Source organism: Neolamprologus multifasciatus, chromosome 20, assembly GCF_963576455.1.
Source record: "Neolamprologus multifasciatus chromosome 20, fNeoMul1.2, whole genome shotgun sequence".
In the NCBI taxonomy this organism is placed as follows: domain Eukaryota; kingdom Metazoa; phylum Chordata; class Actinopteri; order Cichliformes; family Cichlidae; genus Neolamprologus; species Neolamprologus multifasciatus.
Genome location: NC_140458.1, coordinates 19,896,007 through 20,040,185, shown reverse-complemented (window position 1 = coordinate 20,040,185; position 144,179 = coordinate 19,896,007). Strand labels below are relative to the sequence as shown.

At 39.6% G+C, this 144,179-nt stretch overlaps 3 protein-coding genes and 1 long non-coding RNA gene across 6 annotated transcripts; 3 read left to right on the top strand and 1 right to left on the bottom strand.

The window, feature by feature from the left end:
* The first annotated feature begins 6,686 nt into the window (after window positions 1-6,686).
* On the top strand, window positions 6,687-18,824 carry gata5 (GATA binding protein 5). Of its 2 annotated transcripts, XM_085145560.1 has the most exons (7): window positions 6,687-7,029; window positions 7,511-8,171; window positions 10,846-11,015; window positions 13,293-13,421; window positions 13,637-13,721; window positions 13,988-14,115; window positions 17,292-18,824. In XM_085145560.1, the coding sequence occupies exons 2-7, from the start codon at window positions 7,652-7,654 to the stop codon at window positions 17,409-17,411; spliced, it is 1,152 nt and encodes a 383-aa protein (XP_085001686.1). In that variant the 5' UTR covers window positions 6,687-7,029; window positions 7,511-7,651; the 3' UTR covers window positions 17,412-18,824. The 2 variants fall into 2 exon arrangements, with proteins under 2 accessions (XP_085001686.1, XP_085001687.1); XM_085145561.1 differs by lacking the exon at window positions 6,687-7,029 and having other exon boundaries at window positions 7,036-8,171.
* Window positions 18,825-64,189: 45,365 nt separating this feature from the next.
* On the bottom strand, window positions 64,190-67,947 carry LOC146494853 (uncharacterized). Of its 2 annotated transcripts, XR_014871483.1 has the most exons (4): window positions 66,405-67,947; window positions 66,077-66,237; window positions 65,866-65,954; window positions 64,193-65,416 (listed from the first exon to the last, which is right to left on the bottom strand). It is a non-coding gene; the product is annotated as an uncharacterized LOC146494853 (long non-coding RNA). The 2 variants fall into 2 exon arrangements; XR_014871482.1 differs by having other exon boundaries at window positions 64,190-65,954.
* A 20,057-nt stretch (window positions 67,948-88,004) lies between these two features.
* On the top strand, window positions 88,005-110,246 carry rbbp8nl (RBBP8 N-terminal like). Its single transcript, XM_085145551.1, is given in 15 exon segments — window positions 88,005-88,171; window positions 92,958-93,033; window positions 93,142-93,184; window positions 99,509-99,604; window positions 100,136-100,248; window positions 100,443-100,518; window positions 100,700-100,884; window positions 100,965-101,008; window positions 103,089-103,165; window positions 104,164-104,830; window positions 104,929-105,025; window positions 105,141-105,178; window positions 105,180-105,209; window positions 105,379-105,526; window positions 107,971-110,246. Coding segments are annotated over 14 exon segments (1,731 nt in total). The 5' UTR covers window positions 88,005-88,171; window positions 92,958-92,972; the 3' UTR covers window positions 108,027-110,246.
* Window positions 110,247-116,443: 6,197 nt separating this feature from the next.
* Window positions 116,444-137,613, top strand: hck (HCK proto-oncogene, Src family tyrosine kinase). Its single transcript, XM_085146155.1, has 13 exons — window positions 116,444-116,770; window positions 126,150-126,289; window positions 128,776-128,809; window positions 129,356-129,449; window positions 129,608-129,703; window positions 129,975-130,078; window positions 130,561-130,710; window positions 131,085-131,237; window positions 131,338-131,520; window positions 131,824-131,900; window positions 133,912-134,065; window positions 134,359-134,490; window positions 135,375-137,613. The coding sequence occupies exons 2-13, from the start codon at window positions 126,158-126,160 to the stop codon at window positions 135,575-135,577; spliced, it is 1,512 nt and encodes a 503-aa protein (XP_085002281.1). The 5' UTR covers window positions 116,444-116,770; window positions 126,150-126,157; the 3' UTR covers window positions 135,578-137,613.
* The last annotated feature ends 6,566 nt before the right edge of the window (window positions 137,614-144,179 follow it).

Genomic DNA, 144,179 nt, shown 5'->3' with positions numbered 1-144,179 from the left:
TTTGTCCTCTCTACCTCTGCTCTCTTTTCGGTCCCCTCACCCCCAGCCAGTCACAACAGTTGTTTGTCCCACCCAGAACCTCATGGAGGTTTCATCTTCCCACTGGTCCCAAGTGCTTGCATATACGGATTTGATTGCTGACTACTAGAAATGCCTTGCAGCAACTGTTATTGTGAAATGGCACTACATGAATCAAATTTAATTAGTGCTGTCAGCATTAATCTCGTTAAAATAATGTTAAGCGCGGATTGCCCTGTGCATGGGGCTGCACAGCGTCAACGCATTAGCGCGGTTAGCTCGTTAACGTGTTAGTGCTGTATGGCATTAATGTCATTTTAGCAAGATTAACGCTGACAGCACTAAATTAAATTTAGTGCTGTCTATTTAATTCTTGCTGATAGTTTGATCACATCATGTTTTGGCATTCTCCTTCACACAAGGGAAAGTTACCTGGATGTCCTTTGTTGCACACTATTGCATGAGTATTCCACTCATCAAAGGTGTGCTGTCACCCATAATTTCTGACCTTATTTTCTAAAGTTTGCCCCTTACCTTGAAGATGAGACTTTAATCAGTGATATGGAAACAGCAGCTAGTTAAGTGGTAGTTGTGACAGAAGCTCCTAACTACGGAGCCCCGCAGGGGACATGGGAGAAAAAAAAAATTAAGACGGACTTTTGCGAGATCTCGCAAAAGTTTTGCGAGATCTCGCACCTAACTTAGGTACGGAGCAAAGAAGTTAGGCTCCGTACCTAACTTCTTTGCCCCATCAATGAACTCTTTTTCAAAGCCACTCAGATCTCTTTTCATCTTGCCATCTTCATATAAAATCAACAGAGCCTGCCTGGAATTTTTACACATAATACAGATGGGGTTCTCTACCTATTTATTCAGGTTTACGTGGCTCATAGATGTCAAAGAGGGAGGATGAGACACGTGAAGAGGCCGATTATTAATTTATACATAAGAAGAGAACAAATAAATATAAGGTATGTAGAGTCAAAGGTACCAATAATGAAATATATGTATATGAAATATATGTATATGGAGTCAGTAGAAAGCAAAGCCAATGAAAACCATGAGGTCTGGATCCTTGGACTCACAGACAGAATAATTACACCATCTTACTAATGCTTTGAGTATAGACCTGTGCCCACAGACTCTCTCTGCTGCTATCTTTGGAAAACCCAGGGAGCTTTGGGTTTATCTATCTATCTATCTATCTATCTATCTATCTATCTATCTATCTATCTATCTATCTATCTATCTATCTATCTATCTATCTATCTATCTAGCTATCTATCTATCTATCTATACTGGGCACTGGTCTTCCTCCTACAGCCTTACCACATTCTTGTTACTCATTAGTGATTCTAAACTGGCCGTAAGTGTGAATGAGTGTGGTTGACTAGAGTGTACATTTATTCTCCAGATCCACAACACAAGCACACAGAGCAGAATGATTATAACTATACATCACAATCTGCTGTAGCCTATCTTCAGACCAGAGCTAAATATCTCAATTCCAGCTACAGAAGACAAACAAGATGTGAACCTTGGGACTATTCATCTGCCATCAAGAGGAGAAATGCATCTCTGACCTCCCTCCAGCTGAGCTGGAGTCAGCTGTGGCAATAGCACCTATCTGAGCCTCAATCCTGTCTGAGCACCGGCTCCTCTGTCAGCCTTCTTTCACACCATTACCAGCAATATCAGAGCTGTTTCAGCATGCCTCTGTCAATTGCTCATTATAGTTTTGGGGTAGGTCTGAGTCGGTAATGCTTAGTCTATGATGAATGAAGAATTTATCTGAAGTGATCATGCCATCAATTTGCACCACTGACAAGAAATTACTGTCTAAAAAAGACAGACAGCTCACACAAACACACTGTAGCCTGCTTGCTACATAGACAATAAATACCACTGGTAACATTCTTCACTTATCTTACAGCCATGTGTATGCAAAATGAAGACAGAGGCTAAAACTCCATTCCAGTCCATGGAATGCAGCCGAAAAGGACAGCGGCGTCACATTATAGGGTGATCAAAGTTAAAAGGCATTTCTATGTACACACAAAGCCTATCACCCTATCAGCCAGCCTGTAGAAACATGACCAAAAACTGACATAAACAGCAGATATGCAGCCTGTGGTGGGAATGTGGCATATTTGTGAATTCTGTTTTTTGTGGACATAACCACAGACTGACTGGGGGGAGCAGAAAGAAGCTGTGATGGAGCAGGCCCCTCACCAATCACCTCATTCATAAGGCCACTATCTCACTCCCATACTGAGAGACGAGAATTACTCCATGTGTTAAACCGTCTCATTGCCTTCTTTTCATCAAGGGAGAGTGAGTGGTCTTACAGCAGGCAGTGACATATACTTTTACTGTTGGGGAAATCTGATAAATTAATTCTATAGTTTTGTTCAAGATGATGGAAGTCCAATATTTATTTTATTTATAATTCTATTTTGAATTATTTATGTGGAAAAATAGATCAATTTAAAAAAACTACACATTTTAAAATTCGACCTGTCAACAAACAAAACAAAAATGTAAAAGTCATAAATTTATAAGATTAAATTTGGTATTTAATTCAGTTTCATTTTATAGCTCTAGTTCATCCAGTTCCCAACACCTTGTAGCTTTTATTGTGAGTTTAAAACTGTTCAAAATTAGAAATGATGATAAGAAAGCTTTTAGCTTTCTGTGGTCACACCCCAGTGTACCTATTTGAATAATTAATAATTTATTCATTAATGATTTTATCATTGCTATTACTAGTTGTAGTGGTAATAATAATAATCATAATCATTTCCACACAATAAAATAAAATAAAATAAAATAAAATAAAATAAAATAAAATAAAATAAAATAAAATAAAATAAAATCTTTTCTATTAGTGAAAAATTTCCAGGAAAATCAATCATGTTTTTAAAGCTCCCACAGAGGCTGGGAGATTCTTTTATTAATTACAAAAATTTCAAGTTCTAATTTTCCAGTCATTTCGCATGATCTATTTAGCTCTGATTTACTTAATGATAAATGTGATCACTCCATATGGTGGAGGTCCTAGCAGTCTGATCCCCAGCTACTAAGGCTAGCTGCAGGGACACTGAATGCCACCTCCCTGGTGGGGAAGGAGCCTTAGTAAGTGAGTAAGTGAGAGATACCAGGTAGAATGAATGAAAGCTGACAAACATGCCCCTCTATTGAGGTATAGCCTTCTAATTTAATCAACGGGTTGTCCACACAGGAAGCGATTCACTTGTCATGCATCACTCTCTGGCAGTTGGTAGCTAGTGGATATTCAAGGCTCCAGTTGATGGGGTAACACTATAATGGATTTACCACCCTGTCATTTGTCAATCAACCATATCTTTTACTGCCATTGATAGTCATTCCAATCACTGGCCTCAAAATTAAAGAAAGCTGAATGTCGGAGCCCAAAAACATTTAGAGCAATGCACTGAAATTAATGTTTTAATTTTATCATTTTGTTTCCAGTCTTGTTTTTTTAATGCGTTTGCCACATTTACTTTCCTAGCTTTTTGCGACATTGCAGAATTTCAACTGAAATAATATTTTAAAACAAATTAACTGGAGATTAATGGTTAAACCTTTGCTTATTCAAAAAAAAATCACAGTGACAATTAGTTGTTATCAGTACCATGAAATGGCCATATATTTTATTTTATTTTATTTTATATTTGACATTATGTAATAAATGCCAGCTAGCTTGTTAATCTATTAACATTACCATTAAAGCGTTTAGTATGACAGTGTTAAACTGGCATTAATACTTATCTAGAGAAATTCTCAGCTTCTGCAACTATTTAAACCTCTCATATATTTTCTAACATAACTTCTGAAGTACGATCATGTTAAACTTATAGTTGTGTTAACATAAATGCTGCTGTTATTATCAGAGATGGGCAGTAATGCGTTACTTGTAACGCGTTACTGTAATCCGATTACTTTTTTCAAGTAACGAGTAAAGTAAGGGATTACTATTGCAAAAACGGTAATTAGATTACCGTTACTTTCCCGTAATGAATTATTGACCCGTCCACCCACCCCAAACTCCTCCCAGCTTAACTTTATGGAGCTTTATATCTGATTCCAACTTTGCTGCCATTTCAACACAAATATGTCATTTTTGGAGGAAATTTGCTGAAATGTCATGACCATAGATTCTCGATCAGAATAAGCAGCCTAAAATGTTAAACTGATTATCTTTAAGCCACTTTTCACTTTTCACCTTGTGATGCAGTCACCATCATGCTGGAAAATGAAGAGAATTTCACATAATTGTCCCTAGATGACTGGAAGATGTTAGTCTTTGAGGAAACATCTGTATGATCAAGAAGCAGCCAGATAAGCTGAAGCCCACAGAATGTGGGTTTTGAACACCGATAAGGAAAAGGAGAGGGACCAGATGCTGATAACCTGCATGCTAGAGAGGTGCTGTTATGAGGAAGAAGACTCATCATTATATTGCTGACTCTTTACATGAATGCAATTTATTTGCCAAGACGTTTTTGAAAGTTGTGAAATAATTACTAAATTGGATAAAGATAATAACAGATAAATTTTATCACTAATGAAATAATATCTTAGATGAGGTAAATGAAAATTACATATACAACAAATTTACCTAAAAGTGGTTGTAGTGGAGAATACATTTGGAGGAGGAGCTGTTCTAAGAAGAAGCAGGAGAGAGGAGGCCCCTGTCTTGATCAGACATATTTTGCTGGATTGAGGTATTACCTGCAATTACCTGAATGCTGTTTGACTGAAAGTGTGAGTTCCTTAGCTTTTAGCGCATTTATTTGATAATCTCACGGTACTTAATAAATTTCACTTCACTTCACTTGGGTTGTTTATGTTATTTTACAATCATTAAAGTGAATGTATGCTGTGATATAAGAAGTCGTTTAGCGAAAAAAAACAGCATCAACTCTATCCTACCACAGCTGAAGAGGACTCTCCCACAGTATTGATCACAGTGTCTATATCACCCTCTTCTTAAACAGCAAACATGAACCGAATAATGATGTAATGGTGATGGGTTATATTTGATAAGACGTGACCAGCTTATAAATGTGATCTGAGGCCGAGCTTAGACTACTTGTGCAGAACTCACTCTATTTAAAGAGAGCGCTGTTTGGCTGCTGCTCAAGGAGCCCATTCTTTTCTTTTTCTTCTGTTTTCTTCTTAAAGGAAATTAGCTTTTGAAACTACCAATAAAGTGAAAACATTATCTTAGTCCTGCATTATTCATTCAATATAAAACACTGAATTAATGATATTTCTTTGTCCTGCGCTTCTAAAATGGTCCCATTATCCTTTATTTCGTTAAATATTTTAAATGAGAAAATATGCTCATAGCAGGCGACAGACATTGAGTTTGAGGATGTTTCAAAAATTGACACCAAATGCTCTGTCATTAGAAGACGAAAGGAAGGAGACCGACAGACTCCACTGCTGCTCTGCGCAGATGGACGGATGTAGAAGACCAGAGGAAGGATTAATTAATGGACACCAGACAGAAGTCTGTTACGGTGTCAGCCCTTAATGTTTTTAGACGGCCGAAAAGATGCTGATCAAATTAAAGCATTTCCATACAGAAGACGGAGAAAAGACGCCCTTTGAAAATATTTACTTTTGATTTTGATGTAATCTAAATCTAATTCATTTTACAAGCTTTGGTTTCTAAATCGAAAACATAGTTGTTCATTACAAACTGTCAAATACAATATATTTTTGTCTTTATTTGCTGTATGTTACATTTTCATTACGAGTTTAACTTAATTAGCCCCGTGTTATTCCCAACCTGTTGTTGATTTTGCATGGTTTTGTTTTAATTTGATATATATTATTTACCAGTTTACCCCGCCTACAATAAAAATGAAACGTTCATGCATGTTTTATTATTATTATTATTATTATTATTATTATTATTGCAGTGAAATGTAAATTATACAAATAATAACGGAATTAACTTCCTTATATTTCTCTGTATATATTTTGTATTTTTAACCTGCTATTTTTTTTCTTTAGTCAAAGGTTAATTGACGCTTAAATCACCAATAATTCCCATTGGTTTCTGTGAGCTACCAGCTAAGCCTAAAGTGATTGTTTTATATACAGTAGGTTATTGTTCTAGTTCTATTTCTTTCTCTTCCTCCAATGGACAGGTAGACGTAATAGTTTTAATCTAAAAAAAAGTATCTTTCAGTTTCATTCTGCACTTTTATACCTTGAGGAGCTGATTTAATTGTTGAATGAAAATGGAAACCTTGGGAGCAGTAAGACGGGTATTTTTTTTTTATTTGTTTCAAATGTGGAAAACCTTAAAACATGATTTTCCAGGTGAATTTTTTTAAAAAAAAGAAAAAAAAAGTCGTGCATTAAATTCCCCCGTAGAATGAAGCGTAAAGACAATGATCGTGAATACTGCTGTGCATAAAGTGCCAATGGAGCCTCCATATCCTTCGTCCTATCAAACAGAACAGGGTCCTATTAGTTTACACTTTAGAAGTCCTCAATTCTCAGGTTTGAGCTCTCCTGCCCTGTCCTACCCAGGGGTCCTCCCTCCTTAGCGCCTTCCTTCCCTCCCCTCCGCCGTTCCCACCCAGGTCTACATCAGAGCGTCGATCCGTGTCACGTGTTTTACTCCCGTACAAATTTTCCAGTAGGAGAGCGAATAGGCGCACACTCATAACAGCAATTATCAGCGACAGTACCTATCTCCAGATATACGCAGAGGAAGAAGAGCGCTCCAGTGATCCCGGACTCCCCCTCCCCCTGGAAAAAAATCATTTTACTTTTGCTTACATTTATCTTCCACCACTTGTGAGCAACTTTAACGAACTAAAACCGAGATATTTGGAGAGGCTCGGCTGAGCTCCATCGTCTGTCTGCGTGGGTACGGAGGGAGAAAGTTTGCCTACTGCGCTTGTATGCTGAAAATTTTGACTGGTAAAAGACCAGACTGCTTTATCACCCGACCGTCCTTATCTGGTGAGATAATGCACTGAGAGCCCTTGGAAAGAAACTGCGTTCCTCTTGTACACGGCGCAGAACCATTATCAACGTTTTATGTGTTTTTGGTTTACTATTGATAGAAAGTATATGCATCGCAGATATGGAAGGGGAGCTCGCTATCTTTTGTGGTGTTTGATTGGGTTTCCGTTTCTGATTTAATGAGCCAACTGCGGAGGCGCAGGATGTGTGGGGTTGCTGATAGTCGCCTCCGAGTGCGCAGATATCCTTGATCATTAATGTCATTCTAATCCATTTCATGTCTCAAGGTGGTATAGGTGAAATATGTCTGACGCGGACTGTCGAACTTTCCTTTTGGCATGGCTCATTGATTGGGGAAAAATAGGTTTTATTTTTGCGCAATAAAGCTTACAGGCTGGGTGGGTGGATCAGTTGCCCACGAAACTTTTCCAGTGTTTTTTCAGCTATCTTCTTTCTCTGTACATTTGTAACAATGCAGGATTCACATCAAGGCACAAAAGTTCCTCAGGAGAGTGTGGATGAGATTTGTGGACATCTCCGCAGTACTGCGACTGGCTGAGGAAGCCCTCCCCGTGTTTTTCCAGTTTTCCGCCAGGAAGTAGATTTTAAAGAGAGAAAAATGTATCAAAGCCTGGCCTTTTCTTCCAATCAGTCCCATTACACGCATGACACCGGAAATTACATCCATCCCTCGGCCAGCTCTCCCGTCTACGTTCCTTCCACCAGGGTTCCTGCCATGCTGCCAACCCTGCCCTACCTGCAAACCTGCGACTCGCCCCATCAGTCTCACGGCCTCAGTGGTCATCACGGCTGGCCACAGGCCGGCACAGACTGCTCTTCCTTCACGCCCAGCAGCCCCCATCCCTCACATGGATTCTCCTACTCGCACAGCCCGCCCGTGAGCACCAACACCGGGCGAGATGCAACCTACCAGAACCCGCTGGTTCTCGGAAACGGAGCTCGCGCTGACCAGTACGGAGGCGCTCTGGTGCGCTCGGTCGGAGGTTCCTACTCCAACCCGTACGCCTACATGAGCCCCGAGATGGCGACATCCTCCTGGACGCCGGGACATTTCGAAAGCGGGGTGATCAGCCTGCAGGGCCGACAAGGTGGTCTGTCGGGGAGAAGATCCAGTCTGGGTAAGCACATAAATCAAGTTTCTAAAACTATTGCGAAATCCCAGTTCCCTCTGATTTACTGGAATTTTTTTAATTATTTTTTTAACGAAGTATGAAAGACTGACAGTAAATATTTTTTATTCATAAAATAATTTGTCATAATTTGATCATTTTTAATCTGTTTTAATGGGGGTTTGCTGTTTTCTGTTTTTTTATTGCCACAAGATCATATTACGGCTTGAAAACACTCGTAAGCTAAATTGTTGCATTTTCCTTCCAAATATTAAGAACATAATAACAATCACGTCAGTCTATGCCTGCTTTATATCTTCTAATTATTGGCTGCTTAATGTCCAAATGTCAGCATCAATAAGACAAATTGAATATTCTGAACATTTTGTTCGTGGAAACGGTGTTGTTGTTGCTCCACAATCATTGTTATTGTTTTTAACATGGCAGAGGTTCTTTTTAAACCTCATTTATCGGTTGTAAAGGCCAGGCAGTTATTTATTACAGCGGCTGACAGAGAGGCCTGTAAACATAATGCTTGTGTCATGCGGTCGGTGATTGAATCAAAGTCCCCTAACAATCCCACATTAGATTTAAACAATACACATTCATCAAGAAGAGAGTGACGTTAAAAGAGGATCGATTAAAATGTTAATTTAAATCCCTGCTTTAATCACGACATTCAATACACACGGGGAGAGAGAAGCCCAGTGAAAAGGGCCACTGCCGTGACAATAAGAGCGGTTATCACCTTGATCAGACAGTCGAAACGTCTCTAAGTGTAGCCGTCAGCATTTATTTGGAGGCCACGTGTTGGATCGGGGAGACAGGAGTGTTTGAAGTTCATGATTTAGAAGAGTTTGATGGTTTGACACCACTTAAAAATGTATGTATGTATGTTCATACAAGAATCTCTTGCAGTATTCTTAGTGGTAAAGTATTAATATCCTCATAAACTAATGGGGGATCTCTGGCCCACATTTGTTAGTAGGTCTTTTTTGTAGGTCCCAGGATTGACATGGATGTTTTACATATCAGGCATTTAAATTTGTGCACAAAGGAAAACAAAACTAGTCGGTCTTTATGGCCTTAAACACTTGGGCAGAGTTTATTGTCAGAACAGTCTTGATAGTTAAAATGTGTTAACAATAAAGTTTCCATCGACCCTATAAAGAAAAAAAAAACATTGATTGGTGCAGTTTTGCTTCTTTCCTGTTTTCTTTTAATTTGATTGACGGGGACGAAACAAGCTTTGATGTTTTGTGATACTGCAGTTAAATATTTCAAAAACGATTAAATAATCACTGGGTAGAGCTAAAGTTTAATGACATAGCAATAAAGCGCACAGCCGATTATTTATTATAAGTGCATTAACCGAATCAACATTTGGGGACTTGAACGCATAAATTATTTTAATTTGAACAAAAAATAAACATTTTCAGGCAAGGGGATGAGTCTAACCATGAGGCTATTCAACTTATGGGACGTTAACTTGTTTTACAGAGTTCATTTATCTCATCATGGCTAGTTTTATCATTTTACTACTTATAGATGACTATAAACGCTGCTAACTCACTTTCTAAGCGCATGTATTTTTTATGTAACATATGTGTTTAGTTTAAGGGTTGTCATGTTCTAAAGCAATCTAGTGTTTTGTGTTTTGATCTCAAATCCAAATTCTCATGTCATTATTTCCAACCCTAAGCATTGGAGATGATGATTATCTTTAGGCTGACTGTGAAGATTCATTTGGACCATTTACGGAAACATAAACCCATTAATTCTTCTCAGTCATCTTAAATATGAATAACTAGCAGAAAATCTTTCGGTTAATATTATTCATGTAAAGTGTTTGGTAATTAAAACGCAATGACCCAGATAGCCCAAATCCGTTGCGCATGCGCTCCTTTTCAGTTTTACTCGCCCTTTATTTTGTGATGAATTCTTTTCTTCCGAAATGATGAGAAATACAATCACAAGTTCAAAGGGTGAGTCCGGGACAGCTTTGTCCCGACGGACGTGGTCTACTTCAGGTCTGGCTCGCTCTGTCTGTCTCTCTTTCTCTGGTTTATCGGTGGAGGGATTAGGTATTTGAGCAATTAATGCCAGGAGTCCGCAGTGTGTCAGAGAGTGATGAATGTGGAGGCTGAGGTGATGGCGGAGGGTGTGTGTGTGTGTGTGGGGGGGGGGGGGGGGTCGCTGAAAAAGCTACCCCCCAAACAGATTCCTCTATTTGATTCATTCGCATGCGTTTGAGCGCCCTTCATCATACGGACTGGGATGGGGGGTTGCGTGGTGGCGGGTTACATTCCTCCCTGGCTATTCATCAGGCACTGGACCGTAACCACGACAGCGCCACGCACGCCCGCGTACGCTGTAAAAGTTCAGAAGAAGGTGTTGTAATAAGGCATGTAGTCTTTTGAATATATTCATCTAAGGGTACCAGAGAGACCAAAACGTCGTGAAACCACGGAGATAAGAAGTGTTAGAGATTGTCAGAGATTGGTCACGTTGGACAAACTGGAAGTGAACACGGGTACCATGTAAACGTTTAGGCCTAAATAATCTCCTAAACTCAAATGAAATAAACTGGCCAACAGCCATGAAATAATCATGTTATGTGCAGAGTTATGGTATATGTGTACATGCATTCAGTCTAATGTGCGTTTTCCCTGTCTGTGTTCAGACCTGATAGACGACATGCCCACGGAGGGCAGGGAGTGCGTCAACTGTGGCTCCGTGTCGACCCCGCTGTGGCGCAGAGACGGGACCGGGCACTACTTGTGTAACGCCTGCGGCCTCTATCACAAGATGAACGGCATCAACAGGCCCCTCATCAAGCCGCAGAAACGACTGGTAAGACTCGCCGATAGATCGAAAAAACATAGAACTTAAAAAAAAAAAAGTATAACTATGTAGCCTATATTACACTTGGGCGATACCGAGTCAGCCTACCTCATGATTTGCATTTTTCAAACCACTCTGCCATTCAACAGACTCCAAATTGTTTATTTATCGATTTCTTTTAGCTGATCGTCTGGTGTAATTTAAACTATAAAATCATTTCCGGTATTTCAACCAGATATAGCATTGGAAATCATCAGTAAATGTAATCCTCATTAATATTCAATAATTTAAAAAAATACATATACTATTACTATGCGGGGGCCTTTCCGATTTTTTTCCCAATGGATGGTACATACACGGATTGTGTGTTGCACTTTAATGTTGCAAGAGGAGAGCAGAGTCAGCAAAACAATCAAAGCGATCAAAAAAGAAAACGGTCTTGAAAATAAAAGATTATTATTCATTCTAACAAGAAATAAAAAAAATTATTTTTTTTCAACTACCTTAATTTACCAGCAGATAATCAAAAAGCATAAAGATGCAAATTCATATTTCATCTCTGACACACTTATATTTTTACCACAAAGTTAAACAACTATACATTTTTTTTCTAGTACTGTAAGCTGTTGTGTTCCATTTTTTTCTCCAGAGGCTCATTTCTAGACATCTTTTTGAAATTATTTTGTCCTTAAAATCTTCGAACAGGCATAACATCTCCTCCATCAAACTGGGGTAACTCCATGCAACAATTATCATTTAAGTGCCTGGAACCATATTTGACTGTAATATAATGAGAATAAACACGCTGTTGTGAAACTTTCTCTCATGGCTTACTAATCAAATGGAAATTACATTGCACATTATTGCTTTTATAGCTTTTGACAAGCTGGTTACAAACTGAACCTGCAGTTATGTTAAGACTGTTTTTCTTCAGTCTACAGTTTAAAACCAAACATGTTCTATTTATACTGATATAAATACAGCAAATCATCACTCTGGGGGAAGCTGGGATAAAGAAAAAGAAAATTTTTATCATAAAAATATAATATAAAAATTTTCAGTTTGTTTTTGTAATCTGATATTATTATTTAAAAAAAAAAACAGTTATTCCAGTGACATTTCATTTATAAAAATGAAAGTATCTTAATGCACAATTATGAAAAGAAATCCAAAATAAGCAAAGACTTGATAACAATGAGGAGAAAACAGGGGACGACTGAAGCAGCTAAGCAGGGATTCAGATAACACCCATGCTTTCCTTAAATGGCCAAGTTATATTGTTATTAGTGTATAAAGTTAAATGTTGAAATGAATTACTGGTAATCAGCAAGATAAACAAAAATGCATCACTGTCAAAGTATTAAATCTTCAATAAGACACTTATTAAACACTTTATTTTTATCATGTGACTTAGGTCTTTATGCCCAGATTCTTTGGTAGATCTATTATATCTTGTTTCTCGTTTTAACCTCCTAAGACCCGAACTCTTCCACGGCATGCATTTTTAATTTCTCTTTGATATTTGGTCACATTGGGGCCTGATGAAAGTAAAAACAAAGAATTACCAGATTTTTTTTAACCCTATTTTTGTTTTTAAGAAAAATGAGAGCCACATATGAGGATATTTGTTTAAAATTTTGATAGAACAGTAGCAGTATAATGTTCTCGTAAGTGGATATCAGGCCCATGTAGACCAAAACTGAGTATTTTGGTCTAAATAACCCAAAATGTGATGTCCACATATGTGGATGCCAGGTCCTAGGAGGTTAAAGGAGATATTGATTAGTAATAATTCAGAAAATGTGAACGGCATTGTTAGTGCATGGAGGCTTCAAGGGCTCTGTATTTCCCAGGAACTTCCAGCTCCAGAGCAACTGCGACTGTCAGCTACTCAACAAACTATTTCCACAACAGGGCTTTTTTTTACTGCTTTTTATTTGTCCTGTGCTGACCTTGCCCTTGATTTGAGCTGTTTTTAGACAAGTTTCTGCTTAGCAACGGGATTTTCTGCTGCTGCTTTTGTTTCACCCCAAACCAAACAGATATTCACACTTGAAAGAATTATTTATGTTGCCTTTACATGTTGCCCAGCTAATGAGTTATTATTTTCTCTTTTGCATGGGCCTGGGGGCATTCATCATTGTTATACCAAACATACCAGCATCCTGCAATTCATTGGAAAAGTTGAGGGAACAGCTTAACGCCAATTTCTCAAACCTTACTTCAAGATGTGATCTGTGATTTCAGACAGTTTATAATTTACCATTCAAATATGTCCTCCTGCAGCAGACCACATCACGCCGGGCTGGCTTGTGCTGCACTAACTGCCATACCAGCACCACCACACTGTGGAGACGCAACGCTGAGGGAGAACCTGTCTGCAATGCCTGTGGCCTCTACATGAAGCTACATGGGGTAGGCCATGCTAAAAGGCTCTTTCAGCAAGCTTCTTGCTCCAGCAGGGAGCAGCTCATTATTTGCACAGCGTAAAACCTCTCCAAGGGCACTGTGGTCACTGTTATCAGAGTGTGGGAGGAGAGGTTGTGTGGGTTGTCATGACACTGTAGCCTCTGTTGTATTAGGGCCTGGGAGGTAGACTCAACTTATTTGTGTTGCTGTATTCCTTCCAGGTGCCCAGACCTCTTGCAATGAAGAAAGAGAGCATTCAGACAAGGAAGCGGAAACCCAAGATGCCCAAGAATAAAACATCCACAGGTAGGTCAAACAGACACTAAAATATGAAGGATGTTGTGTAGAAGAAAAAGCTGGTTAATGAAAGCAGTGTCAGTCATGTGAGTAGCTACTAACAAGAAATGAAATAAACAAGAAAAACAAAAAGATTATGCCAGAATTGTTTGAGAATCTGCTTTCTCTAACCCTTTCTGGGTTAAAAGTTTTTCAGAATCTGCAAACCATTCTGAAAAGCACCTCAGTGTATTAACATAATAATAGCTCATATTATCATCCTGCTGATTCTCCAGGATCTATCACCTCTGACACCAGCTCCCCAACCTCCCTGTCAGTCTCAGAGCACGCTTCCACTATTAAGAGTGAACCCAACATGGCCCCATCACCCTATGCTGGACAGACTGTCACATCTGCCACTCAGGTAAAAGGTTTTCCATGCAAATTCTATGTTTGACTGTGTAGAGACTAAATTGAGCAGCAATTATTTAAACAACTGCTCAACAGATTTTAGTTTTGGCTATTCTTTTGTGTTTTTTTAATGCATCTATTTTTTCTTTTTAAACTGTCCTTGCATATGGCTAGTAAGCGGCACATGAAATTTGCTGAAGCATCTGTGAAAAATATCTGTCTAGATGTCTCTCCCATATCCCTCTGCCAATGGCTTGTCAATATTTGGAATTTCTCAAGCTGTTAAGGGTCCTTCAGAAATGTCTGACCTTTATGAAAATGCTCTTTTCAGCTTGATTCAAACATGCTAAAACCATTTCAATAAGAGCAATGGTACAAAAGTGATTGTAGGAAGTACCATCTTTAAGACGTTAAGCTCTGTCATACTCACAAAAAGAGATGTGAAAGAAGAGGTGACTAAAAATTCCAGGTCGTGAACCTATAAATGTTTTAAGTCTGAAGGATTTTGCTTGCTCTTCTACTCCCAAACCTTCACAGGTTTCTTTTTGCAGTTTAATCCACTGGATCCGAATTAACTTGTCAATGAAGGGGATATAGAGCCTAATGTGCTATAATCACATGCATTCATTGACATGACTCCATTCATTCAGTTACTTTAAGGAAATGTTATGCCTAGATTGCTTAAAGCAGAGGTTCCCAAAGTGTGGGGCCCGCCATTGCAGGAGGGGCGCGTATGAAAAGAAAAAAAAAGAACGCTTGGACACTGCTAGCATAATGGACAGGTTTTTCACGGGCTTCCACACAAACGCAAAGCAGAAGATGAAGCATCGCCTAAAATGTTTCCAAACCAACTTCCTTCAAAGCCAAAAACTAGAAAATATGGTGAAGCATATCTTCCCGTTGGCTTCACCTGCACAAGTGCCAAGGTAGGTCTCTGCGACAGAATTACTTCCGCCTGCGCGGGGAGCGCGCGCTGGGCTGTCCAAATCACGGACAAACAGTATCCCACATTCTTGATTTTTAGTTCACAAACACTTGTTGTAATGACTAACTACTCCTGACATTTTGGAGATGTTAGCTCTTTATACAGTAAAGTTACAACGGGATACAAATAATATCAGGCTGATCCTGCCACAGTTTGTTCCCCCTGTCCAAATCACAGACAAACAGTATCCCACAGCTGTTTATGTTTTTAAACCCATTTTGGACAGAGAGGCATTTTTTGAAAAATGTATTGATAGCAATGTTGAGTATTATTACACAGGAAAAAAAACTACACGTAAAATAATCACACCATGACGCCTCTGTCTTTCTAAATGGAGGGACAGTAACTGCGTGTGTATATGTAAGCCTGTAAAAACTGCAGATAGATTAACAGTATTTTGTCTCTATCTGCCATTGTAGAAATTTATCTCATGTAAACAATAACGTGGCGCACAGCGTGACGTGAAAAAAGGCACATACCTTTGACGTTATGTGACGAACTCTGTATTCCTCGTCCACACGTAAACGCAAATAGGGAGTTTAAAAAAAAATCGCATTTTTCGGTGATTCGAAAACCCATAGAAAAAACTGCATTTTCAAAAATACCCGTGTAGGTGTGGACATAGTGTAAAAGAGTTAGTAGGCTAATTTATTTCATTGCTACCTGTAATTTATTGCAGTTTACTTTTATTCATGTATTTGTTTACTAAATGTTTGAGGTGTGAAATAACCCACAATGGAGTTTGAAAACCAAATATGGGTGTGTGTGGCTGGAGGATGTGTTTGTGCTGGGGGGGCAGGAGGGTGGGATTAGGTGTTGTGGGGTCGCGAAGATTTTTTTTGTAAAATAAAGGGGGGCTTAACAAAAAAAGTTTGGGAACCACTTAAAGAAACATTAAATTAATACATTAGATTTCAATCAATAAATTTAAAAGGGTGGAAAGAGCATGTCTGCAATTGACTAACATCGTTACTTCCGGGGATACTAGCACTACCCAGTCCAATCAGTCAGCTAGCCAGTTACATCCATAGAATTTATTAGTATTTTTCTCTAATAAAATAATATTATGTTGATTATGGTGGTTTGTTTAGTAGTAATTTAAACATGTAAGGTTTATTATATATTCCACATTCATTTTATATGAAGTATAATAAATGAATCCTTTTTGTTTTGATGAATATCGCTTACAGCTCATAAAAAGAGTGACATGCCGAAGAACTGATGGTGTTTAAAGTGCAGTGTGAAGTTTTCAGTCTTTCTTGATTTCTTGGTTGATGTTGGTGGTTGTTAGTTGAAATTGGACACAGCCACACGATTTTAGACACTTGCTTTAGAACATGTCCCATCTGCAGACACTGTAGAAGCTTTATAGAGATTCCAATTTCCTTTTCCACAGGTAATCAACACCTGCCCACAGTGCCAAAACTATTTCCCAATGGTTTGTTTGCTTGTGCTCGATTGGCCAACCAACTCCCCTGACCTTAACCACAAATCACTGGTATTGTCATGAGGAAGATGAATACCAAAAGTAAAATTCAAAAGTAAAGATGGCTGCTCCCAAGGCAGTCTGGGCTTAATTAATATCCAAGCAATTCCACAAGTTGATTGCCTCTTTTCCACAATGCTCTGATAGGAAGCATAGGAAAGGAGCCTCAACCAACCACTGGTACATAAATGAACATATGTTACAGAGGTTGAATATTTCTGTAATTTTTGGTGTAAATACTTTTTTGATTGATCTTCTGAAATATTCTGGTAATTTGAGATACTGTGTTTCTGATTTTTGAATAGCTTTAATCATCAAAATTCAAAACAAAAGGCTGAAATATATAAATATATGAAACTTTGCCTTTTTTTAATGAAGTTCTAAATACAGAAACTTTGACAATGTTGACATTTTTTGACATGCAGTAGCATATAAAGATAGGTGAAATTTCTGGGTATGAAAAGTGAACACAATGCCTTCAACGTTCAATCATTCCAATGGTCAGCAGAGAACGACTTCTCTTAATGCAAATACACATCTGGTTGTATAGAAATCTATGGGAAAACTGACTGCCCTTATTAGACCTCACCAAACACTTTGTTGATAGGTTTGTGAGTGAAATGGCTAGTTTCCGGTAATTTTGAGCAAAATATGATGCTCATTTTGTAAAAAACAAAAAAAAGTTTAGTAATTTTTTGAATGTCTTTTATTCCTGTAGACTGCTTCTCAGTTGGACAGCACAGCCTCAGGACACGTGGACATTAAATATGAGGATTTTCCATTTACTCCGACCTCCTTGGTTCCACAGAATTCCTGGTGTGCGCTGTCTCAAGCATGAACAAGCTCTGCCATAAGGGCAATACTGACCCGACTTGATTGATCAGTAAGGTTATCCCACCATCCTGAAACTTCTCCTTAACAACTCTGAAGCTGTGGAGGGCCAACATAGTGGGTCATAACCAGACAGTTATGACCCACTATTATCAAAAGGGACTGCACAATTTCATTCTAAGGATATCTAATGTATTTTCTATATTATATACTGTAACACACTGGCTATGTAATGGAAGCATAAACGGCTCTCCTGGACTGCATTTTTGAAGGACGCATGTGAGCTTTCCAAAGACTCTGGACTGGCCCTGGCTTTTCTAAACTCATATCTAGCAACTTCATTTCCTCAGAGGGACAACAACTACTACCTATTGCTAAAAGATATTGCTGTTTTTGGCAATAATCTACACAGCAAACCAATGCAAGGATGATTGAGTTTGATTTTATGAGCTTTAACTCCTTTAGCCCCCTTTTTTATGACTTCCATCCAACTTCGTATGGGTCATTCGTTGCTTCAGTCTGAAATCGTCAGAGGGGAAAGCAAAGTTTGTTGTTAATGGTTATGCACAAAACAACTTGGTTAGTTTTGGACAAGATCATATTTTTTATTGCTTAAAAAAGGCTCCAGACTTTGTTTCTCGGGTGCCAAGTTCCACCTCTTCAATAGGTAAGAAACACGTGCACATTGAATATGCAGTTATTCATATAGCTATTAATGCTACTAAAGTTTAAAACCTAAGGGTCATAGCAACTTGCAAAGACTCCTCATAACAGTTTCATTCATGTTCCTTACTGTCACTAATGTGATAAAATGTCATGGTTTTCTATGAGGTTTTCAAGAACATGTTTTCATGTTGTTGTCACTGCAAGAAAGAAATCCAGAAAATGCCTTTATGGCTGTTGAACATGTCTCATTCCCTTGTAGATAATTAACTTTTATAGGCACATTATTTGTGTTGAGATAAGGACTGTTAAAAGTCATTGTAGATACTAAAACCAGCCAGTTATGACCCACTGTTCTCCATGTAGAATGGCTTTTGTGCTCTATGTGTCTAAGTGGTGATGCTTAGATTATGGTAGATTTATTTTTACAAGAAACAGAAGAGATAAAATGCATCCTGCAAGAGTTATTTGAAAACCAGGAGCAGTCATTTTAATTCTGACATGATGACATATCAGAATTTTTACCATTTTACTGCTCTAAAATTTGATCTTAATGAAAGTGCAATTATTTTTTTTCTTCAAAAATCAAAGACAAAACAAAGTGTGAAATTGTTGTAAACATTATTATCTAAATTTATTATCTGTGTTTTGTTAATATGTAAGGAACTGTTATTTTGTTAGGAGTTGTTTTGGGTCTTTTTTCTTCAGTGCTCTTTGAATCTGTTAAATTTAATAAAACTGATTCAAATTTTAAAAATCTGATGAATGGAATGATTTTTGAATGAATCTTTATTGTACAAGCGAACTGCCTGCTCAGCATCGCTCCAGTTATAGGTGAATATTCTGAAAATGTTTTCAACACTTTTAACTATCAATCATATTGGCGAAACTGTTCACCAACTAAAACATTTAATTAAAATAATTGAACCTACTCTATTTTTATTTTTAGTCGCAGTTCAGCCTGTTAGCCATTACTTTTATTTCTTACCATTATTATTTCCAGCTATTTCAACAGTCAATCTCAATACTTGTAGATATTTTTACTTTTTTATAAACATTTTTGGGTCAGTATTTCAGGCTGTGGTCCATATTAATAAAGTAATGTTTGTAAAGTAAGTGTTAGTTGAAGCATAAATTGGGAAGTTTAAGCTGCTTTAATCTGATTTGACTTTATTTTTTTCCCTTTTATTGTTACAAGGACCATCAAAAGAAAAGTTATTTTGAAACATTTTGCCAATTAACCATCCACTGAACTGCCAAGAGGCATTTTATGGCCAGGGATTTTATACCACATTGCAAGATTTACTTTTAGCAAAGAGCACTCCACACTTTAGGTATACATGTCAATTTTTTTACTGCCTTGCAATACTTGTTGTAGGCAGTTGTGTGTATTTGTGCAGGTATTAGTCTACAGTGGGCCTATGCAGACACAAACATGCTCCTGTGCAGTCCTCTAAAAACCCAACATCGTGAAACTGTGTGTAAGCTGATTGGCTGAAAGTAGACTGGAACAGAGATGGAAACCAACCAACAATGGAAGAAAGAACAAAAAAGAAAAACAAACAAACACAAAAATACAGCATGAAAAGCACAGACAGTGGCTTCAGTGGACACTTCATTGTTTTTAACACTGTTTTCCCTCAGCTCTTCTCCAGGCCTGCCTGAAGGGCCAAGGGCAACCTGAGGAATAGCATCCCAAAGACTAATTGTACCACATACTTTAGACACTGCCTCCATCTGGCAAGAGACGTTCTCTGCAGGTAAAAGAGCCTGTCCATAGCTCCCTACTGTCTGCCAACGCAGTGCCAACAGAGAACCATATTCAACACATAAGCTGGATCACCAGTGCAGTGCTCATTATAAAAGGTGTCAGAAAACTGAGAGTTGGTTTACAGCTATATTGCTTTGATTATTTCTTATGATCTTTATAAATGCACACACAAATGTGGATTGCTCTAGTTTTAATAATCCATAACTTTATTTATTTCTGCCAGCTCATGTGAACTTCATTCATACGGACTTGCAACAGAAAGTCAGGTTAATGTTTATTTTAAATTTTTCCCATACTAGGATCACAACAGTCTTTCTTCCAAAGGGCAAAGGTGATAATTGTTAACCATATCATATGTTTTATGATTACTTTTTATTTATTTTTTTATTTAACTTTTTCAATTCTATTTTTTTGACATTTCATGCCCCATGCTAACTTCTAAATACATGGAATTTAAAATTATCAGGTAACTTTCTCTTGATTCAGATCCCTGGTCCACTGTCATTGTGCATTTCTAATAATACTGCTTGCCTTGGTAATTAGGCTTTACTGTATACTTTCATGTATATGCTTGCATTAATACTTAATTTTGTGTATATAAGCAGGGTGTGTTCCCCTGTTAGTTGATTAAGCCAGCACTGTCGACCAAAGGTTGCATTCCAACTCCGCTTTATGATAGCTGGGTCAGAATTAGCTGCACAGTCTCGGAAATTACAGACATGTCAGCAACAAGGCTGCTGCTTTACTGCTGTCGTGGCGACATCCAGGCACCACCAGCAATGCCCAGCTTTATGACTGTTGGCCAAGATTTTGCTGTCTTATCTGTTGCCGGGAGAGGCCTGTTACAGTGTGATGCGAAGATGCAGACACATGAATTCTAAGCGTGGGAGGAAGAAGAATAAATTGGGTGCTTAAAATGAATTCCAGGAGATTTTGAGAACAGGAGGGCATTCTACCCACAGAAAGTGGCAATTTTGCTTGTTTTGAAGTGTTGTTACTTTATTCTCTTATATGTAAAATGTAATTTATTATTGTGTAATTTCACCAGGAATGTTGAATAACATTTTAACTTCATGTTGTCCAAATACATTCTGAAACTGTAAACTAATTGATTTCTAGAGTTAGTTTAGCACAGTCGAGCTTCTGTACTAAAAGAAGATCTTAATAGGTTTAAGAATTTTTATAGATTTTTTAAAAAAAATCTAGGTGCTCTTTTAACATCAGATGATAGCAAATAAATATGAGTTGTGCAAGATGACTAATTTGTTAAACTGAGTCTTTTTGCATCTCAGTCAAAGTTGGTGTATAATTTAATGCATTAGAGTATAAAGTCACAATGGTCTGTTGTTTGATGAAAGTACCAGCACAGGAATATTACCTCAAGCCTCACATTTAAAGCTTCAGATATCGTGTGAACGACAGAGAGTTACTTGCCATTATTATGCCGAGTTACTCTTGAAGTTGGAATTCATTATAATTTTCAACTGGAACCTGGGAAAGTCAAGACTGTCATGACATGGCAGTAAAACTGTAAACTCGTACCCTGTACTACCACTGCTGTCTATTTACAACTCTCTAAATAATATGGTGCTTTTGAAGCACAACAGGCATTGTGTCTGTGAAGGTTCTCAGTCATCCAGGTCATCGTGGTCAAAGGAGCTTGCAAAGAAAAGCGTCTGGACTTCTTTAAGTTACTTGAAGACGTTTCACCTCTCATCCGAGAAGCTTCTTCAGTTCTAAGGTCAAATGGTGGAGAGTCCCAGATATAAACCTAGTGGGAGTGTCCCCCCACAGAGGGACAAAAGGACCCCCTGATGATCCTCTAATCGCCTGAGCCAAGGTGTGGAACTGGGTGTGGGTCCCAATCAGCCAGAGTTTCGGGTGAGTTCATTGTGAAACCTGGCCCCACCTTATCATGCGAATTCCTGAGGTCAGATGGCCCAGGATGTGAGTGGGCGTTAAGGCGTCTGGGAAGGGATCTCAAAACTGGATTATAGATGGCAGAGAGTTGGTGTCGTAAACCACCGCCTCTGTTCAAAGATGGTCGCTCACAGTGGACATAGATGGCTTCTTTCACTCCTCTTTCAAACCATCTGTCCTCTCTGTCCAAAATGTGAACATTGGCATCCTCGAAAGAGTGTCCTTTATCCTTAAGATGCAGATGGACAGCTGAGTCTTGTCCTGTGGAGGTGGCTCTTCTGTGTTGTGCCATGCGCTATGCATGCACTATAATCCAGTCATTTTGTAAATTCAAGTATATGTACTCAGCCATAAGATAAGCAAGCCTTCTGTTCTGTTCAAGATGGTAAAATAATTTTTGGAGCACTATAGGGTCATCTTAAATTAATATTAGGATAATATCAGAAATTATACACTAAAGACGTAACCTTTTTTAAAAGTTGTCTAGTACAACACAGTACACTTGGTATTCCATCTTTAGGATGGATATTTGAGGGTTTATATTGAAAGACCTCATTTTTCCCGAACTGCAGTGTGAGTGAAATAGATATAATCTCAAAGTCAATACTTGGACTCCCCTCATACCCACATAATCCCAAAAACAAACACACACACAGTGCTACCAGCACCACCTCCTTTCTTCCACTGACACCTAAGTACTAAAGAGACAGCTTCACCACTTACAAACAATCCTTAGAGCCCCGTTTACACTCAATTGTCTGTGAATCGAGGGGCTTAATTACAGCAGTATCAGAGTAAAACCACAGGAGTGTGACTGGAGGATGATGGGTAAAGATGTTTGAGGAACCCCTCATCTGTGACATTGACCTGCCACTGCAATGCCTCTTGGTTTTAGTAAGTTTTTGTTTTATTCCCTGTAAAGAGGAGTTGTAAATTATAAATGCCTGTAGAAGGAAATGTGTTTTTCAGAATATCTCACACAATGAACAACAATGTTCCAGGGAAATATCAGGTGTTTCCATCCGAATACATCAAAATATTTTTTTAAAAAGCTTCTAAAAATACTTACATCTCTCAAATACTTTTCAGACTGCCATGAAGAATCTTCGTGGTTGTGGTACATCTTGTGGTACTACCTGAAGTTTATTTTTGCACAGTCATCAGGTCATGTGGGAATCTTGTATTTCTGAACAAATGCTTCTAAAACTAATTGTACAAGAATTACATTCAAACCATGAAATTCTCCCTGCTGCTGCCTAAATGGATGAATTTTCCCCAAAAATGCAACGGCAAGTTTGATCCAGAAAATTTTGAATTTTGTGTTGTTTTTTTGCAATCCAGTTTTTAGTCTTAAATAAAAATGCAGAGGCATCTTTTATGATATCAAGAGAATTCTAGTAAAGCTAGAAGCTTGCTTCTAATTCTTCCTATCTTCCACACACTATTCATTTTTGTAAAGCCTCTAATAGTGTTTCCTTCTGCTTTTTATTTTTTCCTCAGATGTAGTCTAATTTACTGCTTTTAGGTTAAATAATCTAATGTGTTCATTTCACCTGACAGCCAGTGCTGACAAAGAAACCTTGGGTTTGATTTGAAACTGCAAGCATCAAGGCTGGGGTCATAGTGATGTCAAGGCAATGATGACTGCTCAGTTTCTGTGCTCCCCGTAACCTGACTCATCATTCAAAACAGCGGTTTCCTTTTTAACTCTTTGGATGCTTTTAAGAGTTCTACGTTTCCTCTTCCTTCATCACCTTGGCACCGTTCTGTCTTCCTGGTCGGCTCTGTGACAGGTAAGAGTGTGTCTGTGTGTCTGTGTGTGTGTGTGTGTGTGTGTGTGTGTGTGTGTGTGTGTTGCAGCTCAGTTCCTGGACAGACATGGGGGAAATGGCCACAGACCGTTCAGTTGCTGTCTTTAACTAATGAGATATTCCCTTCTGCACTACTTTAAGGTCCATTTGTTACTTGTGTGTGTGTGTGTGTGTGTGTGTGTGTGTGTGTGTGTGTGTGTGTGTGTGTGTGTGTGTGTGTGTGTACGAGACAGTGAATCTGAGAATAGCACACACATTTATTGAACTAATTTCCGGCCTTTAAATCAAAATTTCTGCCAGCTGTCTTGTCAGTGGTTTGCCCAGAGGTCCTATTTTTTCTTCACTGTGACAGGACCAAAAAGCTGTACGTGTATGTGTATTTGTGTTTCACTTGGATATCTCATGTAATCTACAACTTTCCCCTTGCCAAAACCTGACGTTCTCCTTGTGGGATGTGTTTTTTCACATAACTGTAATTACTGGCTGTGGAGCCCTTTCCACTGTTTCCTCAGTACAAAAGAGAGACAGCGTAATACCAAGAGGCCTGTCACTCAAACACAATGGTCTCAGATCTACAACAAGCAAACCACAAACTCAGTTTCACAAAGTTTTAATACAGTGTTGCTTAATACTTGTCACAAATACTTTTTCAATTCAATTCAATTCAATTTTATTTATATAGCGCCAAATCACAACAAATGTCGCCTCAAGGCGCTTCATAGATACAGAAAAAAACCCAACAATCATATGACCCCCTATGAGCAAGCACTTTGGCGACAGTGGGAAGGAAAAACTCCCTTTTAACAGGAAGAAACCTCCGGCAGAACCAGGCTCAGGGAGGGGCGGGGCCATCTGCTGCGACCGGTTGGGGTGAGAGAAGGAAGACAGGATAAAAGACATGCTGTGGAAGAGAGACAGAGGTTAATAACAGATATGATTCAACACAGAGAGGTCTGTTAATACATAGTGAGTGAGAAAGGTGACTGGAAAGGAAAAACTCAATGCATCATGGGAATCCCCCGGCAGCCTACATCTATTGCAGCATAACTAAGGGAGGATTCAGGGTCACCTGGTCCAGCCCTAACTATATGCTTTAGCAAAAAGGAAAGTTTTAAGCCTAATCTTAAAAGTAGAGATAGTGTCTGTCTCCCGAATCCAAACTGGAAGCTGGTTCCACAGAAGAGGGGCCTGAAAACTGAAGGCTCTGCCTCCCATTCTACTTTTAAATACTCTAGGAACAACAAGTAGGCCTGCAGAGCGGGAGTGAAGTGCTCTAATAGGGTGATATGGTACTACAAGGTCATTAAGATAAGATGGGGCCTGATTATTTAAGACCTTGTATGTGAGGAGCAGGATTTTGAATTCAATTCTGGATTTAACAGGAAGCCAATGAAGGGAAGCCAAAACAGGAGAAATATGCTCTCTCTTTCTAGTCCCTGTCAGTACTCTTGCTGCAGCATTTTGGATTAGCTGAAGGCTTTTCAGGGAGTTTTTAGGACATCCTGATAATAATGAATTGCAGTAGTCCAGCCTGGAAGTAATAAATGCATGAACTAGTTTTTCAGCGTCACTCTGAGACAGGATATTTCTAATTTTAGAGATGTTGCGCAAATGGAAGAACGCAGTCTTACATATTTGTTTAATATGTGCGTTGAAGGACATATCCTGGTCAAAAATGACTCCAAGGTTCCTCACAGTGTTACTGGAGGCCAAGGTAATGCCATCCAGAGTAAGAATCTGCTTAGATACCATATTTCTAAGCTTTTCAGCGCCGAGTACAATGACCTCAGTTTTATCTGAGTTAAGAAGCAGAAAGTTAGTGGCCATCCAAGTCTTTATGTCTTTAAGACATTCCTGCAGTTTAACTAATTGGTGTGTGTTATCTGGCTTCATGGACAGATAGAGCTGGGTGTCATCTGCATAGCAGTGAAAATGTATGCTATGTCTTCTAATGATGCTGCCTAGGGGAAGCATGTATAATGTAAACAGAATTGGTCCTAGCACTGAACCCTGTGGAACTCCATAATTAACCTCAGTGTGTGAAGAGGACTCTCCATTTACATGCACAAATTGGAGTCTATTAGATAGATATGATACAAACCACTGCAGTGCAATACCTGTAATACCTACAGCATGTTCTAATTGCTCTAATAGGATATTATGGTCAACAGTATCGAATGCTGCACTAAGGTCAAGAAGGACAAGCACAGAGATGAGTCCACTGTCAGAGGCCATAAGAAGATCATTTGTAACCTTCACTAAAGCTGTTTCTGTGCTGTGATGACCTCTGAAACCTGACTGAAACTCTTCAAATAAACCATTCCTCTGCAGATGATCTGTTAGCTGTTTGACAACTACTCTTTCAAGGATTTTTGATATGAAAGGAAGGTTGGAGATTGGCCTATAATTAGCTAAGACTGCTGGGTCTAGAGATGGCTTTTTGAGTAAAGGTTTAACTGCAGCCACCTTGAAGGCCTGTGGTACATAGCCGATTATTAGAGATAGGTTGATCATATATAAGATCGAAGAATTAATTAATGGCAGGACTTCTTTGAGCAGTTTTGTAGGAATGGGGTCTAAAAGACACGTTGATGGTTTGGAGGAAGTAATTATTGAAGATAACTCAGAAAGATCGATTGGAGAAAAAGAGTCTAACTTAACATCAATGGTACTAAGAGTAGCTGTAGATAATATTACATCTGTGGGATGATTATTGGTAATTTTTTCTCTAATGATAAAAATTTTATTTGTGAAGAAGTTCATGAAGTCATCACTAGTTAACGTTAAAGGGATGGTTGGCTCAAAAGAGCTCTGACTTTTTTTCAGCCTGGCTACAGTGCTGAAGAGAAACCTGGGGTTGTTCTTATTTTCTTCAATCAGTGATGAGTAGTAAGCTGTTCTGGCTTTGCGGAGGGCTTTCTTATAAAGCAACAAACTATTTCTCCAGGCTAAATGATGATCTTCTACATTTGTGACACGCCATTTCCTCTCCAGATTACGAGTCATCTGCTTTAGGGTACGTGTTTGAGAATTATACCACGGGGTCAGGTACTTCTGATTAGAGACCTTAGTTTTCACTGGAGCTACAGTATCCAGAGTCGTACGTAGTGAGGAAGTGAAATTATTAACAAGATAATCGACCTCTGTTGGGGTAGCGTTCAGATAGCTGCTCTGCTCTGTGTTGGTACAGGGCATTGACGATGATAACAGTGGCTGGATTATATTCTTAAACTTAGTTACAGCGCTTTCAGAAAGACATCTACTTTGATAAAGTCCACTCTCCACTGCTGCGTAATCAATTATTGTAAATGTAAATGTTATCAAGAAATGATCAGACAGGAGAGGGTTTTCAGGAAACACTGTTAAATGTTCAATTTCTATGCCATATGTTAAAACAAGATCTAGAGTGTGATTAAAGTGGTGGGTGGGTTCTTTTACATTTTGAGAGAAACCAATTGAGTCTAACAACAGATTAAATGCCATGTTGAGGCTGTCATTTTTAGCATCTACATGGATGTTAAAATCACCCACAATAATTATTTTATCTGAGCTCAGAACTAAATTAGATATAAAGTCTGAGAAATCAGACAGAAACTCTGTGTAAGGCCCAGGTGGACGATAGATGATAACAAGTAAGACTGGTTTCTGAGTTTTACAGCTGGGGTGGACGAGGCTAAGCATCAGGCTTTCAAATGAATTAAAAGTCTGTCTTGGTCTTTCATTAATTAATAGACTGGTGTGAAAAATTGCTGCCACACCGCCCCCTCGACCTGTGCTTCGAGATTTCTGGTAGTTAGAATGACTCGGGGTGTTGATTTATTTAAACTAACATAATCATCCTGCTGCAACCAGGTTTCTGTAAGGCAGAGTAAATCAATTTGTTGATCAATTATTAAGTCATGTACTAACAGAGACTTGGAGGAGAGAGACCTAATATTTAATAATCCACATTTCACTGTTTTACTCTTTGGTTCAGATGTGGATACTGTATTGTTCTTTCTTTGTAAATGTTTAAGTTGTTTGTTGCTGGTTTTTAGTTTGTTTTTTGCCTTTTTGGAAGCTGACACAGTCTCTGTGGAGATGGGTTTTTGGGGGGGTAGCAGGAGGAGAGAAGCTGCAGAGAGGCGTGTAAGACTGCAACTCTGCTTCCTGGTCCCAACTCTGGATAGTCATGTTTTGAGGGGTTTAATAAATTTGTCCATATTTCTAGAAATGAGAGCTGCTCCATCCAAAGTGGGATGGATGCCATCTCTCCTAACAAGACCAGGTTTCCTCCAGAAACACTGGCTATAGATAATGTTTTGGTGGACCTCTTCTTTCTCTTTTTCTTTTTTTTTTAAATGTTGGTCGACTGATCAAACTTAAATTATTTACATCTAATGAAAATTTTAACACAACATGGTATAGTTCATATTAAATCATTTATATTTAGCTTACATTAAAAACAAAGATAAATAGGGTGATATTTTGTGGTAACTTTGAAACTTGCCACATGACATTTAATATACGGTTAAGGTTATTCTCAGCAAATGTATAGGTGGCCCTGTACTTTTGTCCATGGTGTAAATAAAGATTACTGAAACATGTGCAAATCAAAACTGCTCTGATCAAGTTCAAGGATCAACACATGGAGTGGAGATCCTTTTTGTACTTAATAGTACTTTCTCCCTGAAGGAAAGCCAGCTATAGGTATTGTTTGTGTCTTGGCCAAGTTCTGCAGATAATCTGTGAGTTCATTTGACCCAGGGAGCATTTAAATAGACAAACATAATTGTATAGTCAGAAGCCAGAGGAAACCAGATAAAATAGAGATAAAATGATAGTGTATCTGTACGACAAAACTATGACTATAGTAAGAATACAGTATTTATCAGGTTCTACAGCTGATTTGTTAATTGCTGTTGTAGAAAGAAATCCTCCTCTTTTCTGGCTCTGTCTCTGAAGTGGCAGGTTACACTGTCATGCTGGTGTGGTAGAAAACGTTTGAGGGGGGCTAGCTGCATGTCATCGCATGATTTGTTTCACCCCAGAAACCCCCATTCTTTTGTGATTTATTGTTCTGTTCACTGATGAGCTCCCAGCAGAGTCACATCTGTTTCTACTAACCAATGATCAGCATTCATGAATATTAACTAATTGCAACCAAAGTCATTGAAATGTATTTATCTGACATAATATCAATTACTGTGCATGTGTAAGGCTGAATAAAGACTACTATTGTTCACAGAGGAACACATCCTCAAGTGGTTAAAGGTCACACAATGAGCAGGGCAAAGGTTATAATACAACAAGGGCCCCATAAACCAAAGTACATGTTATCTAGGGAGAGGTGCACAGGAGAAAAACACACTGTTTTTTTCTCCTTACAATTGAAAGTAACATTGTAATCTCTACTCATACTTCAAATGTACTTGTGCAAAAATAAATCATCCCACCTCCTTGATTTATATTTCATTTGCTGGCAGACAAAGTGAAGTAATTTAGTAAATTATGATTTAAACTTCCTTTAAAGAATTGGTGTTTAGCAGAGACTACCATTTACTTCAGCTCTGTATGACTTGTGCTTTGAAAGCATGGATGTGTCTGATTTGTCACCATTGTTCCACTCTGCTATAGAGGGAGGTGAAAGAAGCATTGTTTTTCAGAAGGCTCCTCATTCCTCACCTCTCTGTGGCTCCCTCCCCCTCATTAGGAATCAGGTCAGAATCAGGTACTCACAACCATGGGGACTAATGACAGAATTTCCACACTGTAATCACTTGCACCAACAGTTACTAACCCATGAGCAAATACTATTGAATTACTATTGAAATACTGAAAACCATATCACAAAGCTCTAGCTCTGCATTGTTATTCCGCAGTTATGGTCAACACATAACCATTTATACTCACGCTTTAACCCATTACTGACACTGGAATAGGAACAGCCAAAATCAAAACAGCAAGGCAAGAAACTGCACCGGATGCATGTGTGAGGTTACAAAAAATGCCAAAATGACAACAAACATGCCAAAGCAAATGGTGGCATGCCCCAAAAGTTTATGTTATAAGTGCTGGTGCACACCAGCATTTGCAGAGATGGCAGTGGCAAGCATATGCTGCATGTTAGAGTCCTTCCAATCCCAGCTGCACAGCACTGTTGTGTCATTGTTGTACATTTGTATGTTGGTTAGGTTGGTATGGTAAGATAAAGCAATGAGGTCATAGGATTCAGAATCAGAATACTTTATTAATCCCGGGGGATTAATAACATTTTAAATAATAATCCAGAAAGAACATTTAGTGTATGGTAAGTGAAGAACCTTGCTCATATAACATTGTGGACATTAGAACAATCCTCATTTTGGGAATTATGTACCAACCTAGATGCAATGTCGTGGATTTCCTGGATATAAGAGCAAATTCCCCAAAAGAAAAAAATAAATATGAGCTTTGACTAGAATTAAAAAGAGCTCTTTTAAACTGGATTAACATCTACAAAAGGCCCACGTGATGAAAGCACTGAAAGCAAACACTAACCACATAGTAGTCCTGCCCTACCTACGTATAACTCAATAGCCCAACCCTAACAAGCTAATACTAAATTGTTCAGTTATTTCAAGGGTCAAATTGAGCCCACTTCAGCGATACATGCTTTATTCACACTTTTATCTAGAGCCAACACCATTCAACTTGCACAACAGGAATACAGCACAGACCTGTAAGCAGAGAGCTTACATACTGGTAAATGTTTTATCATGTGTCTGATGACCTTGTTCCTTGGATAGCTGAGTGAGAAAGAAAGCCTTACATGCACATGGATTTATTTTCTCTGTGCAAAAACCATAAATCACACAATCTACTGATATTATTAGCTCTTAACTCAGACAGGGCCTATTCACAGACATTATCTTCCATTTTTAGGCAGAAAAACACAAAACATGACAACAGCCAAGAACGAGAAGGTCCTAAAATAAGACAGGAAAACAACAGGGTGACGGATTACACGGAGACACCTGAGAACGATGACTTCCGTGACTGTGGGCTTGATTGTTTCCTTGAGGAAAAAAAAAGGTTACAGGAAGAGGGGAGGAGGGGTCACAAAAATCTAGCCTTGAAGGGGAAGTCTGTAGAGAAGACTTCCTCTATTTGTGCACTTACATATAATACATTAATGCTTTCCAGTCATGCAATTACTCTAAAGTTGGTCCCAAACAACTGCCTGACACCTAGCACCATTGCTCTGTAGCACCCCATATCATTCCATATCACTTCATTGCACAAACCAGCTCCTAACATCCATAACTAAAGCACCTGGCACAGACATCTATCCCTAGATGAAAACTATGTCTAAACTATATACACTGCTGTGATATTTATTGTTATTTGGCACCAGCAGCTCTGAGTAAAACTGTCTATGAGCTGGAGTCATTTTGCAAACTTTGATTCCTTGTGTAGATTTCAGAGGTGAATGGGATTTTATGTATGAAGATGACAAGACTAGTGTGCCTCGGTGCTGACCTTTTCATTCTTGCTGTCTCTTTAAGGTTGTTGAAAGGTTTGGAGCTGCCTGCTCTGTGATGTATCAGGCATTAGAAAGATCTCAAGCAAATAGCTGCACAGCTAAGAATGCTTGGCTGTTTTCATACATACACTGCAACATAAAACAAGAGAAAAGGCTAAAATAAAACCTCAGAAACTGCAAGATATTGCTCTCCGTTAAAGTCTCAAACATTTTAGCATTGTGCTTTTCAACACCTTTTTCGAAGGTGTTCAAGCAGATGAATAAAATGGGTGGACATGTTCTGAACATAAACTTTGCTTCTTCCCTTGGCCTAGTAGATGTTTAAAGTTTCATCTGCTGGTGTAAGATTTGTTTGTGCCTATGTGAGAACATTAAGGCACAGAAAAATTACAATATTTAATCAAAAATAAATATAATAGAGCATGGCTGTTTTGCAAGGGTGTGAACTAAACCCTTTACACAATCCTTTATCAGGCAAGGGACCTATATATTTACCTATATCTATATTTTATATTCTACAAAAATCAATAACTTGTACAAAAGATGCAGTCTGAAAGAAACACGACACCCCAAGGTGGTGTCAGGAAAAAATCTACTCAGGCAGCATCATACAGTATCTGCCACCACACATTCACTCTGGCTACACGCTTCGGCCGCATTCGCCTCACCTGCCTGCCCGCCCCTTCACTCTGGATCTCTGGAAATAAAGAATTTGTTCAACCATCTCTCTCATGCTGCTTTTCAGCTGGACACTGACTTGGTCACCTTTCCTGGGGCTCATTTCCCTTAGGTTGGAAAGTAAGCCATTATATTAACTCACTGCTCAAATTTTGAGCCAAACTCCCTTTCATTCAGAAGTTAATCTCCCTCTCCCTCTGTTTCAGTGATTCCCACATCAGAGACTACATTTTCCACATTTCCAGTTTTATTTTCCTGTGTTCAATAAAGCATTGTTAACTGCTAGTCAGTTGTCCCTTGATTCTGCTTTTAGGTCTACTTCTATGTGTTGGCATTTAGGCCTCTAACAGTACAGACTGGCCTAAAAGAATGGGACCCAGCTGACCCAATGCAGAATGTGATCTCCAAACAAGGAGCCATTATCGGTGGGCATGAGCAGGCCCTGCTGTTTTTAGAGAAACAATGTAAAACTATCTGTGACAAGCAGGAGGAGATTCTTCCTGCAGTTCAGAAACTCTGTTCTAAGATCACCACCACTGCCCACTTGCCTCCAACACACTTAACTCTGATTCCTCTTGATTCCTCAGCATATCTACACATGCCGCTGATACCAGTGTTTCGTAATGCAATATTGCCAGCACCCAAGCCTCTTTCTGGTGAGTTGGGTCAATGTGAGGGGGTTTTGCTACAGTTTTTGTTAGCATTCAGCCGATTGCTTTGCTCTTTTCCCAATGATGGTACAAAACTTTCCTACTTAGTAGTTCTGTTAAGAGGAAAGCATTGGTCCTGACTAAAGTTTTCTTTATAAAAAGCTTTTGCTCACCCAGTTTCTGAGGGCAGTGCAGCTAAGAAATTATTAAATCTGTGCTGAGGTAAGCGTAGTGTCTGCTTTGTTTGTGGTAGAGGTAGTAGAGGGAGAGAAAGGCTGAACAAGAGCATAAACCTTCTAAAAAACTGTTCAAATCCTTCCCTGTTCCCACTCCTGTCTTGCCATCTCCGGTAAAAACATCCGCCACGACCTCCTCTCTGTCTCCTCCTGATCCTCCTCCTAAACCCATGCCAATTGAGCAATCTTAGCTCACTGTGGACAAAAGAGAGAGGCGCTTTCAGGCCAGTGAAGGTTTCTGTTGTGGGAATCAGGACCATATTCTTCTTGCGTGCCCAAATCGGCCAAAAGACTCCGGGATACCAGTGGGCAGCTCCTTGATTACTTCCAAACCCCATCTCTTACTACCAGTCACCCTCTGCAGCAATGAAGTCTCCCCTCACTGATCTGTTAGCCATGCATTTAGGCCTCCCAGTCGTTCTGCTAGATCCTCCCATACGCTGCACTAAGTTTTTACTCACATTACGCACCAAACTGAGTCTGTTCATCTAGTCTCACTGGGAATCCATTTCATTTTTCACATTTGCTTCACCTGACACTCCTCTGATCCTCTGCTATTCATGGTTGGAAAAGCACAATCCACATATTGATTAATAAACTTGCAATAAAAAATCAAGTTGGAGTCTCTTCTGTTTGGCAAATTGCTTACAATCACTGCTACCTCCTCTGACTCATTGCCACTGGTCAACCAACCCTCAGACCTATCCTCCTTTTCAGAGGACCATAACCTAATAGAAGCTTTCAGAAAAGATAAAGGTATGTTACTTCTTCCCCACAGGCCCATTGTGCCATTGACCTCCTTCCCAGAGCCCTACTACCCTAGAGCCACCACTACAACTTGTCATGGCCCGAGAGGGAGGTAATGAAGATGTACATTCAAGAGCCACTGGCAGCTGGCATTATTTGCCTCTGTGTAGGTGCAGGTTTCTTTTTTGTGATAAAGAAAGATAAGACACTATGGCCATGCATAGATGACCAAGCATGCAGAGGATTAAATGACATCACAGTTAAAATACCCCCTACTTCTCATCAATTCAACTATTAAAATCTCTCCATAGGGCAAACATTTTCACCAAGCTTGACCTCCGCAACACATCAGGGGGGAGGATGAATGGAAGATGGTGTTTAATATCCCGTTGGGTCATTTTGAATATCCGTGATTCCTTTTGGACTTACCAATGCCCGGGAAGTCCTCCAAGCACTTGTGAACAATGTGTTGAGATACTTCTTGAACATTTTTGTCTTTGTGTCAAAAATCCCTACATGAACACCGGATGCATGTTCACAGAGTGCTACAATGCCACCTGTTTAGGCTGCATAATCATCACTTATCCACTCAGGCTACATGCTTTGGCCCATCCGACTCACCTGCCTGCCCTCCTGTCCGCCACTTCATTCTGGATCTCTGGATCACTCTGCTTTTGGGTTCACTTCCATGTATCTGCCTTTCTGCCTCTGACAGTATAGTGTATAGAGTAAGTATGGAAATGGAAATGAATGAAAAAAGTTTGCTGAGAAGGTGAAAGGAATATCTTTGTGGATCTAGAGAAAGCATCTAATAGGGTGCCAAGAAAGGAACTTTGCACTGCACAAGGAAGTCAGGAGTGGCAGAGAAGTATTTGAGGGTAGTTCAGGACATGTATGGAGACAACAGCACAGTGATTAGGTGTGTGATAGGAGTACAGATGGGTTTAAGGTGAGACTGAGAATGCTTTAGGGATCAGCTCTGAGCCTCCTCTTATTTGCAATGGTAATGGACGTGTTGACAGATGAGGTCAGGCAGGAGTCTTCATGGATTATGATATTTGCTAATGGCATTGTGATCTCTAGTGAGAGTAAGGGGTAGATGAAAGAGAGCCTGGAGAGGTGGAAGTATGTTCTGGAGAAAAAAGCTAAGAGAGTCAGTAAAGGAATACAGAATATGTGAGTATGAGAGGGATACAGATGTAACAGTGATGAGATGGTAAGGGTGGAGGCAAGGTGAAATGGGTGGAGCCAAATGCCAGGGTAATTTGTGGCTATAGTGAAAGGGAATATTTACAAAGTTATGTGATCTGATATGATTGTTTGGAGATGGTGTCAGTAAGAAAAAGGCAGGAGGCCAAATTGGAGATGGAAGTGCTGAAGATGTTAAGATCTTCAAAGATAGAAAGACAAGGTTGAAATGGTTTAGACATGTGCTGAGGAGTAATAATAAATCAGAATCCATTCAATTTTATTTATACAGCACCAAATAACAACAACAGTCGCCTCAAGGGGCTTTATATTGTAAGGTAGGCCCTACAATAATACATACACAATCATAATACTTTATTAATCCCAGGGGAAATTACATAGTCACAGCTGCTCCAAGACAGTAAGAACAGTAACTAACTAAACTAAACTAAATAATACACTATATTACAAAGTTGCAAAATATAACAAAATAGTTCTAATAAATACAAGTAACTGTATTTATAAATATCCCATATACACAAAATTTAAGATATATAGTTGTATAGAAGTTGTACAGAAAATATGCATGCGCTTACATGTCTGCATTTACAGACATGTAAGCGCATGATTATGCTTTTTTTTTTTACCCCTGCAAGACTGAAGTTATATGTTTTTAAAACTTGATGAGGATGGTTGGTATCGGTATTTTACCCTTGGGAGTGCAGTAGGGTAAAGAGAAATCACTTTCCCTGTTTGTGTATCTGTGTGTGTGCCTAGCTGGCTCTCCATCTGTTATAAGCCCATGGTGGAGAGGAGACTACTCGGAGCCCAGAAAGCAGAGGTCAAGTCCAGGCTTACACAATCCCTGCTGCCCTCCTCCCACTTTCCTCTCTCCTCTCTCCATCACCTCTCAGATGAGGGACAAACACGTGGGGGTGGGGGGCTGAGTTAACAGGGGAGTGAAGGGAGGTGGGATGGAATGGAAGAGAAGAGCTGAAAGCAGGAGGAGATCTATGAACAGAGGGAGCAATAAAAAAGGAGCGAGAGGGGAGTCTTGAGAAATAGGTTTGAAGATTACTCTTGGTGAAAGGAACAGATGTATGGAGTCAGAGAAGTGGGGAGATAGATGTGGAGACTGGAGAACTGATGAGGAAAATTCAGAAAGGGAAAGCAATATGAAAAAGGACCACAAACGTCTTTTATTTATTAAAGGAAGAAAAAGAAGAAAGGAAATACTGAGGTCATTTCTATGCTTTCACCTAGGGAGGTGCTGTATCATATAGATACACCAAGTGCTCAGATTCAGACCATGCAACAGGTTACAAAGGAGGAGATGCTAGCAGCTGGAGCAGTTAAATGATTCTGAGTGTCACTGGGGAACTTGCTAGGTGTGCTCCACATGACGCTAAAAGTGGATGGAAGTTACTGGTGCGGTTACTTGGTGGTAAAGAACCATATAACCACTTTACACAACTGTCTGATAAGGTGGAGCAAAAATAGAACATCCCAGGTAGAAAATATATTTCAGTTTTAGTTTGTGATGCTATTGTGCAGCTCCTTTACTTATTGTTAAGCTAAATTGTTGTGTTTTAAACTTTTAATAGCCTTGGGCAGGGAAAACACAGTGCAGGCTATTTCCTACTTCTACTTCATTATGCTGTGTCACTGCTACTGCTCTATAATGCTGCCTCTGCTGGCACCTTGTTTCATAACAGTCACACTTCTAATGAAGTAGTGTGTCATCAATGACGGATGGAATTTACTTATACTTACAAATGCTGCTGCCTCCCAGCTGCAAGCATTGATAAAATTCTGCTCAGTATTTTTCTTCTATGTCGTCAAAAAAAACATTGTCACAAATATTCTTGGAATATCATCTTATAATTTTGAGACTATATCACCCATTCTTACTTTTGACCTCAAATTCATCTGAGATAGTAAAGATAAACTCATCTAGTTATTTTACTGCTCATAATAATGGAGATTTAAATTTCTAAAAACAAACCAATTTCTTTTGTTTTCAATCAAACATTCTTAAAAGTTAAGGTAAGATTTGAATTTGTTGTCTTCCAAAAGTGAGTCAAAATAAACTATAGCATTTGTGTATGTAAATAAGATCCATGTAGGTTAGAGTTACTGTGAAGTTCACTGATGAGTTTCACAACTGACCATCAGTTTTTAGTGTGTTTCTATCATGTAGCTTTACTTTGTTGTAAGTTGCGGTGTCTTGAGCTCTCAGGGCAACATAAAAATCTCATTTTATCCACTGAGTAGACACACACACATTTATATTTATATTACCCACCTAAACATTGCTTCAGACTGAGCATTCCACCTTTTGGGCAATTGCTGTCTATGACAGCTGTGTCTTCACAAAGTCAAGGAATACAACACAGCCTAAGGTGTTGGCCCAACCTCCAAACACCCCAGATCCCAATTATACTGATTGTCTACTGTATGCAACAGGACATGGTATTTACTGCAAACGTCCCACCCTAGATACCAAAGAATGATCCCAAAGGTCCTGTGTCCATGAGCAAAAAGGTCAAAGATCTTTTGGTCATATGAAAGAATAATGAATAATATTAGGTAAGTGGTTTATGATGTGGCTAACTGCCTTTTAAGTGAAAAACTTACTGTATAAGATAAATACAATTTTTTAGAATCTAGACAATTCAAGTTTAAATTGATGACAATTTAATGATGGGATTACACCTACCACTATGCCAAAAAGTAAAATTTAGACCATACATTTATGTCATGTCTCTTTAAAGATTTATTTTATTTTATTTATCACATTAAAAAAAATAAAAATACTATGCTAGACTTTCTTCAATTCTTTCATGTCCTTTTCTTCATGTATCTTTGATCTCAGCTTATTTCATTTATTTATTTATTTATAGAATTAATTAATTTTCCACACCTTTGAAAAAGGAAAAAATTGAAAACAAAAAGATTCTAATGATGTTATTCTAAAGCTGTATGTAGAATGCCAGGGGCCTGTCTTTGAGACTTATACAAATATAATACTTACAGGAGAAAAAGTGATTCACAAAATGAATAGTGGTTAAGTTATTCACCATACACGTGAAAGATCTCCGGTTCAAGACGGGGAGGAGAAAAAAAAGCAATGTATTGCACATTACATTACTTTTCATGAAAGTAATGCAGCACATTATTTAATGATGTCTTGAAAAAAAATTTACACTACTTGTTGCATACTTTTGCATTACTTACTTACTTTAAGCCTTTTCTCAAAACTTTATGTTAATGGTAATTATGTGACAGTGCAATAGTTTTTTTTAAGAATGACACATAATCACCTGTTAACAGTGTAAACCTGAGGCTACAGTTCCACTCACCTGCACAACTCCCTGTCCTAATGAGGACATACATAGATCTTTCTTTACGTTTTTTGTGTATGAACACAAAGCCCACAAACCAAAGAAAAAAAAACAGTCTAAAGAAACTTTAAAACCACAGCGACTCTACTGCAGAAACATGAACAGGGGGAAATGAATGCTACAATGCTGCAAGCATAACTGCTCACTACTGCCTGTTACCTTTGTTACCTTGTTACCTGGCCCAGGTGATTATATATTATATATTTCAAGTCAAGAAATCAGTAGTGAACAAAAAAAACACATGAAATACATTCCAGGGTCGTTAATCACCAGAATTAAGCTTTGCAGCTAATATGTAATTACATGTAAATGAGTTAATGATCTCTGTTTAAACACCTATCGTGATTATTTTCATGTTGGCTTTAACTATAATATCACTGCAATGATCTTACTGCAATTTACTGCAACTTCCTCATGCATGTCTATTTCATGCTTTGGAGGGGCAAAGCATGAAACAGACATTAAATTCAATTCAATTCAGTTTTATTTATACAGTGCCAAATCACAACAACCGTCGCCTCAAGGCGCTTTATATTGTAAGGTAGACCCTACAATTATACATACAGAGAAAAACCCAACAATCATATGACCCATGAGCAAGCACTTTGGCAACAGTGAGAAGGAAAAAACTCCCTTTTAACAGGAAGGAACCTCCAGCAAAACCAGGCTCAGGGAGTGGCAGCCATCTGTCGCAACCAGCTGGGGAGAGAGAAGGAAGACAGGATGACAGACATGCTGTGGAAGAGAACCAGAGATTAATAACAAGTATAATTCAGTGCAGAGAGGTCTATTAACACATAGTGAGTGACAAAGGTGACTGAAGAAGAAATACTCAATGTATCATGGGACTCCCCAAGCAGCCTATGCCTATTGCAGCATTACTAAGGGAGGATGGACCAGCGTGTCTATTACATGTTTTGCTGTGATACTGGCTTGCAGGGTCTGACTGCTGGGCTGGGGTCATCACACACTCAGATTTAACATCATTCTCGGTTGTCTTGGTTCACTAGCTTTGTGTCAGCATGCTGTTTGTCCGGATTAAAGCCGATGGTGTGTCACAATGTTGTTAGCAGTGATGGGAATAACGGCGTTACAAGTAACGGGGTTACTAATGCTGTTACTTTTTTCAGTAACGAGTAATCTAACTAAATACTATTTCTATCGTTACAACGGCATTACAGTTACGAACAAGAAAATGCGGTGCGGTCGCGTTTCTATTTTTCAACAAGCAGATGGTTGAAGCTGTCTTCAACTTACTGCATCTTATATCAGTTGCACGGAAGTAGCTGTAAGTAATCTGGGCGCTACAGCTTTCAGCAGCTCCGCGCACTCCCGCGGGCAGCAATCACTGTCTCGCACAACACCTGGAGCTCATGTAAAACCAGAGTCATGATAAACAATATATACGCGGCGTTTTTTCCTGAATACTTTCGCCACATTTTAGTGTCTAAGGACAGCGCTAGCAAGCACTCTCTGCTTATGACCAATAAATAAATAAATAAATAAAATCAGCCCTTTCGTGTTGGTGGAAAAATGCACCATGTCAACCAATCAAAAATAAGATGGTAACATGACATTTGGTTGTTTAGGAAGAGGGGGAAGTTTTAGGAGTGACCGAGAGAGCGAGAGAGAGAGAGAGAGAGAGAGAGAGAGAGAGAGAGAGAGAGAGACAGCAGAAAAAGAGAGAGAGCGAGTTTTGAGATTTGTGATGTTTAGCGTGTTTGGAGTGTGTAGTTAATGTGTTGTCTTGTGTAGTTAGCGTGTAGTGTTGTGGATAGTTTTGTGTTGTGTGTCAGAACAATGAGGTGACTGCTGTCTCCAGGTAGAAAACAGGAATGATACGCCTGCTGTCAGACCTGCAGGTATCAGGCTTGTGATGTTCTCCTTTATAGTGGACAGAAATTTTTGAAGTGGCAGAAATAATTTATGTGACATCTTACTGAATGCAGAAAACCTGATTGTTATGTAAATAGTTTGAAATGGTTACAAAAAAGGGTAAAAGGTAAATGGCTGCAAATAACTTTGTTGTTTGCAAAACATGTGCATATGCTTTTAAAATTGACAATTTATATTTGCATTTAAAGTTATGAAATATATAATTCATTAAACATGTTTGTGGTTGTTTTTCTATTGTTTTTTGTCTGATTTTAGAGCAATTATGTTAATACAGTATGTCAAAATGGAAACATAACTGTAAATCCAGACACGTGAGGTTGTGCTGAAAAGGATGATACCAAACAAGGCAAAGTAAATAGTTTTTAAAAGTGAAATGTAGAGGAAACATCAAATGTAGTTAAAAATTGCAAATTATACCCTGGACTCCAGAGGGTTAAACATCTTTTTTTAAAGTAGCGGTATAGTTACTTTTCAAGTAATTAATTACTTTTATAATCTTGTAACTTAGTTACTTACTCAGTTACTTTTTTTGAAGAAGTAACTAGTAACTATAATTAATTACTTTTTCAAAGTAACTTGCCAAACACTGGTTGTTGGCAGTATTATTATTACTGCAGTTGTTTCTGTCTGTAATATAATTTGTGTAATGTAATTTCTGTAAGCGTGTCTTTGTCCTGTCTTCCCCCGCTCACCCCCAATTGGTCGCAGCAGATGGTCACCCCTCCCTGAGCCTGGTTCTGCTGAAAGTTTCTTTCTGTTTAAAAGGGAGTTTTTCCTTCTCAGTGGCGACAAAGCACTTGCTCATAGGTGTCATATGTCATATGGGGTTTTCTCTGTTTTCTCTGTATTATTGTAGGGTCTTTACCTTACAATATAAAGCACGTTGAGGCAGCTGATGTTATGATTTTAAAAAATTGAATTGAATTGAAAACACCACACAGGAAACTGTAGCAAATTTGAATCACCACACTGGACCTCTCTAATGTTTTATGTGTTGTTGGTCCTTTGTGGAGTGTTTTCAGTTGAGCTATTTGACAAATAACAAGCTGGCACAGCCTCTCTAAGAAGTGTCTCACTATGTCCCAAGTATTTGTAACAGACACAGAGCATCATATCCATGGTTAACAAACAACAGAGTAGAGCTAGGTTGGTAACAAGAAAAGAGGTTCGGACTTAATTTAAGCCTGGGATGGAAACTGATAGGAGCATTGCAGAATGAAATGTATATTTTGACCTTGTTTTATAAGAGGGGCTACCAAGTCCGTCCAGAATGAAATTTTCATTATGTTTTTGATAGATGGTTTTAAAAAAATGGCATTTTTATAGGTTTCAATTGGAGTAAAATACCTTTTATAAGTATCAAGGTGATCACAGCACCAAAAGCCACTTTATGATGTCGGCATTTCTATTTCAAACATGCAGCAATAGAGAATTTTCAAGCAGTGACCATCAGATAGCATTCATCTCAACCTGCTGTGTCCTACACACTTGTGTTTTCTGTTGTGAGCCAACCACCAAACAGTTAACATCTATTTATTGTTTGGAAAAAGGCACCTTCAAGGGAACGTATCCTAGTACACCAGTAAGTACACTGTGTAAATCTACATGAATGTGTGCAAACAGAAGAAGTGGAAGTCGGACACATTGTCAGAGTTGCAAACATGGCTGCAAACTCTTGACTTGCTTCATCACTTTTTTCTCTTTCCTTTGTCTGCTCCAGGCTACACAAGGTTGAGGTATTACCTTATTTGTATTCTCTGCTCCTCTTGTGCTTTGAAGATACATCAGTGGAGTTAAGCTGAGCACTGTGTGCTGCCAGCAGCTTCGATATGCACTGTGTTTGATCTTCTGACGAAGCTCCACTTGGTGAAGTCATCCCCTCTGCCACTGCCCCTGCACCTAAGCGCTGCACTAAATAATGATCATTATGACTGTCGTAAACTGCTGCATGTTGGGTTCTCTCTCATCCTTCTCTATTATCTCTCCCTTCCCCTCAGCTCTGTGTTCTGCCAGCTGCCAGAATCAAATTCTGTTCACCTCAGAGTATGAGACTCCTTGTAGATCACTCATGTTGATGTTTTCATCTTCTGATTTGCTTGCTGTGCATCTCATTCAATTCACATCTGTCTTGTTCCAGTGTTTGTTGATTTCCTTTTGTTTTAATCTTCATTTTCCCCAATTCCTCACTGCACATTTTGGACTAAGTAAGTCCCTGTTGTCATTTTAACTTGATCCCCTGGACACTCTTTCTCCATTCCTTTTACCTTCATCTGTTTCTCTCTCCCCCGCCTTTTGACAGCTGCCTTGTTTCCTCCGTCTCTCTCCTCTCTCTCTCTCTCTCTCTAACTTCTCAGTCTCTACCTTCATCAGTCTTTCTGGCTCATCTGTTTCTGTCTGAGCTTCTGAATGTGCACTCTGGATAACCCGCAGAGCAGCCTCCCCTCCGTTTCCTGCACCGAGATGCACGCTATTTATTTCATTGATTTTCAGGAGGGAAAGAATGCGCAGACCAACGACTGACTGTCTGCAGTGGGTTTAGCCAAGTGTAGCCGATGGGTTACTCAGGGAGGGAGAGAGAGGGAGATGCTATAAACTAGCTCTTCAGATTTGTTATGCAATCATTTCTAAATGTTTTGGGTCATATCTGTTTAATATGAAAGAAAATGAACAAGAGATTTGACCCAGAATCTTCTCTTTTGTGACATCCTGTGTTTTTTAACTTGTTTTTGTCGTGATTTGTTTGATTAGATGACGTGGTAGTTCCTGCTTTTGTTTTTTTGATCCTACTCCTTTTCTCAGTTTACTCATCCTTCATTTGGGATCAAAAGTTCACAGAAATGTTTTAATGGGTGATCAGTCCTTGGGGTGAGTTGTTTCTGGTAATGATGAGTAAATCTCAGGGCTTGTCAGACCCAGGTCAGATTTTTGCAACTCTGGGTAACAGTTATTACCTCTGCCGAGAAGGTTATATTTTTGGTAGTGGTTATGTGTTTGCGTGTCACTCTTTCTGCCTGCAAAGACGATAGCTGGAAAAGTTTTGGATGAGTTCTAAAAAAACGTTGCAGGGGTGTATAGTAGGATCATGTTAACAGTCCATTAAAATTTGGCTTATATCCATCAAGGTTTTAAAAGTCAGCTTCGCGATTTATTGGTAAAAAAAAACAACTACTAAAGTACTAAAGTCACAACAACTGTGATTCTTATAAGAGTGGTGTGTGTTTTCAACATATAAAGATTTGAAATATTATATGACATTTGGTCTCTGACCTCTCCTTTAAGGTAGATAGATGGAACTGAAGGCCAAAGTGATAATAATGCTATACAGAGGTATTTATTAAAATTATGTTTCTTACTGGCATTGTTTGTTTAGGAATATGGGGAATGTCATACATGTTTGGACCTTTGACCTCCTCTTCAGGTCAAATAAGGTCAAACTTTCATAAAAAGGTCTTTTATCTTTTAAACTATGGTTACAATTTGCTTCCTTTGTTTGTATTGGTAATATTTAGGAAATAATACAGCTACATGGGGTTTCTACCTATCACATTATGGTTAACATTTAACCACTGATCTCACTTTTACATTTCTGCCTTTCTTTCAAGTTGACCCCAAAAGAGTTGAGTTGTTGGTGCCTTCTTATTTTTAAGATTTCCAGCTTCTGTTTGTGTTTAAGCCACAGGCTATTTATAAAAAATGTTTGGGCACAACATGATGTCACCAATTGCTTTCTGGACTCTGTATTATGAAACTTCAATTTATGGGAGCTAGAGAAGGTGGCTTGATAAGCTATCGCATAAAGCTAGTGAATGTGGTTAGCAAACACATACTTAGACTGTACAACAACACTTTTTTTTTTTTTTTCACACCAGTCTATTAATTAATGAAAGACCAAGACAGACTTTTAATTCATTTGAAAGCCTGATGCTTAACATTGTCCACCCCAGCTGTGAAACTCAGAAACCAGTCTTACTTGTTATCATCTATCGTCCACCTGGGCCTTACACAGAGTTTCTGTCTGATTTCTCAGACTTTATATCTAATTTAGTTCTGAGCTCAGATAAAATAATTATTGTGGGTGATTTTAACATCCATGTAGATGCTAAAAATGACAGCCTCAACATGGCATTTAATCTGTTGTTAGACTCAATTGGTTTCTCTCAAAATGTAAAAGAACCCACCCACCACTTTAATCACACTCTAGATCTTGTTTTAACATATGGCATAGAAACTGAACATTTAACAGTGTTTCCTGAAAACCCTCTCCTGTCTGATCATTTCTTGATAACATTTACATTTACAATAATTGATTACGCAGCAGTGGAGAGTGGACTTTATCAAAGTAGAGTGGACTTTATCAAAGTAGATGTCTTTCTGAAAGCGCTGTAACTAAGTTTAAGAATATAATCCAGCCACTGTTATCATCGTCAATGCCCTGTACCAACACAGAGCAGAGCAGCTATCTGAACGCTACCCCAACAGAGGTCGATTACCTTGTTAATAATTTCACCTCCTCACTACGTACGACTCTGGATACTGTAGCTCCAGTGAAAACTAAGGTCTCTAATCAGAAGTACCTGACCCCGTGGTATAATTCTCAAACACGTACCCTAAAGCAGATGACTCGTAATCTGGAGAGGAAATGGCGTGTCACAAATTTAGAGGATCATCATTTAGCCTGGAGAAATAGTTTGTTGCTTTATAAGAAAGCCCTCCGCAAAGCCAGAACAGCTTACTACTCATCACTGATTGAAGAAAATAAGAACAACCCCAGGTTTCTCTTCAGCACTGTAGCCAGGCTGACAAAAAGTCAGAGCTCTGTTGAGCCAACCATCCCTTTAACGTTAACTAGTGATGACTTCATGAACTTCTTCACAAATAAAATTTTTATCATTAGAGAAAAAATTACCAATAATCATCCCACAGATCTAATATTATCTACAGCTACTCTTAGTACCATTGATGTTAAGTTAGACTCTTTTTTTCCAATCGATCTTTCTGAGTTAACTTCAATAATTACTTCCTCCAAACCATCAACGTGTCTTCTAGACCCCATTCCTACAAAACTGCTCAAAGAAGTCCTGCCATTGATTAATTCTTCGATCTTATATATGATCAACCTATCTCTAATAATCGGCTATGTACCACAGGCCTTCAAGGTGGCTGCAGTTAAACCTTTACTCAAAAAGCCATCTCTAGACCCAGCAGTCTTAACTAATTATAGGCCAATCTCCAACCTTCCTTTCATATCAAAAATCCTTGAAAGAGTAGTTGTCAAACAGCTAACAGATCATCTGCAGAGGAATGGTTTATTTGAAGAGTTTCAGTCAGGTTTCAGAGTTCATCACAGCACAGAAACAGCTTTATTGAAGGTTACAAATGATCTTCTTATGGCCTCTGACAGTGGACTCATCTCTGTGCTTGTCCTTCTTGACCTTAGTGCAGCATTCGATACTGTTGACCATAATATCCTATTAGAGCGATTAGAACATGCTGTAGGTATTATAGGTATTGCACTGCAGTGGTTTGTATCATATCTATCTAATAGACTCCAATTTGTGCATGTAAATGGAGAGTCCTCTTCACACACTGAGGTTAATTATGGAGTTCCACAGGGTTCGGTGCTAGGACCAATTCTGTTTACATTATACATGCTTCCCCTAGGCAGCATCATTAGAAGACATAGCATACATTTTCACTGCTATGCAGATGACACCCAGCTCTATCTGTCCATGAAGCCAGATAACACACACCAATTAGTTAAACTGCAGGAATGTCTTAAAGACATAAAGACTTGGATGGCCACTAACTTTCTGCTTCTTAACTCAGATAAAACTGAGGTCATTGTACTCGGCGCTGAAAAGCTTAGAAATATGGTATCTAACCAGATTCTTACTCTGGATGGCATTACCTTGGCCTCCAGTAACACTGTGAGGAACCTTGGAGTCATTTTTGACCAGGATATGTCCTTCAACGCACATATTAAACAAATATGTAAGACTGCGTTCTTCCATTTGCGCAACATCTCTAAAATTAGAAATATCCTGTCTCAGAGTGACGCTGAAAAACTAGTTCATGCATTTATTACTTCCAGGCTGGACTACTGCAATTCATTATTATCAGGATGTCCAAAAAACTCACTGAAAAGCCTTCAGTTAATCCAAAATGCTGCAGCAAGAGTACTGACAGGGACTAGAAAGAGAGAGCATATTTCTCCTGTTTTGGCTTCCCTTCATTGGCTTCCTGTTAAATCCAGAATTGAATTCAAAATCCTGCTCCTCACATACAAGGTCTTAAATAATCAGGCCCCATCTTATCTTAATGACCTTGTAGTACCATATCACCCTATTAGAGCACTTCGCTCTCGCTCTGCAGGCCTACTTGTTGTTCCTAGAGTATTTAAAAGTAGAATGGGAGGGAGAGCCTTCAGTTTTCAGGCCCCTCTTCTGTGGAACCAGCTTCCAGTTTGGATTCAGGAGACAGACACTATCTCTACTTTTAAGATTAGGCTTAAAACCTTCCTTTTTGCTAAAGCATATAGTTAGGGCTGGACCAGGTGACCCTGAATCCTCCCTTAGTTATGCTGCAATAGATGTAGGCTGCCGGGGGATTCCCATGATGCATTGAGTTTTTCCTTTCCAGTCACCTTTCTCACTCACTATGTATTAACAGACCTCTCTGTATTGAATCATATCTGTTATTAACCTCTGTCTCTCTTCCACAGCATGTCTTTATCCTGTCTTCCTTCTCTCACCCCAACCGGTCGCAGCAGATGGCCGCCCCTCCCTGAGCCTGGTTCTGCCGGAGGTTTCTTCCTGTTAAAAGGGAGTTTTTCCTTCCCACTGTCACCAAAGTGCTTGCTCATAGGGGGTCATATGATTGTTGGGCTTTTCTCTGTATCTATGAAGCGCCTTGAGGCGACATTTGTTGTGATTTGGCGCTATATAAATAAAATTGAATTGAATTGAATTGAACATGTGCCTGCTAATGAATGCTAACATAACACACTAATAAAATGCTAGGACTTCACTCACAAAACTCCAGGTTCTTTACTCAGCTGTGCTGCAGTACCTGAGGCCAGCCAGAAAAAGAAACAATGATAATGATCCACTCGGTGAGCTTGCTGAGGTAAATGGTAAATGGACTGATTCTTATATAGCGCTTTTCTACTCTCTCGGAGCACTCAAAGCGCTCTATACAACATGCCACATTCACCCAATCACACCCATTCTCACAAGCACTTTATCTATACTTAGTGCTATTTAACTACATTCACACACATTCATACTCCGATGGATGCATCGGAGAGCAACTTGGGATTAGTATCTTGCCCAAGGATACTTGACATGCAGACTGGAGGAGCCAAGGATCGAACCACCAACCTTCCGATCAGTAGGTGACCTGCTCTACCTCCTGAGCTACAGCCACCCAGTCTGCATAGTGAAGGGGAATAAAACAAAATAGAGGAAACCAGCAGAAGTTTGCAGTCAGTTCTTCTTCTGCTTCAAATACACCTTGGACAGAATCTCCTAAACACATCCACCAACAAAGAAATGTGACCCATTCATAGATATACACAGAACATTTTTATACATCTTCTTTATACCACGTTCAGAAAGATAATCACCACCACCTCCTCCTCTTCCTCTCAGCTGACACACAAACAAAGGCTTATTGCACCATTCTTTTCATTCATCAGCTAAACATACAGATAACAGGCCGACTTTACAGCAGCCTGGAGAAGAGGCTCAAAGAAGAAATAAATAGTTCTGGTCAAATGGACCAGAACAAGAGTCCTGTGCAACAGTTCTGTCAGATGGTGTCTTCTAATCCTTAAGACTTAAGCAGAAACATGAATCAACAGTAAACAATAACAGTGGTGTCACATTTCTAACTATAAGGATAAATTCAAATGCAAGTGAGTCCATTATGCATATAATAAATCTGCTATTGACAGGTACCATTTTCTGCCACTCAACTGGGCAACGGGTAACAGAGGCAGTGAGATGCCTCAACCCCCTCTGAGAGCTCTTTTTAATGCAGAGGACTTTTACTGTTTAATCAGAGCCTCTCCTGAATTTCCTCCTAAAACTATTAATGAGTAAGTGTATAAATGTGATTTAAAGATCCCTATCAAGAAGAAAAATCACACTTTTTTCTGTAAGACAGTTATGGTTCTTTTATGCTATGATGGTGGCATCTGTTTGCATTGGTATTTGACACTGGACAGTATTTGCCGCTCTACAGAGTGGGGGTTCCAACCTTTTCAACGTGGTCTTGTGCAGCCCCTCAAAAGCCCAACAGCACATAGCTTGTCTATGTATAGGTGAATGCTGACTGGATGACGATTGTGCTGGAACTGGAAAGTTAGCAGCAGCAGAAGTCACCACTACTGAGAGAAGTCTGAAAAAGGCATCAGAGATTAAGAAGAAAAAAAACAGCATGTGAGTGCAGTGGACATTGTTTTTATAATCTGCCACTGCACTGCCAATAGGCAACCATGTAGAGCCCATTACAAAGGCCTCACTCTGGAGCATGGCTGGGGTGAGAGGTTTGAAGGTAGGCACCTACTAGCCAGTCCTTAGCCTATGAGAGTTGGTTCATCATCCACATGAAGACCTGCAGCAATGTAGTGTTTTGTGCGTAGAGTCCAGTCCCTGGTTTGTGGAAAGCATTCCTGTCATACACATTTACACACAGCAGTTATCGCAGTCAGCTGCAGCAGATTGTCTATTCCTCTCCTTTGAAGCAATGAACTGCAATGGAATGCAAAGATATTTTTCTAGCAGGAATTCTCAAAAAGGTTGGGAGCCAGTCTTTTGGGGGAGTTTCTTGACTGATTTGCTATTTTTCTAACTAATAAATTAGTTAAATGTGCATGATTTTTAATGGGTATTCTAGAGGACCAATGTAAGTACATACACTTTTGAACATAACAGAAATTTTGTTGCTGAGCTAATAATGTCCAGGAGTTTGTAAATTAAATTACATTTATCATCGAAGTGAGTGAGTGCACATTTAGACAAGTTACTTCCCAAACAAAAGACATTGAAGTAGCCTGATATCAGACAGAACTGCCAGCTGGTACTTGGACTCCTGGAGCTGGGGAAACATAAAAGAAAGTGTGTGTATGTTGACTCAGCATGGATGATTTTTTTTTTTAAAAAAATGTGTCCCTCTCACTCTTTAAACCAAACCCATCACAGTTAGCCACAAATCTTCTTGTGATGCTATCAAAACAAGTAACTAGGTTCCAAGATTTATTTATTTCCTGCTTTTGGATGTTCACTTATCACTTGTTGCATACTAACCAGCTGTTTATTGATCTCTCTTGAGCGAACACAGACAGCAAAGAGTATTTCACTGAACAAGCAAATGAATTCAGTGCCAGTGTTTTGCTACACAAAGAGACATTGTTTATAGTGCATGAATTTATTTTGGAGCAGAGAAAAACTTTGAGGAAGGAGTTCCATTGAAAGAATCATGTTCAAATCAAATTGGATGTGCGCTTCAGTTCCACTTCAGTATGACCTTCCTCTAGATTATTCAATGATTTGTTCTGTCAACTGTCTGTGAAAAGAAATTGTAACCATGAACCTTGTTAAAGATAAATATCTACTACAAGATTTAGTGTTTGACAATTGATTAAAATATTATATAACCACAACACGACAGCATGGAGTCAACTCGACGTGTGTGTGTGTGTGTGTTCATGCTGGGATTCCTCATGCCTGGCTTATTGTCCTGAGCCCTGTAAGACAAAGGGTTAAGTAAATGTTTGGGGAAGATAAGGCCACTCACCCTGACAGGCAGCAGGCCCCGCTGCCCAGAGGGATCCAGACCCAAATACATCACACAAACACATTCGTACAGACTTGCTCTCTGTATGCGCTTTCATACATTCTGTTACAATTATCCATCCCTCGTTTTCTGTCTTTAACATGCACACATTTATATTGGACTTGTGGAATTACTATTTTCCTTTCAGTCACTAAATCAGCCAGTGAGTGTTTGACGTTTGACATGCAGCGCCTTATAAGCCAGCACCTCCACTTTTGAACTTGGTGAAAGTGCTGCATGTCTGGCAAACACAAAATGCTAATTCCTACTTCACTTGTCCCACTGTGAGGGTTTTAGCATTGGCAGAGAGAGCTCAGCCTTATGTCACAGCTATCTGATAATGTCTGCAATGCTGCTGTGGGCTTACAGAGAAGAGGAAAATCATCAATTCTGTAACTTTGATGTCTTGAACCAGTTAGTTGTTGTGTATAGGATCGCCTCAAACAGAAAGTTTATTGACATCTACCCATTCACCCTTTTTTGTTTTTTTAAGAAAATAGAGCTTAAAGCTGGTTATCCTTCTGGCATTTCATTTCCTTTATTCTAAAAACACTGAAACATTTTTCATATCAGTGTGGTATGGAGGATGATTTACTGCCCTACAGTCCCTGACTTTTGTTTAACTCAGGGTCTGAAAATATTCATTTGAATTCCTGAGCATGCCATCTTATAGCAACACAATTTAATTTTCAGCTTTATAACTGAGCTGCTCATCCTTTCTGCTAATGGTTCATGAAATGTTCATGTTTATGGCAGCAAAACATTGTGTGGTGGGAATCTTTTAGTCCTGGAGTGTTTCGCTGCTGCAGCAAAATGGTTCCTCCCAAGAAGAAGAAGCACTCCCTATTTCAGGGACATTCTCTGTGCATCTTTTTGAAGCAGCATTAATACCGAGGCAGGATAAGGAGTCCTAATATCCAGTACCAGTCAAAACATTAAAGCTTTGACTAATCTCTTCTGACCCTCAGGGCCTTTCCTTAACAATTACCCACTGAACATTTAAAGAAGGACTTTAGCTGATTTTTAGTGATGACTTAAATCTGCGTTGTAAGTATATTGGAGGAAAATGTCCTACACTATAGGATATGTGTGCAAAAGTCTTGAGCCATCCCTCAACTCTTTATTCTTTATATTAAAACAAACATTTATATTAAAATGTTTCATATGTGTAAACACTGCTCAAAATCATTAGAGGAGCACTTTGAAAACACATCAGATCTCACTGGGTAAAAAAATCATGCTGAAAATCTATACTGATATAGACTGGGTGTGTTTGGAACAAAAGGGTGCCACATCATTTGATGGACAAGTAAATTATCAACATACAGAGGGCTCAATTCAAGACACCCTGAAAATCAAAGTGAAAAAAAATTATACAGCAGCTTAGTCCATTTTACCAAAACTGGACTGCAGCAATGTAATGCACCAATTCAAAATGATACTCAGGAGTTTGTGAGCTTGTATGCATTCTTGACAACATAAGGGAATGATCGAAATGAGACAACAGGTGGTGTCCTGGGGGATCGCCTCCCAGACCTGGATCAGGGCATCACTGAACTCCTGGACAGATGGTCCTTCAGACTTGGCAACAAAGGATATACCGAAGCATAATGTCCCAGAAGTGGTCTACTGGATTTGGGTCAGGCGAGCGTGGGCTCAGTCAATGGTATTATTGATGTATTGTCGTACACCATGAGGAACCCAGGACCCACTGCACAAGTGTAGGCTCTGACAGTGGGCCGAAGAATTTCATCCTAATACCTAATGGCAGTCAGGGTGCTATTCCCTGTTCCCTCTATGGATGTACCTCCCCGGACCATCCCTGACGCACCACCAAATCCATCATGCTGAACAATCTTACGGGCAGCATAACATTCTTCACAACCTCTCTAGACCCTCTAGATCTGTGAAGTACAGGGGACCAGTGGTGGATCTGCCAATTCTAGTATTCTATGACAAATGCCAGTTGGGTTCCATGCTGCTGGGCAGTGAGCACAGGCCCATTTCTGTTTGTTTCATCAGACATATTCACATCAGTGGAGATCATTTTATAGTGCAGTGGCAGTGGTGGTCCTGTTCAACCTTCCACAAAGGAGCAGACATTGGTAGTACTGATGGTTTGAGTTCACTCCCTATCTGTCTCCTGAAACCTCCTCCATGCTCTTGAAACTGTGCTGGAAGAGACAGAACAGCACATCAATATACCAGAAGTTTAACTGACATGATGCTATACTCTGAATAAAAGTATAGATTTAATTTTTTTGAGCAGTGTATAAACTATGTCTGCAGCACTTGTTTAATGACTAAAAAAGTGATACATATTTTGTAAATGTGTTAAATGAAGAACATATTAAAATAATATAAACACACATTGTAACATTATTTATCTACTTTGCATATCATAATTTCAGTATAGAAAATGTAATACCAAATGGGTTCATAAAGTGTATCATGACCTGATGATACCCATCAAACGTTTGTTTTCTCTCCACATTGCTGCCATTAATTTTTTCACCTCAATATTCTACATAATACCCTATAGTGACAACGTGAAAAAGCTTACTTGAAATTTTTGCCAATTTATTAAATGGTAATAAATGTAAAAGCAAAAATGTAACATGTACACAGGTATTCACAGACTTTGCTCAGTACTTTGTTGTTGCACCTTTGACTACAATTACAACCTCAAGTCTTTTTGAGTATGACCTATCTTAGGGCACTTTGTCCCATTCTTCTTTGCAGAACATCAGGTTGAATGTGGATCATCTGTGCACAGCCATTTTCAGATCTGTCCTGCAATATTCAGTGTGGTTCAATACTGGGCTCTGGCTGGGCCACTCAAAGACGTTCACAGAGGTGTCCCAAAGCCACTCCTTTGATATCTTGGCTGTGGGTTCAGAGTTATTGTCCTGTTGGAAGATGAACCTTTGTCCCAGTTTGAGATCCAGACAGGGGTTTCACTTGAGACTTAAAGTCATGTTTTTATTTATTTATTTTGATGACTTACACTACTGCTTTGTGGACAGTTGCTTTGAAAACAATTGGAAAACCAAAAGGATGACATCACTGCCTGCAAGTATGAGCTCCAAGGCCTCAGAATGATGAACTGTCCATTTATTATCATCACACTTTGCTTGGCTTTTAGTGGCTGTCACACTGATGATACAGACCCTCTGCAACCACGGAGTGCATTTCGGTATACAGAGAGACGTTTCGTTTTTGTAACAAATTAGCCACTTGAGTAAACAGTTCATTTAAGTCCCACGGCAGAAATATGGAGACGTCAAACAGTTTATGAATCTCCATTCTTTCACTGTGCCCGCAAGAGTGAGAGAACAGAAGCAAAGGGAGGAACTCCTCGTGGAGATCACTGAAAAAGGAGCTGTTTATCAGTTTGAGGAGTGCCTGGATGAAACCGAGTCAAACAGGAATGGCAAATAATTCTTAAGTAATTCTTTGTTTAAACTTACTTGAATTATCAGATGATTTAGTCAAACTTAAATAAGTAGTTGATTATCAAATGCTGTACAAAGCTGACATTAAATTTGTGTCTTGAGATTGCATATTCTTTATGACCAGTATTATATCATCTGATGACAAAATAGATACAGTCTAGTGAAACTACTGCAACAGTGGATTGGCTACAGGGGCAAAGTCATGTGAATTTATCATGTCCTTTCTTAAATTTGGTAAACTTTGGTTGAAATTTCACATTGATCAACATTAAGTTGCTTTGACACTGGTGTGTCTCAAGTCAAAATAGACTCTTAATAGAGTGCTACTTGAGAGGGGAATTGTTTGCTGACAGTTGGTTGCTGGGGGCTCCCATGGTGTATTGTTTCTTCTTCACTCACTATGTGTTTATACACCACTTTGCATTTGATCATTAGTTATTATTAATGTGTGTTTTTTTCACACCCCTCACCCCTAACTGGTCACGGCAGGCTTCATGTTGTTGTGATTTAGCGCCATATAAATAAAACTGAATTGAGATAAATTGAATTGAATGTTGTTAGTTTTCACACTTTGGAAACATCCCGTGCTACCAAAGCAGTCATTAGTTTACATGAACAACTGAGTGTAGCTGTTCACATTTGCACTAATGTAAGGTGCTTGATATAAGAGGTAGATTTCAAGATAGCATCCACTGAAGGCTTTGCTAATGTAACTCATACATAGACACAGGAGGAAGTCACCATTTAAACAGAAGTGGCAAATGTCTAACATATGCTATATATGATACTGTTCAAATTTAGCAATCGAGACCATAACAACTTGAAAACATATATCTAGAGTAGACTGACTTTCTTTGACAAACCGATACATCCATGTTGCCCACAGTCGTGAATACAGTGGCTGAGACAGACATTGACGTTTTCTGTGTCTGGCTAGAGACTGGCCACATAGGTACTGAGTTACATTAAATTTAAAGATCACAAATAGCTCTTTCAAACTGTATATGAACATTTAACATTTTTACATGTACATTTCCATCATCTCTACCACTGCTCTGTCTACTCCCTCATTTCCACCTGCTCCTCATCTTCTCTTCCTGAAATGAAGTCAGGAAACATGCATAAACATGGTTATGTGTTACAGTGTGTTACAGTTATCACAGTTGTGAGCAGATAAAACATGTTATCTCCAGACAGTTGACATTAAGTCAACTAAACAACAACAGCCGGTTATAAGCTAACATTATGCCAGCTGATGTCAGGCTCGAGTGTCCTAAAAGTCCCACTTTCCCTCTGATAAATAGTTCATTACATTCTCACACTGAGCAAGTATATGTTGTCTGAGTGTAACAATGTTAGGTCCACTTCAAAGAAAGCAGATAACAGCAGCAAAAACAGAAAAGTTCAGACAGAAGTAAAGACCACCAGGCATGCAGCATGCTTTAACAAACAGGTAACGTTTTCTTTTTATCCTTCTCAATTAAAGTCTATTAAATAAAATAATTTCTATTTCTTAGAAGGTGAAAAGGGTGTTAACCCAGAAAGCTTGACAAAGACTAGCATGTACAAATGTTGGTTCGCCAACCTAGCAGTTCAGTATTTAGTTCTTGCCTTGCAAGCAAATGAGTTTCATATATATTATGAAGACGCAAAATTATATATTATGTATAATTTTTATATCATGATTATATATTATGAAGACGTAAAAAGGAACTGTTACTGAAACATGACACCGACCAAGAAGCCTTGGTTGTCCATCCCAATTATGCAAACCATCTGCACCAATTGACACTGATCTCCCAAAACTATCAGTTCACCTAACAGACAATATTTCTTTTAGAATATGAGTTCATGAGGTTCCCAACCCTTCACAACACCAAAACCAACTCTTTGTTACAATGGAAGACAGCAACAGCAGACAGCTGTATTAAACAATGCCACCCACTCACTGTAGAACTTTTACAGACTCACTCATTAGTGGTCACTGTTTGCTGGAGATTGGGAGTGTGTAGGGGTAATAATAACCTGAAAGGGCCTCCTCTTCTTCTTCTCCTCCTCCTCTGCTTTTTACTTTGCACTCTCTGTATGTCTGTCTCTCCCGCTCTCTCCCTCCCTGCTGGGTTTTATCAGTGGTTCTGGTCAATGTCCTACTGTCATGTCTTGATGTGATTTATGCCACAGGCAGTGATGTTGACTTATCTCCCTACCTCTCCCCTGTTCTCGTCCCCTCCCCCTCTCCACCCTCCTCATCTCCTCCACCCTACAGAGACTTGGCTCCCTCTGTCTCAGCCAGTCTGGCTCCTCTAACAGAGACTGGGAGGAGTTTTTTTTCTGTATGTGTGTGTATGTGTGTGTGGGGGGGTGGGGTGGGGGTGGGGTTAGTGGAGGTGTGAAAGAAAAATTCCCTCCCAAGCAACCACCTGTCACCTAAATTAGGATCTATATGGGCACTCGGTGCAAGTATATTGTTTTCTGTGTCAAAAACAGGTCAAGTCTGCAGATGACTTTCACTAAAAGAGCAAAAGAAAAGCATTATGAAAGAACATTTGCATATAAATTATATGAACAGTTGGGTGGGTAATCCTTAAATTTTCACACTGCACTATATAAGTTATAGGTAATAGTAAATGGACTAGTATTCATCAAAGCACTTTCTTCTACAAATCTCATTCACCCATACACTGCTGTTATGTATACCTAAGAAACTTTATCCGACATTCGCTTAAACACACACACAAACACACACTCTCCGATGGATTCATTGAGGATAACTCCAGACTGGTGATGACCCACTCTCCCGCCTGATCCACAGCCATCCCAAGGTGATGTCTTTGTATTTCTATACAAGTGTACTGTATTCCTAATTATGTTACATAGGAAAAAAACGTTTTCCTTGATCAGTAGCTATATTATCTAGTGGTATGACATTTTTTCTGAAAGTTCACCTATGTCATATTGGCAGGCCTTAGTGCTTTTTGTCGTAATGTTTAGTTACTTCTGTTTTAGTCTTTGGCTTAAGTTATTGTTTAGTTAGTTATATTTAGGAAAGTACGTAGGGTTCAAATTCACTTTATCACAATGTCAGTCACATGTTATTCATTACACTCCATTTTCTGTTATTAGGCTTATGAGTTTGTGCCTGAAAATTAGCAAAATAGTTACAATACTTATAGTGTGGAGGAAAAAAACATTATTTATCTCCAGCAGACAATATAAATAATACTATTGGTGCCATCATTAGAACTTTTACAGCCTGATACAAAGAATGATGTGGGGTGAAGAGCAACACCTGCCTGAGATAGAACACACCTTTCAGTCAAAGAAGCCACACCTTTAACTTTAAGGTGCCTTACCACAATGCAAAGGGGTGACTTCACCTCTTTGGATACTGGATACTTTCATAATGTTATGAAAACTATCCTTGGAGGCCAAACTTTTTGTACCAGGCTGCAAACATGTTTTTTAATTTTGGCCATTTTGATGTGGGAGTCTGTAGGCTCTGACTCATTCTTGCAGTGGCCTCAAGTGGCCATAGAAGAACTGAAGTTTTTTGGCACTAACATGTGTGCATTTGTCAGGCCAGGACGTTGCTGCTTAGTTAGATCCTCACAGTATGTCAATCAGTCAGTCCTGCAAATGACTGTTTGCATCATTTGCACAGGGACAGCTTTTAGCCCGATGAGGATAGGTTGAATGCTGGCTCGTTGAAAAGTAAAGTAGGCTTGAACAGGGGAGAGAGCAACAGTGGGCTTTATCATGAAGAGGGAGAAGCACAAAAACATATATATCAACGATTTTTTTTTTTTAAAGTACAGACTCGCTGTTGTGAGCTACAGTTCTTTGCATATTACAGCTTTGGCCTAAAAGGCAAACAAAGGCAACAAACATGAACAAGAGTAGCCCACAGAACAGTTGATTGTGAGACTACCCCCTGGTGAAAGCTAACAGCCAAAGCATGTTTAAAGCTTCTCAGTTTTCTTGATTATGAGGCTGATGAGTTGTGTCTATGTAGGTAACACTCTACATAGCACACAACCATGTGGGTCCCTTAAGTCAATAAATGTCTTTGTTGAATGACTTTTAGTATTACAGAGATGTGGCTGAGGTGGCTGTAGCTCAGGAGATAGAACAGGGCATCTACTGATCGGAAGGTTAGTGGTTCGATCCCTGGCTTCTCCAGTTTGCATCCTAGGTATCCTTGGGTAGGATGTTAGCTAAAAGATGCATCCATCAGAGAATGAATGTCTGTCAGGAAACACTGAAAAGGGGATTTGGCTTTCAGTACTCCAGAAGAGTAGAGAAGTGCTATCTAAGAATCAGGCCATTTACCATCTGTTATTATTTGATACTATTCAATAATTTAGTGTCTGATATTTTTGGTTGAATATATTAGTTACCTCCTCAGTACATGGTGCCTTCTCTTTTCCATGTTTATAGGAAATGAAAGGAAATTGGGGGTTTTTCTCACACTGTTATGATGAACTTGTGGTGCTCTGTTACCTTAAAAACTTCCACATGCTCTTCTTTTCAAAGTGAGTCTGGTGAAATTTGTGGTTAGTTTGCTAACAGCAGGTGTAATTGAGTACTGCAGCAGAACTCACTGAGAAGTTCCTTTGTCAGAAACACGAGAGACAAGCAGCTGATGCTCCCACATGGTTTTAATAAAGTATGAGAAGTAATATTCAGTGTTCCATCATTAACTTTCAACATATCCATCCCCTCAGCATTGACTCTGGTTCCAAATACATTATAATTTGGCTTTTTCACAATAAAAGCTTCCCAGTTTTTCATCAGTTTAACTAACTTTCTAATATGAAACAATGGCAGTAGTAAAACGTCCACTACCAGTAATGAATATAGCTGATATGGCTGCAGAGTGTGAACAGTAAACACTGACGCTGATATCACGGAGATAAAACTCACTTGTCTTTAGAGAGCCAATCTGAATACAACACGCCTCTACCAATAAAATCAACTCATTAAGAGATTATTATTAATGTACATACAAAAGTGCTGACTATCTTTGATGCATTTCACATGCTTGTGATTTTCAGTTTATATCTGCACGTGTGTGTATCTTCTACCATCCACCTTTCCCCATCCTCATGCCTCTCCTTTCTGTGGCCTTTGATGTGCTTTCAAAGTGGTCCATACTCACTCTGCTTTCCCTCTCACTTGACAATTGTTTATTAGATTTGAAATGGTCTTTGAGGGCCATATGTGTCTCTCAATGGCATATTTTAAGAGAGAATAACTGGCTTTGAAACAAAGAAAGTCAAAAGATAGGAAGTGGTGGGGAGGCAAAAAAAAATGAAGAAAACTGTTTACGACTTTTATCTTGATTCTTCAGTTGAGGTTTGCTAGCTGGAGAGGCACCTTTCTCAAAGAAATAGCAAAATGTGAGGCACAGAGAGCAGGAGAAGAGAGAATAGAGAGAAAGCAGTGGAAGAGTGTGAAAGAGAGAAGCACTGATGAACAGCAGAGGAGGAAAAGAAAGACATACAAGGAGAGAATGAGTGAGAGAGATGCCTGCAGACCACCCAGGCTCCTCACTGCAGTCAGATGAATGATTTTTGGTTCACTGCCGACTTCAGATTTTATCCTGTGAGTCAGCGTATAGAACCGTGACACTGCATATAAAAGCTTCAAATCAGATGAATGACATGCATTTGCTCCTTCATAAAGAGGCATGCTTTCTATTCATTTTCCTACACTGAATTATGTGATTTCTACAGCAACCTTCAATTAACAAAATCAGCATGTGGAGCCCTGCCACAGTGCCTTGTTTTCAGCTATCTGAATGAAATCTTGCAGTTTTATCTTCTTTCTTCCCCTTATTTTAATTTTGCAGTTGTTTGCATAGGAATCACTAAAGCTGACAGTCAATGCCAATGATTCAACTAAAGTATTTATAAGAACTAAGAACTGTTTACACCTGGCAGTGTGTTTGAAATACACTTGCAGTAAAGCCACTTCTCCTTTGTTTCACAAAGGGTCTATATTGACTTGGCTTGGGAACTTCATCAGGATACATCCTGGGCACTGCAGGGTCCCCACAATGAAGGAGTATTTTTTATAAGGTTTGTCCATAAAAAGCCTTTACATCTCAACTGAATCCAACTGGAGCGGCTAGAAAAGACTGCTGGGGAGACCAGGATCTGGATTAGTGTTCAACCACCATAACTCAACTTCCATAAGAAAATAGTTATATGTACAGTAAGTTGCTAATAACCCTCAGAAAGCAAAACTACATCAGGCCTTTAGCATTTAACCTTTCATTATGTCCCTTCTACTCCGGTTACTTTACCCTGTCACACCCTCTCTGAACTCGAGCACTCATTTTCCTTTCTTTTTAATACTTCTCCCCTCTTCTTTCATGTTTGTCCTTTTTAATTCTCTTAACCCTCTCTATCATCCAGCCTTTCTCTATCCTTCTTCTCTTCCCATTCTTCTTCTCTGCCATCCTCTGTGCCTTGGCTGCAGCCGTCTCTTATCGGCTCTCAAAGAGGCTAAGAAAACAGTGTGATGTGGGATCCTTATAGGACTAGATGGTGTAATTGCCTAATTGCTTTTTTTTCCTCCCTTCAAGGGGTTCTGCTTTCTGTCAGCCAGGCAGGAGCCCATAAACACAGTCCAGCTATTCCCAGCATCTCCCTCAATGTCACCGCTTTGTGCTGTGTGATTGGCTTAACTCAGAGTCTGAGCCTATTGCTCATTGGCTTCTCCCAGTATGAATGGCCCCGCTGACAGCCAATGGGGCCAAAGCAGGGTGAGAAGGGTGATTGAGAGAGTAAACAGCATATTTCTGGAGTCAGGGACACACAGGGATCTCTTTGTTGGGAATCCCAAGTAATGTTTCTAGTTTGGGTTCCCAGGAGACCTAAAGGTGTTTGGAATTGTAACTGAGTCACACAATGGTTAATCATTAATCTCTGCAATCCGCAAGATTTTAACTATTTGCACACAAAATTTGATGTAGAAACATATGAGACAATTCATATGGTTTAGGGCATTTTAAGTAAAAATGACTTCACAGACAACAGGGAGATTAGAAGCTGTATAGTGGTAGATGAAGGCCGTGGCCTAGAAACAGAGCATAAATCAGGGTAAAAGTCTTTTCTTCTCTCCTCCAACGCTCCCACTACTCAAGCACGCTCACTCCATCCAAGGCCAAGCCATCTGTCTGCAGAGGCAGAGAGGCCTGGGTGATAGAGGTGCCTTCTGTATCAAGTGGAAGAAAAATTTGACAAAAGCATGCCTAGTATTCTCAAAACCATCCTTTATGCCCCCTCCTTCTGAGCCAATCGTCAGTCCACTTGTCAGCTGCTGTTATAGATGTCCTATATATCTCTCAGGCCCTCTGTCCTCTGTCCATCTCTATCAACTTCAATGGAGATAGATGTGAAGATTGTATATGTTCCAAGAGCCATCAATTTCAAAGCATTTTATTGACATCAATGTGCTAGTATGTCCTAAAAACTGCATTACGAGAACATGGAAAACAGAAATAGACTTGGACAGTACCATTTTATCAGCAGAGCCACACACTAATCCAGGGGAGGAAGCTTGTAGGCGTCCTGTCATAGAAGCATACAGGAAACAGACTGGTACAGAAAGGAAGTTAGAAGCAACACAACAACCAGGTTCACACAGTCCTGAAACAACTCTGAACTAAACAAGTCTAAGCTCCTGACACACAAACACTATATGTACAGTACAGATCATACAGGTAACACTGAATAAACAACTCTGATTTATTTACAGATTTATTTATAGTGCGTACCTCAACATTGGTCCATGCCTAGCAGTAACACCTTTAGTGCTGAAAAGTTAAGCTCACAAGGAAGTGTCAATAACTGCACACAAGTCCCCACACACTCCCATCTTCGGTTAAAATGCCCAACTACACCCATGAAAAAACATGAACATACCAATGAAATACTTTTAGTCTCTATAGCTAGTTGCAATGTTGATAACAACCATTTTAAGGCTATGCCATGGGCAAAATGTTGACACCGAGTCTTGAAAGTGCAAAGTATAGGAAATAATTGGTGACGTGCATCTTTTATATACAGTCTATATCAGTCTATGGGTCTTTCTGAGGTGAAAGGTTTTCTCTCTATATATATTGTCCCTAATCCTTTACAATGTGAAAGCACAAGCAATGAGCTACGCAAAAGGTTACCAACTGGTAACCATAAACCGGCCTGTAGACTGCTGGCACAAGTGTGTGTGTGTGTGTGTGTGTTAAATAGATGGAGCACAAGGAGAGACCTTGAGACATCCTCAAACTCTTTGGTTCTTTCCTGTATTTCTACTGTATACACAGAACCTGATAGCTAGATATGATAAAAACAAATATCAGCCGCAGACACACATAAACAAATATGCACACCTACATAGTGAATGGCATGTCAACACCTGTGGTATTGTGCCATAAAACCCTGGAGACACCCTCTAAAATACACACAGCCATACACTCACACCTATTTATAAAAAGGTTCACCATGCAGAAACTCACATCTTCTCCTCTAATTCACTTCTTTTATTCTTTGTTCTTGTTATCACACACTGTCCTTCTCACCACAGCCTGTTCGGGCTCTCTTCTTCTTCCGTCCAACTTGGCTTTGGCATATTTATCCTACCTTGCTTCTTGTTTGACATCCTAGGTTTATTCATCGCACTGGGTGGCCTGGACTATGCTGACAGCTCCTGATCCTCACTGGCTCAACTATAGAGAGGACTACATTATTCACATTCACAGTAATATGTATACTTACAACAGTGCTTTTTATATCTCAGCAGGCAATACAAGGGGAATGAAATTGCATGTGACATTTGCATTTGTCATGTGCTCTCAAATGGTCAGGAGGGTGGATGTTGCTGCTCAAATGGTGAAAGAAGGTATATAATGACTGTGGAAGGTGAAATTAGTGAAATAATGAATATAAATGTGGAATCATGTTGTACATAAGTAGCACTGCCATGGCTTACCTAAAAATAAGAAGCACAAGAATTAGTATTTTCGCTACTAAGTATTTTCGCTACTTAGAATAGTGGTGAACAGCAATTATTTTTTTCTCAAAATAAACCAGGAAGTAGGCAGGCCATCAGTGAGGTGTGTTACATTAGCTTTCATAGTTAGGAAATTGTTAAGGCCTAGTTAGGATTTAGATGGGCCCAGTTTTGCCATCTACTGATTAAAATCTAAGGAAATTAGCAAAAGAGTGTAAATCATCATGGTTATTGAGTTCAGTTCAATTTTATTTATATAACACTGATTCAAAACAACAGCCACTTCAAAGCACTTTATGTTGTAGAATAAAGACTCTACAGTTTTAAAGTCAAAACTCCAACAGCAACAATGAAGAAGTGCCTGGCAAAAGTGGGGAGGAAAAAGCTCCCTTTTAACACAAGAAAGTCTCCAGCAGAACAAAGTTGGACCAGTTGGGGTGAGGGGAAAGAACAATAGAACGTTACCAAGTGACTGTTGATCTATTATAATGATTTAATTATGATTAAACATAATTACATTATTAAAGCATCGGGTGATTTTGTTTTAAAATTTAATCTACAAATTTTAAGCTATCTAATGTGTGTAATTATCAAGTTTCTTACAAATTAAAGAAAAAGAAGAAATGCTGTTTATTGACAGACGCATGTCCTGCATATTAGTAGCATTCATGGCACATGTATATGTTACAGGAGTGACCTTTAATTCATAATTTTAGATGTGTAGACAATTTTCAATTAAAAAAGTATTTTCCCCAAAAAAATATCCTGAGATTCAGATTTCGTTTTGCCGTGCTGTTCTTCTCAAGATTCTGAAAAAAAAAAATCCTGCTCATCAGCTTCTGTTCTTTATTGTGTTCTTTCACCACACTATCCTTGCCATCCGCAGAACGTTTTATATTAATGTATATTTGGGCCACAAATTAACTTTTTAAGGCCATGCATTTGAGGCCATGCTCTTAAAAAATAACTGTAAAAGAGACAGTTCTGCATATAGATTCACAGGTCTCACTGATAGATCATCTCCCACATTACAAACAAAATTTGAGGTACTGGGGTTGATTTGAAGGAACCAGCTGTTGTTGTTCATTATCACACAATGAGATCACATTTGTTTCCACTGCCCTCAAGTGGCTCAGTTGATGTACATTCTGCATTTTATATTTTAAAATTAATTCAGAAAAGACCAAACGAATTGATAATACAGGAAATCATACTCCATGTATTTTTAGTACTGCACCCAGTCCCTGCTTTAGTGCTGCAGTATTGTTACTGCTTTGGTGTTCAGAGGTGAAATGTTGTACCTTTGGTTCTTCCAATGTGCACATGTCACCTGGGATACCCTACAGTTTATATCTAAACAAAGGCATGGATCTACTGTAGCAGTGGCCCCTCCCTCTCATCTAAGCAGTGTTTTAGCTTCCTACACCCATCCTCGCTCTGGTTAAGTCCAATGACCGAAGTTTGCTGCCATGTGCGCACCAAAACAAGCTTACAAACACACGCAGAGGGTGGGAAGTATGAAGGTCAATGAACTGGAGATAATCCATGCAACCTTATCTGGAGATCAGCACAGGGACTGGCTGCCTGCTTGGCAGAAAAGCTCTTGGCACCCTCGTTTCATGAGGTCATTTATTACAGCTGTATATTGCTGGCCATTTATGTTCATTTATACTGTGTTGTACTGTACACTGTAAAACCCAATAAGTTAATTTAACTCAAAACTTTTGGTGAAACTGATTACATAAAATATTTTAAGTAACTAAAACTTAAAAATAAAAGTTAAATAAACACACTTTATTTATTAGCTTTAGATAAATATTTTTAAGTACCATTGATAAATGTTTTTATGTTATATCCACATTTTTGGTTTAGTACTCTGTACTTGATATTTTTTTGTTTCAAGTACAAATCTAGCTCAAGTAACTATTAGGAATTAATATTTAGTTTCAAAATCTTAACCATTTTAAGCTAATACAACTCAAAAATTTAAAATACAAACGCTTATAATATCCAAATCTACTGTGTTTTGAATTTGATATAAAAAAAGTGCCCAAAATAATTACACTTGTAAAAACATAAGACAGAAAATATAAATTCAAGTTACAGATTTATTGAGTTACTTTAACACATAGCATTTCTAACAAAAAGCCCAAAGACATAAATCCACCACATTTTATAGGGAATAATGTCAGAAATGTCCAGTTTTGGCACAAGGTTACAATATTAGAAATAAAGAATTTCACAACATATTTTAAGAGTATTCAGATTTGATTAACACATGAGTATGGCCTTTTTATTTTAAAAAAAACCAAAGAAAAGGAAAAGAAAATCCTGCATTATTAGGTGGGAAAACCAAATGAAAGTAATAGTATAGTGCAGCTAATACACTGAAATATAATTGGTAACCTTTTTAATATGCCAGTACTGTGGTTATGCAAAATGCACATTTGTAGAGTGCAATCACAATCTCAACAACAAAGCAATAAAACATTAAATAAAAAAATACTTCTTTAGAGACATAAAACAAAGTGTTATAAACCTCCTTAGTGCCTTGTGTCAGTTATGAGCAGTTCAGGAGGAACGTTCCTTAAGTGACATTCAAGATCCCACCTAGAAGCCAGAAATGTAGTGAGATTGTCCTTCATTTTCTCTATGGATTTACAGTTATCTGACTAAAAACACAATCAAAATCAACTAAAACACAAGTGATGATGGGGGGAAAAAATCTAATAAAATCACCCCTTTTACTTTGGATGTGGATTTAAGATAATGAAGTATGAAGCAGAGTCTGCAAAGATTTCTTTATTCTATTCTCTCTTTTTTTTTTTTTTTTTTACAAACTTATCCAGACTTGCAAACATGATAAACTGAATTACTTGCTTTAACAGGCACTTGAGGGCTGTGTAGGAATCCTGGATATTATTCTGTTGCCAAAAGATCATTTTTAAGACTCAGCACTTTGGGCTTCAACTTCCCACCCTCCAGACCCATCAAAACGTTCTGAATAAAGTCAAAAATGTTGGCCAAACATGTTGGGTAGCTTAGGTGCAGGCTGTAGGTCAGTCCAAATATTACTAGAAATGCATCAGCCAGGGTGGTGAAAACAATGATCATGTTACCCTCGACCAAAACTGCAGTCTTCTCAGGGCAGAAGAATGTTGCATCGCTGGAATTGGCTATGATGAGGAGGAGTCCAACTGGCACTTCACTAATATCTGGTCTATCAGAATGCATCATCTACAGAAAACAAAATTACTACATGTTAGTGCATTCCTATTTCTCTTAGTTTCATCTATACAAGTCACATTTCTGGATTATTACTAGCTCAGAAATCAATTGTTTGAACAACAAAAAAGCCACAACACACCAAAGATTTGAGAAAACAAACTGACAAAAATAGTACTTTTAGTAAAGCAAAGTCATACCTCTTTGTAGCAATAACAACAAAGTCAATAGGAGTTATATATTTTTTTCATTTGTACAGGGATGTATGGTTGGGCTAGGAACATTATAGAAGGTCTACACACATTAAAAACATGTAGTGTTTCCATTATGTGACATGGACACTGTTGTAGACAGATCCAAGCATGGAGATGCTTCTCAAACTGTCAAAGTGTCATAATGTTTTGAGAAATCTAAACAAGGATGCTACTAAGATATTGTTCACAACTTTGTCCAAAACTTACATCCCACGTTTTGATGAGGTGTCTTGGTACAAATAGGCAGGGAGGGCATGAAGCACACCAGCACGTTGGGCATGGATATCAGCTTGTTCCTACATCACAAGAAATTTTTTTTATTTTAAATTATTGGCTAACCTAGTCAAGAATGGTAGTTAAAATTGAAAAATTGATCAAATTAAATAAAGCTCAAAAAACAAGACAAAAACCCACTAACCTGGAGATTATAGCTTCTGAAGAGCTGAGACAGGACATCAGACACGTTCCCTGTGCAAACAGCTTTCTTTCTGAATAAGCTCTGGAGCCGGGGAGCATGTTGGTCCAACACAGCATAAAAGTGGTTCTTCAGTTTGTAATCCTGTGCAATTCTACACAGATCTGAACACACAGGATAAATTTATGTTTACAAGTTTCAATTAGTCTATAAATCTTTGCAAAATACATCAAAATCCTTCCACTCCAAAGGCATAATTTGTTCAGACAGGCCAGATAGCAGGAGTTGATATAAAATACATCTTGTTAGATACATCTATATACATTCTTACCTAGGACTGGGATTTCAGAGTAGGCCAGCAATCCAGGATCTGACCTACTGGTAGGTCATCATTGATGATCTCTTTGCATCGCAAGGCCAAAGTTGTGTGCATCAGCTTTGTAATCAGGATTCTTTTCACTTTACTCGACTTCATCTACAATCTGTAGTCTTAGCTGGTCAAGGTAAACAGCATCTTCACCCCGGAAAATTTACTTCTGCCCTGGCATGGACATAACAGTAAAACACAGAAGACAAGACAGACTACACAGAGAACAGAAAAGACACATAACCAAGGAGACACAGATGAAACATAACTAGCCCAGAACTCAACTAAACCTTAACTAATAATAACAACAATACAAGAACTTCACCTCATTTCAATATAACATAAGAAAGCAAAAATACAAAATAAACTCAAAATGCTGGGTCACAGACCCAGCCCCTGACAGAATAAAAAACTAAGTCTTTCACTAATGAACACTGGGCATCAGAATAAAATAAAAGGAAAAAAATAACTGTTTGGTAAATATATTATTGATGGATTCACCCTTAAGCTAACCTAAAACAGACCAGGCACAACAATTTTACAGTTCAGAAGCTTCTACATTTCAACTTAGTATACATAACTATTTGCAATGTAAACCAAGTTCTACCGCCTAATTATGTAATGATTAATCACTGCTTTTGTAAGTATGTCCTGTGCCTACAATTTTGCTGCCCCTGTTTTAATGTACAACTCCAGAGAACTAAACTAAAAGTTTCAAGTTCCACCAGTTAGCAAATGGGTTAGCCAAAGTCAATATCCATGTATGCGCTAAGTTTGAAGCAGCCTCTGCTGGGACTAATAATGTGTTATACTAAATATGAGCATATTAGCATAATTCATGCAAAACACTTTGGGGCCAAGGCGACATGGATAAAACGACGCATGCATGTAATTCTTAAATGCCTGCTAGAGTTGTACATTTATGACGATAAAAACCCATATTACAACGGAGAACTATAGTTTCAGAAAAAATAAAACTTACTACAAAAGCGCTCCTGAAGATGCAAAGGCGGTAAATGCAGCTAGCTAAGTGCAGAGCGTTAGCTGTTCCGGTTCAAAAGTCCGTAACATACCATAGCACGTCCTCCTTTATTCAGCGTCAAAGGCAATGCCGCAAAAAAAAAAAACCTTCACAAATGTTTTTATTTCTGTTCGGATATTAACGTTCCACAAGTTTCTTTTGGAGTAATGAGCGGGCATTCGCACTCGAAGCGAGGAATCCAAGATGGTTGCCAGCACTTCATAAAGAAACAGGTGGCGCACGTACGTACGTATGCACGTAAGTGACGTCAGTGTTAAAATTCAAATTATTTAAGGGCAATGTCAGAAACTAATCAATATATTCAAGTACTGTTAACTTGAAAAAACAAACTTGTTCAAACTACTCAAAAAAATAAAGGTGTATGAACTTATAACAGGTTTTTAAGTAGTTGGAACTCATTTCATTTATCGAACTATTACTATTCGGTCTTACAGTGTACTAATGCAGTAATAGGTTCAATGCACGTGTCATATTTTTCAGAGATTTTTCAAGAGTAAATAGTATGGGCTTTAGGAGTAGAGGGAAAGAATATCTCTGTATGTTATTCAGATGGTTTACACAACATTTTTCTGGCATTAAATATATGTAAGACTGACTTAAACAAAGGGGGTTAGTGTATAGGCGGGCTCTCATGTGTCCTGTAAACTTCACACTCCTATTCACTATCACCTCTGTATTAAAGTACTTTCACAGTGCACCTGTCAGATGAGCTGGGGCCTCACTAAGGAGGACAGATTTACATCATCGACCATTTAAAGCCATTACAGTGACTCCCTCACAGAAATGCAAACTCTCCATCAGATTCACGGCAGTTGTTAATTTCCAAAGTGCCTGGTCCTGCGCTGCTCGGTCACGCTCTTCTCCCCCTAGTGCCTGACATAGAGAGAGCTGCATAAACATTTATGCAGTAGTATTTTTAAAGGCCCTCTGCAGTGTCTTGTAAATCTGCCCACTGCTTTGATGTCTTATCTGTGTGTGTGTGTGCGCGTGTATGTGTGTGTGTGTGTGTGTGCGTTTGTGCGTGTGCGTGTGTGTGTGCGTGTGTGTGTGTGTTTCTAACGATTGTTGTATATGTAGAAATATCTGTATTTTTTGAGTATTTCTTAACACTCACATCTAATCACTTTAGAATTTTACAAAATAATATTTGTCTACAAGATGATTAAAATATAACAGCTAGGGATGTGAACAATCCATCTCATTTATTGGTTCCAGTTGTACTTGTGCAACAATAAGCTAATTTCAGTTCATGTGCTGGAGGAGGAAAATAGTGGCACAGTATGTGGATATGGAATTTACTGTTTTTTTAGTGCGCAAAAGGATGGAGTGCAGTGTTAAAGTGGAAACTGTATCCAGGGCTGACCCAACTGCATTATGCAGCTAACACAACTTTGGTTCTTTGCTAGCACCTACCTGCTAACACTAAGGAACAATAAACTAATGTAAGGAGTATCATAACAAATTTTATTTCTCCTGGCAGTAATTAAGTAACCTATGTAATATGTGCAAAAATTACTTTCTTTACAGACCCAACACTAATCACAACAAACAGAGGAAATACCTCCAACATGCACAAACATTGACCACACAGTATGCAAATAAATTACATGAATGTAATGTTTTTGACATGCTGCTTAGAGATGGTGGTTATTCTCAAATGAGTCATTGAGAAGCCATTGAGGATTAATAAGAGAATCAAAAAGGAATCATTTCAAGTCTTATTTAATCCCATGCCTAATAACAGCCATCTCTTTTGAGTGAAAACAACCATTTCCTGTATATTTTTTATTATTTTAAATTACACAGATATTGTCATTTTCTGACAAATAGATTCCTTTATTATAATCCTTCCAGGTGCCCTGACAGCCACTTCAAGTATTTTATAAATCTGTGGCAGTAAGGAGCAGGAACAGTTTAATCCACAGACATGACCCGCAACGAAGTACAGCATTCAGTTTCTGAATGCTAAAACCTATTCTGGTTGCACCAATTACTGAATGGCAAAGGGAAAGGACAAATGTCTCACACATGCACGAATTAAAGAGGTTAGGGAATGGTAGGGAGTGGATCGAACCATTTGTGAGGAATATGAGGGGGCAGTGCATTTTTGAAATAATGATAATTATAAATACATATTTATATTTACTGTTTTACTTAACCTTCAGCCAACGGAGTAAGAACAAGCAAGCAACTGTGTCGAGGCCCTGAGTCAATACAATAACTGAAAGTTTTAGTGAGACACATTGTCCCTATGGGAGCGTTTCCACTGAAAACCACAGACACTTCAAGCATTGATGTTATAGTCTCTTAGATGGGAAACAGATAAATTGGTTCAGTGAAAACAAACTAAAGTATCCAAACATTTTCTTAGTATTCCCAGAGAGAAAATGGCAGTGTCTGTCTGATTACCGCCCCTCAAAGAGCAACAGAGAGAGAAAGAGAGCGAGCGAGTAGTGATTTACAAGCCTGTGAGTGTTTTAGTGATGGCTGGTGCAGGTCAAGGTAATGATCATAAATATAAGGCACAGGAGAGAAGAGGAGGAAGAGAAGAAGAAGGAGGGTGGGGGCAACAAGTGAGAGAGTGCGGAAGAACATCATAACAAGTCTAACGACAGGTTCAAATTCCCACAGCTCGCACATGTGGTAACTTGTAGCAGCATGTGGTGACCCAAAAAAAGAGCTTTGAAAGTGGTTAGTGGGTGAATTGGCAATAGGTTCTTCACACTTCGTTGGAAACATCTGAAAATATATACCCTATAGCGCCATCTCTTAGTGGAATAGTTGATAGCAAAATACAAAAAAGACAAGAATTTACAAAACTAAAGTTGAGGTTGAAGTCCAAAAGATGGCATTAGAAAGAGAAATATCATATTCCCATTGTGATTTTGATGTCATAGTTTGACTAGTTTTACAGTGACATAAAAATGGAGATTAAATGGTACCATCTGTTTATCTTCAACATCTTAACTATATAACCAAACTTTTCTATTTCTGATTTTCAGAAGATTTGGTTATTTCTTGGACGGAGCTCTAGCTAGTTGTTAGGTCCAACTATGTCAGGTTAAAATGTAGCTTACTTGTAATGTATCTGTTTACTAAATAACAATTTATGCACTTTTTCAAAACAAGCTGCACAGCACAAACTAGTTGTTAGTATGAGATTGGTCATTTCTTTATCTTTAAATGAAAATACCATATGACTTTTGCTCTTCTTCACTTCTTTTTTGCTCCTTATGCACCACTTTGCATGTAATAATTAGTTGTTATTAATCTTTGGCTCTCTACCACAGTGTGTCTTTGTCCTGTCTTCCTCCCCTCAACCCCTATATGGTTGGCTCTCCAGGAGCCTGGTTCTGTCTGACGTCTCTTCCTGTTAAAAGGAAGTTTTTCTTTTCTTCAAGTGTTTGCTCATAGGCAGTCATATGATTGCTGTGTTTTACACTGTAATGAAGCCCATGTTTATATTCAGTAAGGAAGATCTATAGTCACACATCTGTCTGCCTCCCAGGTATTTGTTGGCTAATCTATGCTTTACATCACTTCCACTTTCCCACACTGTCAAGCTCATTGCTGACATCACTGTAGTCCAATCATCTTTCTGCCCACCTTCCTTAGGCTAATCAGCCTCCATTCTGTGTACTTTAAAACTTACTGCTCATTTGTCATTGTCCCTTGCAGATGCCTTCGTGCAACCTACCTCCTCCCTTTCTCCGCCTCTCCCATTTTACTCAGGCTTCATTCATTAGTCATCACTCAGTCGTCATCTTCACCACCACCTTCAAGACTCCAGGGGGTCCTGCCCTAATTCCTATCACTGCTGGGATTCCATTCTGTTGTTACGGGCCATTGGAGTCTGATCGCCAACTATCTCAATTGAGTTCTATGTATCAATAAATTATGTTTAATTCTCCTTGTTGTATGATCTTTACCTTGCAAAACAGAGGGTGACTGTTGATTTTGCTTTGTATATAACCAAAATTGAATTGAAATGACTTCAAATCAGGTTTAGCAACTCAGCAGCCATGCTGCTGCAAATTTCTCCAATACATTTCAATTAAGGATTTTTTTGAGTACCAAGTCTGTCCCTGTTATGTCTCTGGCCTGACAGGCAGAAAAGGTGGAAGCAGTTTGATAAAACAATTTCAATTTTCAGTCCAACAAGACAAAGCCCAACAGATGGAGGGTCTGTTTTCCCGTGAACAATGTATTCAACTGTAAGGCTCAGACAGGTAAACATAGTCTCACACCCACATCCATGTGCTCAGCAAGCCTGCTGAGGTTTGCATTATTGTGCCAGAAAGGCCTTGAGACAGACTCACCCTGTAAAATCTACACAGGTCCTGATAGGATTGTGTGGTTGCAGCTTTCTATTTGTTCATGTTACTCATGCTCTTGGATTGGCAGCGTTGAATCGAGGAACAGTCTTACTGGACTTCACTGAACTTCTCCCTTATCAGTTTATGGCTGCACAGACTAAACCTGGATGGAAAATAAATACTGTACTTTTCATTTACTTGGAAACTAAAGTATACACAGTTAGCATTAGGGTGTTTTCTTGCTCAAAAAACTAAAAAGAAAATGAACACATAAATAATTTTACCTTTACTTTTGTATTATTTTGAATCCAGCATTCAAATTGCTGATAAGTTCTGTTTCCAGTCACTGTTGTTACATTAATTTATTCTATTACACAATTAAGATTAGTTATGATTTTCAACTCAAATATTTCATTCGTAAATGTGTGATTTAAAAATTCTTTTAACACCTCATCTGCTTGTCCAGATAGAAGAGGGACAACACTAATTAAAATGTTGGCTTAACCTTTCACCTGTGACTGTCCAGTACATTCTTCATTACCAGTACTTAAGCACCAGAAAAGTGCTTATAGAAATTCAAAAACACTATATCACATTGCATTAGTCTGTCACTCTCATGAGCTCCATGTTGAGCCTCCCTCTGTTTTGTGATTACACTAACCCTAACCCAAGTGGGACCTCTTGTGGGTGAAAATAAACATTGCATTGCAAAGCTTTTAGTCAGCTTTGTTAATCCAGCACAAGATAATTTTAAAATGCTGCCACTCTGCGGTATCTCCTAGGAGGCTGAGTCGTAGCACTGACAGTTGTCAGTAATTTTATTCTTGGTATCTCTTGGCATCTTGAAATGTATGTATTTATGCTCTCATATTGTATTCACTTCTATTTCTGGCTCTCTCTCACAGCATGTCTTCTATCCTGTCTTCTTTCTCTCTCCCCAACCAGTTGCGACAGATGGCTGTTCCTATTAAAAGGGAGTTTTTCCTTCCCACTGTCGCCAAAGTGCTTGCTCATAGGGGGTCATATTATTGTTGCGTTTTTCTCTATATGTATTATTGTAGGGTCTGCCTTACAATAAAAAGTGCCTTGAGGCGACTGTTGTTGTGATTTAGTGCTGTATAAATAAATCTGAATTGAATTGAACTGAACTGAAAATTCAGTTTTAGTTGTTTAATGCCAAATCACAACAGTTACCTCAAGGCATTTTATATTGTAAAGTAAAGACCCCACAGAAATGCAGAAATCAAATGGCCTATATAAGCAGTGTTGGGAAGGTTACTTTTAAAATGTATTCCATTACAGAATACAGAATACATGCCCCAAAATGTATTCTGTAACGTATTCCGTTACGTTACTCAATGAGAGTAACGTATTCTGAATACTTTGAATTACTTAATATATTATCATACTGTTTACAACTACATGAATGTACTATTGCTGTGATTTATTACTGTTACTGAAGGTCCGCGGCTCCGAACCGTAGTAAAGGGACCTCTGGCTAATACGGTGGGTTCTGTGTCAGGCTTGTAGCCGAAAACTAGCTTTACTTTGTTGTCTGGGTCACTTTGCTAGCGAGAGGCAGAGAGAGGCGTTGAAAGGCTGCTCCAACGGAACTTATTGTTTCGGAGGAAAACACGAACACGGTGTACAGTCGAGTCTTAATAGTTTACTTACAACTGGGCTCGTCAGGCACTCTTCTTGGCTGCAGTGGTTATTATTATATTTACATGCTTCCAGCTCCTGTTTTTGCTCGATGACAGCTCATACTTTTCCTTTTTCTCCCTCCCTCGCTCACAGACACATAATGGGTATGGCAGTCCATTCTCCCTGCAGCACGGACTACACTGCCTATGATGCTACATTCTTTAGAGCTATACCTGTAGCATTCTGCCTATTAGCTTAGCACAACAACAACAAAAAGGCCTCTCTCACCCAGGAAACACGCAGAGAGAGAGCGTCACCCTGTAACCATGGCAACCGTAACGCTGCCACCTGGAACAACAGAACAGCTGTCAAACAAAACCCAAACAGGCCTGACCCGCCACAATATGAAACTTGAAAGTACCGCCGTGTAATCCATTTATTTCAACAAAGTAACTGTATTCTAAATACCACCTTTTTAAACGGTAACTGTAACGGAATACAGTTACTCATATTTTGTATTTTAAATACGTAACGGCGGTACATGTATTCCGTTACTCCCCAACACTGTATATAAGAAAGCACTTGGTGACAGTGACAAGGAAAAGCAGGAAGAAACCTGCAGCAGAACCAGGCTCAGGGAGGGTCATTCATCTGTTGGGTGTGAGGGAAGAGAAAAGGATGAAAGAAGTACACAGGACAATTAACGTTTTCTGTGGATATACTATCAGTCTTCAACTCTGTCTTTTGCTGTGTCATAGAATGTTTGCAGCCTGTTGTCAGTGTTTCATAGGATTAGGTTTCATTGTCTGGATTCTATATGGAACATTTTGTATTTAGCTTTTTCACATTTTTCAAAACAGGTTCTTACTTTAGGTTTATTTATAGCATTTATACTCGGGGGTTTAAGTGGCGTAGAAGGAGTGTAGGTGGAAGGAGAGCAAGCATAAAGGGAGCAACATTTTTGAAGTGTCAGGTAATATCAAATGCAACGTTTCTATCAGCTTAACAAACCTCAGCAAATGCACAATCTGTATGTGGTCTGCAGTGTCTGCTAGCTAAAGGTACAGCTGCTGTATTTCCCAGGGAGAGAAAAAAATTAGCTAACCTTACACAGAGGTGATGGAAGATGTAAGAAAACAGGACAAGAGAGGAGAGGAAGAAAACTTTATATTTATAGGTAAGGACTGCTCAGTGACACTTGACAAACTGTTTATCTGAAGTTAACAAAATGGCAACACTTCATGTATGTTCAGATTTTGAAACATCCTACAAAACAAACTGAGATACTATTTTGTGTTATTCAAATTTTACATGAAAATACTTAGTAGTTTTGCACAGGAAAAACAGGTTAGCGTGCAGTACTGCAGTGAATTCTAAGTAAAGCACTGTGTTGAAATGATGACTGACTCTAATTTACCGAATTCCACATATATATCTTTATACTCTATACAGTAAATAAAGATATTTCTCTGTAGGAAATCAACCAAGATAATTCATGAAATGTCTGCAAACATCTTATTGATTTCAGCAGGTTAGCTGTTTACAGTTTTACCCAAAGAAAATCTACTGAAGCTAAGATTAGAAATGATTGCGAGTTGAGCCAGTACAACAAGTTTTAGGGTTCCCCCGCATGCCAAATCCTACTTTAACGACTGAATGTTTTAATTTCCCTGTTCAGGTGTGGAGGCCAGTGGAGGAAAAGTCACCCTCAGAAAATAGCTTTGTTTTTTTCTTTTCTTGTTTTTTTAGTTCTCTTTCACTGTTTGTATTCTGTGTAAGAGATTCAATCTGTGTACATTCATTAGAATTAGAATTTAAATTGGAATAACATATTTATTCTCATGATCAAATCATTTTAGCATCATATTAATTAAGCACAAGGTTCAGGTACCTTTGCATAAAAACAGATGGTGGAATTGTGCATGTGCAAGGTACTTTTTACCCTCTTACTTTAAGTACACTCTAGAGCCTGCACCTTTTCACTTTTATTAGAGTAACGAAGTTCATTCAGCTTTTACTGGAGTATTTTTAACACTTGTCTCTGATCCTTAGAAAAAAATCAGAACAGTTTGGACAGTGAGTTACTACTTTCTCAAATTTATTATAGTAATCGGTTACTTAGAATTATATGAAGATATCTCAGAGATTCAGTGCATGGTTAGATTTCTTTACACTATAAGGAGCGGGAGTTTCCCTGGTCTGGGACACTTAAGGTCAAAGTGAGCTGTATGAGGCCCAAATTGAGTTTACATCTTTGCCATTAACCAAAAGGTATAACAATATAGGAATGTAGAACCCCTGGTTTAATAAACAAAGACATCTCATAGAAGACAATAGGACTTTTCAGTAGCCTTTCCATTTCCTGCTGAACTTTGGAGCCCCTACTTGATGTACACAGTCTTTTATACAGGTGAGAGGGCCATTCAGGTCGTAGCAAATGCCAGCTTGATTGGGACAACTTGACTGAGTTCAAAAGCATTATTTACAACAAAGATTTGTAACAGTAGGTGGTCTCGAAGAAGGTCTGAGTAGTCTGAGCTTCTGGAGGAGTAAACACAAGAGTATTGGGAACAGCTGATCCAAGTGGGCTGTGGCTCGGACTTAGCGACAGTTGGGAGGGCCAGTGCCTGGACCAGGAGAGCCCATTAAATGGTATTTTCCAAGTCCCAGGTTAGTGCCCCCACAGTGCAGATTGATGGGAGGACTTTTTTAGGCTCCATCTTATTGTTGTTGTCAGCCAACTGGCAATAGTATCTGTTGAACCCGGGCAAAAGCATATGTTACATTTGAAAAAACACAAGGACCAATGTGCCTGTTGAGAGTTCAGCCTTTACTATCCTTCAAAAAGGTTAGATTCTTATGATTAGTAAATGACTGCTCGGCCAACTTTCAGTGTTGGCCAACGTTGCTTAGGCCTGCACAATAAATCGAAAATTTATTGTCATCGCGATATCAGCCTGCGCAATGGGCCCAACGCAAAAGACGACATAAACTGCGATAATTGGGTACCTTAAAATATTTACACAGGTGCTTTAAAGAATTTACCAATCAAAGAAACCCCTTCATACATTTGACCAGTCGAATAGAAGCCTTCACAGCATCAACCAATCAAACGGATTAGAGGCCCGCTTCCTACGCAGGTGGGGAGCGAACAACGCTGCAGCAACGAGTCAGAGTTGTAAAGGCTGAGAGCGAGACGCATGACGAGAACGCTACTGACTATGAACTCGTGCCTAAATAAAAAACAGTACCTCGCTTATTTGGAGGTACTTTGGATTTGGTAAAGACAACGTTCTCCAAACACAAGTGCTCTGCAACACTTGCCGAACACTCGTGGCAACCACCAGAGGAAACACGACTAATCTCCACCATCATCTTCAATACAACCACAGAGAACTGTTTGAAGAGTTCCAGAAAGACAGGGCTAGCCAAACAAAGGTTGCTAATGTTAAGATAAAGAGCACTGCAGTCCAACAGCCGTCTCTGTATCAGAGCTTTTCAAGTGGAACTCCTTATGAGAAAACGTCGAAGTGCTACAAAGAAATAACAGAGGCCATTACACATTTTTTGACAAAGACATGATGCCTATAAATACAGTTAGCAGAGAGGGCTTCACCAGTCTGATACATAAAGTGGACCGGAGATACCGCATCCCCTCACGAAACTACTTTTCCCATGTCGCCATTCCACAAATGTACGAAACATGCCGCAAGACCGTCACGTTTGAACTGAGCCAAGCTGAAAACTATGCAACAACTACAGTAAAGTTTCCTCTCCAGTTTTGACTTACATCATAACTACTTGGTGAGTGGTAAAATGATGAACAGCTGCACTGAGATAATTTGCAGTATAATTTAAGTTATGTTTATTTAAAACTAATTCTAGAGACCAGGAAGGATGTCTTTCAGAATTCAAGCCTCAGAAATGTTTTTATGGGGACAATGTTTCAATGTTAAAGTGCACTTTGTTGTTACACTGCTAATACAGCAGCTTTCATTAAATAAAACTGTTGCAGGAAAACGGAAATTATGTATTCATTTTTTTTTTTTGCTATTTATTTTTATCGCAAGTCATATCGTTATCGCAGTATTGATCACAGTTATCGCACATCGCAGGTTTTCCTAATATCGTGCAGCCCTAATGTTGCTGTCTCTTTTTGTTGTTACTGCTTATATGATTATTGGGTTAATTAATTATAATAAATATTTATTTTGTGTTACACTCCTCTGCCTGGCGTCCTTTTCATTTCAACCCGGATCCAACTGTTACTATCCCCCACCCCGTTTGCCTAGTTGTCATGTGGGGACGTAGCAAAGTGGGGGCTCGTCCGGGATCGGAATGAAAGGAATTGAGTTAATTACGATTGTGAACAGGTGTTTGTGTGTTGTGTGTGTTTTGCCTTTGTTATTTTCGGAGCAAACCCGGGTGGGGATTAATACCCTGTTGGGGGTAGGCTTTTCGGTGCCTTGGGCACTTGATGATTTGCCTTTAAAGTTGCCTTGAGCCTGGTAAGCTCCAGAAGCTAGGTGAGGCTAGATTCTGAGTAGGCAGGACTGGGGAGAGGGTTGGTAGAATTTTAGTTAATGGTTGACTTGACACAACACATTTTATTTTGTCTGTTTTTGGTTGTGTAGTGAAGGTGTTGTGTGGCCCTTGAGTGGTTAGCTTGTGTTTTGCGGGCTGTTTTGAGTTTCATGGCCACTTTTGATATTGCTGGATTTACGGCAAAGCCATCGCTTGCCCTGCTGGATGTTTGTAGGAAGAGGGATCTGCATGAGGTGGCAACATATTACGGGATCAGTGTCTCCACTGGTCTACGCAAAGCGGAGCTGAAGGCCGCTCTGGTGTCTGGGCTGTTGGAGAAGGGGGGGGGGGGGGGTGTAATGCAAGAACCCCCGAGCACACCCAGTCCGGCTGGACCAAGTACAGCGCATCATGTTCCAAGCCAGGTCGTAGAACCGCCAGTGTCTACACCTGTGGGCCAGGAGCTTCCCGAGGGCGGGCCAATGACGCTGCCCCATTTTGATCCGCTCTCCACCCAGTCATTGGAGGGTTCTAAGCAGGATGCTAGGCTCAAAGTCCGTCTGGCTCGTCTTCAGCTGGAAAAGGAGGAGCGTGAGAGAGAGTTCCAGCTGAAAAAGGAGTTAGAGCTTAGGCGTTTGGAGGCGGAGCTGGCTAGGGCTAGGGAGGTCGAGCTGAAGAAGGTGGAGGTGGAGGTGGAGACTAAGGTCAAGCTGCGACAGCTGGAACTCCAGCAGGCCTCCTCCCCTTCTGTGGCAGCCTCACTGTCACAGACAGAGGTACAGTTTGATGTAGGCAGGAATAGTCATCTGGTCCCTGTGTTTCGTGACACTGAGGTGGAGGTTTACTTTGAATCATTTGAGTGGATAGCGACAGCCTTGCGTTGGCCGCGGGATGCATGGGCCATCCTACTGCAGTGCAAGCTGGTGGGCAAGGCACAGAAGGTTTGTTCCTCGTTGTCCGCTGAGTACAGTTTGGATTACGACAAACTGAAAAGTGCTATCCTGTTAGCCTACGAACTGGTGCCCGAGGCTTATAGGCAGCGGTTTCGGGGGTTGAAAAAGGTGCAGGGTCAATCCTTCCTGGATTTTGCAAGGGAAAAGAGTGTCCTCTTTGACCGATGGTGTATGGCCTGTAAAGCCGCAGACCTAGTTTCGGTACGGGAGTTGATTTTCCGAGCGGATGGCAGTATATCTGAACGAACAGAAGGTTTCCACGTTGCAGCAGGCCGCTTTATGGAGGAGTTTGCACTCCTCCATAAAGCCAGTGTCGCTATGCATGAGCGACGCGACACCCTAGCGAAGGCTAGTGGTGCTAGTGGTGAGCCAGACACAAGGGGAGAGGTACCTGTGCCTCGTCCCAGGTCAGACCGGAAATGTTTTTACTGTTTTAAATCTGGCCATTTAATAGCGGACTGCGAGGACTACAGGCGAAGACAGCCAGCCTCAACATCACGTAAGCCAAAAGGGATGGGGCTGATTAAAATCGCTTCTCTTGTTAACAGACCCCTTAGCACTGAGACTCCTGATGAATGTTTTAAACCCTTCATTTTTAAAGGAGCGGTGTCGCTCTCTGGTGAACCTGAAGATGAGCGTACTGTGACCATCTTACGTGACACAGGTGGCTCACAGTCCCTCATGCTGGCCAGTGCACTTGCCTTTGATGAAAAGACTGCTAGTGGCACTGACGTTATCGTGAGAGGCGTCGGGATGACTTATGTGCCTGCCCTCCTCCATCGAATTTGGGTGCGGAGTGACCTTGTAAGTGGTATTTTTCCTGTGGCTGTGTGTCCTTGCTTCCCAATTGATGCCGTGGATTTCATAATGGGCAATGACATAGCAGGCGGGAAGGTTTATCCTACCCCAGAGGTCACGAAGACTCCTGACCCAAGGCCTTTGTCAGATGCTTTAAGCCGACAGCACCCGGATGTATTTCCTGTAGGTGTTCTTACCCGTCACACGCCTATCGGCAGGGAGAAGTGGTTGACTTGTCAGAATCGGTGGTTGGCTCTATTTTGGAAAAGGATATGTTGCCCTCCGAGGAGGAGGCAGGTCCTGATTCCAAGGAACTGGCTCAAGAGGTAGCTGAGCCTGCTCCTGAACCCGCAGCCCCCCCCCCCCCCCCTCACGCAGGAGGCCCTTATGATTGCTCAGAAAGAGGACCCATCATTAGCCAAATGTTTTGCCGCCATAGATGAGAGTGATTGTCCGACAGGAGACAGGAAGCAGACATTTTTTTGTTTGTGATGGATTGTTAATGCGCAGGTGGACCTCAAAGCCAAGGGAGGACTGGAGTGTAGTCCAACAGATAGTGGTCCCGGCTAGTCTCCGTCAGCATGTGCTACAATTTGCCCACGATCATTCCTGGTCAGGACATTTGGGGATAACTAAAACGTATGACCGTATTCTGCAGCACTTCTTCTGGCCGGCAATGAAGGCAGATGTTGCAAGGTATTGTAATACCTGTCACACGTGTCAACTAGTGGGCAAACCAAACCAAACTGTGCCCCCCGCCCCACTATGTCCAATACCTGCTGTTGGTGAGCCATTTGAACACGTTTTGGTGGATTGTGTTGGTCCATTGCCAAGAACACGGGCAGGTAATCAGTTTTTATTGACCATAATGTGTTTGTCCACGAGGTTCCCCGAAGCAATTCCTCTGCAGAGGATCACCACTGCAAACATTACTAAGGCGCTAATCAAATTTTTTACCACCTTTGGTCTCCCAAAAACAGTGCAAACTGACCAGGGAACTAACTTCTTATCCCGAGCATTTAAATAGACTTTATTCTCCCTTGGCATTTCTCACTCTGTATCCAGTGCTTACCACCCAGAGTCGCAGGGTGCACTTGAGCGTTGGCACCAGACGCTTAAGGCGATGCTGAAAAAGTACTGCCATGACACGGGCAGGAGTTGGGATGAGGGTGTCCCCTTTGTGCTGTTTGCGATACGCGATGCTAAGCATGAGTCCGTGGGGTTCAGCCCAGCTACCCTTGTGTTTGGCCGCGATGTGCGGGGCCCACTAAAGTTGTTGAAAGAGGGGTTCCTTAGCGGGGGTGTTCCAAAAACTAACGTGGCAGATTTTGTGAAGACGTGTAGGGATCGCTGGCAACGTGCTACCTCATTAGCAAAAGAGGCCCTGTGTGCATCCCAGGCAAGCATGAAGAATTTGTATGACAGAAAGGCTGTGAAAAGACCTTTTCAGGCTGGAGACAAAGTCCTAGTGTTGCTACCGGTGCCCGGTTCTGCTCTTTTGGCCCGTTTTGCGGGACCATATGTTATAGTAAGGAAGGTGTCTGAAACAGATTATGTCCTCAGTACCCCAGAACGCAGGAGGAAAACTCGCCTGTGCCACATTAACATGTTGAAACCCTACCATGATAGGGAAACCCATGAGACTGTTGCCAGCGCCGCAACCCCCAGTTCTGTCTCTGCCACCGTGCTGAGCATAGAGGCCAGTGCTGACGACGATCTGCATATGCTTTCTGAGGGACAACAGTGTGGGCGGTTGGCGAATTCAGCTTACTTAGCCGAGATAACGGCCCACTTGTCTCATCTGTCCCCTTCACAATGCGAAGATGTGCTTAGCCTACTGCAATCTTACACTTCTCTCTTTGGTGATGTGCCCTCGCGTACTAGTGTCTGTGAACATGATATGAATGTTGGTGACGCAACCCCAATCAAACAGCATGCGTACCGCTGTCCCATGGGAAAGTGCGAGGTGATGAAGAAGGAAGTCAGCTATCTAGTAGAGAACGGTTTGGCACGACCCAGCCACAGCCCTTGGAGCTCCCCGTGTTTGCTTACGCCCAAGTCTGATGGCACCCCACATTTCTGCACCGACTACCGGAAGGTAAATGCAGTGACCGTCTCTGATTCTTTTCCACTTCCTTGTATCAAGGATTGCATTGACAATATAGGTCCTGCCAAATTCATTTCCAAACTGGACCTTCTTAAAGGGTATTGGCAGGTGCCTTTGACCCCCAGAGCCTCTGACATTTCTGCATTTGTCACACCCGACCATTTCATGCAGTACACCGTGATGGCGTTTGGCATGAAAAATGCTCCGGCCACATTTCAGCGGTTATCCAACACAAGAAAGGGACTGAGAATCTGGTGGCTGATGAGTGCACGTTTGTTCTGTGTTTTGTATAGTGTGAATGTAAGGGGGGGGGGGGGGGGGGGGGGATGTTACATCCTGTGAGGCTGTGGGAGTGTGTGGGCGTGGTGTTGTCCTCTCCCTCTCCTCCTCCTTCTTTATTGCCCCTCCCCTGTCTCTCTCTGCCCCGCCTTCTCCTTTTAGGACACACCAGCTGCTCATCTGCCCTCGTTTACCACCAATTACCCTCAGAGGTGATATAAGCTGGAGAAGAGCAGTGTGGAGGTGGGAGAGGCTTCTGGTGGATTTCCTCTGTGCTGGTCAGTGTGTGAGTCTGGTCTAGGTGTGGAAAAGGCCAGCTGCGTGTGTGTGTGACGAGCCCCACTGTGCGTGGCTTGTTGTGAGTAGCTCAACTGGGCAGTGGTTTTGCTTAAGTGACGGCGGCCTCCATTTCTTGGTTTGGCCTGCCTGGTTATTGCTAATAGCAGCGTTGCTGTCTTTTTCTGTTGAATCCTTGTTGTTTTCTTAGTTGAAGCGGCCACTGTCTTTTTGGCTTGGCCTGTCTAAGTTATCATTAAAGCAGCGTTGCTGTCTCTTTTTGTTGTTACTGCTTATATCATTATTGGGTTAATTAATTATAATAAAGATCTATTTTGTGTTACACTCCTCTGCCTGGCGTCCTTTTCATTTCAACCCGGATCCAACTGTTACTATCCCCCACTCCCTTTGCCTAGTTGTCATGTGGGTACGTAACAAAAGGGCAAACGGGCACTACCATAAAAGGAGATGGGGGTCAGGGTGTCAGCACCCTTGGCCACTGTACTAGTGTATTTCCATTGTGGGGGTGTTTACTGTAGGGGGGAGGAGACCAGAGGTTATAACTGTAACTGTTGTGTGGAGTTCTTTAGCATAGGACTGCATAGGAATGCAGTGTGGTGATCTCCAGATGCATCTGTAAGAATAATGGGTAATAAAAGGATTGTGTAAAACATGGAAACATCTCAGTGTGATCTCTACCAGGACCAAAAGAATCGCAGAGACCGGCGTTGTCTCAACAATGGCTGTTGTGTTTTTCACAGTCTCAATGTCAAGCTTGTGTGTCCTTTTTGACTCTCAGTGTTCATGCTACTATTTTATTTTGGTAGTCCATGTTCATTGTGTTTAGTTTTGCTTCCCCCTGTCTTGTTATGTCTAAATTGTTCCTGCTGTGTTCCCAGCCAAAGCAAAGGTGCCTTTGTCAAATGGGCTTACGTTTTCTTTTATAGTTCCCTGTTCACTTTTGGGTTGTTTTTGGGTTTTTTTGTATTATTTCACAATCAGCCTTAACTGAAGGTGGGCCGTTTATTAACTTCTTCCTGCCTCCCAGCATCTGCATGCACACCTTGCATACTCTGACTTAATGCTTTGATCTGAATGGACCAAGTGGATGCTTTCATGGAGCTCAGTGAGGAGATGGAGAGACTGAATTAGGGGGTCTATGGACCTAAAGACTGTCAGTTGGTTTGGCAGCCATGGATGCTATCATCAGGAGGGATGATGGTGGTTTCCAATAATTGCCAAAATGTATGCTCATTTAGGTTTCAGCTGGAGAGAGGTTACAAGCCCTAGAGTTGCTTCATTCCTTCAGTAGCTCCTCATCACAACAACCTCTTTCCCAAGAGTCTCTACCCAAGCTGACTGTTTCCCCTCCTCCTGGCCCAGCTCTCTTTCTGGCAAGTCAGAGAGGAGCCTTCCCAGACCTCTCCATCCTCAGCCAGAAAGAAAGATTCTCTCCTTCTACTTTCTCTCCATCACCGCTCGGCTCTCCAGCCTCACTACTGCCATTCTGCACACCAGACATCCCACTGTGTGGCCTGCAAGCTCTCCTCCCTAAGGGGAAGCAGAGCTTCCAATGCCAGTGCTCCAGGGAAATTGACTCTGGATCCCAGTCATTGCTTGTTGGCCCTGGGTTGCCTCAGATAGTCTTAACAGGCAGTAAGACACATGAGTAAGATCCTTTCTGTTATCACTGTTTTAAAAGATTCAATATTCGTGACACTCATTCCTGAGCTTAATCAAGCAAAGACAATGTTTTGCTCTTGCATCTACCATTCATGAAGAAGGGTTGTGCAATATTTCAGAGCCATTTGCAATTAAACAATTCTGCGTTTCTGGGTAAACTTAAAATGAAATCGCTCAGGTTATTAAGACTGTGTAATGAAGTGGTGTCAGAGGTTTTTAAGCCAGCTGCTGTTTCCTGTGTTTCCAGCTCAGCCATTACAGATACTAAAGGTTTTATTAATGTTGACCTTAAGAACAAGTGTTTTCTGCCTGCTCTGATATTGAGTCCATGTTTTCTGTTTATAAGCCAACTTTTCAGTTGGGAAAAGTTGAGAGTGCAAATATCCCAGGCTGCCCAGACATAACTGTGTTTGTTCTGTGTCATCCAGTCATGTGTGTTCCGAACCCATTACCACAATTTCTAGCAGGAGTGGGGCCAGTGGAGGATTACCTGGTCCTCGAGTATTTAAAAGTAGAATGGGAGGCAGAGAGTTCAGTTTTCAGGCCCCTCTTCTGTGGAACCAGCTTCCAATTTGGATTTTGGAGACAGACACTATCTCTACTTTTAAGATTAGGCTTCAAACTTTCCTTTTTGCTAAAGCATATAGTTAGGGCTGGACCAGGTGACCCTGAATTCTCCCTTAGTTATGCTGCAGTAGGTGTAGGCTGCCATGATGCATTGAGTATTTCTTCCTCAGTCACCTTCTTCACTCACTATGTGTTAATAGACCTCTCTGCATTGAATCAAACATGTTATTAATCTCTGTCTCTCTTCCACAGCATGTCTTTATCCTGTCTTCCTTCTCTCTCCCCAACCGGTCGCAGCAGATGGCCCCGCCCCTCCCTGAATTTGGTTCTGCCTAAAGTTTCTTCCTGTTAGTTAGTTTTAGTAAGTTAGTTTTTCCTTCCCACGTTTGCCAAAGTGCTTGCTCATACGGAGTCATATGATTGTTGGATTTTTCTCTGTATGTATTATTGTAGGTCCTACCTTACAATATTAAGCGCCTTGAGGTGACTGTTGTTGTGATTTGGTGCTGTATAAATAAAATTGAATTGTAAATGTAATTGAATTGCTGCAGCCCTCATGTCAGTGGGGGGATCCGGGGGTTTCTCGGTGAATTTCACATTCTTCTGCTAGGTGCTTGCTCAGATTTGGAGTTTTTTTCTGTAGAAAGTTTCTTTCCCATGCAGAGTGTACGGCAGACACTAATGTTTTTGTCACTTTTTACAGAATCAAACTGTCAGTACTTCCAAGCTTTAAATGCTGCATAGTCGTACTCTCTCCTGCACTCCATGTTATCCATTGTTGATCTGCACACTTCTTTTGTTGCCAAGGACATCGCACACTCGTACGTCATTGTCATTCGACACTCTCACAAACAAAATCACAGTTTAGTAACGCAGCGTGCTTACAGGAAAGTATCAGTAATCTAATGACTTTTTTTGCAATAGTAATCCCTTATTTTACTCGTTACTTGAAAAAAGTACTGCCCATCTCTGACAGTTACCTGCAATGCCATTTTCTGACTAACAGATGGCACTCTTACAAATACCAAATCTCATTTGACTGCAGTTTGTTTCAGAGGAGTTCTTGTGTCCAGTCACAGGTATCAGTGACAGTGAGAGTGAGAGAGTAACTCATGATTCATAAAAATAAGGTGCCATTTGGTCTGCATAGCATAATAAACATGTATATTTGCTTATTTTTCAAAGGAAAGGTCCATGTGATTTCTGTTACCATTTACTGTATTTTTCTTTATTGTTTTGGATGAGGCATTGATTAAACTGAATGCCAACAATTTACTGAATTTTTATTATAAGAATATGAACTAACAGTGTATATTTACATTATGCTCACATGGCTGTACATTGTGCTTCTGGCATGCCAGAGTGTCCCTTATTTGACAGTTAAAAAGTTGGCAACCTTACCCCACACACATTGCCAACTTCAGACTTCCCGAACAATTCTTTGCTTTAGTCTTTAAAGTGAAACTCTCAGCACAGACTATAAACCTTGCCTGATCTTCTGCATTTCTCACCTGAAAATCTACCACGTGAAAATTCCTGTCCAAAACCTTTTTCCCCATTCTGGTCTTCTTAGGCACAAAATGCCAATAATCACACCCATATGTCAAAGGGTAATCATCAGCCAACACGGTGGTTTCCACAGCGGGTTTCAGTTTTTGTTTATATAAGTAGTGTTACTTCTTTCATTGTTAATTAATCATGTTGTGATTTTGTATCTCTTCCTGAAAGTTTTGTGTCTCTTTATGGTTATTTTGTGTGTTTCGTGGTCATTGTGCACCTACTATGGTGCACAATGACCACGTTTTGACTGATTTTGCATCAATGTGTAATTTGCATTTCATTGTAGATGGTTTGTCTAATATTGGCCCTCCCTGTGGCAGTTTTGTTTATCTTTGTTTAGTTTTTTCCCTTTGTTTGTTTGCTTTTCTGTTTGAACCTTTTAATCATTATTTGAATGACTTATCAACAACAGTGTTGAGAGGTTCAGGACTTGAGCCACCAACTCGTTTGGTCCCTTGGTTAGGTTAGCGTCTGAAGAAAAGTATAAAAACTCTGAACTCACCCTGTGTTTGGTGTATAACAGCCATAATCACATCAGAATTGGTATGCCTCTTCTCCCTCTCTCCACCTGTTTTTCTTCTGTGCGATCTTTCTTCATAAAGGGAGGAGCTCATGTGGCTCAGTTCCAAACTTGATGGCAATACCTGGAGGTTGCTCAACTGCTTCCTAGAATTATATTCTTCATTCATTGTTTGTTTGTTTTTTACATTCAGATTGCTGTTCTTTATCTGACTCTCTAGATTTGAGGATAGCTTTTTGTACCTTCTTCTGGGCCAACTGTTGATTTGAATGGATGTGCACACAGTACATGCTGATGTTTGATAAAAATGGAACAACAGTGAGTATGAATGTTTCTGTCAGCTACCAAGCATGACAACACTGCTCTGCATGCAGATGGGTTACATTTTCAGTATGGGTATGAATGAGCTAAATGTCAGCATTAGTCATCCAAGTTTACTGCCTTAATTAAAATTTAGGTTTGCATTGTGGTTTTCTCAAGAAAACTTTCACTGAAATGATTAAAAATCAAGGGTTTTAAAGGCACCACCACATGTGGCTGCAGTGTATATTATTGAAAACGGATAACAGAAATCAGTGTTAAGTGTTACATGTTGATATTTATGGTACCTGGGGCTGCAGGAGTGGCAGCTTGTAGGAAGAGAAACTTGATGATGATGACGACGTTGATGAAGATATCCATCGTAACCCAGTCAGGCCAGTCATAAGGAATCTGGTTTGGGAATCAGGAAGTGGCATCGCATCTAGTTTCCGAGACGACACATGTGCCTTCGCTATTGTCTGTTGTTTGCCATCGAATTTACATACCAGTACCACTGCCAGTGAGTCCACCACACCCTGCTGCTCACTTCACACACACAGCTGCCCATGTGTCATTCACAAAGGCACCATTCAACATCGAAGTTAGAACAATGGACACTGCAGACTGATCAAACTTCCATACAGCTGTTAAGAAGTTCATTTACAGGTTCTGCTATACTAAGAACCTGCTATGCTATGCTTACAAACCATGCCTTTTTTTCCCCCTGTTTATTTGTATAAAAACTCAAGTCTCTGACTTCTACTTTAAATATACAACCGCAGGTGTCTGCATTGGACATTTCTGTTCTCGAGTTAGTTGTCCCTCTATTACCACAGGGCTTTAGGGGACCGGTTTAGCCGGTTATGTGGGATTTCAGCAGAACAGGAATATCAAGGGAGAACTTGCCCAGGCCTCTCTGTTTCTGCTCCTCAAGGGGACGACCGCCCTGACCGGTTTTCTGGGGTGGAGAGATGAGATAGAGGCAGAGTGTGAAGAGGAGGAGGGTGTATGTGGGGCGTTCTCCTTCAACTCATTCTATTCTCATTCTTTTCTTTATCACACTTGGTCTCCCGCCGCCTGCATTTCACAACGTCCAGCTGCGGAAAAGAAGCGTTGGCTAAGGTAGAAGCGGCTGAGAGAGAGGCAATCACCGGCTGTTTTGGTAAGTGGGAATTGATTTGGCTCTGAGTTGTTGCCTGAGGACAAGGATAGACTTGCTGACAGGTGAGCAGCTTTGGCAGGGATTGAGCCAACACAGAGAACAGGAAACAGTCATGACCTTACTTTGGGGGCAATTACACATTTACTTCACATTGTGTTACACAATGTATTCATTTACAACCCATAAATATAAATAAATACAAAGGCACAGAGTTCTTTCATAAGGACACCTCTAGGGTTTATTTGAGGAGTTCAGAGAAAAGATATGTATTTAGAAGCTTTGTGGTCTTGAATTAAAATGTCTCTGTAATCATTCAGAATTAGTTCAATCGAAGTATATGATCTTATTACATGCACGGTTAAAGCTAACTTAGCAAGCAGAAACCCTGCCTGCTCTTATTTGTTTCGAACAGCATCAGCTGACATTGTGCGACAGCAGTGACTGAGGACTGAACCACAAAACTTCCTGTCTCTCGCACACACACACAGCTCACCTCTGGTTTTGAACAGAAAACGTCCTGTGCTGATGGGAGGTGTTTTTAATCCGTGTTAAAGCTGCAGTAGTGAAATGTGCCTCTAGTGTGCTCTTTATCTCTCTCTTAAGGTGTGTGCCATCTAGAACTACGTGTTTGCACATAACGTGCTAATGCTTCTGTCAACAGTCAGAAACGTGTGATGCAGTTAGCTCGTCAGAGCTAGTGGCCTGGAAATTCAGTGCAATTTCATAAATAATAATTTGTGTGTGTGTGTGTGTGTGTGTGTGTGTGTGTGTGTGTGTGTGTGTGTGTGTGTGTGTGTGTGTGTGTGTACATGCATGCGTAGGTGTGTGCATGTAGGGGTGGGTGTGTGTGTGTGTGTGTGTGTGTGTGTGTGTGTGTGTGTTTAAGAGTGAATAATGATCTACCGATAGCAGAGCAGGAACATAAAAGCAGACAGGTCTTTTCTTGCTCTGCTGAGGTGATGTGAACAGCCAGTTGCCTAACATATCCTGACACGTTGAGAGAGCCGAATCCACGCCGATCAAAATGCTAAATCACAGTATTTGTGCTGTTAGCGATCATGTCTATGCATCTGCATAAATATGCAAACTTGTATGATTCATGTTAAATCTCTTCACACTCACTGTGCCAGCAAACTGCAGTGAGGTAAATTGTGGTATGAAAACTGGGTTTGATAATAGGGTTTTTGTTAAGGTCCCAGGTCTAAGGCTAGGGTTTTTGTATTATTAAATGAATAAGCAGAGGGAGAGCCGAATGTCTGCTGGACAACAGAGCCCTTTAAATGCATCAGTTTTAAATCATCAGACAACTGAGGAAAGCAAACAAAATTTTTACATGGAACTGGAAGAACACAAGGATAACCAAACCGACATATTTGTTTTAGTTTTAATCCTTTAAGATCTTAGACTCAAGCTAAAGGTTTGATTTTTGTTTGTTTGTTTTTTAATGTAAATGGATTTTGATCTATGTCACTTGGCATGACTGCTTTCTTTGTTTCTTGGTTGCCAAGACTCAGGAGAACTTCTTTTTGAAAGAAAATGTCATATTTAAATAGCCGATGGAGTTTGAATTGGGGTCATTGCTAATGATGCCCTAGGCCTCAAGGAACTGTGCTATACTGGAAATAAAAAGATTATATGAAAATGTTGGGATATGCAGATTGATGGCAAAAGGAAATTTGTTTTTAAACTTAGTTTGCAAAATGTCAGCTTTGAATTCCCACAAAAATATCAGGAAACCTTTTTTGAAAAGACAGAAGAGAAAGCTACCTAGACAAGTATGTCTAGGTAGCTAGACATACTTAACCCTAACCCTATGATAGACAGGTTAGTGGTGACCTGAGGGATATACTACAAAGTAAATTTACATAGGCTTTCTTATCTGACTTTTATAACATGACTTGACAAAACCTAAAACTCTAGTCAGAGGTAACGGGTATTGCAGTCATAGTTGTCGGTTTCACTGTTCAGCTTTTTGCTTCAGGCACTGTCACATCAAAAAAAGCTTCTGCACAACATGATCCCTATAAGTGCTGCCTACGCTAATCAGATGGTAATTAAATGATGATAAAAAGAAGAAAATAATAGTTAATTGCAACACTTTGACAAATAAGAAAGTAATGTTGCAGCGATGTGTTAATCTTGGGATTTAGAGCACAGAGCAATAAAAAACTGTAAACTTTTTCACACTGCATATTTATTTCCAATGTGGTTGTTGTACATTAGACCTCTGCAACTTTAAAATCATTTATATATTTTCTGCATCACCAACAGACTGCATACAAATTCCTGTATGCAGCTGTAACATTACAGCTGAGCCTCATTTACCTAATTTTTATCAGGTACGGCTTACCAAGTTGCATTTTTAAAAAGTGCTCCTACAGCAGGGAATCTATAACTAAATCAAACTTCAGACATGCTGCACAAAAAAAGAATTAATTAAAACATGGCAGTTCCAGACAATTTTAAACTGAAACTTAGAACATAACCAGCTTTTGACCAGTTCATGTGTTCAGCATTAGAAACCAGGGTGATTTAGCCAGGTAAAAAAGGAACCAGCTTTGATGATACAGAAAACTTGACTTTAACCCAGCAAATCTCATCTCAGTAATCTTGTTTTGTAATAGTCTGATTTTAAGAAGTTAAGCCCATTTCCACCTACTTGGCTCAGCTCGACTTGGTTTTTAAAGTGGTGGCACCTGGTACAAGGTACTTTTTGAGTACCTATTCAGCTCCAAATACTCTGAGACCATCCGAAAAAGTCACATCCACAGACTGCATGCCACCAATTGGCAGTGACTTCACTCAATGAGTCATGAGAGCGATTCCTTCACAAAAATCAAGGCCGCCATTTTTAAGCAAGGAAATGAGGGAAATAGCCGTACAAAAAACAACGTTCATACTCTGATTAATGCATCAGAGAGCAACTTGGGGTTAGTATCTTCCCCAAGGACACTTGGCATGCAGACTGGGGGAGCCAGGAATTGAACCACTAACATTTCGATCAGTAGATGGCCTGCTCCCGATCTACAGCCACCATAGCCACGCACTAAAGCATACACAAACTGCTTTGTTATGTTTCATACTGTTAATAGGATCATCATGTACAAAAATCAATACTACGTTATATTAAAGAAGACATAAAATAGGTAACTGAGATCACAATCTAATTTAATACATAATCGACATCTGTTTTTGTACTAAAGACATCGATTCTTGCTGGCCATTAAAAAAAATGCTCTTCACCCACCCGAGTAACTTTTCTTGGTCAGTTTTTTTTTTCAGATTAATTCCTTACAACCTTTTACAATGACCTCCCTATCATGTTTTATAAAAAGCTAAATATCTAGCTAAGCTAACTTTTGTAACCTATCACAAAAATATAACCACAGATAACCAGTGCTAACATCTAATAATTCACATACTGTTCATAATATTAAGTGAATATGTAAGGTAAGAAATCTCTGAGTTCATGTGTTGGGGAAATTACTTGGTAGTTTTATAAACTACGAAATTCTTCACACAAAAGTTAATCTACAGCTACTCCAGAGAAGTCTAGTATGGTTAGCTAATGCTACTAATCCTAAAATTAGTTTGCACTATGAAAATTTAAATGAAATGAAGCCATGGGGCAGAGTTGTTGAAGCTATGTTAGGAAAATTGGTGACAATCAGTGAGCAGCAATATGGCAGAAAGAGTTTTGTGGGGTCTATGATATTTGCAGATGGCATTGTGATCTGTGGTGAGAGCAGAGTCTGGAGAGGTGTTGACTTGCAATAGAAGCGCAGCACTGAGAGTGAAAGGGAACGTTTATAAGACACTGCTGAGTCCTGCTCTGATGTATGGTTTAGAGACGCTGGCACTGACAAAAGAAAAATAGGAAGCAGAGCTGGATGCGGCAGACTTGAAGGTTTTTTAAGGTTTTCATGTGGTAGTAACCAGGATGGACAGCACTAGAAACGAGTATATCAGAGGGACAGCTCAGGCTGAATGGCTTCATATACGAGTTTATTCATTAAGTGTCCAAGCCCACCTATGTTTGATCCACTCATAGAAAGCACCACTAACACTGGATACCAGCAGCTAACTGTGGAAAAGCAGTGCTTACCAAGAGAAAGTCCTAAACAACAAATATCAGTATCACTGTCACTGAACAGAAGTGAGCTTCAGTGACTCCTTTCACAAAGTTTTACAGCTTCCTGAAGACTAAATAGATGTGGACACATACTGACAGCTAAGGTAAACAGTGGACTGACAGCATACACTTACTACAGATAAACCCTCAAAGGCCAAGTGTATATATTACCATGTGCCTTCACAATAGTCATGATAAAAGAAAAAGGGTATGGCTCTGATTAAAGGAGGGTCAAATACACCACCCCAAAACTGTTATAGTGTGAGTAGTGTCACACTATGTCAAAGTATGTCGCACTAGGGTCACACTATAGCGTGAGTAGTTGTAGTAGTAGTAGTTGTTACTAGAAACACATACTGCAGAACTAAATCCCATGCCTCGCAGGACCGGTTGAACTAGTTTTAATCAGACCTGAAATAAATAAGAATTTGCTCCCACATGTGAATAACAACAAAGCGTTCTATGCTCAGTTCTCAGTTCTCACATGCACAGAAAGCCCTCCGGCTATAACGCCTGTGCACTTCAACGGACTTGTTTTGCTGTTTTCCCAAGTTTTAGTTAAAAACATTCGATTTAGAGTGTGTTATGTTATTCATAAAAAATAGCTAAAATTAACAACTCTAACTAAAATCTTGCATGTTCTGTTGTGCAAAGGTGATTGCTGTAGAAATGGAGTGTTTCAATGACCTACTCCACAAACTGAAGGAGGTCCACGAGCGAGAAATAGAAGGTAAGTGGAAAAAAAAAAAAAATGATTGCAATGGGTATCCAAGAGTTCCATAAGATAATTCCAACACATGTGCTCCTTAAAAGGTCTTTTTTTTTTTTTTTCTTCAAGGATGGCAGGTGAAAGTTCAAGAGCTGTCCAACAAGAAAGGCTGGTGAGTCATTATGATATGGGCAATCACATTTAGACAGTGCTGAAAAGATGTATAAAAAGGTTCATCCAGAGTAGGCCTCAAGTCTTTGTTGACTAGATGGGTAGGTAATCAGACAGGTAGGCATGCTGGTCCTACGCCCCCCACAAACATCACATTTCACTAACTTGGAAGGAAGCTCATGTTGCAACAAGTTATTCTGTGAGATAATGACTCACAAAATATTTGCTTAATTTCTGTGGAAAAGTAAGTAAAGAGAACCTTTTGATAATTTTGTGAAATTAGCTTTTAAAAAACAAAATATTCATATATATATTTGTTTATGCAGTGTATTTGTTTATTTTTGTGATTTTTCAAAAGTATGGCTGATTGTGTGGTGATATATTCAAAAATGTGACTTTTATTCTTTTTTTCCCCCCTTAAAAAGCTCTATCTACTTGTCTTGAGACATTTTAATATATAAATATATAATGTTCATACATACATTTTTGTTAAGGCTGGCAGGTCAGACTCAGGCAGACACTGAGTTCTTTATTTTTCAACACCACGTGCAATATACACAAGGTGGGGGGAATAGTTCCAGGGGTCCATAGGTAGACAGGGAAAAAGGTGTTCCACTCGCTTCATTCCTCTCACTCTGCTTTCTGCTCACTCACTGTGCTCCTGAGATCCTCTCCACTCTGTACTGACACGTTTTGCCAGACTGTCACACTCACGTTCAGGCATCCAGGGAAACAGGGGTTACAGGCCGGTTCCAGGGAATCTATGTATAAGAGACGGGATAAATCATTACCAAGAAGAAACTGCGAAACTCGGAGATTCTACAAATCCGGGGATTATACTGACATGTTAAACAATAGTTCAGCGACAGGACACTCTGTACCACTGCCTTAAGTAGTGGCTGGGAAACATGATGATGAGCCACAGGTGAGTGATTTGTTGCAGGTGCGTGGGCCAAAGGCAGGAGCCCAGAGTGAGCTCCACCCAGGCAGAGTGGTGCAGATAAGAGAGGGAGAGAAAGATAGAGCGAGAGAAAAATCAAAACAAAAACACATGTAACCTTGCGGGGCCAGCCGGGTAGACACAGGGACCATGATAGTACCCCCCCTCAACGGGAACCTCCAGGCTCCCACCAGGCTTACCTGGGTGCTGGCGATCAAACTCCCGGAGCATATCCTTATCAATTCAATTCAATTTTATTTATATAGCGCCAAATCACAACAAATGTCGCCTCAAGGCGCTTCATAGATACAGAGAAAAGCCCAACAATCATATGACCCCCTATGAGCAAGCACTTTGGCGACAGTGGGAAGGAAAAACTCCCTTTTAACAGGAAGAAACCTCCGGCAGAACCAGGCTCAGGGAGGGGCGGCCATCTGCTGCGACCGGTTGGGGTGAGAGAAGGAAGACAGGATAAAGACATGCTGTGGAAGAGAGACAGAGATTAATAACAGATACGATTCAACACAGAGAGGTCTGTTAATACATAGTGAGTGAGAAAGGTGACTGGAAAGGAAAAACTCAATGCATCATGGGAATCCCCCGGCAGCCTACATCTATTGCAGCATAACTAAGGGAGGATTCAGGGTCACCTGGTCCAGCCCTAACTATATGCTTTAGCAAAAAGGAAGGTTTTAAGCCTAATCTTAAAAGTAGAGATAGTATCCAGGATAGCTGACCGAGACACCCAGGAATGTTCCTCTAGCCTTCCTAATCGGTACTGAAAACCCCTCCTCCGGGGTCTGGAGTCCATGATACGAGTGATAGAGTACGCTGGCTGGCCATCCTCAAACCTAGTTGGTTATGGCACCAATCTGGAACGGTCCGATGTGAGCTTTCTTGACTCTGCTTGTACAGGTACATAGCGTTTGGATAGCTATACCTTCTGGCCAACTGCATATTCCGGAGCGGGGGGTCTGGCGGCTGTCAGGGAGAGTTTTGTTTCGCTCTTTAGTCCAGAGAGCAAAACCAAGCCACCTGGGAGCAGGACAGCCCAAGTGGCTTGCCACGCGCAGCGGCAGCGGCACCAGCACCGGCACCGGCGGAGGTTATGCTGCACAGAGGTGACCCTGTGCTCCTATTTCTGAGAACAGGGGGAGGTTGGAACCCCAGGAATGCTTCAAAGGGCGACATCCCCGTGGCAGATGGGAGGCTATTGTGTTCATACAAGAGCCACGCCAGTTGTTCACTCTAGGCGGCTTGGTTTTGAGAAACGACGATAGAGCAGCCTCCAGTTCTTGATTGGTCCACTCTGTCTGCTCTGGGGGTGACAACCAGAAGATAGACTGACCTTTGCGCCCAGGGTGGAGCAGAACTCCCTCCATACCCGAGAGTTAAATTGGGGTCCTCGGTCTGAGACGATGTCCTCTGGAATGCCATGGAGCTGAACACGTGTGTGGTGAGCAGCTGAACCATTTCTATGGCTGTGGAGAGCTTTGGGAGGGCGACAAAGTGGGCAGCTTTGGAAAACCAGTCGATTATTGTCAGAATAGTGGTGTTACCTGCGGAGGGTGGCAGCCCAGTGATGAAATCGAGAGAGATGTGGGACCACGGTCGGCCAGGCTTGGGAAGAGACTGAAGTAATCCGGACGGAGACTGCTTGGAAAGTTTGTTTTGAGCACAGGTGGTGCAGGCGGTCACATATTCCCTGGTGTCCTTTGCCAGTGAGGGCTAACAGAAGTAGCGCTGGACCCCAGGGTGGCAGGTAAAACGTGCTGTGTGGGCCAGACCCAGGGTCGGGGTTAGTTTCCTGTGCCTCCCACATAATTGACTCGATCTCCCAAGTTACTGCTCCAACCGAGCAAGAGGCGGCTTCAGGATCAGGGATCAGATCCTGCGGAGGCATCCAGTTTCACGTTCCATGAGCCAGATCTGTAAGTGATAGAAAAATTAAAGCGGGTAAAGAACAGTGCCCACCTGGCCTGTCGAGAGTTAAACCTTTTGGTACTCCATGTTCTTGTGGTTAGTTCAAACGCTAAATGGCTGTGCAGTGCCTTCAAACCAATGTCTCCATTCCTCCAGGGCGAGCTTAATGGCAAGAAACTCCCCATCTCTGATGTCATAATTGCTTGCTGGGGAGAGACGATGAGAGTAAAAATCACATGGGTGGAGCTTACCGTTTCTCCATTGTAACAGTCTTATGCATCCACCTAGTTCATGACTTGAGGACTGAGATCTGGCTGTCGTACAATGGGAGCCATGGCAAACCACTCCTTGAGATGAGAGAAGGCTTTTCGAACAGGCTGAACCCACTGAAAGGAAACTTTGGGAGAAGTATACTAGAATCTAGTAGAGCGATTTTGCTAGAGTCCCCTTAAACCAGAGAAAAAACGCTGGAGCTGTCGGCAGTTAGTGGATTCGGGCCATTCAAGCACAGCTTGTATCTTTACTGGGTCAGGATTCAGGTTCCCCTGCTCAATAATATACCCCAGAAAGGCCACCAAGTCCACATGAAATTCACACTTCTCCCCCTTCACATATAGCCTACTTTCCAGTAGGCGTTGGAGGAATTGCCTCACATGGATTTCTTATTTTCTTATATCTACATTAGGTTACTTAATAAAAAGAGTTTGTAAATATAAATTCATATCAACATTAAAAAAAATTATACAACAATTTTGTAATGTTCAAGATTACATTTCTGAAGCTGTAAATAGTAACATTAAACAAAAGTAAAGACAATGACTCGTTTAATAAAAGGAAACAGAAATCATTAATATTTGTGGATTTTAGCTCACAATTAGCACAGTTGACAAAACTGTATGTCTTCCAACAAAGGCTTTCAAATAATGATCATGTTGGATGCAGTGCACATGTGGAATATTTAATAGAATTCAAATATATTTTTTGAGCCAGTCAGTGAAAATACAACACATTATTAATGTTAAATCAGTACTCTATCAACACATGGTGAAACACAAAACAACACTATATTAAACTACATTATTACATGACGACAAATATTAACAAGGAACAATTATGTTTCTGCAGTTTCTTTGCATTAAAGCACACAGACGTTAAATTTAAAGAAAACAAGAAATGTTTCCATGTGGCTGGTAAGCTGCTGAGAGTACTAGTTAGCTAAAACATAAGTTGAAAGGTCCACACTGCAAAATGTTATAGATAACAAAAACATAACACTGGCATCAATGCATTGACTGCTTGGGGGTATAACCCAGCCATAACTAACATATGCAACATTAGAGCACTAATTTTATTGAATTAGATTTTTCATGTGGTGAACCTGAACAATCCTGCTAGCTTGGTAAACATCTCCTGATCTTTCACTAATATGACCGGTATTGAAATAGTTTATTACTTTGCTCCATTCTGCTCCTTATTCTCATTTGAAGTTAAGCCATCATAGTTTACCTCTATTTCTTCTTCCAATGTTCTTTCAATGCATACTGATGTTTAAGTCATTGAAAATCATAACATGACACTGTATAAGATGGATTTCCTCCAGTATTCTAGATAGGTGCAGCAATCATTTTATTTCAGAATGTGCAAAATAATTTCTGTCACTATGTATGTGACTGTACTTTATGTACTTTTCTGTGAAGCATTTTTGTTATTTTCTTGCACAATTGCTAAATATGCAGCATCACAAAAAAAATTCAGAATCATGAAAAACTCAAGGCCCTGCCTAACACTTTCCACTTTATTTATTTATTTATTTATTTATTTTTATTTATTTTTATTTATTTATTTATTTATTTATTTATTTATTTATTTATTTATTTAGTTATGTATTTTTTTTTTTTGCCTGTCCCGTTTGGTTCTTTTGCCATCAGAATTATTGTCTAAAGGCAAAGAAAGATGCCCAACGTGTGTACACCTGTGAGCATGAGCGCGCTTGTATTTGAAAGTTTCCGTCATGTAATGAAACAGCAAATTGTATTGATATGACTGCAGTATTTAAAAAGACAGCTGCTTAGTTTTAATTGTGAGCATCATTATTGATCAATTAGCCCAGTGGTCCCCCCCACATTCTCCAACCACACACACCCATATTTAAACTGCAATAAATTACAGATAGCAATAAAATAAGCTATTAACTCTTTTACGCTATGTCCACACCTACACGGGTATTTCTGAAAACGCACGTAACACACATAACCAGCGTTTCGAATCACTGAAAACTGATTTTTTTTTTTTTTAAACTCCTGCCAGGTTGGAGATTTTCAAAAATTCCTTTTTTGCGTTTACGTGTGGACAATGAATACGAAGTTCGTCACGCAATGTCAAAGGTGTGTGCTTTTTTCACATCAACTGTGCTCCACATTATTGTTTACATGAGATGAATTTCTAGAACGGCGGATATACAAAATACTGTTACTGTTAATTCTACTCTCTGCAGTTTTTACACGCTTACATATACACACTCAGTTACTGTCCCTCCATTTAGAAAGACAGAGGCGTCATGGTGTAATTAGTTTATGTGTAGCTGTTTTTTTTCCTGTGTAATAATATTCAAGATTGCTATCAATACATTTTCCCAAAAAAAGCCTCTCTGTGGAAAAACTGGGTTCAGAAATATAAACAACTGTGGGGTACTGTTTGTCCGTGATTTGGAGAGCCCAGCCTGTGCTCCGGACGCAGGGGAAACCAATTCTGCCGGGGATCCCTACCTTGGCACTTGTGCAGGTGAAGCCAAAGGCAAGATATGCTTCATCATATTTTCTAGTCTTTGGCTTGGAAGGAAGTTGGTTTGTAAACATATTTGCACCCCCCCCCCCCCTCTCCAGGCAATGGCTCTGCCCACTAAGGGACGTGCCCCCCACTTTGGGGACCTTTAGCCAATCTAATGGCAATTTTGGTCTGCATCATTTATAAAAAAACAGCAGTTTCAAATAAAAAAACATAACCATGTGGTGGCACTTACACTAGATGATAAAGGATCGAATTTTATCACAATGTCTTTCTTCTTTGGTGGTATCCTGAACCAGTCGCTCTGTAATGTTTCCCCATGGCACATCCATGTTTCTGCCTATAGTACTACTCACCCTTGAATGTCAAATATTTAGAATGAAGATACAGACCTCTCTTATGAACTACCTACACTGCTTCAGTGAGTGGAACACAAGTAAAGAGAGATGTAACATAATGAAAGGCCATTGTTTCATCCACCTCCATAATAACCTATGATACATATACGACTTACATTTATAACATAACTACCTTTCTCTTGGAAAGAGGAACATTATGTAGGCTGGTACGGAAATACAGCCTTGGGATAATATTTAAACTATGAGGAAATACAATCTTTCTGAAACACATTTTTTTAGTATTGAAGCCTAACCACCTTGTGTTCTTTTGCGTCAATAGTGACACAAAAAGAATGGAAGAACTTTTTACCAGAAACCAACAGATGAAAGAACAACACAGATTACTCACCGAAAACATTAAGGTTCTGGAAAACAGGTATCAATGTTACCTTGCATTTGTCTTTTCTTGTATAAAACACTAGAAATAAAGTGGTTTGTTCACTAACAAAAAAGTGATCTAATGTTTATGGTAATTTCTTTTTATTGGAAAGAGATTGCATATAACATAAAATTAGCATCAAAATTCAACAGGTACTTATTAATTACCTGTAAGTTATAGAAAATTGTTCTCTCTAGTTTTTGTGTAAATTGATTAATATAGACTGATTAATACAGAAAGGCAACATGCTGGATTTAGACTCATGACCATTTTGCTATGAAGCTGCAGTCCTAACCAGCACTCCACAGGGGTGCCTTCTGCTGGCTTACTTCTATAATCCAAAGACATGCTTGAGGTTAGGTTAACTGGCAATTCAAAAACCAACTAACCCAGCTAATGACTAATTACAGCTGTTTTTAGTTTTGTCAAAGAAAAAAAACTCATTTCAATTGTTGCATAATGTGAGCTACTGTCACATCAGTCTAGTTATTAGGTGTGCTACTAAGTGACCTCTTCCCTCCTGCGCAGGCTTAGGGCTGGGCTGTGTGACAGATGTACGGTCACTCAAGAGGTAGCCAAGAGAAGACAACAGGAATTTGAAGCTTCCCAGATTCAGAGTCTCCAGCACATCTCTCTACTTGGTATTCTGCCTTCTTAGTCAATAATCCATCTATCCATCTTGCATCTCTACGAAACTCTTTTACAGTGAATTTCCTGTCTGTTCTTTAACCTTTGACACCATTAATGTTTCCCCAGTTTATTTTCTACTAAAAATGCCATTTAAGGACAATTCTATTGATGTGTACTCTGATCATGTCGTTTGCTTGTGTTGCAGCTGGAGAGATGAACAACCTGAAAAAGGAGAACAAGAAGCTTAAAGATGAAAACAGAAACTTAAAAGCAGCACTTGAGTGAGTAGATGCTATTTAACGGTATAGTTGTTCTAATCTTTAATTTAAAAATAATGCTGATACATCTTATATTAGTATTTTCTGTTTATGAGGAACATTGTTTTAGGCATATTTGTATTTTTTGATGCATGACAAAATTTAAAACCATCGTCATTCTGTGCCTGTGTGTGTGTTTGTGTAGCAAAGGTCACAGTGACCACTCTTCCAATAGTAGCACCACCACAGAGGTCAAGCCCAACTCTTCCCCTGCCCTTTCACCCTCATCTGGAATCCTGTCCCTTGTCAATACAACAACCAGCAGGCCAAGCAACAAGCCAGCAGATGGCAACATTTCAGTAAAGCCTGATGTTGAACTGAAAACTGAAGGTAAAAATGAACAATAGTGATGATTATATTCTGTCACCTTACTTAATAAATTCATGCAGTTTCTGGCTTTGATCAAACAGAAACCGAAGGCAGACAGTTAAGAGGAATCAACCGAAGCCAGTTTGTAAGTTTGTTTTTTCATATTTTTATCATACATTCGTTTTGAATAATAATCAATTTCAGTATTCAATTGCTAGTTGCACTATTCTATTAAGCAAAACGATTCAGATCACAACTTGTAGCACCAAGTGCAAATAATCCAAATTTGCAGATAGGTATGAAAGAATAAGATGTAAGATCTAAAATAATATTAAAGTGAAGAGAACAAATGGGAAACAATTACCACCAGAAAAATATGTATGCTTATTTTCCATCATCTTAAGGGACAGTGATGCCATTTGAATTACATGAGAGAAGCGTGTGGCACAACCTAAAACTTGTTGTGTTTTTCTACGGAATTTAATAATATTTGAGTTCAAAAGAAGCAAAATGTATTTCTGTTACAATCAAGACACATATGTTTAAGTTGTTTTTTGTACGATTTACACTGTTAGTGACAACAACTTACCCAGTAACCAGAGATGGAACATTAGCTCTAAGACGTCTTAAAAAGCTTTCAAGTGTTATTATTGTATCTATGACTCTATGCATACATGATAGATAAATAAGAGATGTAGAACTGCCAAACATCCCTCATCTTACCATTGACCAACCATGAATGGGTTATAATCAGAATCAGAATCAGAATACTTTATTGATCCCTAGGGGAAATTCTTTTTCGTTACAGTGCTCCATTATAAACAGCCATTAACAAAGACAGACAATACACTAACTAAGAATAGCACAATATATACAGGCATATATATACATAAAGGTCACTTATTAATAAATAGCTGAAAAGGGAAGAACATGTGCAAAAAGGGTGTAGCTGTTGCCATAAACAGTGTGTTAAGTGGATATGTTGTACAGGGAGATGGCCACAGGCAGGAATGATTTCCTGTGTCGTTCAGTGGTGCTTTTCAGTCTCTCACTGAATGTATAACACCCTACAAGAAGATGTATTGTTCACCTTAATTATTTTTTCATTAAGATGAATGCTTAAATTTGTCATTATTTATATTTATATTGGTAATTAGTTTTTTTCCTCTGCACCAGTTAACATCAACATTTTTCTCAAGGCTTTTATATTACAAATTAAAACCCCTACAATACTAAAGAGCACTTGGCAGTAGTGGGGAGGAAGAACCCCCTTTTAATGAAAAGAGACATTCACCAGACACTTGGGCAGCCATCTGCTCTGACTGAGTGAGGGGGAAGATCAGCTATGTTTCTTTTTATCCATCAGTATTAGTCTGTTTTCAGTGGATTTTCAAATCATTTGAGCTACAGATGTTGATAGAGCCACATGTCAAAAATGTGTTGCTTTCACATCACCATCATTATACTGTATGAAGGAACTTGTAAAACTGTGTTGTACCTAAACCCTCTATGTGGAGTTTTTCTTAAGCTTAGCTAACATTTTAGTTACAGGTTCCAAAGGACATTTTGGCAATAGGCTGGTTATTATGATAATATAAGGTTGTACTTGGTGACACAGCTCAGTAATGAAAAAGCAAATACAGAAAAGTCCATTAGTCCATTTTCACACTAACAATGACATTTTAAATAAGAAGCTGCCTATACACATGTACACTGCTTCTTTACAACACTCCTTCATTGAGTCTCATATCATAGATTTATGATTGTTCCCTTTCTTTCTGGAAGTTCCCATTGCCTTTTACCTGCAACTTGTACAAGCTTAGCACATGAAATACTACGAATCTGACTGATTACATTATATTTTCTGGTCTCCTCTGTAAAGCATTATCATGAAAATTGAGCCAAAATGTTGCTTTAGGTAGTGCACACAGTAAGCTAAAGACTGAAAATAGTGAAATCCTAGCTCTCCTCAACCTTAAATATTAACATATTTTGTCTTATTCTATTTATTCTGTGATGGGTACAAAGACAGCTACCTAGGTAGCTTAGTTTATTTTCTTTCTTTTTTTCTTTATGCTAAGCTAACTAGCTACAGATTTTGTATTTACAAATTAGATAAACCAAAAATGTTTGAGGATAATTCAAATTGTTCTCTGAACTGACAAAACATTGGTTAATGTAATATGGTGAATTCTTTTGCTGCATGCCCTTCTCTGCTCAAACAGGATGCTCTTCCATTGTCAGCCCTCACATTGCCGTCATGGAAGAAAGAACACTTTGTGACTCGTGCTGGGGAGAAGAGGTAAGACATAGGAAATCACGAAATGGGCTAATCTGCCACTGTATGAGGATATGTATTGTGAGTAACAGCAAATTCATCAAATTAGTGATTATGTGCTCCAAAGTCAGTACTTTTTTCTACATATAGAGTCTGAATATTACACTTTCCCACATTTCTGCACCAGTATTAATCCATAAAGGTTAAGGAGAACACAAAACTTACAGTTTGCATGCTTTACTTGCCAAAAATGAACAACTACATCACCTTTCAGACATTCCCTCATTCACTCCACTACAATTTTGTTCTTGTATTGAGTCATTATGCCAACATCTGTATGGGCCCAATTTATTTTCCTTTCTTATTTTAATAACAAGAGTCTTGCTGCTGTTTTATAAGGTTTATTCTACTTTGCAATAGAACCTCCCCCCTCCCAACCTCCCACCACTGCCTTATCTGACACTTTCAACCAATCCAACAAATAATCTTTCCACTTCTGCTTAAGATTCGGGACTTTAGTTGTCCAAGATTTGGGCCTCTTTAGTTTTCCTGGCCTAGTGATAGCCTGAGCAAACATCTTCCCTCAGATAACACATTTGGGCTTGGGACAGTATACTTGTGCTCCCAGTCGGGGCTATTGATGTGTCACACAAACCTAATTCTTACCATCTGAGAACTGTGAAAATGAAGTTGGGTTTCATTTTACAGGAGCTCCTTAACACATTAGTTATTTTATTTATGATGTGCACCTGTTGCAACATGTTACGGCCTCATAGCCTCATACACCAAACCATTTAGGAACCACTGTCCTCATCCAACCATTCATCCATTTTACAGTAATTACAGCTTTAACAAGGCAATGCTCTAATCATTACTGAAGAAAAATAAGTACTGCATCACATTACCAATTAAACCTTAACTGCCAAAAGATTTTCCTACAGACTTTCTTTCTCATACCTTAGAATTCAAAATGTTGAAGGACTCGACTAGTGTTCCTCCATGCCTACTAATTCTCTGCTTAGGAGATCTTCTGTCCCAGCTGCTGGAGATGTGCGACCTGGCAGACATGTTGTCCATGCTCCTGTCGCCCGACATCCTCAAGCAATCAACAGCAACTCTGCTTCTCTTCGCTGGTCTCTATCTGAATCATCTGATTGGATTACTGCCGGCACCAACACAGTAGTGCAAACTTCACCCAATCCACACTCACAACATTTTCACAGCTTGAACCCAATGAGGCAACAGGCCAGCCCCAGAAGGCAGGTTTTTATTCCTCCGTTTCCTAAGCAGAGCAGCATTCAGCCCCCTGCCAGAGAGCCAACTGTGGTTTTCCGATTGACAAATCTGCCAGATTATGTGGAGATTCAAACAAAGCCCACAGAGAAAACAGAGAAAAAGGAAAACCTGCTACCCAAGGTTGAGAGGGTGTCTGAAGAAGGGTTAAAAGAGTTAAATGATGGGCCTTTGGACTTATCTGATCGGGGGAAGTCCATATCGAGTCAAGTGCCAAAAAGTGATTCATCCTCAGCCTTACAAGATGGAACAAGAGTTCAAAAGAGCCCTGAATTGGAAGTAAACACAAATTCTTCTGCAGACATAGCAGAATCATCATCTTCACCTATTGTCATTCCTTCATCATCGTGTGCAACGACAGAAGAGCAAGCACCTGACAAGGATCCTAACCACAAGGTAATTTAAGGTCTTCTACTTCTTACAACAAAATTAGAAGAGGCTGAAGTAAAAAGGGGGCAAATTAAATTCATGGTGTGGGGATGTTCTACCTGCAGGTAGTCAGAGAGCAGGATCAGAAAGAGGAGGTGAATGGAAAGACAGATGAAAGCAAGGGGAAGAAGGTGCCTATCCTCACTCTATCATTACGGCCAGGTAAAGTGGGATGTGTCTGTGATTTTTCCTGAAATTCAGTCAAATATTGCTTTTAAACCAAGGTTACTAAAAATTGACAATGCACAAGTGAATAGTTTTTATTATGTTTTTGTAGCAGTAGTGGTGTTGGAGACTCTGAACCCAGCTCTACAAAAAGCAAGATTCCTTATCATCAAATGGCAAGGTAATTCGCCCAAACAAAACAGAGAACGTGAAGGTTTTGTTAGCACATTAACTCATTTGTATTACAATTTTTATTGAAAAAATACAACAACAACCAAAAACAGCTGACTTTAGTTTATATACACTTCTTTCTTTTGTGAACAATTGTGCATCCCTCTTCTTTTTAACAGACATCTTCAGCAACAGATGAGCCAGAAACCAGCTCTGATGAGCAGGACGAGGAAGCCAGCCGGTCAGGACAAGAAAGCAATCAGGGCTCCAAAAGGAAAAGGGCATCTGTGGAGACAGACGCAGACAGAGATTTCAACACAGACAGCAGTAATCACCTGTTTATTTTCAGATATTTTTTCCTTTCTTCAGTTTTGTTATCTCTGTCTTGAGTGTGGGCTTTAAACAGATTTCTTTTTTCTTTTTCTTTTTTTACCTCATGAGGTCTACATACATTTCGACTTCTGTGCCCCTCGCCCCAATTCTAACCCTACATTTCAGAGAAAAAGTACTTTTGATAATGAAAAGACATTTGATAATTAGGAAAAAATGGGAGAGTAACGTCAAAAAGAACTAAAATGACAGGTTTAAGTTTAGGTCATCATCAATGTAGTTCTTTCGGCCTTTTTTACACCACATCTTTGGCTTGGCAATTTATATTAAATAAATTGACAGAATTAATTATTTTTTATTATTGTTGCTGTTGTTTGTCATTGTTTACATTTGCATTTCTAAATATTTTTAGAGTTTTATGTCTGTCAGCCTATGCATAAGTTTTGTATCTGCTGCCTTACACCATACAGACGTACATACATTTTGCATGTTCTCTCAGTACCTGTGTGGGTTGTTTTCCATAGTCCACATCTTTGAACTATGGGGGGAAGTTTTAATTGATACATCAATTAAAAGTTTAATTAGTTATTCTAAATTGGCCATGGTTGGATGCATGGATGGAAAAACTTCTCAACAACTGTCACCTTTATGTCTTAATTTTCCTGAATCTATTTACAAACACACACAGCAACAAATAACCAAACAACAATAAAAAGACAATGTGGATAGTAAATTGTATCACCTTCAGTATAAGGCTCCATACTAATCACTACGCCATATTTTTTTTCTTTTTTTTCAAAAGTTTCTTAGAAATAGCTCTCCAGAGATCTAACAGGGATGTTTCACTAGAGTACACTTTGGTCAGAGCAAGGCGAACAGATGTCCTGCTGTCTAAGGGATTGCAGAGCATTTATGTCTCTTTTTTTCTGGTATTTTAGCTCTGTAGTTCTGAAAAGTCAATACTGAATTGACAGTTCAGTTTTCTAAAATCTAAATCAAATCTGACGCAGTGTCTGTGAAAAAAGCAGGGAAGGCTGTTTCCCTAGAGGCACCATTTAATGTGAGTTAAACTATACGCATTCGGATTCAAGCGCAAGTTAACCAGTTACCGAGTGTGCCGATGCGTCATCATACCTGAAAAATTAGGAATAAAGCCAAACCACAAATGTTATGAAAACTGTCACAAAGAAAAAGAGACACTACTACGGCATAGAGTGGGAAACTTTATACTTTGGTCAGCTTGGTACAAAGCGATGGTCCAAGAGTTGGTCTTTATAATTGTGCAGACATACTCAGACAAATAAGGTAGTAGTGGCTGAAATAAGTGTTTTACTGCACTATGCAGCCTGTTTAATCAAAAAGATCAAACAGACTGTGGTAGTAAGCTACCATTTTATCACTTCCAGAGAGTACACTACTGCTTTAGTCGTTACCTGGCATAGCCCCACCCCCAGCTCTTAAGCTTAACCTATGTTTCAAACAAAAATGTAATTTTTTTGTACAAAAACATAGAAAAAGTACTTTTAGGAAAATAATGTAGATAGTTTTAATCCATGTGTCACAGTACTAGGTCGTGTGACCCAGTGTTTGAGTTTTATGTATTTTTGTATTCATTTTCAATCTAGTTAATTTCTAGGTTGCTGTTCAGACCTTATTTCTTAGTTATTTCTGTCATCTCCCCTTGTACCCAGTCTACCTGGTTCCTCCGTCTATGTTTCATGTCTATGTGGTTATGTTAAGTTCATGTCATGTTTTATCTCCATGTCTATGTCTCAGTGTTTCCTGTTTTATTTTGTAAGAGTCTGGTGTTCTTTGTTCATTGTAGTTAGTGTTACTCTCCCCTGTATTGTCATTATGTTTCATTCGAGTCAGCTGTGTTCTCATGTGTCTCCACTTCCCCTGATCACCTCATGTGTGTATTTAAGTCCTCTGTTTTCTGAATGTCGTGGTCAGGTCGTCTGTTATCGCCACCATTGTCTTAGTCATAGAACTTAATAGTATTTGTTTCTTAGTATTTTTTAGTTTGTTTAGGGTTCCATGTTTAACTCCTGCTATCATCCAAATAAAGGATCGCTTTCTGTTTAAACCTGCAACTCCTCGTCCACATCTGCTTTTAGGTCCTGTTTCAAAAAACACACCGGCGCACCCCGCCGTGACACCATGTCAGTTAGAATGATTACTTTCTTTGTCTCTCACCCTGTTGGAGTATGGCATAAATACAACCAGTTGTTTCACATTCATGTCTCAATTGCACTTGTGTCTGACAAACAGATTTTTTCCAACATATCCAGATTGTTTTTTTGATGATTTAGGATCTGATCTCTCTTTAAATTAAAAACCTATTACCTTCTCATAAACTACTACTTTCTGTTGAGTTCTAATTCTATTATTTGTCGTTAAAAAAAGCACTCTGAAATGCTTTCTGTTTTTGTTCCCCACAGACAACCATCGGGAGAGGAAGCTCAAAATCACAATGAGATCAGAGGAAAAGCCCTAGATAAAGAGGATGTCACACTGACTTGGTAATTTTGCAAGAACTCTTCATTAACCATTTCAGAGTAAAAAGCACAACAAGCCAGTACAGGTATAATTTACAGAGGGGAGAAACAGAGTGCAGCCATCATCAGCCAATCTGATTCTAGCCGGATAGTTTTTGATTTAGCTCTGGTTCTCCACATATTGCTAAACTGCTAAACTCTCTGTTACTTTCACAGACAGCTTTCTGTGTGGTAGGAAGCACATTGTGGGTATAGATCTTCATTTCCTTAGAACAGCTCTCTGCTGTGGCTAAATATTAAACTGATAAGAATGGCAAATCAAAACTGTATTTTCAGTGCAGTTGTGAGCCGTAAAATGAATATTTTACTTGCTAAATTCTAACAAACTCCAGATTGCTACAGTAACAGAATCTACACCATTGGGTTATTATTATCTGCAGTAAGCAACTGTTTTCATCCAAGTAGTCATGTGATCCAGTTGTCAAAGACTATTTGGTAATGGGCTTCTGCTGATTAAACTGAATTTTTCTGCCAAATTTTTTTTGTTTTGTTTTGTTTTTATCAGCTGTAAATTAAAGTTTTTGTCCACTTGGGGGCAGCAGCTGCCCCTAAGGAACATGGGCATTGTGAACATCCAGCAGACACAGTAAAACTTCTGTCAAAGGGAATTCATTCCATCATTTTCCAGAGAGTGGGGTTTAACTAAGCATGACACAAAAGCCCTGACTGACAGTGAGGATGCAGCAGTATGCCAACTTCCATAGGACACTGGCTAATGTTAAGACTGGGTCAAGCAAGCTAAAGTGGCACCTGGTACCAAACATCCTTTCTGACAGAAGGTGTGCTTTTCAAAAGAGCTACACACTGTAGCAGTCTTTTGTATTTGCAACTTTCTCACCCAAACTCCACCATTTTCTGCCGCGTTATATTTTTGATATCCCTGTGGTCATAACTAGTTCAGGTTTTTTAGGCCATGTTTCCTTCTTAGAGCAGTGGGCTGTAAAGCTCTACAACTTCCCTTTTCACCAGCTGTTATATATGAAGTTTAATGTTTAGCAGAGTATTATATAAGTGGCTGTTGGTTTTGGTTAGTAAACCACAAAGGTTTCATTTTCATCAGGGCATTAAGTCTAAAATGATGAAAAAGATTTGTGCACAAAGAATAAATACAAATAATACAAACATGTGACATTCTTTATCAGAATAAGTCTTTTCCACATGTCACCATGGAGCTAAAATCTTCATATTTGCTGTGGTCTGAGTGGAAATTTTAATGTAAGCACAGGGTATATCACAGCTATTAGCAACTGGGTGGAAAACTGTCCAGCCTGACAGTCAGGCTTAGAAAGTCACCCATTTTCTAACATTTTCTAACACCTACCAACCCATTTTCACAGTGCCAAAACACCCTCCTGTATAACAAGCTGAAGAGACTAAAATCTGCAGAATTCTCTTTTGTTCCTCATCTTCAAGCGAAACGAAACACGGTCTGCGTTGCTAATGCTTAAAGAACTTCAGTCTAAATGTCCTGGCATGCCCGTCACTGCTTGGCTAAAAAAAAAAAAAAACACGTAAATCCTCTTACGTGGCTAACTTAGAAGAATATAAGAAAGAAAGTCCCAAGAGTAAAAGAAGTTCCTCTTCCTCTTTTCTCATTTTCAGACAGCACATATTTTGCAAGTATGAACTTTCCACTAACAGCTGTGACAACAACCTTTGCTTAGCTGGGTGATAGATGGGAAGTGTTAAAAGCAGAGAGACAGCTAAAGAAACTCTTGTGATAAAGCACTGTGAAGCTACTGAGTCCATTTTGTATCGATATAAAAATGGATGGACTAGCAGAGTCAACTAATCTCAAATCTACTTATTTTTCCTTCATTTCATTTTTTAGATGTCCCTGTGTATGAACCCAGATTTGCAGTCCTAATGCTGTCATATTGATTTCTCCTGTTTCTGTTATGCGTGTCTGATGCCATTATAGTCCATTAAGTATGGCATTTTATCAATGGTCAGTGGTCTTTCCCTGCCATTTGCATCTCTCGGTTAAAAAAATGTGATTGACTATCCTACTGTAAGTGTACTGCTATGTTCTGACTTTTAAGCTGTCAAGCTAGATGACGTGCTGTTGAGAGTTTTTTTTTTTTTTACAATACTACACTGTTAGAAACCTTTTAATGAATGTACTGTTACTGATGTTGAAATAAATTTCCATTCTTAAATGTTGGTCCGGTTTGATTAATTATATTTTAGCACCATAATAAATTTAGTAATCACCTGCCACACACACAGGACAGAAAGTCCTCTGCAAATAACAGGAAATAGAATATGAAATAGAAGTCAAATAGAGCATTACATCTAATGTTTGGTTTTCTTAGGGACGTTATGCAAAAGGGTTGTGCTCCATTGATCGACCTCATTGATGAACCTTAACTTACTGTCAGATAGTAGTTATGGTATCATGTAAACCCATCTAAACAAGAAAGAAGTGCAATACAGCTGATCATTTCAAGACTGCTCAAGAAATTTTAGATTTGTTCTAGCTGCTCAGGCGAAACTGGTTTAATGGTCACATTTCCCCAACAGGAAGTGACGGATGGAAATTTACCCTATTTCAGTGTGAGATTATGCTTCCCTTTTCTTTTTGGCAGTAACCCTCATTTTAATGTGAACTGAGACATTGTCTCCCCACAAGGATCATAACTGGAGATATTTTAAGACCAGAAACAAACATTAAATGCTGAAGTTTTAGTTTCACTGCTCAGGCTAATTCTGGTTTCAACACAGAAACATCATTTGAACAAGAGAGCCCAGGAGCTAACTACTAATTAAAAAAAAACAAGTTCCAAATAAAAATAAAGTTCCAATTAAAGAATAACTATTTAGCATAGGAAAGTCCTACATTAAAAATAGATACTTAGTGTAAAGAACCTGAGACCCACATCAAGGGGCTGTACTACAAAACGAATTCAAGATACCCAAAATATGTTTTGGTTTTCTGGCTTCACTAATCTTAACCTTGACTAATGAATAATGTATAACACATTGCACATTGACACACACTTTTGGAAGCACAACCCCAACACTGTCTGACAGAGTCACAACAGATTAGTCGTTCCTTAGCCTGTGAGCTTCCTAGTTCAAAGCCCTGACTGCACTCCATGAGCTGAGCTTGGGTCCTCTACCAGAGGCCTGGGAGCTTGAGGGTCCTGCGCAGCATCTTTGCTGTTCCTAGGGCTGCGCTCTTCTGGACAGAGATCTCCTATGTTGTTCCTGAGATCTGCTGGAGCCACTCGCCTAGCTTGGGAGTCACTGCACCATTACCACTGGGGCCACTGTTACCTTCACCCTTGACATCTTCTCTTCTCTGAGCCCTTGGAACTTCTGCAGCTTCTTCTGTTTCTTCTTCCTGATGTTGCTATCATTCTGCAACACTACATCTATCACGACAGCTGTCTTCTTCTGCTTGTCTACAACTACCATGTCCATTTGGTTAGTCACCGCTATTCTGTATTTCTATATCTCGAAGTCCCACAGAATTTTAGCTCGGTCATTCTCGACCCCCCTAGAAGGTGTCGGCCATTTTGACTTCAGGACTTCCAGGCCATATTCAGTACAGATGTTCCTGTCTACTATGCCGGCCACTTGGTTATGGCTTTCCATGTATGCCCTGCCCGCCAGCATCTTGCGCCCTGCTGTTATATGCTGGAATGTCTCAGGGGCATCTTTATGCAGCCCACACCTGGGGTCTTGTCTGGTGTGATAGAGCTCAACCTCTATGGATATTGTTCTCAAAGCTTGTTCTTGTGCTGCCATGATTAGTGCCTCTGAGTTGTCTTTCAGTCCAGCTTTGTCCAGCCACTGGTAGGATTTCTGGATGTCAGCCACTTTCACTGAGCACGCGGTCGCCCATGTCCAGCACCCTGAGGGGGTACGCTAAGCAGAAAGAAGGAGGCCGGGGACTAGTGAGTGTCAGTACCATGGTCCAGGATGAGACAACAAACATCCACAAGTACATCAAGAAGATGGCCACAACCGATGGCATGCCCAGGAACTTCCTGGTCTTGATGTCAGTGGCTTCTATCTCCTCCTTTGGCCAGCTTGTTATCCCAGCAGAGTACCTGATCACGGGCTGGGCGTAGGTGTTGATAGCCAAGATGTTGTTCTTACCATTCAGCTGACTCCTCTGGACTTGCCTGACCCTTTGCAGGTACTTGCAGCTTTCCTAGCGGTCTCTTCATGGTTCCCATTTGCCTGTGGGATCCCCAGGTACTTGTAGCAGTCCTCTGTGTCTGCAATGTTGCCTTCTGGTAGTTCGATCCCCTCAGTTCTGACTACCTTCCCTCTCTTTGTTATCATCCGACTACACTTCTGCAGTCTGAATGACAGTCGTTGCTGTATATCCAGGTTGTGTGGATCAGTGAAATTATATGTCATTCACTCATGGCATCTCTCTCTCTCTCTCTCTCTGTATAGATAGATAGATAGATTGATTCATGCAAACCTGATTCTCCTGAAATTCTTTGTTCACAACCATCAGGTGTCAAGTTATGACATATAAAGCCTGCTTCCAGGTCCAAACTACACTGTGTTAAGGTCATTAAGGTTGTCTTTTTCATGTGTGTTAATGCTTTGTATCTTGTTCTATTTAATCTGAACAAGGTACTAAAATACTCAATGATCACAATTGGCCTGTCTGGGTTTTTGATCTGAATAATTACAATAGACATGAATAATTACACCTGTATGTAATTATACCTGACGTAATTACATTTGAATAGGTCAGAAAAGAATCACTCTGAGGCTAAGAAAGATTTGAATGGGTGAATTAAGCTGAGGATCAGGAATTTTCAACAGCGACTAAACAGCAGTATATTAATAATGACTAACCTCATGCTGGGGATGGATCACCTCAAGTGATCTCTTGACTGAAGTTTGGATGGTTTTCAGATTTTTTTTTCATGCCATCCAGTTGCATTTGTCTCTGCCCATTGGGAACTCTCATGCTGACTTTTATTGTGGGGATAAAAGTTCAGCTTCACTGTGCTAATGTGTTTATATTATCCTAACCATAGCTCTGTATCTAGCCACCACATAGCACACCATTAAATACCAGCTAGCCCAACTTCAGTTATCATACAAACATCTGCTTTTTAGTTTTCACTTCACTTATGTCCGAAGTGATAGCAGAGTTGTACGTTTTAGTTTTTTAGAATTCCCTCACTCAGACATTGCATATCATCTTTAGATGGAAACTAGCAAGCTAACTTCCTGCTAACTTCTAACTCCATTAAACTTCAGAAATTATGTTTTTCATGGATGCTTGGAAGTTAAACTTAATTCTTACACCTGGTAGAGCCAGCCCTACTGATCATTTTATTAAAGATGAAAGAATTTAGACAGTTTTGAGAGTTTTTTAACTCTCAATATTGCTGCTGAAACTGCTAACACTGCTAGACTTAAGAGAACTAGGGTTAGTCACTGTGGCATCACTTATTGTTTGTGAAGTCCCTTGCTGAAGCCTTGAGCTGAATGTTTTCACCACTTTGCTTTTTTGAAACCAGATGTGACAAGTGAGGGGTGGATCTGACTGTTACACTGCACTCTTACTAAATAAAGCAGTAAGGACATATTGGATGACTTTTTTATTATTATTATTATTATTATTTATACTTAGAATAAACAAATTTTTCAAATTAATGGCAATTTCTGTTCAGGATTGGTTAAAACATATGTTATCGGTATCATCATTCCCATTCCCCATCTTTGGCATGGTCAGACATGACTAAAATTATATCTTTGCGTTCTATTTAACTGATACAGTATTATTCACAGTAAGTAAATAAGTGTATATTGCAAGAGTATGTTACATCATCAAGTAACCATTGAGTAGCTTCTGTACTCTATTTGCAAGTGGTAGGGGTCTAGTAAGAGCAATATTTTTGCAATATTTCTACCTCCCCCTACCCCAAACCTCTCATCACCACAGAGTGACAACCTGTAACCTGCAGCCATCCTGAGTGCACATGTGTGGGTACAAGATGGGTTTGAATAAATTGAAACTATTGTTTAATATTATTTCAAAGCACATGTAAAAATAACCAGCATAAGGAGGAAATCTATAAAGATCAAAGAACAGGGAAATTACAATTATGCAAAATAGCAACAGACCTCAGGAACAGTACAATCACACTGAATGTGCAGTTGAGGAGTGTAGTATCCAAGACAACAGTCTGCATGGCTCTATGGAGAATGGATTGATCTCATCCATGTTTGATCAGATAGCAACAATTTATTAATTCAATTGCATTTGTTTAGCATCATCTCATTTTATATTATAGGCTAAGGGTACAACAATATTAGTGAGAGAACTCCAACAACCATAGCAAGCACTTGCTGATGGTGGGGAATGAAGAACTGTGTTATAACAAGAAGAGAACATCTGCAGGGACTCCAAAACTGGTCACAGAAAATATACATGGTTAAAATAAATCTATCCATTCAATTTGTGAAATATACAATGCTGTGCAAAAGTCTAGAGGCACACTTTATTTCTTTATGTTTTGCTATGATAGGGGGAAATAGGTGCAGCCATTTATTGAAATATGTGTAAGGACGTGAAAATACAGTATATGAGGCAATTTACAATTATAATTAGCTTGAAAGTTAACATTTGCTCTGATCACCTCTTTTAGGCAAGCTGTCTTGTAATTTCTTTAAGTAGTCTGCGTGAATAGTTCTCCAGTCTTTGTGAAGAACATTTCAAAGCTCTTCAGTGGACACTGTATTTTGTTCTGTTCTCTCTCAAGACGATACCTCACAGTTTCAATAATATTGAAATCGTGCTCTATCGGGAGCCCCATCCATTTCTCATAATGTTCTATTGTGTGTTTTTCTATTATCCCAATGGAGCATTTTTCTCTTAGGGTTCAGGCTTACTTGTGGTTCCCAGTTTCCAACTATAGAATGGGAGACAGAGCCTTCAACTATCAGAAGACTCTCCTGTGGAACCAATTCCCACTTTGGGTTTAGGACTCTACTTTTAATTTTAGGCTTCAAACTTTCCTTTTTGGTAAGCTTTATACTTGGGGCTCAAGTACTGTTGCCCAGCACCTGCATGTAGGGAATCCACTGATTCGTTTTCTTAATTCTTTATCCAACTTAGTGTCCCAAGAGTGGGCAAAGCACAGCCTGGACAGGCCTCAAAATATGTCTTGATATTTATATTTTATAATTATTAATTTATTTTTTATATGTATTGAGTATTTATATTAAAATATATAATATAATATAATATAATATAATATAATATAATATAATATAATATAATATAATATAATATAATATAATATAATATAATATATACTTTGACGTGACTTTTGTTGCAATAAATAAATACACAGAATTGAATGAAATGAATTCATGCTAGGCCACCAAAATTTCGATGCAATCAGAAAAAGGAGCAATGACAAGTAAAAGGTTTCGCAAAGATAAGAAGTTGTCGATTGAAATTTGGTTGTGGTAGTAGTCATTTCTGCCTAAAGGGTTCATTTGGATCTATCAGGGTGTGCAAGCTTGGTGTTATTAGATAAAGCTTACTCTGGCTTATTTTGTTGTTGTTGTTTTTTCCTTATGGAAAGGCCCAATAAAGATATTGCAACTCCACAACACTTTAACAAATTACCCATCAGTTTACTCTGACTGTGTCTGGGTTAATAATTTAACATTGGATTTTCACAGGCTAAATGAGGAACTTTTCTCACTGAAGTTAATGAGAGTCACAAAGTGAAGCCTGTACTTTAGAATAGAAAAGGCTCACTACATCTGCAGTCACAAAGTCAGGTCATCCGCAGCTGCCTCTTTAATCCTTCATCCTTGTTTTTATCTAGGATCATCTTCATTCGATCCTAAGCCCCGATTGTACCTTTCTCTGTTTATTTTACTAATGTTATCCCTTTTATTCTTATCCTGATTCCCCTCCTCCATCCCCGTCTCTGCTCATCGCTGCAGAGACAGAGGGAACTTCGTTTCTAATCTAATCCTGACTCTTGATTAAGGATTATAGCTGGGAGCGTTCTCTCATGTGTTAATGCTGAGCCGCTGCTGTTACCCCGGGGCTGAACCGCCTACCCCTCCTCCCTCTGCTGCCTGGCCTGCCTCCAGCCCCAGAACGACCTGCTGAGCACGATAGCTGTCAAACTACTATTTGAATACCTGTTCGAGCCATCCCGTACATCATGCAAATGTTCCTGTCGCATCTGTGAACCAATCCATCCACTCTTCCCTGTGCACAGCCACCCTTTTCCATCTGACCTGGATTAGGTTTTTAATCCAAATATGGCAAAAATGCAGGAGATGTTATCAAGTATGTAAACTGAACTGGAAATACAAACTCTCAGTAGTTAAGAAACTTGATGTAACTTCCTGCGTTTGGTAGCTCTCTGCTCTGGAGTCCATCAAAGTATCAAGTATCAGCGGCTGTTTCAGTCAGTGAAACCAAGAGCACGATTGGTCTGCGCTTGTTCCTCTTTTCCCCACCTCAGATGCTTACAGCTTAAACTTCCTCCTGCAAGTCCAGTGCGCTGCGCTCCGCCGCCCTGTCAACGTGTCCGGAATGACCCACACGAGTTAGGAAGGGATGGAACTCACTTAAAAGAAATGAGGAATATTCGACACCCGCTTATCCGAATTTAGAAGATAATTTATAACCAAAGAGATACTAGTCGAAGCGACTGGCTAAAGCGCGGTAAGTGTCCTGTTATGTGTTCGCTTATGTTATGAGTGAGAGGGTATAATGTACAAATTTTAACAAAAACACACAAAAAAGATAACGGTAGGAAGTAAAACGGTTACAATAAAATATTTTTTAAGACTTGGAAAGTGGGTGTTTGATCATCGACAAGTTTTTAGTTTTATAAAGGCGATGCTCACTTCCAAAAAGAGGAAGTTCACGGTGCTTGACAGCCACCGCCTGCAGAAGTCACGGTGCATAAACTGCGATGATGAGCCGGTGGGCCGTGTTACGGGGATGTACAGCAGTAAAGCACCTTTATCAGAGTGTCCCGCGTCACTTTCTAAATGTGAAAATCTTTTAAAACGAGGGTCTGAAGTCCTTTACCGTGTTTGTGACAGTGCGTGTGAGTGGGTGCATGGGAGTTATTTTTAGAATGTCCATCTAGACTAAACCAGAAACAAGACTAGTTTCACTTCTGTTCTCTATTTATACACCAGCTTTCAATTTAAACGTTGAATGGGTTTAAAATCAGAGCCCCTAAAGGAAGACGACGGATATGATTGCAGTGTGGGGAAGACAATTATTTGTATTTTCCTGCTCTTACCCCACAGACTTGCACTAAAAGAAAGTCCGGAGGTGTTAGACACACCGCAGAAATGCCGATATTACATCACAGTACTTAGTAGAGCTGAATACCCCGTCTTGTCTTGCATTAATAGGCCTGAAGTCACTTCAGCGTCATTTTTCGAAAATGTCCTAAACGGAAAATTAAAGGGTTATTGCAACCCAGTTGTTTTAATTACATTACAAAACATGAAACAATTATTTTTTCTTGTGTAGTTAATTTGTATTCAAATTTATGTATTACACAGTCGAAGTGGAGTTGATCTGTTACGTATGTTATGTATATAGTATACTGAGTTACACATAATCACGATTTATCCTGACATGACATTTATATGAGTTAGTTTGTTAGTTTAGTTTGGAAGGAAACACAATTCTCAGACTGACTAATGACTAAACCCTCATGATGGAAAGCTGGTGTATATGCTTTAAATGTGTTAACATTAATATATGTTAAGTCTTCGTTGTTTGTTGGTTGATAAAGATGAAAACTGAAAATCAGTCAGTACCCTATAAAGTCGCTGGGTGCAGAATTATCGGGCACAAAATGTCCCCAGAAGCCACTGCTGTAAATGAAGAAGTGACTCCGTGAAGTGGAAAAAAAATGCAAATTTTTTATTGTTTTTTTCAACTGAACTTAATGTGTTTAAACATGGTTTAAATATTCTGCTAACTGATTTTAGCTTCTCAAATAAGATGACTATCCGGTTTATATAATTATCATCATTTAAGTGAGAGTACCTCCCCTTGCTCTTCTTTGTGATTCACTTTTTTTAAGTATTTGAAGCAGTCTGAAGCTTGAGCGGTGGGGTCTTTTTATGAAACTTTGGACTTGTGTAAAATAAACATCGACCAGTAGAATTGTACAGCATGACAGTCAATAAGAAAAAGGTCCTCTTAAAATGCTGTACACTTGACTACAGTCATTTGATCTATGAAAGATCAGTTATTAGAAGACAGTCCTCTCTTACTTCAAGATTTACTGGATGACAGGTCATAAAAGCAATAAAACACAAATATTTTAGAAATCTGTTGAAAACTTGTTTAATACTGTACAAACAAACAGAAAATATCTCTCTAGTTATCTATTTGGCGAATGAAAAATTCATCTTTTTTTTAATGTTCAAATTTGAGCTGACACATTGGACTTCTCTGAGAACTCAGAAATTAATGACGGATAACATTAAACCACCTAAACTAGATATTATTTTCAAGAGTGCAAGTTAATAAGTGCAACCTTAGACTGATTGTAACTTTGTTACCCAAACCTATCATACTTGTGTGACATAATAATAAAATAAGAATCAAACCATAAATAAAATTGTTTGTTCATATAGAAAGTATCTATTTTTATTTTGTTTTATCACATTTCGATTGCCATGTGTCTATCAGCCAAATTTATTAGGTGTTATTGAGTGCCAGCAGTATACACAGATGCACAGGAGTAACCCACCAGGCTGACACGATGTCTTCTTTCTTTCTTTCTTTCTTTCTTTCTTTCTTTCTTTCTTTCTTTCTTTCTTTCTTTCTTTCTTTCTTTCTGTTGGTCCCTTGCCAGGCTGGCAGGTGATGTTGTTATGGCCTGAGGCAGTCCTAAACAGCTACAAACACAGCTTGGCAGTTTTTTCATAAAAAAGAAAGGCCGCCCAACAAGGCACGCATGAATAATTCCACTCCTCTGTCCCTTGAGAGAGTTTTTGCTCATGTTTGTTGCTGTAGCAGACTAGTTTAAATGTAGGATAATAAATGAGATACTTCCTTAAAGCCATGAGCATTAAAGCAGCCTGATACCTGCTCCCCTGTTTACCTGTCACCTCACAGACAGGTAAAGGAAGCAGATAGCCTCCAACTACAAGTCTGCAATAGGGTCTATAAAACGGAAACGTATATTTATGAATACACAGCCTAGTGTTAGGAGTGGTACTCATTTGCATAGTATATCAGTTGCTAATTCTGAGCTGGGCCTTTACACTGCCAGCCATAGAGATTGAGTCGGTTAGAAGACACAGTGGTGTTATACTGTCAACATCCATATATGATATTACTGAATAAGTATCTTAGTTTAATTGTTCATTACAAATTCTTTAAAGTTGCAATCAGAGCTCATAATCATAAGGTTAACCCTCACTTATATGCTTTCAGAAGTTGGTATTATCAAAGTAAATCACTTGCTAGGGAGCCTATATGTTTTCTTATCTCAGATCAAAAATGCATAATTGGAAAGGCAGCATTTCTCTTCTGAAAGACACGGTGCATGTTTTCCAGAAGTGATGTCATTAGACGTTGCTATTGAAAAACAAAGTGCTTATTATAAAGTGTTACCACATCATTTATGAAAGAAGAAATTATAAGTTCCTCCCTCTAATAAAAAAAGTGAATTCATAAGCAAAAAGACAAAAAAAAAAAATCCTACCATTGGTTAAGTCAGTACAGGGTTTTTGCCATGGCAGCCTTACTTGGTCTGGTCAAAAATGCTGACAGTCAGTGGTGCCTTTAAAGTAGATGAGCCAAGCTGATCTCAGATAATGAAGTCAGATTCATCATGCTATCGTCTTCATCAAGTCTTCTTTAGCACATGTGCAGTCTGCCTTTAAAGTTTTTTAGTGACTGTTTATTAGGGCCGTCGTGGTGTTTAAATTAAATACATGATGAAGAAAAGTCTCTTCTGTCAAACCATCAGTGCCCATATAATTTTTTTTATGCAGCAAAAAACAAACAGAAAAAACTTTTTTTTTTTTTTTTTAAAAATACAGTTAATTTATTTAAAAGAAAAGATAATGAAAAAATACTGGCTGTGATTACAGTGGGGCATTTACATGAAATCATAAAGTCATGATAGTTTTACCACAGCGCACCAATTTGTGATGTTTTGAACTGAAATGTAACGTACAACATACGGTGATTCAGTCATCACTGGCTGTTTATCTTTATCTTAATATAACATATATTTATGTATATTTATGTATATATACATGACGACTCAAAGTTATGCTATTTGTTTAAGCCAATTTCCAGTTGTGATGCTAAGGTTACAGGTTCCTCGCCATAGCCTCTTTTTAACTTGAGCACATAGGAGTGGTAAAACTCCCTGCTAACTCCTTACAAGAAAGTAAGTGTACTTCCCAAAAAGTATTTTGGGACATAACCTTGTGTCAAACTCCACACTTTATCTTTTGTTGCTGTGATTAAAATCATGTTTTTCATGGGTGGAGATTGATAACTAGATATAGATTTGGGATTTCTATCATTAGACGCCATGTGTTTTTTAAGATTTTACTGTTAAAGAAACAAGGTGACTTTACAGGTTTAACAAAGCCATTGTTCCAGATAGTGCTTTTTTGAAGGTTGATGTGGTCTCGGCCACAAGCTGAGGAGAAAAAACAATAAGAGAACAGCATAGGCACAGAACTGAAACTGATGGCGTAGTCAAAGCATAAGAATTTTCCCATGAATTTGTCTTTCGTATCCCCAATAAAAGGTGAAAACAAAATTGCCATAAAAGCATTTTTTTAACCAAGTTTTTTTATTTTTTTACACAACAGAAACTGATACACTTTCACATTTAGACAGGATCCATGTTCATTTACCACTTATTTTTGTATATTTTGATGAGATGAATCACTAATTAGGGGCTTCATTTCTTGTCTGCTCCAGAAGTAGATGAATCATAGGTGGTGACTGGTGAGCCATTCACAACTACTACAGATGTAGTTATGTTTCCATTCTGGTCTGTGCTTCACATTTAGTGTAAACATTTGTAGGTGTGAGAATCATAACAGACGAGACGGTTGTGGTTTTGTTTTGCTAGCCTACTTTATGTACACAATTTATTTATTTTTTTGCTTAGACTGTATTGCTACCATGTTGTTATGAAGACCATTCTTAGAATCTAAAATCAATAGTTTAACATTTAGTGGATTAATAGAGCAATATTGATATTGATTGAGCAGACATGACTTGTGCAATGACTATCAGTTGCCTCAGCATGAAGTGTTAAATCTGGGGAAGCATATATATATATATATATATATATATATATATATATATATATACAGAGACACATATTTGGCCTCTACTATTTATAAGAACAGTATCTCAGTATACTTGCCATATTGCTTAGGGGAGTGGCACCACATGTCTGTGGTTAGAGGTCTTTCAAGATCGTCAGGACGCGATGAAATTACATTGTTGTAAAGTGGTTTGATCATTTCTTTATGTATAGTTTATTTTGGACTAGTCAACATCTTTCTCTTAATTTAGTTAGAAAAATATATTATTATTTCACTTAGCATAGCAGTAAAGATGGTAACATAACATTAAGTTCTTATTAGGTAGAAATGGGTTAGCAGCCCAAGTCAACAGCCCCTTAGCAAAATGGATCCAGAGCCAGAAATGGCAACTATTTATAAATGTATGTGGGAGGCCTAACAGCATATCTGAAGTTCATCAGTTCAGACTTTTGTGTTTTGTTTTTTTCAATGACTTCAGGCACTTTGGTTGTGGTATCGTTTACCGTTATATTTGTATTTCCTAAGCACTGTCAAAGCAAGATATGTTAATTAGTAGTCTTTAGAAATACTTTCTTTTTGCTGGTTCAACTCAGTTGGCTTCATGTTAAGCAGTCATTGTCATTTTTTTCTCTTATACTCTTCAAAGAAACAAGTGTGTTCTAATCAGTATGTTTAATATTTATGTTAATTTTCAGAATTCTCAGAAAACACATGAAAAAAAGAGAAATTCTCTGATGTGAGGAGTCGTCATCCCCTCTAATCCATAATGATGGAGTGGATGAGCACGCAATGTTTACCGCAGTTACATTCAACAACCTCGTTATTTGAGACGGGTTAGCTTTTTTGGGAGATTTATTTTTCTTTCTAACAAAATACAACATCCAGGCCCTTAAGAATCCAAGGTCTTTCTATTGCAGAACTGATAATCCTCACACTCCCAGCTTTCATAACCTGGAGGCACAGCCCATTAGGATTAACACAGTTTTGCTGTTGTTCATTGACAGAAAGCTCTGAATAGAAGCTACAGTAAAGTTATTAGTGGATTTGTTTTCCCAGGTGTTCCAGTGAAGAGTAGCATCCATGTATCTGTAATGTACGGGCAGAATAGCCCGTACATTACAGCACTGGGATTAACAGCAAGTTGAATCATCTGCTACCACAAAGAGTATTTATAAAGCTGCCTTTAAGTTTGTTTAGATCTAAAAATGTTGCGCACAGCTGTAAAGTGGCCCCATTGTGAGGCCCTAGCAGGGCATTTTAACTGTCACCATCTTGCCGTTTTGAAACCAGACATGACAAGCGAAGGGCTAGATCTGAATGAGAAACCCTGGAACACTGCGGTAGCTACGTGTCACAAAATAAGGCCCGCTCTAAACAATGCACAGCTTTATCTGTCTTTCTGACTCTAATGGGACCTTACTTCATGAAAAAAAAAATTTAAGCGTCAAGGGTTTTTTTTTAGGCAGACTTTAAATTATCCAAATAAGTCACCCCTCGTGAAAGTGTTTACAGAGATCTGCTTTCCCATATACTTCTGCACAATCTGACTTTTGTATTCTAAAGGCCATTAGACCAAATTCATGCATTTATGCTTCACATTGAATCTTTTATGCCCTCTAGTTCATTGCCTGAGTGAAAAAAAATCCTGTAAACCATTCACTATATCTGCAATAAGCTACTCTTAGCAAATTGATCAGTTTGAATTATCTGCAAAACAGATCTTGTCTTTAACTTTAGAGCTTAATTGCAGTAGATAACTCTTGGAGAAAAATGTTTTGCTGTTCTTTTTATTGGATATTGAGTGTTACAGAGATGTAATTGAAAAAGTAGTTTCTGTGTTCATAATACTTTGCATAGGATAAGCAGCTTTTAAAGTTAAAGTCACTGTGATGCTTTTCAGCTCTCACCTACTGGTAGCAAGGGCACAGCAACAACTGGGCACCCACACAATCAGACTGATATTATACTCTTGTAAAGATTCTGCACATACTGGCGATGAGACATATTTAGGATATTATCACTGGATATAGTGATATTCAAATTATGCTGCAATGTGAAGCGCTGTCAGGACTTCATGCGCCAACATCCCAGCCTGAGGACTGAGGTTTTTTTTCCACTCCGGTGGTCCTTTTGCTGGCACTTTTGATTCAGGCTGTGTGGACAAGTTGGTTTGTCTTTAAAGTGTCTTGTAGGTGCGTCACATGTGGGCAAGACACAGACAGTTGCATTTTCACAGAGTAAAAAGCTCTCTTTTACTGTTTCGCTAATTTTAATTTTGCACTAGTAAAACTGCGGCACCATGACTGTTCATTATCTAGAGGTATTGTACTGAGAGTTTTATATAGAAGTCAAAGAGGCCTCAAGTAGACATCTGAAGAGGAATAAGGTTTGGAGCAGAGAAAAGGGGAAGTAAATATGTTAACGCCACCAATTTTGACCTCAGTAACACCACTTCCTGTGTCTAAACATTTTCCATTGCTCGCCACTGTGCATAATTGACAGTATGGTAATTATTACTGGCCATAATAATCTGCAGCTTCCAGAACAGATCAACAGCCAGTTGGAGAAAACATGAAAAATTCTGTAACCGCTGATGTTTTTTGCTGCTTTGTGGCTTTTCTGTTTAGGCTTCCTTTGCTCAGGGCGATAATCTGCCTCTCTGAGGTGGTGGGAGATCAGACATGAACAGCTGTCTCTCCTGTGTCCTCTCTATCTGTGCATGTGCTATCAAACACAGTGTCCATCTCCTATCACAGACTCTCTCTTTGTTCTTGTTCCTGTAAAACTTTTTTCCATTTATCTGCATGCACATTTACATATACAGACATAAATGCGCTGAAACAGTGTGATACAAGGATGCATTGCCTAGATGTTACAGATGAATAACAGAGACTTGTGTGGAAATTATTTTGTTGGCACATGACACAGAAAGACTTACTTGCCAAAACTGCAAACATCATCAAGTGAGTCACGAACATGTGTGAGAACATATGAATTATTCAGAATAAACAGCAGTAGTGTGGAGTTCGCAGAAGCCTGCAGTATATCAAAAACATTTACTCACGGTCATCTGAGTTTTAAGGCATCTTTCTCTTCTCAGTCTACCATCTGTGGTGACACATATATCTTCACATGCTGTTTTCCCACGTTACACACCCAAAATTAGAGAATTTTCTCAGTACATTTACAGTAAGAGCAGTTGGGTTGAGATAATGTCTAATGCTGAGTTTTGGTTTGGAGTCCAGCCTCCCGTGTTCAAAGTAACATTGGCCCATCCATTCACCTCAGCCACCCCCCTGAGTTACTTCTCTTTTCTTTTATCCACATAGCAAAAACATGATACATGAGGTTTAATTGTGAGCTGTGATAAGCTGAGGTATTGGTTGATTTTAGTTGTTTCCTGTGTGGACAACCCTATTCGGCAGTAAAAAACAAAAATTAACGATTGTAATCAAATTAATATTCAGCTTATATTTACAAGGAAGGATCTGGATTTACTTTAACTAAGCAAAGAATCCTCTGTAGTTCTTTCAAAGGTCATTTGAGAAATAATTTATTAAGCTTACATGTGTAAGAGAAGCTAGCTAAGTCTTTACACCAGACCTTCCCAGAGTGTGGAGCCCGCGCAGAGGGGGCGCAGAGCCATTGCGGGGGGCATGAAAAGGTGAAAAAAAAACAAACAAAAAAAACAAGGCTTGGACACTGCTAGCACGGGGTGCCTACACAAACGCAAAGCAGGAGATGAAGCATAGCTGTCACACCTTGACCTCTGCTTTCTAAATAGAGGGACAGAAACTGTGTGTTTATATGTAAGCATGTAAAACCTGAAGATAGAGACAAAATACTGTTAATCTGACTATCTGCCATTCTGCAATTCCTCTCATGTAAACAATAACGTGGCGCACAGCGTGACGTGAAAAAAGGCACATACCTTTAATGTTGCATGACAAACTCTTCCTCATCCACACGTAAATGCAAAAAATGAGTTTTGAAAAATCTCCGTTTTCAGTGATTCGAAACGCCATTTACGTGTGGACGAAACTGCTGCGTTTTCAAAAATACCCGTGTAGGTGCGGACGTAGCGTAAAAGAGTTAGTAGTTTATTTTCTTACTACCTGCAGTTTACTTGTATTTGCTTAATTGTTTACTAAATGTTTGAGGTGTGAAATTAACCGCAATTGAGCAAAATATGGGTGTGTGTGGTTGGAGGATGTGTTAGTGCGTGCGTGCGTGTGCGCGCGCGCGGGGGGGGGGGGGGGGGGGCGAACATTTTTCTGTAAAACAAAGGGGGGCCCAGCGAAAAAAGTTTGGGAACCACTGCTTTACACATTTATTATGAATCTTGTGCTTTTTAAACATCCTAACTCCTTCTGTGTAGGAAAAGCTAGAATCATATTGTTTGTTGCAGTTTTTGATACTATGTTTACATTAAAATTCCACAATTCTTAAGCTATATTAATTTATTTTGTACACTCCACTCTCCTCTGAATAAAACCAGTACAATGCTGTGTAAAAGTAACTGTCCCTAAACTGGCCATTCATGCTCAAAATCCCTCCAATGTGGTTAAATTAAAACAATTCTGCAAAGAAGAACTGGCCAAATGTCCTCCACAGTTATCACAAATGCTTGATTGCTGTTTTTTCTGCCAAAGGTTGCACAACTAGTTATTAGGTTTAGGGGGCAAATACCCTGAAAAATGCTGCTGATGTCCACGCTTTCACATCTTGCTGTTTCTCCTCTTGTTGTTAACTTGCAGAAGGCACCATGGGTTGTGTGGGCTCAAAAAAGGAGCAGGAGCCTCACAGCAAAGGAACGGGTAATGATGATCTGCAAAACCGAGCACAGACCGCCCACTATGTCAAAGACCCAACCACAGGAAACTCTGGGAATAAAGCTGTAAGTAGTCAATTTATGTCACAGCATAAAGTGTTTCATATTGTTAGCCTGCAATTAACCTCTATTGCCTCCACTGGCTATATGTGAGGTTCTACTAGATTACACACTTAAATAATGTTAAATGTACTGTAAAAGTATTTACTGGTCTAACTCGCAACAGTATTAGCAATATAATTTTACCATAATTGTTGACTGAACTTGGGCTGGAGTCTATCCCAGCTCTCATAGGACAAGATACAGGGTACACCTCTGACAGGTGGCCAGTCCATCACAGAGACAGAGACAGACAGCCATTTATGTTCACATTCACTCATACCACCAATTTCTGATCATTATTTACCTTAGTCTTAGGTTAGACCCCAGTCACACAGGCCTTTTTCAAAGGGCCTTTTCCAACCAATATGCAAGTGGTTGAAGGCAGTCATTATGAAAGCATCAATACAGCTCAGTAACCCTATTGTAACCACCATTTAAAAAAAGCTGACAAGTGATTGATTGGTGTGCTGCACCAAAAAAAACCCTGCTTTGGTCACCAGGCGATCGCCTTAGTCACCCAAAGGTTAACAATAGCAGGTTGTCTGCATGCACGCTGTAGCACCCTCTTTGTGACCAGTGAGAGGCAGCAGCCACTCACCAACCAGTCATGGAATACACAACTTTTGCTTTAATGTTTGACGTCTTAAAATAAACAACAGCTGGCAAATAGGTGCAGTAGCTTGGGAGTAGAATCAAACTGAAATATATTTGTAGTAAATAAACAGAAAGTACTTTCCATTTTTTGTTTTGGTCCAAATAAAAGGGGCAGACAGATTTTTGGCTTTAAAAGACAAATAATTATTATTCATAACATATTACAAGTACTACTTTACTTTAGTGATACAGAAGAGTAAGAACACATTTCACTGACTCAGAAGTGATAGGAGTCACTTCTCTTGTGCTACTCAAAAAGGATATATGCGTGACAACACACACTCTTAACTAGCCTGTGACTTGTTGTGAGTTTGCATACCGGCCAGACTTTGATCTGTGGCACGGGTAAGCAGCAGTGCTGTGGTCGGTAAGTGCGGTTCTTCCGGCTACTGTTTCCTGTGTACTGACTATAGCATCTCTTTCACCCTTAGTCAAGAAAGAGGAAGTAACAGAAGAAGAAGCAGAGTACAGCAGTCAACTAGGAGATGTAGAATGAAAAGGGATAAGACAGCTCTCAACTTGCACATAGTATTCTTTTACAGATGTCTAAATATACAGATGTTACATCTACATGCCTGGTTTCTGCATAACTCTGTTTATTTTTTAAAAAAAATAAACACTTTGTGTCAAAAACTGTGTGACACGAAGAGCCGACTTACATGTCAGAAACCTCAAACAAAATTTACTCTATACCACATTTAGATTTCTAGATTTGATATGATAAAGTCCTTCCTTCCTTCGAAATGTGTGTTTTCAGTAACATGCCTCCAGCATGGAGTTTAAAAAAACCCATGTAGAATAAGAACCAGTTATTTTATTGAAGCATATTAATGTGCTCGAACCTAATAAATACATTTGCAATGAAAGAAAAGCGATTGATCAAGCTTTATCTATAGGACATTTCTCAAACTTGAATCCTGGGTAGCATATCCTTTACACAGTTTGAGGTTAGGAAATGTTTATAATAAAAGAGAGGGCTCTTTTGAAATTCATTTTACTCACAGAGTCATCAAAATGTATAGATGGACAGAGATATGATCCAAGCTTTCCAATATAAGATGCCTTGAGATGATTTGACACTTTATAAATAAAACGTAATTGACTGATTAAAGTGATTTCATTGCGTGTATGTTCACTGTGTGTCTCTGTGAGTTGTCACTAGAGAAAAGCCCCTATAACTGAAACTTCTGAACACCAAATTGCAAATAAAAAGCTAAATATTTCCATCAGGAAACAGAAGAAAATATAGAGGGGATATTAATCCAGACCTGGATTACTGGATTACTGAATTTCCCTCAGAGTGCTTTTTCGAGATGAGATGTACTATATGCTATATACTATATGTTTTCTTTTTTAGCATTTTGCCTTTATTGGATAGAGATAGTGGAGATGGAGAGGAAAGCAGGGAGAGAGAGAGGGAAAGACATGCAGCAATGGGCCACTTTCCTTCTGGCCATGAGGCATGTGACAGCACTTAAGCTATGTCATCACACACATTCAATTCATAACCCAATTTTTTAGATTTCAGATAACTTTGATTTCATTCAAATTGTACAGTAGTTTATTATTATTGAATTTGAAGAGAATAACTAACATGATGTGACACCATAATGCCACCAGGAAGTGGGTGGACAACAAGTCCAATTTTTAACTGAAAATTGGAGTTGTTGTCCAATCGTGCACTAGTGTTTTGTGCAGGATTTGTAATAATTACTACAGCTTTAAACGATTTTCTTTTAGATTTTGAAATGATTATTTGAAAGAACTTACTTTTTTTTCTATCTGTCTTTCCACAGGCCAAAATGCCTTCCAATGCAAACATTGCAGATGGTGAGTATCACTCTATACGTACAGCAACACTAACATGTCGGGACTTCATTCCACATCTTTTATTACAGTAGCACGTTTAGCCAGTTACAGGTGTTTTCCTTGCCATCACAAGTACATGTCACAGATATATGAGAACAGATATGTCAAATTTAAAAAACCAAGATGTAGGTCACTGTTGGTTAGATGCAGAAAGCTATGTCTTTTATGCCAGAAAGAGGAAGAAGACTCAGCGTGTGTGTGCAGAGCAAAAACCCCTCACACTGCCTCACCACGCAGGCCTTCAAAACTAACCCTATTGCTATTATTATCAAGCATACAAGGAAGTCAGTCTTGTAGCCAGAAAACGGTGAACCTAGTGCTAGCTTAAATCCCCCCTGAAACAAACAGAACAATCAGTCGCTCTCACATATTAGCAGTACTGGCCAAAAACCTCATGCACATAGATTTAAGGTGACAATGAAAAAATGAAATGAAAAAAAGTTTTACTCTGCACATGAAAGCAACAGTGCATGAGGCCTTCCTCTGCTTTCTTTTTTTCTGCTTTAGGGGAGAGTATTGCCATGGCACTGTACGACTATGAGGCCATTCATGAGGGAGACCTTGGCTTCAAGAAGGGAGATAAGCTGAAAATCTTAGAGGAGTAAGTTCAACCACAAAAAAGATGGTTTATATTATTTGCGGTTTGAAGAGTTATCAGGTTGTTCCGTGTTCCAAATTTAGTTTGGGGACTTGTGACACTTCTGACTTGCCATGTTTCTGTTAAGTCTTCACAGATGCTGTCTTTCACTCTCTCTGCAGATCAGGCGAGTGGTGGAGAGCTATGTTAATCAGTACAGGTCAGGAAGGCTACATCCCCAGTAACTATGTAGCCAAAGATACTCTGGAGGCAGAGGAGTAAGCAGACTCACTCTGAACACAAAAACACACATGCACACACACTTGTGTACCATACTAGTAAAACGAATAATATGACATAGTGTTATTACTGATAATAGGGAAATGAGCATTATGTAAGCTAAACATATTTAAACATATTTAGATGTCACGTTTTTAAACTGAAAATGAACTTGGTAACACAGAAAACAATATGAAGGTAAAATGAGGGCATATACAAAATAGCCGCTACAAGGTTTCAGTACTGACTTATCTGTTTCCTACTGTTAAGGTGGTTCTTTAAGGGCGTAAGCAGGAAAGATGCTGAGAGGCAGTTGCTGGCCCCTGGGAACAAAATTGGATCCTTCATGATCCGAGACAGTGAGACTACCAAAGGTAAGTGATGTATATTTGAGAAAGACTCTCTTTGTTCTTTTGTTGGCTAAGAGAAGAAAGTTGAAACATGGACCAAATCGTACATTAAAATAATAATATTAATATTTCTTTGTAACAAAGGACAGTATATACATGGGCTAATTACTTGTTAATGTTAATAGTTAGTTTTAGTTAGTTTTAATGTTAGCATTTAGAGTCATAACTATAGAAGCGATAAAAGGATACTTTAGCAGACTTATATTTCATTTGAAAATGAATGCTATGTTTCCAAAGTGTCTGAAGACTAGACATATGACTTCCTGTTAACACTAGCGTGAATAAAATTAAAATTGTGATGGAATGTCCATGTGATGCTCACAGCTTTTTCTGTTTCCTTAAATGAGGCAAAAACAAGAGAAAGTTCAAGCTAGATCTCTTGTGTGTTGCTTTAATTTGCTTTGAAAATTCCCTGTGGATAAGATGCTGTTTCTCCTTTTCCACAGGCAGCTACTCTCTGTCTGTCAGGGACAATGATCCTCAGTCCAGCGACACAGTGAAGCATTATAAGATTCGTACACTGGATAATGGAGGATTTTACATCTCTCCCCGCATCACTTTTAACACCCTGCAGGAACTGGTCAGCCATTACAAGAGTGAGTTCTAGCTATCAACAAATCTCACGCTCTAGTCCAGTGCTGACTCATTCAAACGTTTCACAGCTGTGCTCACATTGTTTTAATAGAACAGTTAGGTTATCTTCTGTTTGCATTGAATTGCTGATGTTGGGACTTCTTGGGGGCGGCCAAGCAGCTCCAGCTTAGTTTGCGTCCCACTGAACATTATTCTTATAGTAGTGCAGAGCACACTCTGCTGGCCAACTTTAATATGGCAGCCATTGTGGAACATTGCATTGCTCTGTGACGAGTACTACTATCATGATTTCTCAATAGCATTATTTCTTATTCTATACTTTTCTACCACAGAGGTACAAAATCAAATTACTAAATATTCATTCTGCTACATACAGAGCAAGGAGATGGTCTCTGCCAGTCCCTGACTAACCCATGCTTGAGTCCAAAACCTGAAAAGCCGTGGGAGAAGGATGCATGGGAAATCCCAAGATCTTCACTCAAACTGGACAAGAGGCTCGGTGCTGGCCAGTTTGGAGAAGTGTGGATGGGTGAGATAGATCTTCATCATTGTAGAATCCATTTGTTTATTGTGATGTTAGATAGAAATCTATTTCCTAATTGTAATTTTTTTTGTTTGTTTGTTTTAAGCCACATACAACAAACACACAAAGGTAGCAGTGAAGACCATGAAGCCTGGCAGCATGTCAGTGGAAGCGTTCATGATGGAGGCCAACCTCATGAAGACTCTACAACACGACAAACTGGTTCGACTTCATGCTGTCGTCAGCAAAGAGGAGCCAATCTATATTATCACTGAGTTCATGGAGAAAGGTGTGTATGTGTGCCTGAGTGTGTATTTGTACATGACCACGTGGGCTATTGATGTCAGCGATTGCTGCAACATCTTTGAAAAGTGTTTTCCCATGACATTTACGTTCAAAATGTTTATACTATGTTACACTAAAAATGAAGGGAGATGCTCTTTGCTGTGAGGTAAAAGAACATTTGAAAAAGATGAACTGATCATAGCTAATACAAGCAGTGGCTATAGTTAAAATGGGTGATAATAATAATTATCAGATAAATAACTAATGCCATCTGTTTGTTAATACTTTTGCATTTGTGTGCCTACAGGTAGTTTATTAGACTTCTTAAAGAGTGATGAGGGCAACCGAGTCCAGCTTCCAAAGCTCATTGACTTCTCTGCTCAGGTGAGAATATATTGGTCACATTCAGTACTGGTGCTTTTGCAAGCTTGTCCCACCTGTTCCCCTGGTTTTCTGGCTGTAAATGAAACGTGTGTTTGTATGCAGTGCAAAGCACACGTCCCAATATTAAAATCATTTTCAAAGTTCAGTTCTTGTGTTGATGTTCTCTGTGAGAAATTCTAACTGTAAAACTGAGCAAAGTAAAATGATTAAAACTCCCTGAAGGATAATGTAATGGCACTGGCCTACCAGTAACACCGAACAAAATGTTCCAACCATGTTTAGTCAATGAAAAAAAGGAAATATTAACTACAAAGAGGAACAATGAAAGAAGAACTACAGGTTACATTGTGCTATTGTGCTGAATATTTTAAGAATGAATGTAAATCTTCAAAAACAGACATTTTCTATTACACATCAACAGGCTAAATTCAAATTTTCAAGCAGCTACCATTTCTTTGAAGCTAGTGTGCCTTGAGATTATGTGCTTATTTTACCCTAACTGGCTTGTTTACTGTAAGTACCATTCCACTTAAATCCTATTTAGTTTTACCTACATATCACCAGTTTGTGCTAACAGTCTTTCACAGTAAACACAAAGCAAACATACTCACCAGCAGCTTCTTTAGTTACGCCTTGCTAGTACTTGCATTCAGAGCTGCCTTAATTATTTGTGGCATAGATTCAACAAGGTACTGGACACATTCCTCACAGATTTAGATCTATATTGACATGACAGCTTCATGCAGTTAAGCAGTGGATCTATGATCAAAATCTCCAGTTTCACCACATGCCAGAGGTGCTCTATTTGATTAAGTTCTGATGACTTTGAGGCCTTTTGAGTAGCCTAGAGTGAACTGATATTGTAAAAAGCAGTTTGAGATTATCTGCAAGCAGATATGAGAAGATACACACACTATAGACATAAAGGCATGGTCATGAGTGTATGAATGTGTGTGTGAATGGGTGTGTGAATGGGTGGATGACTGGATGTGTAAAGCGCTTTGGGGTCCTTAGGGACTAGTAAAGCGCTATACAAATACAGGCCATTTACCAGGCCATTTACCATGCTTAGCAACAACATTTTAATTAGATAAACAGTGGTGGTTAAACAGTGCTTAGTTAGTACTAAAAAACTCAAACTGGGCCAAGAAAATATCCCTCACACCATTATACCACAATCAGCAGCCTGCACTATTAAAAGAACGAATGCTCTGATGTTGTTTATTCCTAATTCTGACCCAAGAATGCAATGTTTTTCCAATATATTGTTATCCAATTGACCTGCATGACCTGCAGCCTGTTTCCTGTTTTTAGCTGACAGCTGTCGCATATAGTATGAAGTGGTTTTTGCTACAGTAGCCCATCTGGTTCAATATCTGTGTGTTCAGAGATGTTCTTCTGCTTACCATTTTGTAAACAGTGGTTAAAGTTGTTAAACTTCATATCAGTTCAGAGCAGTCTGGCCACCCTTCTCTGACTTCTAACTTGACATAGGCAAGCCATTTATGCTCAGGGAACTGATATTTTCTCTTCTGCACTAGAGAGGGTAACGTGGGAAACCCCCAGGAGATCAGCAGTTTCTGAAATACTAGCCCATCTAACAACTATACCACCTTCAAAGAGAGTGAGACATCCAGGTTTTTGCAGTTAATCCGTGGGGGTGCATGCATATTTGTTGCTGTTGCTGTTGAGGTGGTTCCTATTAAATACAAAGAACAGAAAGAGAAGGGGAAGGGAAAAAGGTCACCTACTTTGATTAAATCATACCATGACTGATTTTTTTCATGTTTATTGATCAGATAGCAAGAGAGGCTGATCTTATCAAGCAGTAACACAAAGGTGCTAAAGGGAAAGAGTACCCATGTGAATCCTCATGCATATTATAGCAAAATATCTGTTGCTATTATTACCAGCAGTAAAATGAACTGAAAGAAAAAGGGAACAGTGTTTCCTTGCCAGTGATATTAATTTTTGGCAACAACTTTTTGTCCTCTGTCATTTTTGTTTCTAGATTGCCGAGGGGATGGCCTACATTGAGCAGAGGAACTACATCCACAGAGACTTGAGAGCTGCCAACATCCTGGTCAATAAGGCTTTGGTGTGCAAGATTGCCGACTTTGGCCTGGCTCGTATCATTGAAGACAACGAGTACACAGCCAGGGAAGGTACAGCGCAATGTTTCCTATTACAAAAGATCCGGGCAAGTATCGTCCCAGAACAGATGGAATAGCAGCAGTCACAGTTTCATCAATCAAAGGGAAATGACTTTGTGTCAGTGAAATATCAGATTACGACCCAAATGACAAAACAAGCAGAGAATGACGATAAGAGCGACTTACCTCATGGTTTGCACATTGTAAATATGTCACCAGGAGATCCGTATCATTAAGTGACAAGTGATGTCTCACTGTCAGCATTAGTTCCTATTCTAACTGGGTTTTCAATTATTTCCAACCAGGTGCTAAGTTCCCCATTAAATGGACAGCCCCTGAGGCCATAAACTACGGTTCTTTCACAATCAAATCTGATGTCTGGTCATTTGGCATCTTGCTGACTGAGATTATCAGCTATGGGCGTACACCATACCCTGGTAAGTGACAAACACAAGAGTTTGACACAAATCCCATGAAAAGCAGGACATTTGCACAAATAGTTGGTAAACAGGAGAAGCTTACTTGGTTAAAAGTGGCCTATTAAAACAATTAATAAATCTAACAAGCTAGCATGGGATTTTTTTAATATATAAACATGGCTGTATAAAAAGTTAGAATGTTACTAGAGATATTCAACACATGACTTTATACTTAAGGAGGACACTAAATAATCTAAAGAATGGTAAAAAAAACAAAAAAAAAACAAACAGACATATTGTATTAAAGAAGATGAACAATAGTAGTGTTCTTGTTCTGATAAACACAAAGTTGAGGTAGACAACAGTCAGGTGGAGCAGCAATTTCAGAGGCATGCTTTGAATAACAAATCTGTCTTACTGTATGTATAGTCTGTGAACGAGGAAGTGCTCTAATGGTATCTATCAGATATTGCTAGCACTTGCTTGGTAGCTTCACTGGCAGATTGCATTCTTGCTATACTGTAATAACAAGTAGGATGCTAGTTTAGGTTAGCAAGTGACTTCTTTAAGTTCCTCTTAGTACAACTAAGAGTAAATAACAGTTCATTCGCTGCAGCCACGTCACCTTGAGTGAAAATAATAACATAGCTGCCTTAGTTTGGAATGTTATTATCATGAAGGGAGAAGCTATCCATAGGCGATAGATAAACCTATCCATTAACAAAGACAGAGATTTTCCATAAGTATTTTTCTTGAGTCCAGCCTGTAGTTTTTAGTCTGAATCAAAGTTGTTCATCGACCAACTAATCAAATGAACCATCACCTTCACCAAAGCACTCTAGATTGTCTTACTCCTACATTAGTCCTCGTCTTTTTACTTTTATTTGTTCCATTATTTTCAGGTATGACCAATCCAGAAGTGATCCGCCACTTGGAGAAGGGCTATCGAATGCAACGTATGGATAGCTGTCCCAAGGAACTATATGACATCATGATGGAGTGCTGGAAGAACAAGCCTGAGGACCGCCCCACCTTTGATTACCTGCAGAGCGTCCTGGAGGATTTCTACACAGCCACAGAGAGCCAGTATCAGCAGCAGCCATGAGGCTAATGTTTCAGAGCACATCCATTCACACCTACTGTAACTTCTACAGGAAGCAATGCAGCTCAGGTCACACACACATATATGCAATCTCTACAGTTCTGTCTATATGCGTGTCAATCTTTTTCTAATTTATAAACATATAATTCTTAGTAATAAGGGACTGTACAGAAATTATAGATGCATGAAAGTTTTCTTTAAGGAAGCAGTCACAATGTAAGATTCTTAATTTTGTTAATAGTCCCACAGGTTTGTTATATCTGCAGACCCCGATATAATAAGTGATGCACAAACACATCCATCATTTGTACCTGTAGTCATTTTTTTGCAGTCATTTTATTACAGACTGGACATATCATGGATTACTGTAAGGAGGTTGAATGTTACGCACAAGACACATTGTCTGACATTTTGGGAGGGGTGAGTTGTATTACTTCACTTTGCAGGCGAGGCATGGGTTAGAAGGACAAGAAAGAGTCTCCTGAAAAGCGTATTTCAAGGAACTGTGGAGGAATTGCACAAACCAGAGAAATAATTTTACCTCCGAAAACCTCCCCCCTCAAAGTCCAGGAACTCTAGATTCCAGGAACTTAAGAGGTGGAGCTTTCTGTTTTTCAACCTTTCTGTTTTCTAGAATAACACCAACTTGTCTGGACTGGAGAAGTTTGTGGTATAGCTCTATATGGTGGTATAGCTCTTCAAAATGTTTCCATGTGCACCAATGCATGACGTAACCTTTTAGTTCCTTGAAAAAAAGATTGCTGGGTAATATGTATATGCACTGCACGTGAAGAGTGCCTGCAGAGTTCAGAAGAGCAAGGACAAAAGAGTGAATTTGCAAGAGGCAGAAAACTATTTTACTAAACAAAAACAAACTATAAATAGCCCTGCGTGTTTTTGTTCTTATCAGCACTGTAATTTGTGTACAGTCCCTAACATTTGAATGCCTATGAAGGGTTTTTTTTAAGCTCACATTAAACCAGACTCTCTCACTCACAAAATATTATGGTAGCACAAACATGGCCCCATTCACAAACACCTGGAGATTGCTGTTATGCTCTAGCGCACATTGTCCAGCCATCAACCACAACACAGATGTTCACAGGAAAATGTGTTCAGCTCTAATAAAACTATAATAAAACAAGCAATCCTGCCACTGCCCCCCTCCTCCCATAAAACTGTGGTGTTTCACAGGAAAGCGGGTATTGTCTGGCTGATTCTGCTTAAAAGTACTATTTATACTTTTCATTATGCTGTGGATTTAGCATTACTTCTTTATAGTGCCTTTTGCAGTGGATCTTTCTTGCAGACTTAATGTGTACGATATATTCTGTATAGACATTGATATATATGAAGAGATGCAAACATTCAGGCTCTTTAGCTAATGATACTTGTTGATTCCTAAATGTTTCTCTTTTATTACTTAAATTATTGAGAAAGCAGTGCATAGGTACATTTCACATTGGACTTTTTTGCTAATTTTATGATCTGAACGCCATTGTATCTTCAATGGAAGTGTCTTCCTAACAGCAAATGCCTTTTATTTTCGTTTTTGCGAAGGAACTGCTCTATTTTATTTACATTATGTGTCTCATCTTGAAAATAGTAGATTTCTTGCACAATACAACAAGCATTTCTTCTGTAGTTGATCAGCAATAGTAAATCACATACTAAAAGCAATCCTATGTTTACTACTTGAGTGGTTCTAATGCATTTCAGGGGCCCCAGATGTCATGAGAGCTTTTTGAGGGGGAGTAAGATTTAATGATTTCATGCTGTGACAAATTTAATGCCATTCATAGAGTGGTAACTGTGAGCAAAACATATGAGAGCTTTTTTTTCTTATATAAACAGGTATGATTAATTTACAATGATGACTAAATCATTGCCAGCACTGTATATAGTTATATTCACAAAGTTGAGTATATTGTAGTGTTTTTCTTAATTCTTCAATATAAAGCCCTTGTGATATTTGTGAGATGCTTGATTCTGTCAATGCAACTGTCATGAAATAGAATAAAGTACTTTAAAAACTATAAGTGTGTATTGGTGTAACAGCAAGCAACATATTTTAAATGTGATTCTAGCAATGATTCCACTACCTGTAAGATACCTCACCATAAACCCAGACATATGCCTAAATGTGTCTATGTAAGAGCTACTGGAGGGTAGCTCTTACATAGAGAGAGTCTGCTGGGGCCTAAGACAAAAGTTCACAGAAGGGTCTCCAACCAGATTTGATCATCATTGTGTTATAAATAATAAATTAAATAATTGTTTATTTAAGTGAATTTTTCGTGGACAGAGATGGTAACAAAATGATATTGTGGCATGAATAAGGCACGGCGGGTCCAGGGATCAGTGTTTTTAGACATTTTATTTCCGACACCTCACACCACACACACCTGAGTCCCCGTGTTTTTAACGTGGCGGGCGTGATTGCGGATGCCGTGCAGGTGCGTCCGCCCTCCCTGCACGCCACCGCAGACCACCCCCCACCACAGATATATTGTTTAACAAGGAATTTAGAATGACCTACACATGCAATATAATTAGCATTATCAGCATTTTGATTGTTGTTCTCTTTTGCTGCTTGTCCCAAAAACTGAAAGGTACAGTGTGTAAAATCTCATCGTTAGATATCAGTCAACTGCAATCAACTGAATTACGTTTTATACCCCTCCTAATTCAATTGCATAATCCTAGCTACTTGGCCACTGTAGGACAACCAACTCTGGCTGTAATTTATGGCAGTAAGTTTAGGCTATCAGTTCGCGGCTTACCTCAGCTGTCAATATGTTTTCACGTCTACTACTATGAAGGAGGCTGCAAAACTTTGTGAAAGGAGTCCAATACAAGGAGTCAGTGAAGCTCACTTCTGTCTGATCACATTGATAATGAGATGAGTTGTTGAGGATACCCTGAACTTTTCACTTGGTAAGTGTTGCTGTTTTTGATGCTGTTAGCTGCTCTTAGCTGGCATTAGTTAAATTTTCCTTGAAGTGGATCTAACATTGTTTGGCTCTTAGCAAATAAACTCTTAAAAAATGTGAAAATGTAACCAGCCTTTAATCAGAGGAAAACATTAGCTGGTATAATGTTAGCTTTTAACAGGGGCAATTCTAGGATCAGAGCTTTGGGGGTGCTGAGCACCCAGAGAGCTGCCCAGCCAGGCAACATAAACTACTGGTCACGGTGAGACTTCTTCCCTGTCTCTGTCAGTCCCTGCATCCTTAATTGTCTCCAGTTGTCCCGAGTTCTCTCTGACTGTCTCCTTGGTGCATTTAAACCCCTGTTCCTCCCTGTCCCGTCATCTGTTGTCTTCATCTCCGAATCAGTCATTATAATTTTACCATCTCTGTGCAAGTCTGCAAATTTCTTTATTAAATCATAAGATTTAGACGGTCTAAAAGTTGCCCTACCTATTATTGGCTGAGGTTTTAGTAGAGTTGTGGCTGAACCACATAAAAATATATCATTAATTTTAATCTCCCCAATCAATGATAATGTTATGTTGGATTGTTGTTAAAGAGGGTCAAAAAAATTTCAACCCAGTTTGTTTTGCAGATTCTGTATAACAGCTTTAATATAGGGAGAACACAACTTCCATAGTGTATGAGTAAAATTTGTGTTTTTTTCTTTGTCAGCTTAACAGTTTCTGTTGTGCCTGTCACTATTCCCTGTCTGTTTTCTTACCTGGTTCTTCCTGACCTTGTACTTTCTCCTCACGTTCCCCTCTTTCCTCTCTCCATCTTTGGACTGACAATCATACACAAATAGATTGTATTCTTTTTTTTCTTTTTTCTTTTTTTTTTTTTTTTTTGCCTGTCCCATTTGGTTCTTTAGCCGTCAGAATTGTTGTCTGAAGACCAACAAGGGTACCCAATGGATTTATTTTGCCAAATGGATCATCATGGCATTGCCGTATTGGTCCATTTGATCGACCTTTGTTTTTATTATTTATTTTATTTTATTTTCAGTTGTTACAGACGGGACAGACATGAGTGAGGGATAGGAAAGGGAGAAAGAAAGAGGAAGGAAAAGAAAAACAGAAGGGGAGAGGGACAGTGAGAAAGGGGGGAAAAAAAATATCTCCGGGATCACCTGTTGAGAGAAAAAGAATAGAAAACAAGCAAAAAAACAAAACAAAACAAAGCAACATACTATACACAACACCATCGCATTAATCTAGCTAAGTGTAAACAGCAGTAAATACTAAATATTGAATGTTGTTGTGCAGCACGCAGGACAGACAGCGCACAATGTGCTTTGAAGTAGCAGCCAAGAAAGGTGTGATTTAAGTCTACAAACAGTGAACACCTGTGTGCACACCTGTGTGGATCGGCGCACTTGTATTCAAATGGTTTCCCCATGTAATGGTCTGCAAGAGGATGTAGAGAGCCATAGCCCCGTCCCCCAGGGCATGAAGCAGGCATGGAGGAGATCCAGGCCCCAGACATCCAGAGGTCCCAGAGTGCAAGAGCCCAAGGAGGACCACCGGAGGGGCATCCGTGCCACCTTCATGGGAAGGGCTGAGGATACCCAGGCGAGGGGTCACCCAGTAGTCACCGGGCAGAAACTAGAGGGGGCTGCACCGGCGTGCCCGCCGGCTCCGCCGGCAGCCAGCTGTGCCAGAGTGAACCGAGCCGCAGGCACAGAGGCCGGAGGCCCGAGGGCCCTCCGCGCCCCGGAAGAGGCCTGACTGAGCAGCAGGCGCCAGGCCCCGCCAAGTAGCCACCGGGAGTGAGCTGGCGCATGACCTGAGCGCCCAGCCCCGGACACCAAGAACCAACAATGCACCGACTCCTGAGGGCATCAGTCACCGGCAGGGAGTGTGGTGAGGGGAGATAGGCCTCCACACTTTGGAGGGCCTGGGAGTTCCCAGAGAGGTGGAGTCTAAGACCCGACCTGACATATAGACACAGACAAACAGGCACACACAGACACAGACATGCATTCCCATCCTCATGCACACATATACAAACACTCAGCACTCACCCAACGTAGGAATAAACGTAAATGGACAATCACACTCCCCAAACATACTCTATACCCCGGGTCCAGGTATCCTCGCCCCCAGAGGGGGAAACGGCACCCAGACCCAAGAGATGTTACCCTTCCCTCCGTGGTGGAGGCTAGCAGACCGCCCCAGGCTCCGCAGCAGCAGGGAGGCCAATCGGACAGCCAGCATCTCTTCCCAGCCCCCCCGCCCCGATGGCTAGCAGAGAACGGGGGTGTGTTAAGACCCCATACCCTCCTCCTCCCGCTCAAGTGTAGTGTTGCTGCGTGTTGCTCTACAGTGTGTTTAAAACAAGGGAGAGCATGGTGCTGCTGCCAGAGAGCAGCAGGTGTTAGCACGGCCCCTCCCGAGAACCCTCAATGTCTACATGGATTTAAAATTGAGAGGTGGGCACCGGCGCCAGAGGTAGGTTTGAATACACAGACCGTCTACTGGACGCCGTTAACGTGCCCACCCTCAAGGCCCTATATATATATATATGTGTGTGTGTGTTATGAGAGTGTAAGTAATGTGGATGTCTAAGTTGTGAGATAAAATTGAGGCACAGGTGGCCAGAAGAGGACAGAGGGGGGGGGATGTCTCCCCTGCACCCTGGTGACACACCCGCACCCCAAAGCCCTACCTGTGTGGGTGGGTGTGGTGGAGCGGGAAGAGGGAGGCAGCCGGGGATGGGGAGGAAAAGAAGGGAGGGGAGGGTGTCCCTCCCTAGGGCCAGCTCCCCCGCTGACCTCAATAGGCACCCCCGTCCTCTGGTATCCACCAAGGCAAGGGAGCCCAGGCCCATCCAGACCGGGGCCTACGGCAGCAGCACCGCCAAGCCCCACAGGACCCGGGGCAGCCCACCCTACCCCACCGCAGAGGAAACTGTACCCACCCCAACATTCAATCATCTCCCAGACTACACAAGACACAGACACCCAGGTTAAGTTTATTCTCCACCTCTCCTATGTCTCTCCCCCACCTGCAGAGTGGACTCCTGCAAAGATGGAACAACCTCCCTGCCAGTTGAAGAGCCCCCCGGTTAGGCCGATGCACAAGAGGCCCCCTGCGCCAGGGCTGAGCCCCCGTGCACCCACCCGCCCACAACCTCGGCGACACACCGACGAGGACCGAAGCCCCCAAGGCCCAGCCAGAGCCCCAGCACGGAGGCGAAGCACCCCCGAACCCCAAACCCCCACGCCCGCCCCGGATCCACTCAGGGGCAGCCAGGCCACCAGGCCAGTAACCTACGTCCACCAGCACAGACCATCCTCCAGCCCCGCTGCACGCGGCCACGAGGAGAACAACCTCTGAGAGCGACCAGAGCCACTAACCAGGTTATGAACACAACCCCCGGGTTAAGCCCTCCAGGGATAACGTCTCTAGGGGTCCTCCAGGTGCCCTAAGCCCATCCCAACCTCCACATCAACCACAATAGCCAAGGCGGGACCAAACCACGACCCCCCAACCCCGCTAGGTGATGGAGCCGATCAAAGGAGCCCAGAGGGATTGATCTAATGTGGTGGCAGAGGCTATATCGAGACTAATGTGATCTATTAGATAGTTTCTATATTGGCTAGAATTAAGATTATTTTTATTTTTCCAGTTCATGAGGACCGTTTTCTTGGCGATGCATAGGGCAGTAAAAACCATGTGGACTGTATTAGTTTCTGTAGTGACATCATCCAAATTTCCCAACAAGCATACTAATGGGGAGGTTGGAATTTTACATTTCAGACACTTTGATAAATCTTCACATATCTCGTGCCAAAACTTCTGCACTGGTGGACAAAACCAAAGAGCGTGGATGTAATTGTCTGGTGTATTGCCTTGACAGTGTGAGCAGTTGTTGGCGGATGTAAAGCCCATCTTGAACATTCGATGACCTGTATAGTGCACTCTATGCAGTATTTTGTATTGTATTAATTGCAGATTGGGATTTTTAATCAATTTAAAGGTTTTTAAGCACATCTGAGACCAGACGTTTTGGTCTAAGCTGACTGATAAATCTGCTTCCCACTTTGCAATAGGAAGGGATATTGATTCATCTATTTTAGAAAGTGTTCTGTATATTTTAGATAATAGTTTGGGGATTTAAGAGTAAGAAATTGAACCACACTTGGTGGTGTTTGTAATTCAACTTGACTGAGGTTAAATTTCTTTTTTACTATGGATTTAATTGTTGATATTCTAAAAATCTTTTCTTGTTGATCCCATATTGTGTAACTAGTCTGTCAAATGGAATAAATTCTGTTCCCTCTAATATATGTTCTAAGTATTTAATTCCTTTACAACTCCATTCTGGGAAATTAATCTTATTATCGTTTTGTAATATGTCAGGGTTATTCCAGATAGGTGTACGTTTGCATGGGATTAATGAAGACTCCGTTATTTTTAGAAACTCCCACCATGCTGTCAGAGAAAAGCTGATGTTGATGCTTTTAAAGCATTCATGTCTTTTGATGTTTGAGCTAATAAATGGTAGGTCTGAAATCTCTAGATCATTGCATAGTGCCTGTTCAACATCTAGCCAGGGCTCATCTAAGAGGGTACATTTTAACCATTCTGAGATGAACTGAAGCCTGTTGGCTAAGAAGTATTGGTGAAAATTAGGCAGATCTAATCCTCCTCTATCCTTGGTTCTTTGTAGTGTTTTTAAGCTGATACGCGGGGGTTTATCTTTCCAAAGGAATTTAGAAATATGTGAATCCAGAGATCTGAACCAATCTTGTGATGGTTTGTTGGGGATCATTAAAAATAAGTAATTTATTTTTGGCAAGATCATCATTTTTATAGTGGCGACCCTTCCGATGAGTGATATGGGTAGAGATTTCCATCTAGTCAGATCGCCTTCTACTTTCTTTAGAAGTGGGATGTGGTTTAATTTAATTAAGTCTGAAAGCTTAGGAGAAACATTAATACCTAAATATTTAATATTTCCAGATTGTAGTGGGGCAGAAGATGAATTATGGAAGGAGCAGTTAATGGGAAGAACTGTAGATTTTGGCCAATTAATTGAATAATCTGAAACTCTTGAAAACCAGTTTATTAGAGTAATTACCTCAGAGAGGTTGATTTGTGAGTTTTGCAGAAAAAGCAACACATCATCCGCATAGAGACTGATTTTATGTTCTACGTTCTTACATTTTATGCCCTTAATTGTTGTAGCCTGTCTAAATGCTGCTGCTAGAGGTTCGATAAAAACTGCAAAAAGTGAAGGGGAGAGTGGGCATCCCTGTCTGGTGCCCCTCATGAGACAAAAGCTGGAGGATGTCTGGTCATTTGTTCTGATACGAGCTGTTGGGGAATTGTATAATATTCTTATCCAATTTATGAAAGAGTTTCCAAAACCAAATTTGTGTAAAGTTGCAAATAAAAATTTCCAGTTAACTCTGTCAAATGCTTTTTCTGCATCTAGAGATAATATTATGGTTTCAATGTTTTTATTGTATGAGTAGTCTATTAAATTAAGTAATCTACGAGTGTTTGTTGAGGAGTGCCGACCTTTTATGAAACCAGTTTGGTCAGGATGAATTAAGAGGGGGGTTATTTTCTCTAATCTCTTTGAGAGAGCTTTGCAGATTATTTTAAGGTCTACATTTATAA

Coding starts and splice junctions, on each gene's coding strand:
- gata5 (XM_085145560.1), top strand. CDS start 7,652: ATGTATCAAAGCCTGGCCTTTTCTTCCAATCAGTCCCATTACACGCAT. Junction 8,172..10,845: donor GGGGAGAAGATCCAGTCTGG/GTAAGCACATAA, acceptor GTCTGTGTTCAG/ACCTGATAGACGACATGCCC. Junction 11,016..13,292: donor TCAAGCCGCAGAAACGACTG/GTAAGACTCGCC, acceptor GTCCTCCTGCAG/CAGACCACATCACGCCGGGC.
- hck (XM_085146155.1), top strand. CDS start 126,158: ATGGGTTGTGTGGGCTCAAAAAAGGAGCAGGAGCCTCACAGCAAAGGA. Junction 130,079..130,560: donor AGACAGTGAGACTACCAAAG/GTAAGTGATGTA, acceptor CCTTTTCCACAG/GCAGCTACTCTCTGTCTGTC. Junction 134,491..135,374: donor TGGGCGTACACCATACCCTG/GTAAGTGACAAA, acceptor CATTATTTTCAG/GTATGACCAATCCAGAAGTG.